The sequence below is a fragment of the Nicrophorus vespilloides genome, unplaced genomic scaffold, assembly GCF_001412225.1.
Source record: "Nicrophorus vespilloides isolate i.1.1-1 unplaced genomic scaffold, Nicve_v1.0, whole genome shotgun sequence".
Lineage (NCBI taxonomy): Eukaryota > Metazoa > Arthropoda > Insecta > Coleoptera > Silphidae > Nicrophorus > Nicrophorus vespilloides.
Genome location: NW_017099911.1, coordinates 1 through 144,179, shown reverse-complemented (window position 1 = coordinate 144,179; position 144,179 = coordinate 1). Strand labels below are relative to the sequence as shown.

The 144,179-nt window shown below is 30.0% G+C and overlaps 6 protein-coding genes across 7 annotated transcripts; 4 read left to right on the top strand and 2 right to left on the bottom strand.

Annotated features, from left to right (window-relative positions):
• Positions 1-18,216: 18,216 nt before the first annotated feature.
• Positions 18,217-19,371, top strand: LOC108566039 (skin secretory protein xP2-like). Its single transcript, XM_017925733.1, has 2 exons — positions 18,217-18,228; positions 18,304-19,371. The coding sequence occupies exons 1-2, from the start codon at positions 18,217-18,219 to the stop codon at positions 19,369-19,371; spliced, it is 1,080 nt and encodes a 359-aa protein (XP_017781222.1).
• A 25,197-nt stretch (positions 19,372-44,568) lies between these two features.
• Positions 44,569-79,578, top strand: LOC108566038 (protein amalgam). The gene is made up of 6 exons (XM_017925732.1): positions 44,569-44,578; positions 44,656-44,807; positions 72,816-73,026; positions 75,170-75,360; positions 76,546-76,672; positions 79,410-79,578. The coding sequence occupies exons 1-6, from the start codon at positions 44,569-44,571 to the stop codon at positions 79,523-79,525; spliced, it is 807 nt and encodes a 268-aa protein (XP_017781221.1). The 3' UTR covers positions 79,526-79,578.
• A 1,056-nt stretch (positions 79,579-80,634) lies between these two features.
• On the top strand, positions 80,635-88,880 carry LOC108566042 (dnaJ homolog subfamily C member 13). Its single transcript, XM_017925738.1, has 24 exons — positions 80,635-80,784; positions 80,841-80,920; positions 81,104-81,362; positions 81,420-81,763; positions 81,818-82,322; positions 82,379-82,551; positions 82,605-82,812; positions 82,866-83,021; positions 83,073-83,681; positions 83,744-84,112; positions 84,166-84,432; positions 84,489-84,691; positions 84,750-85,035; positions 85,090-85,629; positions 85,687-85,819; positions 85,874-86,058; positions 86,110-86,301; positions 86,356-86,703; positions 86,755-86,979; positions 87,037-87,746; positions 87,802-88,018; positions 88,071-88,256; positions 88,312-88,693; positions 88,765-88,880. The coding sequence occupies exons 1-24, from the start codon at positions 80,776-80,778 to the stop codon at positions 88,878-88,880; spliced, it is 6,702 nt and encodes a 2,233-aa protein (XP_017781227.1). The 5' UTR covers positions 80,635-80,775.
• Positions 88,881-90,427: 1,547 nt separating this feature from the next.
• On the bottom strand, positions 90,428-93,272 carry LOC108566041 (actin-binding protein anillin-like). The gene is made up of 5 exons (XM_017925737.1): positions 92,966-93,272; positions 92,006-92,912; positions 91,614-91,887; positions 91,241-91,557; positions 90,428-91,185 (listed from the first exon to the last, which is right to left on the bottom strand). The coding sequence occupies exons 2-5, from the start codon at positions 92,906-92,908 to the stop codon at positions 90,589-90,591; spliced, it is 2,091 nt and encodes a 696-aa protein (XP_017781226.1). The 5' UTR covers positions 92,909-92,912; positions 92,966-93,272; the 3' UTR covers positions 90,428-90,588.
• Positions 93,273-94,082: 810 nt separating this feature from the next.
• LOC108566040 (nucleoporin seh1) lies at positions 94,083-97,629 on the top strand. 2 transcript variants are annotated; one of them, XM_017925734.1, is made up of 7 exons: positions 94,083-94,271; positions 94,329-94,485; positions 94,547-94,808; positions 94,862-95,092; positions 95,150-95,307; positions 95,374-95,506; positions 96,254-97,629. In XM_017925734.1, exons 1-7 carry the CDS (start codon positions 94,161-94,163, stop codon positions 96,375-96,377), a joined length of 1,176 nt encoding a protein of 391 aa, XP_017781223.1. In that variant the 5' UTR covers positions 94,083-94,160; the 3' UTR covers positions 96,378-97,629. The 2 variants fall into 2 exon arrangements, with proteins under 2 accessions (XP_017781223.1, XP_017781224.1); XM_017925735.1 differs by lacking the exon at positions 96,254-97,629 and having other exon boundaries at positions 95,374-95,936.
• A 3,848-nt stretch (positions 97,630-101,477) lies between these two features.
• On the bottom strand, positions 101,478-137,397 carry LOC108566036 (protein kinase kin1-like; the record flags this gene model as incomplete). Its single annotated transcript, XM_017925731.1, has 8 exons — positions 101,478-101,525; positions 101,575-101,672; positions 101,766-101,908; positions 101,959-102,093; positions 102,172-102,902; positions 102,961-103,279; positions 103,341-103,529; positions 137,231-137,397. Coding segments are annotated over 8 exons (1,791 nt in total), but the record flags the coding sequence as incomplete, so codon positions are not given.
• Positions 137,398-144,179: the final 6,782 nt, after the last annotated feature.

The following is a 144,179-nucleotide window of genomic DNA, read 5'->3' as shown; positions in this document are numbered from 1 at the left end:
AATAAATATAATACAATTTCTGCATAAAGTTTCTTGTTCTTCTGTCATATTGTCTAGGCAATTATGACACCGTTTGTTTCCTGTTTTGCATATTTTTGATTCTGGAAAATTACGATCTTTACTCTAATTAGATGATCCACACATTATGAACTTTGAAAGAAAGCAAGACCGCTCTTAAGAACTTTGGGAAACGCATGCACTGCAGTTTTAAAAGAAATATACTTCTTCAAATTAATAATCAGATATGTTTCTATTAACTAGTTAACTATTCCGTATAAAGTAGTGATATATTTATGAATAATTATATGTTTAGTTGTGTAATTACAAAAAAATGTATGATTAGAATAAAGAACTAAACTTTAAAATTTGATAAAAACAACTAACTAACAAACTATACATTTTCATTAGAAAATATAGTAAAAACCAATTGAATATAAATTGAAATTAGTATTAATAACTCCGATAACGAAGTTTTGCTTAACAAAGTGTGATACATTCTATTCGTTAAAAGAGGTATGATTGCAATTTGATCTTTTACAAACGTTTTTGTTCTCAGGATAATTTTAACTGATTAATTTACATAAAGATACATTTTAAGCAATATTCATTATATAATGTTGTTGGCTAAAGAAACGACCTGTTAATTTGATATATAACAGGTGTAGTAGTCATGGAAAACACGTCAATATGATGGTCTTTGTAAAATACAAGATGTTTAGTATGTATTTGTAAATAATGTGTTAAATATGTTGGGGCGCATAATTTTGTTTGGCCTCCGGGTGTATTATAAGGGTAGCCCCATAAACGTCCTGCCATGGAAATGTTGGAAGCTTATTTGAATTTCGCATTGGAGCAGGAGATGAGGTATATACACTCCGGGCTCATCTTGAGTATTACGCAGTAAATTCTCGCTATACTTTTACGCGGGGCAAAACACGAGCTCATTTCTCTCTGCGAATAAACTTTTTAGGGAAGAGATGCTGCTGCTGTTGTTTGTTCGGCTAATAGGTCAGCAGGATTTTCAATCTTAGTCGATGGAAGTGCTGCCGCCTACACATAGAAAGAGAGCAGTTCTCTTCTCTACTCTATACTTCAAGAACGTTTTGTACAAACAGCAAAAGTGTAATTCAAGTTTTCTTTACTCTCTACCACTTTACAATAAGAAAACATATATAAATAATATAAAATTTCATCTTAATGTCATATTTAATGTTCATAAATTATTGTAAAAGACGCTTTTATGAACCTAAAACAACTATTAACAAATACTATACAGTTCTGATATAAGTATCGTTTTTTATTGAGAATTAACTGTGTATAATAAAAAACTGATAGATTACATTAAAAATTTGATGTTAATTTCAAAATTATTACATAATTATTAGGATCTTCATAGTTCCTTAATTAAAAAAATATAACTTCAAAGAAGAAATTACTTGGCATGAGTTGAATTAATCCATAAAATTGAATAAATCAGATTATTTCCTGATGAAAAGAAAGCAGTAATTCATTTATATTTCAAAAAAATGGTTCTATTAATAAGTAATCCTATTTCGATTGAAAATTGATTACTGAAATTTTTCGTTTTATTGTCAGAAATATTAATAATTACATTTTTTTATCTCTGTGATGGAAAATATTTCGAATGTGTTTCGTGAGAAATTATAATCTACTTGGTACACCTGAAAAATATTTATGTAACTTTTGTAGTAACATAGCATTAGTGATATGATGATACGTTAAATTTTAGAAATTGTCAATGTACTGAAAAATATATTTTAGATAGAAATTATCTATACAAGTGGTCGACAAACTTTTGTGAATTTATAGAAAATCTTAACAAATTTTCTTGTACTTTAATACTAAATATATTTGTCAATAAATTTGATTGAAAGAGCTACAACTTACCTGATCTAAATTTATATTGGAAATAAATTTTATGAGAGGAAAGAAGTTTTATATTTAAAAAATAATATATAAAAATGTAATTAATAAATAACTTAAACGTTGCAATTTTAAAATTATAAAAGGTTGACTATTAAAAAAATATTGTGTGGCACTTGTGCTCGTGCATAAATTACGTTCAAAATATTGAAATCCATTACCGCCGGAGTAGTAAGGAAATGCACTTAATTTTATGAGTAGTAAATGCGAACATAGGCAATGAAATTTTAAAGCTTAGATTTACAGGAAGCTATATACTGAAAGCAATAATGGTTTCTCGCGAAAGTGCAGGAGGTAGAGCAAACAGAACACAGTTAATAGTGGCCATAATCACCCCTAAAACACGGTCTAATAATTTGTAGGGGGGAAGAAAGACTGAAAGAGAGTGAGAGAGAGAAGGTAGGTGTGCAGTTTTAGTCACGGTTCCATAAATTACGAAACATTAAACTTTTCTCGAACTGTCTCGGATATAATTGTGCACGATTTTGGGAGCGCTCGTAATTACCGACCGAAACTTTTTGGCTCTAATTTAATGGTATGTGAAAATATCTTTGCCGAATTTTCTCAATTACCGGCGTAATTAAACTCGAATCGATAGTGAGAGAAACATACAGGTGAAGATTAAGCCGTTTCGTGGTTGCTGCTCCTTCTATTGCTTTCATCCCTTCACACACACACATATATACTTTTTGTTCCTTCAGGAAAGAATCGGTTTCCATTTATATGCCAGGCCGAACCCTGTAAATGACAATTCCAAAATAAAGTCACGTTCTTTATTGTCTAATTTTCGTCTTCATATCCAGACAAACCCAATCATCTGAACATCAAAGGGAGCTTATAAAAAGAAAGATGAGAGTATTGCTTCTCTTTTTTTTGCTTCTCGTGCTGTTTTTCAGGGCGAAATAACTACGTCTGCTATGTAGTTATAATAGGTATACTCTCGGCATTCTAATTATTACTTTCCCTTTGTAAATCAAAATCTACAAACCGACCTCCTTATAACTTTAACGATCTTGTTAAAATATAATTCACGTGTTTCCAGTATTATGATCGGAAGAGTTAACCTCACTTACCACTAATGGTTATAGTCGGGGTGTAATTAAAATCCCTCACGGTGTGTGATCACCGGTTATGCACATTGCATTGCATTGATCTTGCTCATTCGCGTTTTCCGACTCCGTAGAATCAGTGTAGCAACTAAGTAATGATGCAGAAAATTGCTCATTACATGGTAATGGAATGCGGATGTTATGCGCATCCACTATCCTTATACATGAGTTCTTTTTAGCTATCTGCATACTATGATCATTAATTTTTTTTGTAATCATCACTAATTTAACTGTAACCAATAATATTTTTGGTAATAAAAAGCTACATAGTTTAAATAATTTAAACTTCTGGAGTTAATATCTATAAAATTTATAGTAGTTTCTCAAATTTAAATCTTTAGTTATTCAACAATCCAGGATTTTACTGAAAATCGTAATATAGAAACAAACTAATCAATCAAAATGCAACAGTTCAGTTATTCGCAAATAAAAATAAAATCTACACAACTTAAACTTCTAAATCAATTTATAAAATAAGGATTATTATTTTCACTATTCCTTTGTCCTTGAAACAAAGTAATAAACATCATCTAGTAAGAACAATCAAAGTAACAAAATTAAAAATTAATATTCCTTCTTTATTAAATAAATAACAAAATTTTCCAGTAAAGTAATAATAATTATACGACAGGAAGACTTAGGTCAATATCCCTTTGGTAAATATAACTTAAGTGACTTTTTTTAATTGAATTCCTTTAATACTCTACAACCAACAGAGCGCACAAAACCCATAATAGACTAATTAGGAAACGTTCCCCTCTTTCATCCCCTTTCTAATTCGAAACCAAATTACCACTAATCCAACAAATCACTCTCGTTTTTATATATATAATGGAAATTGTGCACGAATTCAAACGAAATTAAATGAAAAACGATGTTAGAATGAATTTGTAAAACAGGTAAATGTTCTTGTATAATATTACATAGATTTAATGTTATATTATTTCGAGAAAAATATTTATTTTTATGAAGAAATTCGATTTAAATTATAAAATTTGATACTTAAATAAAAAATAAATGTACATCTTACAATTTGTGTCAGTATAATTTTCTTTTATACACAAAATGCATTCAAAATTAATATAGTTTAATATTTTTTTTTATTAAATCTACACTTCTTTCCATTTTGCTTAATGCTATGTGTGATAGCTTTTGAAATATTAAATATTATAATAATTGCATTTATTACAACAAACACATTTATATACATAATAACTAACAATAATGTATGATAGGTTTTGGACACATCATTATTTTTAATAGTATGATTCACTTTTCAAACTAGAAATATAATGGCATAATAACGACATTTAAATTATACCTACAACTCGTCGTTAATGGTCATTTGCAAGCAAATCTCCTTGTGAATATAGAATTAAAACATAAATATATTGATCTAAGTTACATATGGGTAACTTACTTCCTTTTATCAGATCCTAATCCGGATATGATAATAGGAAATCTCCTTATGAATATTGAATGTACATCAGAAATATAATGACCTAAGACACATATGTGCAACACGCGGACTGGAAGTTCTTTTGATCCAGTCCTGATCCGGACATGATCCGGATATGATTTATATTATAAATAAATGAATAAGAAGTAGCAACTTGTTCGGTCCTTAACTCAGAGACTTAATGATAATTTGACCTCAATACTAGGAAAGATTAATCATACTGTATGTAACAAAAAGTTATAGTTTATTTATTAATGAATAAATTTAAAGCAATTTTAGTAGAAATTATAGATTAACTCAAGATTTTATAGAATTTACATCGAATTATAACCGCACTTGTTTTGGATGACTACAGAATTGTCTGAAGTTGAATCGTCTGATTTATATTGAATGTACAACAGTATTATATGGGTAACCTAAGGCCCGCGGGCAGAATCTGACCCTCTACTTCTTTTGATCTCATTCTGATAGAGAAAAAACATAAATCTGAAATAATTTTAGTAGAAGCTATATATTTACCCAAAATATTATAGAATTTACTTCTAATTATGACTTTTTTTAATTTTTGGATCCTTGTAGAATTGTCTAAAGCTGAAATAGAAAATATCCTTATGAATATTAAATTTACAAAATAAATATATTGATATAATTCAAATATGGACAACTTAAGATCGAAATCGGCCATCTTCTTCTTTTGATCCTAACCTGATAAAGGCTGCACATGTTTGATCTAAGAAAAAAACATAAATTTGAAGAAAGTTTAATAGAAGTTATAGATTTACTCGAGTTTTTATAGAATTTACATCTAATTATAACCGCATTTGTTTTGGATGACTACAAAATCGTCTGAAGTTGCCATCTACTTTTTTTGATCCTAACCTGTCATAATAGGAAATCTTCAGATCTATATTGAATGTACAACAGTATTATATGGGTAACTTAAGGCCCGCGGGCAGAATCTTACCCTCTACTTCTTTTGATCTCATTCTGATAGAGAAAAAACATAAAACTGAAATAATTTTAGTAGAAATTATAACTTTACCCAAAATTTTATAGAATTTACTTCTAATTATGACTTTTTTAATTTTTGGATCCTTGTAGAATTGTCTGAAGCTGAAATAGAAAATATCCTTATGAATATTAAATTTACAAAATAAATATATTGATATAATTCAAATATGGACAACTTAAGATCGAAACCGGCCATCTTCTTCTTTTGATCCTAACCTGATAAAGGCTGCACATGTTTGATCTAAGAAAAAAACAAAAATTTGAAGAAATTTTAATAGAAGTTATAGATTTACTCGAGATTTTATAGAATTTACATTTCATTATAATCGCACTTGTTTTTGTATCATTGCAAAATCGTCTGAAGCTGAACGTCAACACAATAGAAAATTTTTGTATGAATATTTTCTAACCAAGAGCGAAATCTGGTCTTCTACTCATTTTGATAATAACCTTGATAGAGGTTGCTTACGTTTGATATATGTAATTATATAAGTTGTAATCTATTTATGAAGGAATAAACATGAGTTAAAAAAGATTGTCAACAGCAACTAACAATACAATTTATAAATTTATTAGAGATTTTATAATATTTAATAGGATGAGACGTAGAGACACATCCGCAACGGATAATTAGATTATGCACGGCCTACGATATGGTATTATTGACGAGACTAAGTGTCCCCTGACATGGTTATATCAAGTGAGTTGTAGCTACCAGCAATGCGAACACGGCATGTGCCCATAGATTAATAATTAAATACGGTTATTAATGATAAGTAATACATTCGAACGCGATTACGTATCACAAAATTGAGTAATGCATCTGCTGCACAACAGAAGCAGAAGCAGCAGCAGAAGCATTAATACGAAGGAGTGCAGGAAAATTATTTGGTAAATAAATCGCAACTTAAGTGAACCGTGGTCTACGGAACTGCCACGACAGGTACGACGGTAAATTATAAAACTTTCCGCAGAAATTAATCGCACGATCTATTGATTTCCACCGCGAACTTCGACTTTAATTAAATTTATGAACATCAAATTGCACACGGAAAGTCGAGCGAAAATATGTTTGCTTTTACATTCGGACGTTGGAAATCACAAAGAAATAAATACAAAAAAAAGAGCTTGTATTCGGGTAAACATGTTTTTACGTGCTCCCCATTCATCCATCATATGTAATTGCTTAAAGTTATATACTTATTTTAATATTATTTGATAAATGGAATTGATGATGAGATGATGCACGCATTTCAAGGTAGTTCCGACTATATTATCAGCATAATTTTTCATTGTTCCGCGAAACGGGGAGGAAATTATAATTTATTTAGGCCGTGTATTCTTTAACCAGTTAAAACCTAGTTTACAAAGTAATTTCAACTTTAATGCGCTCTAGTGTTGCTCGTCTTTTCGCCGCGAACAATTCTTTTCTTTAATTTCTTTTTTTCTATTTTATTTTCTTCTACGAATGATTTATTTATTTATTCCTAACGTGAAAAGCAAAAGTATTGAATTCCGTTTCTTCGTAATCCATTTACAATTAAAATACAAGGAAAGCAACTTTAAATATGGATTAGCCTCTTTTTTTATCGTTCGGTGTCTTCATTGAATTCAATCGAATTTCTATCGGTTTATTCGTGTATATTATTGAGTCGCGCTGCGGCTTTAGTTTAACCTAAGCAAACTTTTATGAACGTTACAAGCGTTTGTGAATGCGGTCACGTAGAATTCGGTCGTTTACGTGCCCAAACCATCTGTTTCGACAATTAGGATGTAATAACCGAACGCAAACTTTTCCTCAAACACTTATTGACCAACGCTAGTTAATATATATATTTTTTTTAATATTAAATCCGCTATTATCGCGTTCGCTTTGATACAATTTGGGATTACAGCCGGATCAATGATTGGTTTAATTATACCTTATGGATGGCATGTTTAGTTTGCCTTTGACGACTCCTCCTCCTCCTCCTCCTCATCCTCGTCCTGCTTTCATCGAGGACCGGCCTTGCGTATACTGTCATTTTATCGATTATCCGCCCGTAAGGACAATGGGGTTAGTGTTAATTGAATTCACGGCGAGCGATTTTTCAGATTGACACCTAATTATGACTGAATTTTTACTGAATCTCTGCAAAAACGTCTGAAGCTGAACGTCTGCACCATCTTCGCATAATTCAATCAAAATTCAGTTATATTGTTTAGAAAGCTGGTGAAACGTTAAATTGGAATAATTGAGAACCCTTCTCCTACTCTAACTCTCTGTTTCTGTACCTCTCTCAATAAACATATACAGTGTATTCGGAGACCGTTTGTAGTCGAGTTGTCGTAAAACAGGAATGTCTCTGAAGTACATAAACGACCCTCTTGATATTAGGTTCAAAACTGAATATGTCCCACTAGTCCCAACATTTGCTGTTCATAATTTCAAATAATACGTTTCATAACTATTTACTAGTTTCATCATAAATCACTATAATATTTCTCAACTAATACTATCTTAAGGAGTAAGTAAAGTGAATTAACATGTGTATATCCAATTTAATTGTATAATAACTAAATATATCGACTAGATAAAAAAATGCAAAATAAATTAAAAAATATCTTGCTCATTAAATAATTCTCTTGCAGTAGTGGAATTATTTCAATATTTCTCTATTATTACTCTTCTCAAGATTGTGTGCAAATTATTATGAACAATATTTTAATTGTCCTTTGGTCATATTTTTTTTACCAATAAATATCTTAAATAATATTAATTAAATAATAAATTAAAAAAAGTAGTTGAAAATTAATTCAATTAATAATTGAAAAAATATTTTCTTGCTTTATTTTGTTAATAACATGCTTTTAGAACTATTATAAATAAATTTCACAGATTAATAAAGAAATAGCAATGAAAACTTTATAATTATCTATACTTTCTATTTAAATAAAATTATGTTACTAAAATATAATTAAAGAATTCAATTTCTCGAGTGAATAAGCAGTAGGAAATATTTTAAGGTCATTAATAAATGAAATCATAAAAAGTAGAAGCTTATAAAATCAATATAATTTGCTTACAATGTATATATAAAAAGTGCATAAAATGTATTTAGTTAGTCATTTGCTTTAATTGAAATAGTTTATTTTCATGGAAATACAGGTATACCTCAGTTAACGTTATCTCGGATAATGAAACTTTGATAGTATTTGGGCAAAACTACTTTAAAAACGAAATTGATAATATTGATAATTGTAAAATAGTCGTTAAGAATTGCTTAAATGGAGTTTGGCGCAAAATGTGGATAGAATAACATTCAAGAATTAGTAATAAAATATCTGGAAAACTTCAATCCATAGATTTTAAAAATAAAAGTTAGCTATGAAGACAACCTAAATGAAAACATTTTTTTTATGTCGTGTAATTTTATTTGCAATCTGTTTATCAATGTGAAAATTGAGTAAATTTAAGATCGCGGTTGTCATTAAATGGTGGCTGTCGTCTTGTAAATTAACTTCAGTAGTATATTGATGCTCTGCTATTCCACTATTTCCTTTGACTGTGAATCTGCTGCTATCCTTAACACTGTCATTGTCCATCGATTTGTCTGAAATTCCATATGCTGAATATGCTCATTTACCTCACTGTCTATCTGTGATGAACGATGGCCCTATTGCTGCAAGCAAGGGCTCACAAAGGGCCAGTCTTGACCAGGATGTGAACCTGTGACCACTGGCACGTGGGTAGGGCGACTTCTCCATTCGGTTATTAGTCGCCCCAAGACAAAATTAAAGAAGTTCTTGCAGAAAAAATGTTAGCAATCAGTGTCAAAGGCAATAACTCTAGACAGCGAATTATTAATACATATTATTTCTTTATTATTTTCATGTATAAACTTCTTACTATTATATTTAATAACCACTATACTTCATAACTTTAAACAGTTTTTATGTAATGGATATGACCAAACGTCACATGGTAATAATGATTAAACATTGGTGTTTTGGTAACAAGTAATTTTTCTAAATATATATGTAGCAGGGGTTGCATGAGTTCAATGTGAGCCGCACTTAACTCAACAAAGAGCCGCATGCAAGTCTATGAACCGCATTTGCCCATCCCTGTTATACAGTATGCATCATGTACTATAGTACTAAATTCTTGAAGCTAATATATTATAAAACTCACATAAATTTGAACGGTGTAAAAAGTCAAGAAAAAAAAAACTTGGTCGAGGCTGTAATAGAAAAAAAGGAGAGCAGACGGTGACGTTGGATGGGCTTATCTGGAAAAGGTCAGCGAATAAAATATGTGCATCTGAGTATTGTACAAGAGCAAAAAAAAGTATATGTGACTGCCGTTAAACGGGGCCGCACTGAACCAGACAGGAAATTAAGCTCCGACTGGTTGTCGCACAGGAAATTCACATATTACCAGCAAATGCGTGCCTTGGATAACTATTCATTTTTCGCTCTGTATCCTCCTATTCCAATTAATTCGTCCTGCAAGCAAAAAAAAATCATAGCACATCAAAACGACCATACTTTTGTTAACGTGTTTTATCATTATTTTTACATTTGCCTGTTTTTCTTCTACGCCGGAAAATGCATTTTTCTGTCATAACAATTATTGTGCAGATTTTATATAAAAGATAAACAGCTTTTGATGTGACATTTTAATTATGTCATTGCAAGGTAAAACTGCCCTATAAGTATATAGCAAAACCTCGCACAGTGCGGATAATCGGTACAGACAATATCCCTGTTTGAAACAGGACTAATCGATGTACTAAAAACATACAAAAATAAACAGCACAAATAGAAACTTGACTGTATAAATGGAAAAAAAATATTCTGAAAATACTCACTTAATTTGAAACTTGAAGTTCTGAATATAGGAAGGAGTTAATTGATGAACTGAATAAAAAATAAATTTATTTAATGTAAAAATTTTAAACAATTTTTTAAATATTTTGTATTAAGTTATGACGAAATCTCATTTATAAACATGAAAACCAATTTCATTTACTACATACAAGTATATATAAACGTTACTCATATCTGCTATATCTGGAAATACAATTATATAGAAAAAATTGAAACAAAATTCCTGTGACATTGATTCCATACATATTTTATATTGTACCGTATTGTTTGTTATATCCAGAGTATTATTTAATTTTCAAATTTCCCATCGTTTCATTCATTTTTCCTTTTTTCTCTTTTACATTTTTTTGTTGTTGTTGTTATATATATATATGTGAATTCCATACTCGTTTTATTTATTATGCCAATAAAGCTTTATATACATAATATATATAATAGGAGCGACCTGATGTGTCAGGCCCAGCTGAAAAATTACCCCCTACGCAATTTCGTACAAACCCGCCTCACTGGTAAACGTAATTATTATCAACGCACCCCATATTTTCAACATCGTAACGCTTAAATAATGACGCTAATAATGTGTTTTATTTGTGCCGGTAAAGAAAAACAATAACGATAATCAATTTCATTTTATTACAAAAGGTTTCTCATATTTCCCCCCCATCAACGTACAGTTCAATCGATTGAATAAATTGTAACTTCTATACTTGTGTTATTACATTGCAGTATTTGCAATTTAATAAGTATCTAATTTATTAGTAACCGAAATAATGTTCGGGAACCGAAATTACATGCGAAAACTGAGGTAATTTTACTTTCGTGAACCGAAGTTTTTTTTCTGGAGATCCTAAATGTAATTGTTATGCGTTTTTGTTCGAAAACCGAGGTTTATAAAACGGTGATTCAACTATGTTTAAATTTAGTTTTTTTCATTCTATCTCAGTAATTAGTTTAAAATAAATTTATATAAGGAAACAAAGCTTTTGATTTTTTATTCGAGAACCAAGGTATTTTCAATTGCTTTCATGGTTATTTCTAAATTTAGTTTTTCTATTTCCGCAATTATTTTAGATCAATTTATATAAAGATACATTATTCAATAATGCTAATTATGAATAGGTGATTGCATGACCTGCTCTTACGTGTGTATGGAAACAATAATACAGTTATTGTATGCACAAGTATTAACATGATGCACGATTGTTGGGATCGACGTGTCATCTGGCTCGTGGATACTAGTTAGTTACACCTCTGTATACCACACTACACATACATTCAATGCGATATTATTTACTTAACCTAGGAACTACAGTTGTGAGCATACAAATGTACATAAGCGTCGCACACAAATAGAGCACAACAAAGTCAAACCTCCTTTGCAAACGTCATTTTCTGACATTTCAATCAAATTTCCAACAATGTAAGAAAAAATCTAACAAGTTTTCTATACATCCAGAATTGTATATGAAATCTTTGGTGAAATTGTATTTTGTCTAAGTAAAAAAAAAGCATGTTGTTTATCAAAGCTTGTTTCCATTTAATCTTCTTTCGTTAATTTGATGTTTGCACAGATCAAAGAAACATTTACATTTCGCGCAAAAGCACAGCAAATAAAACAAAAACGCTAATTAAATTAAAACAAACGCAAACAGATGGTAGGAAACGAATTTAACGATCGTTATTTTGTTTTATTTATTACGTAATTTATATTAATTTAACATATTTTTGAAATTATAATAAGAAAATACAAAATAAAAATTATTTTTTCCTACTAGCAATAATTTTATTAAAAGATAAAAAAATTTGCAGTAAATTTGCAGTATATTACAAATGTCAAGTAAAATTGTCTATTATGAAATCTAAATTATGTTCGGGAACCAAAATTATATTTGAAAACCGAGGTTGAACTATATTTTCAAATACAGTCTTTGTTTTTACAATCAATTATTTCCTTAGTTTAAATCTTCTTTGGTACATTTTTAATCATCTTGACCATTGATCGCATTCTTTCCACCATTAATAATCTTATTATTTTTATATTAATGTTACATAATGTATTTTTTTATCATGTAACTGTGATTAAAATTTTATAAATGGTCGATTTTGATGCAATATTTCATTGTATTTGAACCTATGAAAGTGTGTAATCGCATCTTCTTCTTATACTTACATGCTTCTTTCAAATAGCGATCTTCCGAGCTATGAAATTCGTTGAAACGTAAACCATGCGTTGATGGATTGCTCCATTAATCTTAGCTTGCATTGATAGTGGAACAACTTTCGGATCCACTAATTTCGTTTGTACCATACGGTTTGATTCCCCGGAATTCAGTTTTCTCTTCTAGTTAATCTAAATCACGTGCTCTACATTCCTATTCACAATTAATATTAAAAAATAGTTGTATAATTAAGTGATAGTTCTAAAAATAAATTTATTAGTCAGTATGTTTATAATTTTATAGTGAATCAAGTTAATAATTAGCGAGATTTTTTTTCTCTATTGTTTGTAATTAATTGGTTTAAGTCTAGAAAGTTTTGTTTGTTATTTAATATGCATTTTTAATTAAATCAACATATGGGCAAAATTTATGTATATGTATCGGAAATAACACATGTTTGAAATAGAAATTTTCGTAATAATAAGAAATTAGGTTATTTTGTACTTTATGTAATAATTGGGCATTGGATTTTTTGTCTAATAATTATAATAAACCGTTACTAAATAACAAACATACACAGCATACGATGTATATACGTAAATGTTCACTTAACGTACTTGATTAAGTTTTCGTTCAATATTACGTACATAAATGTTTAATGAATTATGATCGTGCTAACGTACACATATTTATTTGACTTTTTTGCAACTCATCTACATTTTCTATAATCTAGGAATAAAAGTTAAAATGTACCTACAATCAAAATCTATAGTCAGTATTCATTTGAGGTACATCTTTATGTCTACGTTCTCTAATACTTCCTTTTTTGTTTGATGTTCAATGCCTTGTAATCGTACTAATGTACAAATACTCAAACAAACGTACAATGTTGTATAGTTCTCAAATCAGATTGAAGCAGAATCTAAAATACGTTAATTATAATAATACATATTTACTAAAGAAGCAAAAAATAAATAAAAGAAAGGAAGTAAAAGTATGCGTACGAAGACAATCTGTCTGTAACCCATATGGTGTGGACACAGCATAAGATTATTATACAGTCAGCAATTACTTAAAGTTCATCCTTAAGTATAAGTTTTATAACACGTACATGCTTATTTCATGTCTTATGATCGGAATAGCGTACACAAATGGTTACATACTTACAATGATGTTATTCTGAAAACAGCAAAGATCATATTTTTCAAGTATAAAAAATTGTTAAATAAAATAAATGGTTGAAAAAAAGTGTACGTTCGTATAAACTTTGTGTACGTTTTTGCGAACAAAGATAGAAGGATATACAGAATTGGAAATTATATGCATTTAAAGTCTGTTAGCTAGAGTAATGCAATTTATTATGTATGTATAATGTACTTTAAATAAACACTTACTATATGAAATATTTTAGTATTTCTGTGTATTTAAATTTATTTTAATAACCTTACATGTATTATTATTATTTGAAATAATATTTCTTGATGATTTAAAATGTAATTCGTTATGATTATTAATTAATTAATGAATTATTTAGAATAATATTTTAATTGAATATTAATTTAAAGCTATTATAATGATCAGAAATAATTATCTTATAAAAATAAAAGAAAGTTTAAGATTTTATTAGAGAGTTCAAGTAATTTAATTTGACTGATGATGATTACCAATTAAAGAAATTATAATAATTATTAGATTTTTGATATAATATTATTATAAAATTTACAAGTATTTTCTTTTAGTAAATTAACATTGATTCCTTCATTGTTCTATTTTTTTTTTCTAAATAATTATAACAAATAAAATAGGCTAATTTATTTGAATACAATTGAATAAATAAAAAAGATGATTATGTATGCCATCAAAATTTGTTCATTTTCTCTACAACTTTCTTAAATTTTTATGTATATGATGTGTATATAATCAAGAGTATTATATATCAAACTCGTTACAGAAACTTGTTGAATGATCTCGTAATCTTCCAATGATTGACATACTACCATTAGCGTTATTAGTTACAACAAGAAAATTGTGAGCATGTTCACATTGCAACATGCTTAACATTAATTTTCAAATTGAATTATTGCCTTCCAATTGTACCATTCCCATTCCGCACTTTTTTTTCCTTCTTTCACATGGCAAATTATAAATTATGTTATATTTTCGTTATGTTCCCATCGAAGGTCGTAATTAGAAACGGCACCATCCGCTCTAAATAAGTGCCGTTTCTTACGATTACAGTTGTTTGCATTATGCAACCGCAGTAAATACAAATTAGATCCAACCGAAAGGAATTGTGATTTTGCAATTCGGAACTCGTTAAGCTTATGCTCGAAAATTGGATCTATATCGAAATACCGACAATCGAATTTCCGACTTTCGAAATCCCGACAGTATCAAAATCCTGACAACCATAATCTCGACAGTATCTTCTATTATTTGATATAGACTTATTCATAATAAACAATAAAAATAAGAAATATTGTCGGGATTAGGGTTGTCAGTATTTCGATCCGCACCGTCGAGAATTGTGTTCTGCTCCTTATTCCATTTAATTTTTGTTTTACTTTCGTTGTTGTCGATTGTATTCGGTAAACACTCTTTCGCATTTCCGGTTCCACTCTCTTACACGTATCCGATATATTTTCTCCGTTGCGTAACCATTCTCCACGGCGATGATGATAGTAATATCTGTATGGCTTTCAAGAGCTGCGGATCACGATTTGCCGGAGGCAGCTTTTTATGCGTGAACATTTCGTGCACAGCAGAATGTTGATTAATTAGTTCCACATACACACACACACATTCACTCACAATATATATAAACACACACAGAGACATAAATCAAACTGCATTGCAGCTTATTAACGCAATAACATGAATTGTAGGGATGGGAATATAAAATGTTCAATTAGCTCTTCAGCAGCGATAATAAATGATCTTTCATCTATCGAGGACAAAATCGGAATACTTTTCATATACCGGAATCAATTATCGCGAGGAATCGAGATGTTTTCACTATTGCCTGCGACGCATGCAAACATTATTTCCACCTCGTTTTACGTGACTTAAATTGGAACACTCATCTCTCGTAATTGGCGCCAGTTCCTTCGAATCCTTTTGAATATTCCGTTTCATTAACACTCTCTCATTGTTTTTCTGTCTTCTATTTATTTATTTTTCAATTATATCATTCAGTCTGCAATTTTCCGTACATTTCCGTTTCATTTTATATATTTGTTTTCTCTTTACTCAGATGCTTCTTGATATACGTATTTTAATTACAATTCCTAATTATCCTTAATTAACTGACGGCGTTGCCTAATTGTTCAAACGTATCCGCTTTTAATTGACGTCAAGGCTTGAATGTCGCGTATATTGTGATCGGGACAGAAAGTAAATGTGTTTTCACATCTCGATCATGGCTTTAATGAGACGCACTTATGTAACGTGAAATGTTACCATTGCATATTCACTGTAAGCATGCTAATTGTGTGTGTGTGTTTGTGTCTTTTTTTATTACTTCATTCTAAACATGTGTGATTTATATTATTGATTACAAATTACATTATATATGCTTTTATAAACCGTCTTCACAATTTCCTAAGATTGTTGGTTACCATCTGTTTCTTGAATAAAGAAAAGTTTTTTTTTATGAACAATGACTACAATTTATTGCATATATAAAATTGGAAATACCAAAGTCTTCATTTATTACATTAATAATAATAATAATTTACAAAATTCGTTTTATTTATTTAAATTGTGTGAATTAATTCATAATGTTGCTTCTATCAGTCCGGATTTACCATAATCCGATTTGGAAATTATAAACCAAATTATTTATTTCTTCGTATTTAATTCCTCCATTAGTCTGGTTCCAATCTGTATTTACAAAGTTTTTATCATCAACAATTTCGGCAATGAATGAAAATTATATAAAGAATATATACGAATTGAACGTATGTTTGCTCTAGTTCATGATTATCCGAATCTATCATATTAATCGAATCTAATTCTTTCGTTTTAATTTGTAATTATTTTCAAACATTGAACAAACTATTTGAATGAAATATTAACTATTCATTAATAACTATTACATAAACTTTATTAATATAAATAATAATTAAAATTTTACCCAAATTTGGATTATTAAAAAATGTAAATAAATAATCAAAATAAATTAAAAAAATAACATATATCTTCAATAAATAAATGAGTAAATCTATTATGAATTGATTTATGTGTTTTTTACTTTTAATTTTTGTTCTATAAAATTTATATTAATATAGTTTTGCATTCTAGTAAAAGTTAGAAGACTAAAATGTAGAAAATGATGAAGTTTTAAATATATATTTCATAAATTTATTTAATCATATTTATTGGCTACAATTATACGAAACGACTATCTACCAACATAATTCCGCCTACAAATAATAAATTTCCCTGAAATCCAACGCTGTTAAATACTTTCAATAAATTTCAATCAATATTTACTAATTATTAATTAATTCTAAAACAACGTGTTTTCTAAAAATAGTTTCCAATAAAATTGAAAAGATAATTGAATAAGTATCATTTTATAAATTATTTATAACTGTTTGAATAGATATTTTTATTATTAATAATAATGTAATTGAAAATCATTAAATTAGTATATTTCAAAATAGTTACGGTGCATTATACGTGTTATAAAATAATAGAGAGTCTAACAACCTTCATATTAAATAACCTTGCTATGTTACGAACAATTGTATTTGGCAATAATAAACATAATGAGTAATAAATAAAGCGTAATAAGTTTACTTTTTGTAATTTTATACAACTCAAAGTAATAAAATTAATTAAAATATTTCATGACACTGGATTCTATGAAATGAAAAATATGAAAATACATTTATTTTGATCAATTTAATATTTACAGAACTTAGATAGTTAAGTAATTTCATTTACTTATGAAATTTAATAATAATTAAAATTAAAATTAGAATATTAATTATTTTTTGTTTTAATTACATTTTCATGAAATTAGAACATAATTAAAGTAATTAAAGACATAATTAAACAAAAGATATTTAATGACAATTTTGCATTTGTAATAGTCGATTTTATTATACTTTAGATTGATTTTATGTAATTGATACTATACGAAATTGTTAAAAAAAAATATTTTTTTTAATATCTCGATGACTGTTTTATAATATTTTGAGTGATTTCGTATGGATATGTATTGTTATTGTTGAAGTAGATATATGGAATTGGAACTATTATAATATATAATAGATGAAAATGTATATTTTTGTTTGAAATCTAATTAATCTGGCAAATATTCATGCATCGAAATGAATAAATTAATTATTAAAATATTTATGAAAACGTATGCATGCAGTAGTTTGCGATTGGTAATGAATTCTAATTGCATGTTGTGATTAATCGCGACATGAATATTCATAAGTTATCCGGTAATAACAATTTCGGTTTTGCCAAAAAAAAAAAAGTATACGTCGTCCGTTTGGTAAATATACTGTATCAAATTAACGAAGAGGAAGCATAAAAAAGAGTGTGTGTATAAGTGGGATTGAGAGCGGGCAAAAGAAAGTGCGTTGGATGGTATAAAAGAGTGGATCGGAATTTTTTAGAACCAGAACGTTCTATACCTTCAACCATGAGGGTGTTTGTAAGTAATCAATATTTCTTGTAGTGAAATAATAATACTATAATTTGTTTGTTGTTTTTTCTTCATTTCTTTAAGATTGTAATAAGCGCCGTTTGCTTGTACTCGGCCCTAGCCGCGGAATCCGCTACCAAGGAAATCTCGCAGGAGGGCAAGAAGCAAGAGAAACGTGGTATCATCGATTTGGGAGACCACGCTCATGCTTTTGGAGGATTTGAAGCTGGATACGGAGGAGGATGGACCGGACACTTCGGTCAAGTCCATGATGATCACCACCATCATCATCATGATCACCACCACGAGCACGTCAACACTCAAGTAGTTACCAAGAAGATCCCAGTACCATACACCGTTGAGAAGCACGTACCTTACACCGTCGAACGTCATGTACCTTATCAAGTGAAAGTACCGGTACCACAACCCTACACCGTAGAGAAGAAAGTACCGTACCCAGTCAAGGAGTACATCAAGGTACCATACTTTGTGCCACAGCCGTACGAAGTGATCAAGAAAGTACCATATGAAGTGCACGTGCCAGTCCCAAGGCCGTACGAAGTAAAAGTGAACGTACCAAAACCATACACCGTCGAGAAGAGGGTACCATACGAAGTTAAAGTGTCAGTCCCACAACCCTACACCGTCGAAAGGAAAGTGCCGTACCCAGTTAAAGTTGAAATTCCAGTTCCACAACCCTACACCGTCGAAAAGAAGGTACCATATGAAGTCAAAGTACCAGTAGACAGGCCTTACACCGTCCATGTACCAAAACCATACCCAGTCACCGTCGAGAAGCACGTACCTTACACCGTCGAGAAGCACATCCCATACGAAGTCAAGGTCCCAGTAGACAAACCATACCCAGTTGAAGTGCCACGACCAGTACCATACCACGTGAAAGTGCCAGTACCACAACCCTACACCGTCTTGAAGAAGGTCCCATTGGAGGTCGAAAGGCCAGTGCCTTTCCACGTTAAAGTACCAGTAGACAAACCATACCCAGTCTACAAAGAAGTACCAGTTCCTATCCAGAAAGAGGTACCATACCCAGTCAAGGTACCAGTCCACGTACCAGTTCACTACCATCAACATCACGAAGAAGAGCATGTTGAACACGTTGATCACTACCCCAGCCACGGATGGCATTGAACTGCCTCACCATAATATTTAATTATTTGTTTTGTTTTTTATCGCACTTTTCTTTTTGTTTATCAAGTGCTATGTTTTTTTTGTTATTGAATGCTGTACAATCAGTTCAATGATTTTTAAATCCAAATAAACGTCTATTTTGCATATTAAAAAAATGTTGTTTTCTTAAAATCTGATTAACAAATCTTAAAATCAGATTTATATCGACTTTCACAAACTTTTTAATATCAAATCAAATAATTTTGAACGAAATTCAGTTTTTTTTATATTAAGATAAACATTTAAACCGGATTCATTGATGAATATACCATTAAAAAAATCATAAAAGCTGAATCAATCAAATATATAGTCTACTATATTCATTGATAAATATTTTAGAGATTAAGATTAACAGTATTAGATAACCAAATCTATTAAAAACAAACTGATACAAATGCATTCACAATCATATTTTATATGAAATTATATAGGAAATGAACTAAATAATAGATTGTAAAATGTTTACATCATTATCATCATATAATGATTGATTATGCAGAAATTTTTATATGTAACTCTTTGTACTATTTGAAAGTTTATTAGATGATGTAACATCAACCATACAAATTGTTATTCGAAGCAGCAACATCTGAATATTCATAAGTTATTGTCAAAATAATGGAAGCTATTGTTAATAGACGTGATATTGATGGATATCTCTACGAAATACTGTTTCATTATTTTATAGACTTAAAATTTCGTGAATCTTTAGAAAGTACAAATACTTGTGCAATAATCTTTTTGTTGAATAGAAAACATTCAATTAAATTAAGATTTATAGCTAATTTAATTAAAAAAAAAAAACTGGTTATAAATTTGTTATAATTTCATAATAAAAGTAGTTGCAATAAAAAAATAGTTGATTCGATTCTCCTTTTATTTAGTACACTTTCTATTTGGAGAAACTAGTACATACATTATTTTTGAAGATAGTTCGTGTGTAATAAAAATATATCAATTTATTATGAAGATTTACAATTTTTTGTATATACGTTCTTTATTTTCAAACGAACTTACATTTATTTATTACTCAGTTAATAAATAAGTTCATTTAAACCAAGATATTATCTGAATAATATGTCAACGTACGTTAATGAGGTCAATGAAGATTTATTATAGAAGAACACATTCGCGCAAACGTACTTTATTTTCAAGCGAACTTAAGTTTCTTCTTGATGATTCAAATTTTCCAATTTTTTGTACACGTTCGCACGAACGTACTTTATTTCAAGCGAGCATACGTTTTTTTTACTCCTTTGAAGTGGTAATTGTTTAATATTGGATATAAATAAACATAAATTCAAATTAAATATAAAATATAAAATGTAAAAAAAAACAATTACAAATAAATAAATACATTTGGCCAAAGAGATTTTTATTCCATGTGTAAATAAATATGACGAATGTTTATTTATACATTTCCTGAAAGTAAATACAAAACCAGATTTTATACGAAACGTTACTAAAAGCGTTTCATATTAAATTAATTAATTAATTTCTGTTTCATACTTCATATTTCTAAATGAAATAACAGAGAAAAAAAAAAGCGAAAATAATTAAAGACCACTGCAACTAAGCCGTTGCAAATGCAGTTTTTTTTAATTATGTACATTTAACAATCCTTTGGGGTGTGCTTTGAATTCACAATTTATATCCTATTAAAAAAACGGATACTCTCAAACGAATTTAAATTGGAAAACCGGAGGTGCACAAACCTAAAAAATAAATCAACAATTTGCACGTGAAATATTTCTTCTATAAATTGAATCGAGTCCTAAAGTGCACAATTAATTTCTAATTAATGGAACGTTCTTGCAATTCGTGGCCTTTCTTTATTTATTTTTTTTGTTGTTGTTGTTGTTGAATGAACGGTGACCAACATATGGCTTAGCATTCCGCACTGATCGGCCGGAACTAATTAAGTGAAAATGCGTTGCTTAATTTCAATTTCACTTTCGGTAATGCTGTTGTATCTTTCGGCGACTTACGTGCACGATAAAATGATCATTCATAAAAAAAACGGACGGAGCCGGTACGTATGAGTATGTGTTACCGAAATCGGTTTCTCTTTTGAGTGTTGTTATACATTTAAGTGAAAACCTGTTTCAACATACAATCAATTCCATAACACCAAAATTGTATGACACCTTCGAACATGTATCATTTACATGGCCCATATGTAAATTCCATTATTCCCGCGTTTTTTTTTTTAATATTGTTCTTTCTCTTCTTACGTATACGAAAATTCACATATTTTACTCGGTTTTATGGAAACATATAATTTAAGAAATTTCTTTTTTTTCACAATATCGATATGTGCAAAGCTTTCTAAGAAGCGGATGAACCGGAGCAACTTATTAATAAATATATACAAAAAATGTAGTTTAACCTAGTAATCTTAACCTAGAATTTCCTATTAACCAAGGTGACCTTAATTTTATAATTAGAGTAAGTTTTTGATTAATGCGCTAGTAATTTGAAATATTTTTCGACTATAATGCTTTAATGCAGGGGTCCCCAGCCCTAACGCCAACCCTTTTACATGTGCCCTCCGCTATGTGGAATTATTTGTTTTTGTATGTATTATATGTATTATTGATTATGTCCAATTATAAATTTACCTTGAAAAAGTTTTTCTAAATAAATGTTGCCCGCCGCCCAACTAGCATTCTACAATGTGCTCTTGATGCAAAAAGGTTGGGGACTCCTGCTTTAATCAATGAGACTTACCTTAATAAAGGGTGTCTCAAAATTAACGCAAGATTTGAATGTGCCGCCATTTGTGCAGTAAAATGTTGGCAACCCGAAAAAAAACAATTTGACACTTTACTGCACAAATGGCGGCAAATTCAAATCTTGCGTTAATTTTGGGTCACCCTTTATAAACAATGCTCGTTTAACGTACATAACTCGTACACAAATTTCAGTAAATTTAAATTTTCTTTAATTTAAATACAACTTTTTTGTATATATGTTTTTCATTGTTCGTACACGTAGTTTCGTACACAAGTTTCATACTAACGTACACTTTACCGTGGACCGCAACATCATACATATTTAACATTTATTTTTCCTAAAACCATTTTTTTATTGTTCCGATTAAAGTTGTACGTTTGTACTGATATGTGTACGGTAATTCAATTTGTATTTAAGAATTTATTAAAAAAAAAATATATTTGTCATCTATAATTGAATTAAATTTACTTTAATAATATAAATATGTTCGGTTAACGTACATAATGTATACACAAATTGTAATATGTTAAGCTAAATTTACGTCATTAGAACCACATAGAAATACTTGTTTTCATCCAAATACATTTTATTTGGTATATATTTTTTACTTAGTTCATATGAGCGTACACTTCATTGTTGAACCGTAATATGATATGATATAGATATATTTAAATTTATTATATCTATAGCGAGTTTTACAGCCATTTTTACTGTTTCAAATTGCACGTATGTGTGGATATTTGTACTTTAATTCAATAAAAGTGCTGCAACTAATCTTCTACATATTATCAATCATTGCATATTTATGCGGAAGTACGTAATATTTCTAGCCCACTGTATGTATATATTCATGTATATAATATATTATGATACTATCTGATAATAAATACATTATAAAGTAATATTAATGTAAAAGTGTGTACAAACATTTGTGATATCATTAATACTATTTACCTACATTTGCCTAGAATAATCATATGCATTATTCCGTAATAGTTGGTGATGACCTACAATTTAAATAAATTATATATGGAAAATGGTAGTAATAATATCCTTTTTCCGATGTATTTATAGGTCGACAATCATTCACAATCATTCCCTTTGTGCCTTGTCCAATTCCTATGTTAATTTTGTAGACATACTTGATGGAGACAGACAGACAGACTTTCATCCACAAACGCTCATTTGCGAAACAAATTCGTATCATTTGGTTTGTCGGGGTTGTTTTCTTATTTATCCGCGATTTATGCCACGCGACTTCTTGCAGCGACGGTATAACAAATTGGTGTATTCATAATGGAACAAAACGTGAATAATGCCGACGTCCCGTAATGAATGCTGATGAGCGGAAAATAAACACTTGCTTTTTATCTTCCGTCGTCTGCTTAATTATTCGTTGCCCGAAATGATTTATTTTCCATCCATCCTGATTAAGACAATGCATTTTTAAGTTTCAATTTAAATTTCAAATTAATTGCATATTATTGTATAAACACAAACATTGTTTGACTCTATTAATATAGTCATTTTTTCTGTTATATAATTTTCATTATAATAAAATAAAAATATTGTTGTCATTCCATTAATAACCCATCCAAGTACTAACTGCAGTTTGAGTTGATTAACTTTAGTAAGTCGTTTCATAACAAAATAACATTTTGAACAATAAATTTAGTAGATTTTCTTAGACTTTATACAATAATAAAAATTATATAAGAATATTATAAAGTCAGCATGACATAAATTTTATAATTTTGCGTTTATATACACATAGTGCGGGTATATAAATTCACCGCACTGTTTGAAATCGGCGTAAAAACATACTTCACTATATGCATGGAAAAAATCCAAACGATTTAATTACAAAAAATAATATTGTGTATTTTGTAGTATTGCTGTATATATGTTTCTATTTTAACCTATAAGATATCAAAAATGAACTAAAATTGACATATAATTATTTATTTATTTAGCAGATTATCATACACTTGATAGTAATGAATAACTATAAAAAAAAAAAACATATTTGAAAACAAATATTTATCATAACAGAAAAATAATTCTTGATATAATTCAAACTTATCTACTTGAGAAGTCTGTTTATTATAAGTAATTATGTACTTTTTTTCTAGCTTACTATGAGACTATGAATAAATGATTCGAGCAAGTTCTGGAAAACAACAGCATATTCACATACAAATTGATCTATTATTTTTATGTTATTTAATAAAAAAATATTTATGTGTGCGGGTTTCTATGCAGACACTATAAGCATTGTAACTGTCATAAAAAAGTTACTGTTCGGAAACGCCTTCATCGACGTTCTGGAAATAAAAACATATTACCGATCAGAAAAAAATAACAAATTACAGACATACAATTTATTGTTTAAAACATTTTAATCTCATAATTTTCCTTACAATACACATATTTAATGGAAAATTATTAAATTAGAACTAACCATTTTTAATATTTTGGATAGTATCAAAGTTATAGATAATGGAATTTTGTATAATGTATGAAAATATTATATAAATCTATGTATTCATTCTGATAGTAATAACTAAAATTTATTGTATTAAAAAATGGGTTTTGATTTAAGTTTCTTCTTTACTTTTTTTTACTCCTTTTGCCAAAAACCTTAGTTTAATGTGATTCTTTTTGTATAGTTAATCGGTTCCGACAATATCCCGTACTATTTGAAACTAATCGTAGAATTTAAAACCGTCAAAAAATAAATGTTCTTTATTTATACAAGCCATGTCAGTATGTTTCTCTTTGTTCGGACGAACATACTTGACCTTCGGACAATAACATCATATGGATATATATATTTTAAACTTAGTCATTATTTCCTTTAAAACGTATTCTACAGCCGTTTTTACTTTTCGACTATAATTATACGTTTGTAAGGATATTTGTACGTTAATTTAATTATGTGACTTGATTCGATAGAAGAAGAAAAAAATGATTATTGTTTTGTGTACAATTTTTTTAGTATTTATTTTGATCAATTAAAATTTAGTTTGTCTTGATACTATAGTGAATCCACACTGATCGAAGCCGTACTATACGAGGTATTTCTATATTTGATGATATTTACAATTTTTATATTTATATTAAAAAAGTAACCTCAATTAAGCCAAACAATTATAACATAAGACTTAAATAAAATTATTATAATGAAAATATTATTTTGACTTAACATAGATTGTTAAAAGTTAATTTATTACACACTTTACAAATGTATTACAAATTCAAAATATAGAATAACAAATTATTTCATGCTTTAAATAATTTTAATAGATATTCTATGAGTTCAGATCTATTGACCCTTCATAAATATGTTTTTTAGTAACAAAATAAAAAAATCTTTACAATCAATATATTTATTCAAAAATAAATTATCAATATGAAAGTGTATATGCTAATGTTAAAGAGTTCCATTAAATAACTAGTTAAAACACTGGTTTTGTTATTTTATACTTTAATTAGTTATTTTGTAAAACAACGCAATTATTCAAAATAAAGTAAGATATAAATTTGTAACTTGAAAAATAAAATAAATTTTAATTAGTAATTAATAAAAAAACGATCAAATTGTCAAATATGTTGTATTCATGTAGAACAAAGTTAGTGAGAAAATAGGATTAATAAAAATGAAGTATGGGGAAGAGTGTAGCAGGAAGTGTTCATAAAAAGTTATGTTTATAATATTTCCAGTCCTAAGAGGTTACACACAAAAATAAAGCGACTACCATTCCGCTTTATCCGGATACGTTATAAATAATATAAAACTAATCCTTCTTAGCGAGTGTAAACACATACACGAGACAATTTATTAAGGTACCACTAAAATTATATATTGACCGATCATAAGACTCGAGTGAGCAATTTAAGCTTTGGATAGTATGAATAATGTCAGCCATATTTCATGCATCCACCCCCTTCAGAACTTCCGCGCAGCGAAGGGAAAATCAAGGGAGTTGGGCGAAAATTGATATTTTCGAAACAAAATTTTGCGGCTCCGTTCCACGTAACCCGAGGACGTCCAAAACTTTTGCGACCTGAAATATTCGTATCATTTAAGTTTTAATTAGTGCGGATTCTTACATGCTCACACATATCGATTCCATTCCATATTACCATAGCAACATGACGAAGTTTCCACGGCTAGCAATTACGACTTTATCTAGTACTCATAACTTATCCTCTAGCAAATCTATTAGTTTCTGGCCTTCTCCAGGATATATGTATATACTTGCACATCGAAGCTATAACTTACGTGAATCGGATGCAGAAGCAATCGGTTAATACGAACGAACAGATCGATACTCCTCTCGATTTCATGAACAGAGTGAAATAATTCAACGCATTAATTTGCGAAAGTTTTCGTTTGCAGAAGAAGGTTTTCATATTTTATTCGGATACATGCACGTGCTCATTATGAAAGGTACAATTAGATATTCATTAAGGATACGTTAACTTCGTTTGGTGTAATTTGCACATTTGCAACCCATACATTTTAATTATTTTGCTCTTTGAAGTGTAGATGGACGACGGCAGAAGGCTTGTAATTCCGGATGTATATTTAAATATATTTGTTTTTTATTACTTCCAAACCGGCGCATAATTATTATCACATCATCCTAGATAATCAGGGAACGAAATTACATGCAACCATTATAATTATTTAACTGCAAAATATCAATAAATATTATAATATTTCCTCACATAGTCCGGGTAATTGGTTTTGCTAATATAATGGACTTTAAAACCGCACTAATCGAAGGCTTTCAAACTAAATGCGAATAAACTGCGCAAAACAAGATTTAAAGTGATAAAAACGATATTTTATGTATAAAATAATTACTGTACTAAATATTTACAATTTTGTTGAATTAAAATTTATTTTCTTCTGAAATTTTGAAACCGGACTAAACGAGGTATTTTTATATCCGGACTATACGAAGTATTACTATATTAATAGTGACGTAATAATCAATTATACTTTTATATATTAAAAACCAATATTAAGATCAATGATTACTAATATTTCCATGAAGTTTTATTTCTAGTAGTAGTGAAAATATAAAAATAATATAGAAAATAATATATTATGGATATATATATATACATTACTTTTTAAGCATCATTAAGAATATTATTATCTAATTTACATAAATAACTCGATCAGTCCGGATTTTAATTCAGTAAAATCAATTCTAAAAAATTAGTACACATTTATTTTGTATACATAAATGATAGGTTTTTCTTCTTCTAAACAGTCAAGTCTCTTTTTGTAGTGTTTATGTTAATGCAGTTTTAATGTCTTGGATTAGTCCGGTTTCAAACAGTGCGAAATATTTGTTTACTTGTACGATGCGAGACATTGCTGTACTAATTATTAAGAAAATTCTAATTTTATTACAACTAAATTTATTTAAGCACTTTAATTTGTATTTATTCAAACTTAAATTGAATTTATTTATAGTCAAAATGTAACATTGTTACAAAAAAATAAGTAATTTCACTTGCACATTGTTTTCATCTGTGCCAATATACTTATACTTGTTTTTATGCTATATTTTTAATGTAATTTTTATAAACATGTTCCAGATTTTACAAATAAGTTAGAAGTCCGTTATGATCCATGTATTTTCTTTTCCTCGTATTATAAGATAAAAAAAAACACTTTCTCTCGTTTTACGCCCACGTTCGCATCATTATTCCCTATCCTATACTTCTTTCTATATAATATTTGGCCAATAAAATCAAGTTCCTGTCACCTGCCACTCGCATTTTATATATTATTACGAAGAAAAAAAATACCGTTGGCATATAAATCTAAGAATGTGAAAATAATAAAAATAAATGATTGATAAATTATATAAAAAATATAAGTAAAACTTATACGTTTTATATTAATTAATATGTTGAATTTCATAATTTTAATATTAAGTTATTATGTTTATCAAAATGTCCATAATGCAATTATTCCTCTTAATATTTTTAAGTCATTCATATTTAATGAATACTAAATTATGATAGATTATAAAAGTTATAATTAAAAAATATTAATATATTATTTTAATGTCCAAATTATTTATGAAATACTAAAATTATAACAAATGTCAACGATAAAATATATAATTTCAAGGCAAAGGCAATCTATGAAATACCTAAATTATAACAAATATTAGCAAAACAAAAAGTATACAGATTTAATGTCTATAAAATATTGAAATCATAAAAAAAATATTAGCTATAAAGTATTTATTTTCAATCTAAATATAAAAATTATAACGAATATTAACACTAAAGTATAGAATTTCATAGATTGCATCAATGCCTATACTGAAATTATAACAAATCTTAGCAGCAAATGTATATAATTTCAATGCCTAGGCAATATATGAAATACCAAAATTATAAAAACTATTAGCAATAAAGTATGTAATTGCAATACAAAGGCAATCAATTAAATATGGAAATTGTATTGAATATTAGCGATAAAATGTATACTTTAGTGCTTATGCATTCATTGGTATTACTGTGTAGAATTGAAGGTTTTTGAGTTGGATATATTCATCCAATTCGGTATCGCATTACAAAATATGATACGCTGAACGCTGCTTATTATTGCGATATTTATCATTTCTAGTGTTATATCTGCGGGATGCTGTGCGGACCAGAGCAGATGTTTCGAATATCAAACATCTGTAAATATAATGCACGATCAGCACGTGATTCCATCCATATATCTCTTTTTTTATTTTTGTAATTTAGAACAGCCTATGAATGTTCAAATATCGTGAATTGTAGCATTGCAATTTAATTACAATTACTAAATTATACAGTAAATAGTTTTTAAAAAGTATATAATATTTATATCAGAATCAGCATGAAATCCCATAGGTTTGTTTCTTCTGATCATATTTTTTAGGCATTTCAAAAAAAATCAGAACAATATTCTATAAATTTTTAAATAATCTAGTTTCTTTTCCTTCGAAATTATTTGAAAGTTTAAAGAAATATTTTCTACAGTTAAAATTTACTATTTCTAAGAATATTATTATTCTCAGTGTAACAGAGATAATTCATTTCTCTCGCTATTTTTTAGAAATGTAATTTGTAAAACTATGAAATCCGACAAAAGCTAATTTCCAGCATGGAAATTATGTTAATGATGATAAACTGTCCGAGTTTTTGAAGCAGTGCCAAATACCTTCGGTCTAAAAAGCATTACTAATTATTTGTCGCCATTCTTTAGCCAGATGCACCTTTCATCATTCCGCGGAATGAATACGTCTCATCTCATAAAATTATAAAGTAATTTTGCTTAAATAACATTTAGAATAACTCCCAGTTTTAATTACTAAAGAAAACCTTACAATAATTACAAAAAAAATATTTTATTTTCTTACTATACAAAATTATTTTATTTTCTTACTATATAAAATATATTAACCCTAATTTTAGACTAAATTTTAAAAGTATGAAACATCTGTCTGGAAATATCTAATATTACAGAAATTACAATAATTAAATTTGAAAAAACTATCAACTACAGTTGAATTGTTAACTGGAACGTGTTGCAAATTTTTGGGACTCAAAGTTGCGCCAATTCCGAACGAATGTTGCGTAACTTTTGTCATGTTTCATTTCTGCATAATTCCTTCTTTTTTTTAAGGGTGCGAAGTTCAAAAAGTTGGTGACCTACATACATTATTATCAAGTTTGTTTTTCATATGAAACTTTTTGAAAATCTTCAAAATATCATCATCATATAAATTGAAGAAGAAAACAAGAACATTAATATATAAAAGAAATATATTTACAACTACTTTAATAAATTTAACATTTTTTTATTGTTATATTAATTAGAAACGTTACAACAATACCTCGGGCAATGGATCCATACTGTTTGAAACCGGACTAATCTAGGACTTTAAAAACGCATAAAAATAAACAGTAAAAAAGAGAAAAACCTATAATTTATGTCACACAAAAAAAATGTGTACTATTTTTTTAAAATTTATTTCAATTTTTCTCAATTAACAATTATAATCCGTACTGATCGAGTAATATTGTTTCAAAAAATATTTGTTGTGTTAAAGTTCCAATAAAAAACAATTTTTATTATTTAATTAATATTGACATATTATATCCTTGTCTATACATTATCTGTATAAAAAAATAAAGTAATATATAGTTCATAATTAAAAAGAACAAAAAATGTAATGGAAGATCGTGCTTCTATTAATATTTTTGTTATTTTTATATTAACTATTTTATACCAAATCCAGGAATCTCGGAGGGCTCAGCAGGGATGTGATGCTATAGATATTGTTTTTTTGCCAGGTCGCTATAAATTATAACGAAAATAATGTCCACGATCAATAAAGTTCCCTGGAAGTTTTATTTTTCATTTATGCAGTTATGTCTTATACGAAAAATATATATCAAATATATTGTTTTATTATAATTCGATTAATATAATCAAAATCTTTTGTATAGCCACATATTATATAATAAGTTATAAAGCTGTATGGACGTGTCAGGTGTACTAATTACTATTAATTATCATTTAGTCGAATGTCAAAGAACTATCAATAATTACAAAGCATGCAGCAATAAAGAAGTTTGTATCCATTAGTGTTACAATACCTAGGGCCCACGGTGTTTTTGGATGCCCATGACAATTTTTGGGGCGAAAAATAGGTTAATTAGAATTTTATCATTAACTACTTAACTAGTATACATGACAAACTTAATACGTCCCTGACAATGTATAGTTGGCAGTTGGTAAATATGTTCAATATTTACGTCTGTAGTCAAAATAATATCCTACATTCCAATTTTACAAAATTTTCTTATAAAACCGGTTTTTGGAAACGGGAATATAGAAACATATGTCAACAAATATTATTTGTTATCTATTTTGTTTGACTATTTCAAAATTTCACGATATATCAAACATTTTAAAAAAGTTCATAACAGTAAATTCACAGCCCATAAATCTTCAGTTTTCAGGTTTCCCCAATTTTACATAATTTCTATATAACATGTACAAGACAAAAAATATGCGTATGTATTATATTTTTTTATGCTTCTTATGAATATTTATATAATAAAATGCATTTCTTTTACCATTTCAATCATGATTATTCAATATTTAAAAAAAAATCCTTTTAATATTTTTTATTTTGATAGTAATATTTGTATGTCACCAACTTTTTAAAGCTTGCACATAAATCTATAAAGTAAAGAAGAAATGCAAAATGTATATAATAATAAAGTTTATAATAGGCTGGATGCCTTTGGCTAATAGCTTTTTATATATGTTTTTTACGTATATAAAAAGTATAACTTTGGACATAAAAAAAAGTTTAAAGTGTTCCTTTTTATTAGAGGTTTCTAGTATGGAAATACAGGTAACCCTCCTACAGCACGGTATAATACAACATTGTTTCGCTATAGCACAACAATATACAATGTGAAACCCCTCATATAACACGGTTTCTCTCTAAAACGATCATAAATATGTTTTTATATATCAATACAAATAATATTATGGATTCAGAGAGTGATGATGATATAATTTAACCAAAAATAGTTTGTTTGTAAATTAAAGTAGTATTGATGTGTCAATACCTCGAATAGTGCGGCTACGATCAGTGCGTATACACTATATACTACGGTTTGAAAATTTCAAAACAAAATAAATTTTAATTTAGCTAAATATAAAAAAATCTAAAATAAATAGTTCACAAATTTCATAAATTATCGCTTTTATTTTTCCTATTTACAATGCTCTCTTTTTGTACTATTTATTTTTATGCGGGTTTAAAGTGCTCGATTAGTTCGTATTCAATCAGTGCGCAGAACTTAATAACCGCACTATGCGAGGTATTTTATTTTTATTTTGTCCGATCATCAAAGATAAGCATTTTTGGGGGCGGTTAATAGTAGAATTATAAGTTTGCAGATCCTAACACTCCTTTCTGTCTCATTTTTCATAACACGGCATTTTCTACCGTGTTATAAAAGAACTACTTTATATGTTTGTTACTATTTAATGCAGGTATCTATTGTTTCTGAAATCTTAGTTGGTAAATGTACACAGAGTTACTGATTATCATGCTTTTATTGTTTGAAATATATCAAGTAAGCTTTAATCCAAGTGACTTCAGGTACACGCTCTGCCTGTCTCCCTCTCTATTTATTAATATATAAGAGGCCATTTGTATAAGACACATGTTGTTCTTAATATCCTGTAATTAGTCAGGGGTGTTAGTACCTGTATATGAATTTCTGTATACAAAAGACCCCCTCGGAGACGACCCTTGACGCTCTAATTTGATTTCGCTTGAGCATAATGGACGCGTTGTTTTTCGGGCCACCCCAGTTCCGCTCGTTAATATTGTTAAATTGTGTACGTGTGAGGCTGTGCCTGTAAGGCCCTATTCTTTCTCTGTTTTATTTTTCTTTCTTTTTTGTTTTTCATTATGTGTGCAAACAAGCGCGACAGAAAGAGAAAAAGAGAGTGTTTGAGGGAGAGAGACCCAGGTCGTGTTTTTAAAAAGACATCATTTTGAATTGTTGGTCGGTCTGGGAATTTTTTTCTCCATTACATGCACGCCCCGGTGCCCTAAAGTAATTACGTCGGCTAAAAGGTTTCCAGAATACATGCATGACTAGCTTTAAACCTCTCTCTAGGAAGTATTACTGCATGACTCTGAGGTTAATCTAATTTCGTTCACCTTTATTTTCTATTTCCTCTTTCTCCACGCAAATAAAATTAAAAGCGAGAGCCCACCGCATATAAATTGATAAGGGCTTCGTCCTTGCTCTTAGGAGGGAGAAAAACGGTACACAAAAGCCCTACAAGAAAACAAACGAAAATAGGAGGAAACAAAGTTTGCCGCTACTTCGAAATACCAACCAAGGCAAACATTTGTAGGCCCTTTTCAGTTTTAATATGCGATCGGATTCAGCTTGCGATTTCGCCCACCCCGAGGGCTTTAAAACCTCGTGTGTTTTTGTGTGCACGCAAAGGTTTTATATAATGCGCATACCGCTGCAAAATATTAGAACACATTGCCGAAATCCGTTTAACATATTGGTCAGATCAAAGCGAAGCTTTCATGCAAAACGGATGAATACGAACCAGATATATAAGTTTTGGATTCTCATAAAGCAGAACATAATTATCTTTTACAAAGGTATTCGCATTCACACGAAAGACTGCTTTCAATTGACATCAGCATCAAGGGTTTTTAGACTTTTTAACCGGTTTCATAAAATTGGAAAACCGGTATTTCTTTAGAAACCACTAATTAAATTTTACATATTATTTATATTCATTACATATATTCATATTTTGTTGACTATTCATTATGAATCAAGCAAATAAATTAATCAACAACAAAAAAAATATCTTAAAAACTAGATACTTTTATTGAACTGGAAATCAATACCGAAAATGTATTTGAAAATCATATTTCCTTAATAAAAATAGTTCTTCTTTATAATAAACATTCATTTCTAAAGGTTGTTCATAAACTGAATTTGTACAAAAAAAACAAAACAATTAGACATACAGTTAATTAACAGATATAATGATTTTTGAAAACATATGTCGAAAACCGAAATCATTAAGACTTTGAACCAGTTTGCCTGTTGGTAAACAGAAATTCCGTTTGAAAACTAATGCGTTTAGGTACATAATTTATGAATTTAGCAATAATTCATTTTGTTAATTATTTTGCAACTAATCAATATTGTTTTTTAATGTTAAAATATTAACAGTAAATAAAGCATACATAATATTAAAATTAACAAAAACCGGTTTATTGAAATAATTTTAACCGGTTTTTTTTTGTTTAAAACTTTACATTTCTTTCTGCGACGTATTTTTTAATCAAAGCTGTTCACCCATGCGAATACTAATTAACAAACTTTAACAAAATATCAAGAGGATGAAAAAGAAGATAGGTAAAAAAAAACATTCACGGTCCTGTGCGCTCGTGACAATGCCGTATACAGAATAACCTTGTTAAGAAGACTTATAATGAATTCACATGCAAAACTTTTAACAAATAATAACTTCTTTATTATATTTTTTCTTCTTCGAAATCTCAAGATGCTGTGCAGTAATCAGATGTTCCGTTTTTCGCCTCATCAATTACTGCTTTCAATTCGAATTTAATTGTGTCTCTATTTGCGAATCCACATGAACAAAATCATAATTGCGTTCCGACCATCCTGCATAATTGCTGTTGACAAATCCTTTAGGTTAAACTTTTAATGAAGGTTAATTCTTTCCGGTAGATAAAGTTACAGGAAAGTTAAATTACATTCTGCGCTTCGGTTCGAAAATTTCGCGAATTTACTGCTGCACCGGATGCTTGCCTCCGTGCTCCCCAAATAAAATTGATTCTTTTTCTGTCTTCACAGTTCATGTTCCAATACATATCTACGAATGGGATTACTGCGACGATTCACAAATCTATTGATCGTTTCCTGTACGTTCAATAGCTGTTCAATTCGTATCAACGATTATTATTTTTCTTAGAATTGAATGAAATGAAATTTTCATGAATTAAGTAATGATTCTTCCAAATTATAATAAATATTATATAATTTAAATAAAATTTAATATATGGGTATACTAAATATTTTCTAATTAATGGCATAAAATAAAACAATACGGAGGATGATGATGAATGCGGTTAAAAATCGCACTAATTGAAGACTTTAAAAGCGCATAAAAATTATTTGCCCGAAAAGAGTCTAAAGTGAAAAAACGTTCATTTGAGTATAGAAAAAAAATATTTTGTGTACTAATTTTCAAAAGAGATTTTAATGCATCCGCACTTAACGAACCCGCACTATGTGACGTATTGCTGTATTAATTAAACATAATAATTCGTAGTATTCTTATTTCGTAAAAAAACCGTGAATATTTTAATATTTTTTGTCTACTGAATCTTTTGGTATAATTTTTATTTTTTTCTTTCAAAATTTAAGAAACGTGCGTTCTGATTTATGTGATTTTCTAAATTTTCACATTTCTCGCACTCATCGGTATTCGTATTAAAATTACCCGCATATTTATAATATACAGAGAAGGATGAGTTCCATTGATATAATCGGAAAGTGAAATTACATAAACCAGTATTGTTTGTAACACTTTTTTTTTATACAAAACACAAATAAGTAATGTGTAAATGAAAATCATTCTATTTCCGTGTTATAAGTACAAAAACTAATCAATTTTTAGTAAATAAAATAATTTAATACAAAATTGTTTAAACAGAATTTGATTGATTGTTTTGATTAGTTTTGTAAGGTTCAACATTATTTTTGTTACTTCATAATTATGACATATTTAAATTCATCAACAAAAACAATACTGATAATAATTATGAACATTAATTGACAAAAATTAAATATAAATTAAAAATTGTATTCAATCTGTACATTTCCCAAAGTTACTAAAAGAGACATTTTCTTATCTTACTTATTGATTTATGAAATTATTAATCTGCAGTTTAAATTGTATAATATCATTCACAAGTTTTTAAAATAATATAACTTAAATTATTCTGTTTAGCCACTTCTTGCTAATTCAAGTTAGGTTAGGCATTGACAACCTTACTAAACCTTAGATTAAGGTTAGGTGAGATAGAGTTGGCATTACAAATAACATAATAATAAAGAAGAATTTCCAATATTTGCTACTCCTTTTATTTTATTTAAAATAACTTAACCTAAAATATCCTGACATTCTATAACCTTACATAACCTAATATAAACCAGTCTTACTTTAAGTATTTATGAAAAGTGAAAGAATTAATATTGATCTTTTTGCTTATTAATAGCTTAGGTTAATTTTTAGTCATTCAAATTCAATTGAAATATCGGTTTTATATTAACAATATTGAAAATGTTAATGTTTGTCAACAAAACTATTTCATCGAACATTATTATAGTGTTAACAAATAATCGCTTATGACGAATGTAATAAATAATAAACGTTTTTATGTATAAAATGTGTGTATAGGACATGTTTCGGTTTCTCTTTTTTTTTATTGTGGCCATAATTTTGCAACATTTTTATGTATCGTCAAAGGCAAGGGGCAATATTTAGTGCGGCCACCGCCCTTCATATTTATAGGATCCAGTAGTATTAAGCAGAAAAATAGAACGCTATATACCAAGTAATAAACTAAACAATAAAAATGCGATACAGACCGGAGTTTACGTTATAGCGCTTAATCCAATTCGTATTGGAATTTTACTTCGATTCTCTCTGCGTGGGTCCACATTCCTTTTTTTGTATTTATTTCTATATATATACATTTTGTGTGTCGTTCCAAACCGAATAGCCCTTGACAATTATTCTCCACCGATATAAATATATGTGACAATTATTGGTTGCATTCTTGTCCATATTTATTATTGGAATAAAACTGGCGCTTGTTTTTTTCCCAAAACTGACTCTGCTTCGAACGTAGTAATTAAAGGGATTTATATTAGTTGAGAGCTGCAAAACAGTATTTGCTGTGCACACTTAGATCAATAACACATACAGAGAAAACGGGGATGCAATTAATGAAACCGAGCTGGCTTATTGCCGCTTATCCTCCGGTTATTCATCTTGTCTTTACTGGTTATTGTTTTATTTTTAAAGAGCTATTATTGTCGCCTTCGGTTGTTGTTTTCGTCCTTCTTTTTTTTATATATATATATTTATGAAATTGTCTCCGATAAGAGAATGAACATATATAATCGAATGTCGATACTTTGAAAATACTGGAGTTGCTGTCCTAGTTGGAGGTCCGTGTTGTTGACTTCAGGACAAGTAGTACAGAAGATATGGTTCGCAAACGCAAGCAAACACGGTTCCAGCCGTAGCCGTGGCGGCGCCATTCTATCCAGGGGTTTCCTCCAGCAACACATATATTTTAACGTTTTCTTTTTTACGCCACGTCACCTGAACCTCTCTCTTCCCTTCCTCGTACTTAAGCACCGGACATTTACTTCCTACCTTATCCCAGAACCGTGACTGCAGAACCAACGTAATTGCTTACATTCTTCTCTAGAAATATTAGCATCCTGCTTTCCCGAGACTTCCTGTTCTATCCCTTCTTCCACTACTGCTACCGCCTCCTAAACCTATTCCACCAAATTGATCTACCCATCGCGGATTTCCATTTAGTTTATGCCTTCCGCGAAATTATATATTCCCATCAGGACAACAAGGAAAGAAGGAGCGAAAGAGGAGTAGACGTAGGAGACCATATAAATATATATGTATATATTGTTTATAAATATGTAAGCGAAGATATTCGATAAGAATATAGTCCAGTTGGAATCGCCTAAGGGACCCGTTGAATAATGCATGATATGCCTGCTACTCTCGATGTCTGTCCATCGATCACCGGCCAATTCCCTTTAGGAAGGAAGTATAGTGTTTACATATCATAAATATTGCATCCGTAGGACCTGGACTATTTTTGTTGATTCATTTTGCACTTGCCTTGCGATATTCGCCGTTCGAACAGACAGATCGATACATTCTAAACGGAATTACAGATAAGGGAGCGTTGGACCACCTAAAATTTATTTTAAATATTCTCTATTTATTGCAAGAACGACTAAGGGGATGAAATATTACTATTAACACCTTCAAAATTAAATTACTATGAAGAATGGACAAATATTGGAACGTATATTTACGTTAATGCAACTGATGTCCCAGGATGGACTGTTAGTTTACTTTAAGTATTTTTAAGTATAATTTAAAAACAGTACTTTTTTCAATATATCTTTTTTTTTATTTCTTCAAATAAAATACAATATTTTCGTAAAAAAAATAATTATTCTTGATTTGTTTCTCATTAGTCTAGCCTTCTTTCTAGGCTTTTCTTCCAATCGAAACTGGTCCAATTCAGGCAACTTTTACAAATAATTAAAATATTAACTAAACACTTTCAACACTTTTAGGCGTATAGTAAAATAATTATTTTGTAACTACTGGAGGACAACACCTATACAAATTGAATCTACTAGACTTTCTGTCAAAAAATGTTATTATTTACAATTTAGATCTAATTTGGTATAAATTCCTTGTCGAGTTAATTTAGTCTAAACTCGACAACTCCACTCTATTGCTCTATTGTAATAAGTTTTCATTTTGATTTTCTAATAAAATAATGCAACATATACTGTATATCTTTATCATTCATAATTATAATATGTTTACTTTCTTAATATGAAATTGATCAATTAATTAATTAACTTATACTCAAAGGACAAACCGAAAAAAGGTGTGAAGAAAAAAAATGTATCGTAAATATAATTAATTCACTTTATAAGTTATTAAGTGCTTGGGAAACATTTAAAGGCAGACACACGATAAATTCATTTATAAATCATTAGATTTACCGCGTCTACACTTAAATCCAATTTAGTGTCCGGCGGCGAAAAGTGCCCAGCAGACTGCTGAAACCGAATGTCTGCTTTATATTTAATGGACAAAGTAAGCCACATAACGGCAATAATAAAAAAACGATGCAGGAGAGTTTTATCAAATAATATAAAAATATGTATTTTTATACGTACGAGTAATTAACACATTAGCAGTTATGTTTGTGTTACAGAAAAAGTAAAATATTTAATAAACATTAATATATATAATTTATTTACATAATATTGTAATAGAAGTATATAGAATTAACTTATTTGTTAAGAAATTGCGGCTCCCAACTGACTATTTCACTAGTAAAAATAGCTATTATAATGCGGCTTCCAAGAAAAGGTTGCCGATCCATATACTACACTAAAATAATAAAAAAATATGTATAGCCAATGGGCGATATTTAAAAATTCAATAACTTATTAAAATTTATTGAAGAAATTTTAAATATTATATAAGCTGTATCTTTTGTATAAATCTATGAAAGGTCTTTAAATTAGTCGAATAAGACTAATACATATGCTGCCTAATAAATCTTAAAGAATATTTATTAAAGGTTGTGGGGATTGTGAAAGGGCATTGAATTCGTAACAATATCCTTGTAACGGTCAGAAGTGTGAACTTTCAAAAAGGTTATTATATCTAACATTTAGATCTGGTCATCTCTGGACTGGCAATAACATGAAATTTCCACGAAAATACCACCTCCCGGCATAAAATTAAATATTTTAGTTGCTAAGAATGTATTCGCTTTCAAGTGTGTAACATTTAATATTCATCCATGTATTAAGTTTTTAATAGTAATACAGCTGCGAGTATGTATTTTTTGTGCAGCACGATTAAATGCTGTAAAAGAGCCTCTTTCTTCTACAAATAAAGGTTCGTTTGTCCTGACGCCCTCAGGCTATGAATATTATAACCGCTCCGGGGTGAATGCGCCAGAGCTACATCAAAGATACAAAGTAAAGCGCTTGCAAATCGTCCCATTTTCTCTCAGATAAATCGCAAGACTTCTGCACTTATCAATATTTAACGAAGTTTCAATTTCCGAACATCAAATGCAGCGTTTTCAAACCCCGACTGTGGTTAGTTTTTTTTTTTGTAAATTATCCAAAGATTATACATGTATAGTTTAACTGTTTTGAACTCAAGTCGACGAAATTTACATGTCAGAGATAAAACTTGAAAGCGCTGGAAGTTGCACTCCAACTCCTGGATATTGCACATGGGGGTTTGGTTAAGTTTAACGAACAATGTTTTGTTTTCATGGCTTATTATTTCATAGTGGCCGCATAGTTGAAAATAGTTGTATGTAGCATAGCATGTACAACGCTTAATTCTGGTCGAGGAAGTTGTTCCAATTACGTATATTTATTCGCCTTTGAATGCCGCTGCACGCTGCAAGAAAGTTAACAGCAATAAAGCACCGACTGGAGGTTTGTTCCAGAAGATGTTACGTAACAATTCCGCGGGCCGCCACCTTTTGTTGCCTTCTTATTTATCGCCGTTCGGGTTGCGCGATGCTTCTTTCTTCATCCATCCAGCCAACTAAAAATTACTTTGAAAACACTTGCCATAGACATGCGAATAGTTTTATCAGGTCGTGCAATTAAAGTGATTTGTGGGCATCGTGGCCAGGTGCAATTGTCTTTAAGCGCCAAGACGAGAGAGGGAACTTTGTGCTTTACGCTAGTTAGTCAAGTAAAATCTCTTTGGGAAACTTCTTAATATTTCCTGGTTAATAAGCTGGAGAGCTATCCTGTTAAACGTTATACCCATACACACACACACATGAACCAACTTTGCCGATCGGATTTTACACGCTCGGACTCCAAGATTTTCCGACGCAGATAAATTAATAAAGATTTGTTTACCGTACACCATTTTCAGTTCGAAAACTTCCAAGCCCGCTAAATTGAAGCTCGCCCCGCGCTCCATGTAAATAGTTTTCCAACCACAACGATATTTACCAAGTCTAGACCGACGGACCTGAATGGACCCATTGTTAGGATAAATTATTGACTCACATAATCCATATTTCACAAACAGGTTCTCTGTACTTTGCATATTCTTAAATTGTTAACCACCGCAATCCTATTACACCTTGAATAATTCAAAAATATTTCATATTTTCTCAAATTTTGTTCAGAGATGACTAAAAACAATGTCTCATCAAAAATTTGTCTCATTTTGTGTTTTAGATTTTTGTCATTGTTCCGTTCATTGATATCATTGTGATGTTGATCTAAGTAATTGTAACGTTGGTAGACATCATTGTTTCATCAATATGACTTCATCATGATGATTATTGATAGATATAATCCTTTTTTTTTTGTTTTAAATTTTTTGACATTCCGTTCATTGATGTCATTGTGATGTTGATTGAAGTCATCATGTTGATAATCGATGTCTATGTCATTGTCACTTTTGATTAACACGTTAAGGATGGCGCTTTTCGGGTTGTCTGCCCCCAGAAATTTTTTCGTNGGGTCATGCCGTCGTCAATGTGTTAAAAAATGTTGAATAGAATGTTGAATAAAAAATAATATTCTATTAAAAAACGTTGATTGTAGTAATTGTGACATTGATAGACGTTATAATAAAAAAGAAATCTTCGCGTCGGAAATCCAGGCACTTTTTGTAATTTTTGTTCGAAAACGATGTTTATTGACGTAATGTGACGTTTATGGATGTCAAAATCATTGTGACATTGATGGACGTCATAATAAAAAAAATATTCGGAAATCGAGTTTCTTTTTGTAATTTTTGTTCGAAAACCGAGGTGTTTGAGAATAATTAATTTATAATCATCATGGTATAAAATTGATCAAATAATTGAGGAACCTTGAAATATCATAAATTACATTTATTATTGAGATGAATATGAAAAAAAGTAAAAATAAATATTGTATAATAGATAGGTTGAGATAAAAAGGTATGAGCAGAAATAAAAATGAATGAGAATTGCAATCTATAAATGAAAAACGAGGAGGCGATCTACATACGATGTTAAAATTGTGAGGATGGGTAAAAACCATTTCATGGCGGACATCCGATTTCAATATGCAAACGCATAGGCCGTGAAACCAGATTTGAAACGGGAAATGCTGACTGTTTTCCCAATCACGGTACGTTGTATAACTAGCTTTTGCGTATTCTGCATTGCTACCAGAGGGAGGCACGCATTACATGTATGCAGCAGACACACATAGAGTGTGAGAGAGAGAGAAATGAGCATTTTATCTCCGGAGGGAAGGGAATTAAAAATTGGTGCAATTAGCTGTGATTCCGTCGCAATCTGAATGCGCTTTGATAAATTTATTTTAATATTCAATCGGGGATGATGGGAAAGTTCCGTCCATCCACGTGAATAAAACATCCGGTTTATCAACACTTACAAAACTCAACACCCCTTCCGCAAATCCCGATTTACTCATGCAACTTACCTAATTATGTCTAACCCGAAATTCCCTTGGAGCTGGAATTAACTCTAACTACTGCTACGTATGACCGCATAATATAAATAATATAATAAAAGTTAGTCCTTCGCTCTTCCACAGCTTTAAATCAACTTTTCGTTTGCATTATGAGAGGATTTAACAGATGGTTCTACTAAATTACTTTTAACTTTTGTATGCACTTATGCTTATATAAAGATATTAATATTATATTAATAGTGCCGTTCTTTGGAGGCCTCAACTCGGGCATAAATATAAAATGGGTCACTCAATGCATGAAGGGGATCAACTTCAAAAAAAAAATGTGAGAGCGGAGTTTAACTAACACTGTTTGGTGCCCCAAATTACGCGGGGCCCCCGATTGTTCGGGCGTACTAACCGCAGTAAGTTGCGAATTAAGGATAGTTGGGGCCCCTAAGAAATACATATTTGGGTGCCCCCAAATGATTAATCTATTTTAAAACACTATTGAAAAATATCCTAAAGCATTGGACCCCTAGGTTCGTTGTCTTAAACACAGTTCATATTATGGTTACCATAGTAACCACTAATACGCTTTCACCAATTATAATTATTTATTTACATATATAAAATTATTGTATTTATAAGGTTTTATAATGTATATTTATTTATTTATAGCTAACTTTATTATTATTAATAAATAAAGAATAATTACTTTTCTTTCAATTACTCCTCAAGTATTTTCAAATTACTGCACTCTCTGTTAATGCTGCAAAAGCAATTACATACACAATGACTTTTATGATGCTTCTGCTCGTAAAGTTTTTATTCCACGTATTAATTAAGGTAGAACAACAAAAATCTTATATAACGACAGTTGTATACAAAAAAAATACCTAATTGTGACTGTTGTTCCATTTTAATGATCTTTTTGTTGTTAATTTTAAATTTTTATAATAATTTATGACAATATGACAAAAAGTTTGCATCAATTTGAGAAAAGTTTTGAAGGAAATAAAAAAAATGGGTTTTGTACAAAATTCAATTATTTTTATCTTATTTTATTTTTATAGCTTAATGTGTACACAAAATTATTTTTATCTATACAGTCAAATTTCTTTTCATGTGGTTTAAAAGTCCTCGATTAGTCCGATTTCAAAATATTGATGAAACCGCACTATGCGAGGTATTGCTGTTATATTTAATATTTAAACATTGACTAAGTTGACTACATTGCTATTATATAATATATACATTTCCTATCTACTTACGAGAAGTTCTCTCCCCTCTCTATATATTGCCATAAACTTACATTCAAAATAAGTATTATCTCTTACAGATGAACAACTCCTCGAGCCACGCTCTTTGTTAATGCGACTACTTTATATTCGATCTGCACGTGTCTTTGCAATAGTTTCTTATTAAGCTCATCCATCCATCCAATCATTTCAACTTCAAATACACAATAATTGAATTTCTCTTGGAATTCATTTCAACCCTATTCCCATACACAAAATTGACAAACATTTTCATTGTTTCCACCAGCTACCCTAATTCATTTATTTCCTCAAAAAAAATATATAGAAAACTTTTGTTCGTTTTCCATGTACAACAAAACAATCATTTTTTATCAAATCTCACATACAAAATATAGTAATAACTGTCATAACTGAACATACAATGTTTGTTTTAATTTTGATTTTTACAATTTACAATTTTTTCAATAATTTATTAATAATTATATATTTTTTAAATTTCAATTTTAGAAGTTAAATTTTTCTGAATTTAACATATCAGAGAGGCATTTGTTCTTTGGAACGTATAGCAGCATTCTTCATAAAAATAGGTTAAAGATAGCCTTAAGCAAGGGCGTAAACGTTCAGAAAGGTTTCAGTTGTAAATCTCTTCGTTATAACAGGATTGAACGGTATTAACGTACAGTGTTTCCGGTTCAATTTAACTCTGCAATGGAGCTATATTTTCTATATTAATATTAGTATTTATAATATTACTATTACAATATTAGTAGTTTTGGTTCATTATTTAAAAAAAAATGTATAAAAAGTAATTTTGTTATTGTTTAATTAATGTTTTGATTATTAACTTAACTTTGATGTATTTCTGCCAATACATTTTTTAATAATAATTAATGTTGAATTAATTTAATTTACTATTATTTTATGAGATAATTGAACTGGTTTTCAAGCGATTTTAATATTTTGTCATAGAAAATTTTGGATTATATTTTGTCCTGAAAATTAATCAACGTATGATGTGAAATTAAATAGTACTGCTGCTAATTAGTGTGATTTCTTAATTATATATATACTTAACAAATCATAACCATTGTTAACTAAATTGATTCATTATTTAATTTTGTTATTAATTAATACTGCAATATGTTTATTATACAAAATACAATATTTTACGTATATTTATTATGATAATGTATGTATGAGATTATTGAGTTTATAAAGCTTAAATTTACGCATTTACGAGACATAATGTAGTATGATGGTAGTAGGTTAGGTAATAAATTTAAGTATTTATAGAGGATAGAGAGTGGAACTGTATCGTGATTTAATTCGGTTCGTGTTGCAGGTGGAGTAGAATCGCATCTAGATGAAGGAGGGTTCGGAGGAAATGTCAGCACTTATCCTTATTTCGAATTCAACGTTCCTCGAAATGTTACCACAGCCGTGGGGCAGACAGCTTTTCTTCATTGCAGGGTCGAACAACTCGGAGACAAAGCAGTAAGTGTATTTTACGTTGCTTTGATCTAAAATCGCTCGGATTGCTCGACATCGCCAAATTATATTAACATCGGATGTACTCGTTAACTCACGAGCAACAAATTTTGCATTTACTTCTTTCATTAAATATAACAAAGCAATCTATCAACAGAAATAATGGAAATTTATTAATTATTACACAAAACTAAGAATTGTTACATTATTTTATTAATGTGATGAATGAATGTCACATCCTTGAATAACACGGTTTATTGGTTCCACGCTATTGAAAACTCCAAAAGCATATATTATAAAAATCGTGCAACTGACGAAACCGTGTTATATAAGGTTTATCTAAATTTATCACCGTGTTATTCAATATCCCAGGTAAAAATATTTTATATATTTTGATCTGGAATATTGGACATTCAATTCTATTTTTTTATATTAAATGATGTTATTAACTATACAATACATTGCTTATAGTAATGATATTATGTATTGAAAAGAAGTATACTTTAAAAATATAAGGTTTATCACAATTTTTGAGCGTTTTAATCGAAACTACGAATCCATGTATATATTGATATTCAGTTTAATAATTACATTTAAAAAGATGTTCTAAACTGTACCAACATTTTACACAACGGCTAAAACTAAAGCTTTCAATATTATGAATAAGTTATATAACAATACCTCGCATAGTGCGTCTTCGATCAGTCCGATTTCACTTGTACGATTAAGCAAAAGAAATATTCAATATCTCGATTAGTCCGATTTAGAACAGTACGTGATATTGACAGAATCGATCACCCAATATTTATACATGCAGTTATTTATATTAATTTTATATTGAATTAAATATTCCATTAGGAAATGTAAAATTACTTTATTTTATTATATTTAATAATTAAATTGTAAATATAATATTCATAAATTCATATAAATTTATATTTGATAAAATTTCTACTATAAATGTGATATAAATATAAATAAAATTTAATAAATCTATTTATTTTTGTCTTTTCAACTGTTAGTTAGAAAACAATTGTATTTAAGATATTACACAATATTTCAAAAACTAAATTGGTTGCAATTAGTCATTGACATACCCGAAAGATTGATGATCTGACAAAGTTACAGTAACTTTGGGCCTGTTCCAGATGTGGCTCAGCCCTTAACTAATTTTAATGTTATTATTCATATTCCCTTCAAACCCACAAAAAAAAATATTTATTTCTAAATGGATATTTTTTTATTTATGTATTTGTAACTATTTCAATAAATATTAACTTTTTAAATCAATAGATAAATACAAAAGTACAACCATAGTACGGCTTCGATAAGTCCGGATTGAAAAAATACAATACATTTAAAAATAAAAATACACATTTTTTATTTTTGTATGTATATATGATTTCTTTTTATATAGTCAAGTATATTTTTGTGCTGGAATTAGAGTCCTCGATTAGTCCGGTTTGGAACAGTCACAATATTCATATAAATTAATTGCGTCATCATTTTAAATTGAACATATAGAAATAATCATTAATTAACTCTATTCAATTGAAAAATAAATTATAACGGTTTTTAATTATATAATAAATAACAATTTATGATAACAAAAGTAGGAGTTTTTTTTATTTTACTTTATTCACACAGCGATTTTCCCCTTAAAGTTGGTGAAACGGTAACGATTTTCCTAGACTATTGAAGTTGGTATAAATATATCCTCTCCTGTGCTATCGTCGCACTGTTTTCGAAACAATTCTGATCTCGCTGGATAAAATCGCTGTGTCAGTTTCAAGATGATGCTGGTGGTTTTACTGCTTACACTAAATTGCTGAAAACACGAACTGTGTATTCGCGTTTCTATTCAGTTTGCATTATTATTTCTATATATATAAATTGGTACATAAATTAATAGGATGGTGAATTTTCAGTAAAGAATAGTATTTGTAACTGAAATAACCTGTTATGTATTCAAGTATGCACTTCTTAATGATTTAGTACAACTTACACTTAGAAAGATTCTCCGACTAATCAATGACTATTGTTATATACAAATTATGCAAAATTTTAAATTAATTCGAATTTTTCATTCAGAAAACCTTATTTAAATATAAAATGTTTGTTATTTCAATAAGTTATTAAATAAAACAAATTATTTATGGTACATAGGGAATAAATTGAACAATAAGAAATGTATTTATATTTAGAATTAAATTTAAAAGCAAATCAGCTTGAAGAATTAAATAAAATAATTAAAATATGTAAGTTAAGTTCAAAGTTGAGAAGAATGTTTATAACTATTAGAAATGATTCTATTAGAAAACTTATAACATTCTACAAAAACTTAATTTTCTGATAGACATTTTACAAAATTACGATCAAGAAAAGTGGATCCAAAGTTTCCATTTGCATCCAATCTGTATGGGGTTTGGAGAGCCCAGGGTTTTCGAACATGCATATAGATATTGGAATTTTTCGCCGGTAGTTCCAGTAGTGGTCCGATGAGCGTGCCCTAATTCCATTATAATCTAATGCAAAGTGAATTACGTGTCGTGTGAAATATATGCATGGGGACTGGGTCGGCGTTAATACAAGGGATAACTGCTGCATACCCTGGACTTTGTTATAGGGGTAGGTTAACAGCGAACGTTATTTTAGAAATACAGCCCTTGACACAAATTGCTAAATTAAATGCAAAAATAGTCTTGCGTAATTACCGAGCGGCACAAACCAACATCCAAGTCTTCCTTCACCCCCCTCTGTACTACTCTCTGTAGCCGGCGACATAACAATTTCATGTTAAATCTTAATTGTAATTACATGAAAAACATGCAGCTAATCTTGCAAGCGAAGGAATTTCACTACTCCCATTTCGGATCGATACTTACAATTTATTATTTTATTAAAGTTCCGAATACGCATATATTATTTGTCATGATTACATACATTTTCTAATACATGTTACGTAATATTTATGTATTCATCTTGAGAATTTATTGCATACACAAAATTACTTTCTGCTCTATTTTTTTTGGAATTATATAGTTGATCCATGTAGTTTTTATTTCTTTTTTTTATTGCTACAAGTTATAAAATTGCATGAATTCTAAGTGTATAATACTTAGGAAATTATCTAATTACACTTAATAAAAAAATAAGAAAGACCTATTGATAATAATCTTTTATAATAATTAATATATTTCAATTTTTTGTTTATGAATCTTTAAATTTTCAGAAAAATGATTATTATAAACAAATTATTAATTTGGTAATAAGCTTTAAGAAACCGAAATAACGTAATTCTTTTAACAGATAACATAATGTCAAAAAAAAATCTAGATTATAATTTAAATGTCAGATAAAAGCAACATTAAGTTGAGGTTTTCAATTTAGTGAATTCTACATAAATATGAGCTGAAATGTGTATACTCACATACATTCATGTTCTCATAGCTGTTTCTGTTAAACATACTTACTACAAGTGAGGCAATTCCGATCTCTGGGGATAAAACCGTCCTTGCGTCAGCTACAAAATGAAACTTGCGATTTTACTGTTTCCAAGCAATCGCAATAAATAAAACTAACAACCACCACTTGATACTAAAAACTTAAATAAAATCGCAAAACGAAAACCGTTACATTCAGTACATTTATCAGATCGACATAAGATTTTACGTGATGACATTCAATAGAATTTATAACTTTTAATGAATACTAAGTTTCTCTTGTTACATTTAATATGTTCTTTCTTTTTGTAAATCACCCAGTTTGAAACGATTTACTTATATAATAATAGGATTATTTGTAGTGATGTTCGGCCAATAAAGTATTATTATTATTAGGATTATTACACTTTGCAATATGATATTGTTATTGCTTTCAATAATCCTACTGAAATTGTAATTATTTAAGCTAAATAGCGAAGATTTATTCAATCTTTATAGTCAACCAATTTGTTGTATAATAGAAAAATATAAAGAGACAAACTTTTTCCAAATATATTTTCTTACCTGAAATTCCGCCACATTATGTTAAGTTTGGGTTGGTTTGATTTTTGACATATTATGTTAGGTGAATTTAGTTTATGTTACAAAATGAATGTTTATTAATTATGATAAATATTAGCGTTAAGGGAAAATAGTCCATCAATTGTCCAAATATCAATATTTTATTTTTAACAATATTTTAGTTAATTTGTAAATTAGATTGTATACCATACAACTAGATTTACACAAATTTTGGCGGATATATCCGCCACTCGTCCGCAATTATATTAATTTAAGTATGCTTGGGTTAGTTTGATTTTTGATATATTAAGTTAGGTAAATTTAGTTAATGTTACAAAATGAATGTTTATTAATTATGATAAATATTAGCGTCAAGAGAAAATAGTCCATCAATTGTCCAAATATTAATATTTCATTTTTAACAATATTTTAGTTAATTTATCAATTAGATTGTATACCATACAACTAGATTTACACAAATTTGGGCGGATATATCTGCCACTCGTCCGCAATTATATTATGTTAAGTATGCTTGGGTTAGTTTGATTTTTGATATATTAAGTTAGGTTCAAAAAGTCATAAAATAGTCCATCAATTGTCCAAATATCAATATTTTATTTCTTAACAATATTTTAGTTAATTTATCAACTATACTATAAAACTAGTTTTACACTATTTTTTTATTCAAAAATAAATCTAATAATAATTGTAATTATCAAAGGTAACATTTTCTGCTGTAAAAAAAATAATATGTACTTGATTCATATTTATAGCAAATATATCAAGCGTTGAAGCCTTTCAAAATTAAAAAAGTTATAAATACAGATGCAGACGTACAGACGAAAAAGAAGTCGGTGAGACGTAAAAACTCAAATAGTGTAAGTCTAATGTAAGTTTTTTATAGTACGAACACGGCAGTCCCGAATCCCATAAAATGTCACGTCGCCGAGTTTTTCCGTTATTCCGTGTTCAGGTGTCGTCCCTCCTAGTTTTAAAAGGAAAACAAGAACACCTGAAATTTGTATATACCTTCTGGCTGTATCCATTTAAACATTCCAATATACATGCAGCGTGCAATTTCATATTTACGAGCGCAGACCAAACCGAATGTTCGCATGCCTGCATAGGCTGTCTGTCCAGAATATCGGGCAATATCCACTACCCGAAGTACATACGACTCTCGCAACTTGCAACCATTAATCTTCATTATTAAAGTAGGTTCATCTGCCAAGCGCACAATAGGCTTCAGTTAATTGGGATATACGCAATCTTTAGTTTACCATAGAGATTTATCGATACATTCTGTTCAAGTTCCAAGCGTCTACTGTTTTCATATTATTAATTAATGTCCTCGTAAGTCTCGAGCAATTACAGATCATTGTGTGTGTCTGTGTGCGTATTCATTAAATCTGAAGGGTACATGCAGACACTGTCGATAACACTATACAACAATTTATAATGACAAAACATAACTTTCTTGCATTTACTCCCCATAATTACATTACAACTCAATATAAAATAAATAATTAGTATAAAACGTATTTGATGAAAGAATAAATAGAAAAACTAATGGCCCAAGGACCCGTGGAAAAAGTTTTACTACACCAACAATAAAGATGTTAGAACATATAATGATTTTAAAAAGCAATCAATAACAAGATGTACATATTTTAATCCATATACGTTTACATAAAAACCATAAAAAAAATGATAGATAATTAACTAATATAATTAATATGTTAGTCCTAGTACGTAATTTAAACGTTCTATTTCATTTTTCAAAAATGTGAAATGAAAATCATTTTGACAACTCTGGAAAAAAATTATTGGAAATTTAATAATTTAAAAAAAAAGCAGAAAACAATACTAATTTTCTTATTAGCTTATTGCTTATTGAAAATATTTGTTATTAATTTATAAATTGTGTTAAATTTAAGTTTTTTACATGTTATGAGTTAAATATTACTATATTATAAAAAGTAACTTATATTAATAATCAGAGCTTCGAGTTTCTTAACTTGAAACTCGGATGCGTGAATCCATAAGCTCCTTTCATTTATACGTTTCTGTTACGTTATTGAAACGTACTTTATACGGAATAAACATTAATTAAATTTCTTCGTGAACTCGTGAATTTATATACGTCGCCGATCCATTATTTAGTACTTATTCAAAAGGCCGGACTCTAAATAAGATTTGGGAAAAGGGACAAACTTATTAATTAAATTATTGATATTACTCTCCAAAATCATATATAGAAAAAGAATATGCTACAAAATTAATTTCTTATAGAAAATTTGATTCATAAACCAGAACATTTCCTTTTATTAATCAAATAATTAATTATTTACTGAATTTAATAGATATATCTATTTATTATCATTTTTGTATAGAATAAAATTACAGTATTAAAAAGGCCGGACTCTAAATAAGATTTGGGAAAAGGGACAAACTTATTAATTAAATTATTGAGATTACTCTCCAAAATCATATAGAGAAAAAGAATATGCTACAAAATTAATTTCTTATAGAAAATTTGATTCATAAACCAGAACATTTCCTTTTATTAATCAAATAATTAATTATTTACTGAATTTAATAGATATATCTATTTATTATCATTTTTGTATAGAATAAAATTACAGTATTAAAATCAAATTATCATAATTTCTTAGTTTTTAACAACAAAATTGACCCAAACAGTCGACACATTACATTTGTTTTTATATTTTCTTTGAAAGATTCCACAAGTATTAACTAAATTTATTATAGAAAAAATAATAACAAAGAAAAAGTAAATAAAAAATCGTGATCAAATAAACTGAATATTAAATAGTTCTTTTTTTGTTGTTTTGTTTACTTCTAATCTCAATACATCCTTTGGAATATTCCTCAAGTTTTAAGAATCAACTGAATTTATTATAAGAGAAATAGTAATAAAAAAAAAGTCGTGGTGAAAAAATTCCAAAAAAAAAATACGTAAATCAAATATTCCACAAGTTCTAAGTGTCCACTAAATTTCTTTTAGTATAAAAAAATAAAACAACTTATGCTACGACGTGCCCTTTAGTGATTCTGTTGGCAACATCCATTTGAATAAGAAAAGTACGCGTATATATATTATTCATAAACTAGATGTTAGGTATGCAATGCAAAATTTAGTTTATAGAGTCACCAATATAAAATACATTATACACAGCAATACTTCGCATAGTCTGGCTTCAATCAATCCGGATAGTTAATTAATGTATTCCAAAAATAATCAATTTTATTATAGTTTTATACATATACATTTCATTACTTAATTATATCAGATCATGGTAAGTAAAAAGATCATGTTTTCGTCTGAAACACACACAAAATCTAATTATTTAATGAGAAAATTACATACTAAACTAAACCAAATTTTAATTTGACACGAATTTAATAAAGAATGATTAAATATTCTTAATTTTTTAACATGCTTAGGGTAAAAACCTTAAAACCACATAAAATAAACGCAATTATATAATAATTAATTTAAAAGAAGTTGTACCAATTTAGAGCATAAAAGTATCTCGCATAGTACGGGTAATAGGTTTTAACAATATGCGGAATGTTTGAAATCGGACTAATAGAGGAAACAGAAAGAGACATGACAATATAGAAGAAATAGAATTATTTAAGTATAAAAAAAAATTGAATTAGAACTTATTAAACTTTAATTTAATTTGCAATTTTCAAACCGTACTATAGTGAATCCGCACTGATCGAAACCGCAGGTATTGCTGTATTTGATTACATACGTTGTGAACTAATAAAATGTAATATATTTGAAATTAAAATTTGATATGAAACGTATTTTGTTATTAAATTTGCAATTTCCGTATCAATCTAAATACACATCCAAATTAGCTTAGTATTTAATAGTTAATATTTACTTTATAATAATTTGACGAATTCGAACAATAGGCGTATATCTAATCAAATAATGGAATTATAATAACAGGAAATGTTGATTGTATAATTATTCGAATGCAACAACATGCAACAACATGCAATAATGCAATTCTGCCATTCTACGCATATCCTCATATGCGATTTGATGTAAACATTTACATGCAGCATTTATTTGTTTGAATAGTTTTTTTTTTTGTAAAACGTTTGTACTTTTTTACTAAAGAACGTAATTCATGAAAAAAAAGCTTTTATATCGAAAAATACATTGAAGAGAATATTATTCAATCCAAATTGTAGCAGAAAAAAAATAGAAAATACTAAATTTCAATGTATTTAAACTTGAAAATACTTTAGAATTATTATGTACAAAATATTGAAATAATTAATCAAAATTAATAGTATAAAATTAAAAATACGAACGTATAGAAGGAAATATAACGAAAATATTTGGGTCTACTTGTATAAGCAATTATATGTAAATAATAATATACAACATTTAATAGATTTTTTAAATAAAAATAATGATTATTACAAAAATTTAAAACAGCTTTGTCAAAATAATTACAAAATCTTTGCTTCTGAAAATATTTTTTTTTTCAATTATACAATTATGTTTTTTTAAATATTTTTGAATTTATCATCTTTTAATTTACATATCTCACAAGAACATAATAAATTTCAAGAAATATAGAACTTTGAAACATTTATTAATAGGTAAAGCCAGTAATCCTGTATATCTTTCGGATGATCTATATCTGTTGACTAAACGAGGTCTCCCTTGATACTAACTAACTAGAAATTTCCTAAGATTAGTAGGCCTAATCTGGTAAACGTAATTAGTAGGCAGCCTTCAGAGCTAAACTATTAAATTAATGTTTTCCAATTTATTGACGTTCATATTATAAATTAATTTCTTAAAAGTCTTATAAATTTGATCTTAACCCTTTTCAACATTTTTAAATATTTAAAAGTAAGAAGAGATTAAAGAACACTCAGTAAATTGAACAGTCGATGACCTTGTAATAAATTCCTTTAATAACAGTTTTCTGTTAAATTTAACATATTTTATAACTGTTTTTTAACGTTCTTTATTTAAAGAATAGCTCAAATGAACATTCATTAAATTAAACGGTTACACTTAGTTACAATGTTTCAATCAATCCAGGTTTCAATCAAATCTTAAGTTGATCCATTAGCTTAAAAGGTTTCAGTCATTGGGTTATTAAGCATGTCAATCAAGTCTACTTAGGTATCTTTGATGTTTTTTTTCTACTGATTCCAATCATTTGAAGTTCTACCTTCATTAATTTTCAACTTAATTATTTAACTTATTTTAATTGAAAAAGTTTACATCTTAACGCTATATTATATAAAAAAAAATCTAAAAATATCAAATATGAACATTATTTTGATGTTGAGGATAAACAGTTTTGCAGTTTTAGGACTCCTTTCATTTCCTTTATTCTAATTCAATATTTTCAAACCATTTAAACTCTAATTAAACCAAGGTTTTCTTAGAAGATAGGCAAAACCGTTTCTCGATTAAACCAATTTTTTCTTGGAAAATCGACAAATCTTGATCTTCATGTACAAAATGAGTACAAATTAAATAAAAGTTTGTTATTGTGTCAATTATCTTAATCCATTATAATTTGACAATGAAAACATGGCAATATGAAATTCTCGTTGTTGAAATTTTCTCTAGAAAATCTAAATTGATAATTTGTTATTAACTTAGTACTATCTACAATTATTTTTAGCCAAATTCTAATTTTTAAAATACCAATAAAAGTATTGTTTTTAACTTTTTGATTTTTAATTAACAAATTAGTAATTATTAAATTGATACTAGTTTTGTTTCTTTAGAAATAAGTGTTTAGTTAATTGCAATAATAAGGAAAAAAATCAAATTGTGACAAAAGAAAATTGAGAATTTCTCTATCCTCTATGTCCTTCATAATACTTTAATCGCATTTCGCATTTCGCATAACAATAATAAGAAATAAAAAGTACTAACATTGTACATGAATATAACTTTATGAATACTTTAGAATATAGTTAAGAAAGTGTAAATTTATATGAAGTATTAAGTCTTCTTAATTTTAATTACTTATAATATTAAACACGCTTTCAAAGTAATTTAATATGTATTACAAAAATAAAGTGTACAACGTAGATGCGCCTAAACGTAAGTTAGGAGAGAGAGAGAGAGACTGATACGAGCAACAAAGTTGGTAACTTTATCATAGGTGTGCTCCACGTTGACGAGTGTAATTAATTTGTTATGGGAATTTCGTGTTTGGCATGTATTATGGATGCGACTAATTATTTATCTTCATTACGCCGAGAAATTGACAATCCCAGCAGCCAAGAAATACACCAAACACTGCATTTCGCTCCGCAGTTTAATTAACCTCCAGCCGTGCCACGTCACATGCATCAATATTTATGACAATCATGGTATCTTATATAACTTTTTTCTTGCCATCATTATTCACAGTTTTCAACTTATATTCTTCAATGTCACTGTTAAATTTAGATCTTTATTTCCCAAAAATCGACCCCATTTTTTGCGCAATTATTCGTTTGTGAATGAAACGCGTAGCGAAAGGCGCTTACAGAATATTTATACTTTTTTTTTTAGAAGAAACGCGTAAATTATTCCCGAAGAAATTATGTCTGAGGATATTTGCAAATACTTTATTATCATCCTATCAATATTCTGAAAAGGTCCTGTTCGTAATGAAGTTGCCTGCGCTGCGTGTTTTCCATCCTTATATACATTTTTTTTATATATTTTACGTAATTATAAGAAAATTGAGTTCTTGAAAATAGAAATATAACGAGAAAATCAATGTGCTTTCTAGATTCGATGCGTTTTACATGTTTCATAACAGCCGTGCCATTAAAAATATGTCGGTATTTGTCTAAGAAAATGCTTATAGCAATATCCGCTCTTACGGCAGTTGCGAGTTTTCAACTGCGCAGGGAACTTACGGTTTAAAGCAATACATCCAGCAGTAAAGTGGAGAGAAAAACTTATCCTGCCGTTCCTGAAGCCGACAACCACTCAAATTAAACTCTGGTTCCGTTCAAATTTATCATGTATTTAAGTGCTCACTCAAAAGAAGTATTATTATTATATAAGAAAAAAGTAGAACAAAAAATAGTAAAGCAAAAAAAAAACAAAATCATACGCACTCTGACAAAACGTAAGATAATATTCGTGGAGGATGTTAAAAAGGAATAAATTATCGGGAGGAGCAATAAAAGCACTTCCATGTTTAAGGGCGGTTGTAAAAATACGAAACAAAAGCTAATTTCCGAATATACAGGGGGGAGAGGTGGAAAAAAAAAGAATGGAAAAAAGCAATATCTTGGTAATGGCAGAGCAAGACTCAAAGGGGCCGCGGTTTGCTATTACTTCCACCCGTTTTGAATTGAACCTTTTATACGCAAGGCAAGTGTAAAATCAATCCCACCGGCTTCATCTGCACGAAGAACGCCAACAAAAAAAAAAACGAACTAACTTTGTTCTCTCTCTCTCATCCCCCTTAGTCATTCAGCATTTTATTAAATAAACTCTCATATTTTAGGATAAATCGACTTGACATTTCTGGCGCTTGCAAAGAGGGAAAGTGTATAAATTCCTTACAAATTTTATTGGACTACCTGGAAAAAAAAATTGAGAATTGGTTAACAGCACGCTTTTTATCTTCATTTTGTTTTTGTTTTATTCAATACAGTCGCTTCTTGACTTACTCCATCTTTCTATTTTGCAAATTTGATGATGTAAGTTGAAATCTTCTTAAGTAGAATTTCAAATGAATTAGGTTCAGCATATGGACCTTCAGCCAAGGCGATTCACAATGATAATGTTAAGAATAGCAGCAGATTCACAGTCAAAAAAAATAGTGGAATCGCAGAGCATCAATATACTACTCAAGTTAACATTCAAGACGACAGCCAACCAGCAAAGTACAGAAGATTATAATGTCTACCACCATTTAGATTTAATTAATATACGTAGGTATAAGATTGTAAATTAATTATGCTGACATAATAAAAAAAAAACAATTTTGTACATAATTACGTAAGTAATAATTTAATTTTCTGATTTTTGTCTCTTTTTAGTTTATTATTTAATATATTTCCTATATTTTTAGTATGCTATACATATCATTGAAATGTTTTTTAGGAATTATAAATGTTTCATAATATTTCTAATTCCTGGTTTTATTATAAATTAGTGAAAATATATCGTAGAAAGAAAAATTATTTTTTTTAAACTTACTTCAGTTTTCTTACTCGGCAAACATTGATTTTTTTTTCATTCCACAATTCACACTCAAAACCGTATCATTGGATTTTCATTTACGAAAAGTAGAATTAATCGTACGTTTCGATTGAAAAGTTGCTACCATAATGGACATTTATTTCCATTACAAATTTCTCGATGTTTTAAAGCTTTACCCATTTATTTTTTCATAGCCATAATCTGTATTTAAATGATACTTCAATATTCTTTACAAGCTCTTTATTCGAGAGACATTCAAGCAGATTATTTACATTAATTGGAATTCAAATATGCTCTGCAAGTACAGGTAAACGTCGTTCTACGCCGGGGTTCCGTTCCTACAAAAGCCGTCGCAAATCGAAACGGCGTAAAATGAATCCATATTTACAGTGAGGTAACTATAGTTTAGTTCTATATAAGTGTAAAATCAGCATTAATAAGCATTATTTCACAGCGGCGTTATTGTGAATCGGCGTAAATCGAACCGGCGCAAAACGACGTTTACCTGTATTTTATAACAACTCTGAAGATTATTTCATATCATAGACCAATTTTATAATAAATAAAGTTTATTTTTCATATAAAATCTTGCTGTATAGGTTTACCGACTATCAAAGAAGTAGCTTGCATTTTTCATATAAATATAATATTTACTTTTTCAAATATTTAACTGCTACTTAAATATCTGTAAAAGTTGTATATTCAACGAGTAATAATTAATCAAATTGGATTAAAATTTTAAATTCTCAAGATCATATTACAAATAAATACAACAAATTTGAAAGTTCTGTTTTGTAATTAATATATCAAGTATATTATAATGCACACAAATACTAGATTTTACATGCTAGAATATTATGTCTCCCACAGTTTGCTTTTGTTTTTACACAAATCTGGTTTGTTGTTAAACCGCCTTGAGTCTACCTTCAAGTATACTATTTCTGCAGTATAGAGTTTAGCGAAGCGCTCTGTTATGTAATAGGATATAACATCAAACATAAACACTGAATGTGCTTAATATTCACTATAACTAAACAAAATCTTACAAATAAATACTTTGTAAAATATAAATATTAATGTTTATATTATTATAGTTTTGTTTTTTCTAAGAAGTCGACCAATTTGTCTTCAAAATTAGCAAAATTGATTCTTTTAATTAGAAAAATATTTTAAACCGTTTTCTTAATTCTTCCTAATTACTGTACAAAATTTAAGTGCATTAAATCAAACATATTTGTACAGTAAAATGAAAAAAAGCATAAAAATATGATTTAATTTAATTAGTAATTATATTTAAAAGCATTTCTATAAATTTAATGAGCGCTTAATAAAAAATCAAAAACCTTATATTAAATGTACCGTATTTTTTTTGGTATATTGTATCACCTTTGGACCATAAGACGAAATTCAATTTCTAGTTAATTTTTTTACGTAAATACATACTATTTTGGACCATAAGACGCAGCTTGCACCAAATAAACAATAAAAACTCATTTTCTAGTATTAATAAAACATATTTCAATTACATTCAATAGCGTATGAAAAAAATAATAAATATACATTGTTCTATATTTATGAACTAAAAATTCTGACAAAAAATAAGACTTATCAATATAATATGTTTAAACAATAAACTATATTAAAAATAGAAAGACAATATCAATAATCAATATAAAAAAAAAAATATTAAACAGGTTCTGGTTATATCATGAAATATGTGTTATATAAATATAAATTTTCTGAAGAATTTAATATATATATTATATTACAAGCTGTCACCTCTTGTCAAAGCGAGGAACTATTGAAATATAGTTAAGAACCGCTATTATAAGATATCATAATTTCAGATATCAGTTATTACAATCTGTTTGCTGTTTAAGGAAATATTTTCATTGAAAAATAGAAGTGAAAAATAAAAGTCATTTTTATAATTTACATTTATGATATAAAATTAAATTAAAAAAAACAAATGACATTACAGCAGAAATGAATTAACCTAATAATTAATAATAAAAAAGTTGATTTATTGTTCAATTATTATATATACAACAATACGTCGAATAGTGCGGTATTGTTTGAAAGCAGGCTAATCAACGACTTTAAAACTGCTTAACAATAAATAGTACAAAACAAAACATGAAACAATTATTGTTTGTACACAATTTGTAAAATTTATTTCTATTTTGCTCAGTGAATACGCACTGATCGAAACGGCAATTAGTTATTTTGTATAATAACTATATAAATTAACAACCGAGAACCAGTATTTCATGAAATATCTAGAATATCAATATTATTAATTGCAATATTAACAAACTTGATAAGTAAAAGTGAATATATTTTATATGCAACAATACCTCGCATAGAGCGGTATTGTTTGAAAGCGGACTAATCAACGACTTTAAAACTGCTTATCAATAAACAGTACAAAACGACACTTAACTTACAAAAAAATCTATCATTTATCTGTAAAACAAATATGTTTTGTACACAATATTTAGAATTTTTTGCTTAGTAAATGTGCACTGATCGAAGCTGCAGTATGCGAGGTACAGTGGTGCCTTATTAATTAACCACCGTTTATAAAATATCTATAATTTCAATAATATTAATTTCAATGCTAACAAACTTGATAAGTAAAAGTTAATATAATAAATTCAATGGGGCTTTCTAGTGTCCGGATGGTATAAATGTAGTTTATACTTTGAAATATTAAGTTCGTAGCTTCAACTTTGTGTAGGAGAGTTGTGTAATAATGATTTGACAATTTAAGTACCAATGGAAGTGAGCAAGGGCCGATTTAACTCTTGCAAATATTTCAATCAACAGACGTGAAGTTGAGAAATTAAGACGGTAGCTGTAGGGAAAGTCTAAAGTTTATTAAAGTGTCGAGAATAACTTAGTCGTCCTGTACCTACCTCCCTGCGCCCGTGGGATAAAGTAATAAGGAGGATAATAAAAGAAGTTCGCAACTCATTTTATGGATTTTCATTAAACCGTCACCTCGCACTTGGTTTGCGCCCGTTGAAGGTTCTTTTATTTATTTCATTACCGTTTTGTTACTTGACGTTCTGTCCTCTCCTCTCCTCTTTCCATTTAACTTACATAATCTACATGTAACTCGAACTGTTTCCTTTTATATTCTCATGCATCTTTAATTCATCTTCCATTAACCATACCTTTCCACGCTATAAATTATTTAGTTTTTGCGTTTTCTTTTTAAAACAATTTGCTTGTAGCGTTTTAATTATCTTCTTTTTTGTTTATAAACCAATTCCGTTTTCCTATTATACTGGTCGAAGCATATAAATGTCGCAAACGGAGAAAATACTTTTTCCAATATACATTGTAATATGCGCACGGAAATAATGGATAGAACAAGCAAAACGAAGCATTGCTCCAGATTTTCCAGTGAAGCAAACCCTTCGGCGATTTTTGCTAACATTGTTTATTTACAATTTATATTCACCGTTCGCCAGCTGAACTCTCGTCTGGCTGGATAAATCTGCAATATCTGCAATATCTGCACGTCCCATTAACTTTTCGTTAACAATGTAGTATTGCGTCCAATCATTATTGTTATAATTGTTCTTGTTAATATAGTGTATTAACGAACTAGAGACATCCAAGGCGAATAAGTATTTACAATTAGTCTCAGTAAAACTTTAATATAACGAGGATAGTCTCATAAAAACCTAAGACGAGCATAGTCTTAGTCAATCTTTTAAAGTATCTACATTGTCTTGGAAAGGACCCCAAGAGTACCAATTATTATAATAAACTTGTTTACCCGACTATTAATTCCACAACGAGACTCTACAACAAAACATATAATTCTCTACAACTGAGACTCCCAGAACACTCCACGAACTAATATCCATGATACGTTACGACACGAACTACTTAATTCCTACAACTGAGACTCTACAACAACAACACCAGATAATATTCCGCTGTGTCCAGAATTCCATTCCTGGGACACGACAGTAGTTTCGGGTAATCCTGCATTCGAAAATACTCAAACCAAAAATTGATTTCGTTTCGGCTCATTTATTATTTAAATCGACGTATTTTCGAACTCATATTTCATTTATTTAATATATGTTTGCCAATTAAAGTTAAAATATCGACGCTTTGTTTTTAAATTCGCTTCAAATGAAGAACAGCTGGTCAATCTCGTTATTTATGATACTATGCGTTTAACATATAATATTAATAATTTTGATCATGTTCAAACTTAAATTATATGATTTTCTTGTTTACTAATTAAGAGATATAATTAATACTAATAGAGATAACATTTTTTTATTGCCATAACAAAATACAAATAGTTTCAACATTTTAATATTTTTTTATTTTTTTTTGTCCTAATTTTGAATGTTTTTTTAACAATCGTTTTAAATCGTTAAAAAAATAATTTATATTCCCCTTTGACCCAAATTGTGGCCAATAAATAAATAATTAAGATTAAATTACATTGTTGTGTCATTCCACTGTGTCCAGAATTCCATCCCTGGGACACGACAACATGTACATTTAAATGAATCAATTTATCTAACATTTTTTATGTTAATTGTAAGAATAAAGTTAATAACAATATTTACTGAAAAAGTTGTACGCAAATAAAAGGAAAAAAATGTGTTTGTATAATCATAATACTGACTTGTTTAATAAATAATATGAGTTAAACGAAATTGCTTCGTTAAACAAACTTTCGTTATTAGAGGTAAAAATATAATAAGTTCCTTCATAAAGAAAATGAAAAGCTTTTATTTTGAACAAACAAACGTTTTCTTAAATAAACAGTCAACCTACATACAAAGAGAATTCACATTTTTAAATATAAGTCTAAAGTCTAATATTTAGAAAGAAGCTAAATCTATGTTAACATTTATTTATATTTTTTGTATAAGATCTTCTTTAATTTCGTCTCAATTTCATTCACTTCATCTCCTTGCGGTCTTCGTTATCAGAAGTAACGTTAACAGAGGTTACCTGTAAATATAACAGCTTAAGTCTTTGTAATTATAATAAGTACATTTATTTTTAATTATGTTTTAATGTTATAAAACTGTTGACATTATTGGTTTGTTATTGTCCAAGGAAATTTGATATTTAATACATTCATATATGAATGTATTTTATTATGCTATATGCAATATAAAATTTATTGAGATGTTATCGATAAATATATGAATGGAAACGATATTCCTTTTACGTTTTGAAAGATTTAATATCTGATGCATAGAAAAAACTTGTAATACCGAATATTTATTCGAAGTCACCTTTTAGTTGCAAAGAACTTAGTTTGTATTAGTAATAACAACATTTGTTGAATTATTACCAAAAGAAAATAAATACATATATATATTTTAAATCATTTAAAACCATTTTTATTACTTTAATTAACAAATATTAAGTTTAAGTCAGAATAATCTCTACATTTTTTGAGAAGTTTAAATCATAAAATGTCTATTATATATAGTCCAGCCAATCGTTTACGGGATTATTTGTAAACGGACTAATAGAGGAACTAAAGATTATAAGGCCTAACTTCAACATAAATTGCACTAAAAGAGACTATATAACTAACTGATCAATTATGTATAAACAAAATATTTACTTTTTTTAATTTATATTTATTTTGCTCAATAAAAACTTAGTTTCTTTAGTAATTTTCAAATCAGACTATAGTGATTAATCAAAAACCGCACTATTCGAGGCATTAAAAACAAAAGTAATCTAAATACTGGGAAAACACTCATTTAAGCAGTCTCTATATTCCATAAATTGTTGAATGAAACTCAACTAATATTTAAGAATGCACGGAAAGACCTAATTACTGATATTTACAATTATGCAATAAACTTTATTAATATAATAATTACAAAATTAGAAAATACATACTTACATAAATAGTATGTCTTTTTGAATATCAATAGATGAGTAATGGTATAAAACTCTATTAATATGTAGATAATTTGCTAGACGTAAAACACTCGCAAAACTGCTGAAGAACTTTGTGTATGAACGTGTATCTCCTCCTAAGAAATACAAGTTTTGCAGACTTAAACTTTAATGAACTAAAATTTGCTTTGCATTTATTACATAAAGATCCTTGATCTCGAATTGTATACAATATAATTAACTACATAAACGTCCTCAAACTCCATAATTGTAAATAATGTAATTACAAAATTAAATAAGAATACTAATTAATTTGCAGTTGGATTAATTATAATTACTCTCGAGTTTTAAAATTAAATACAAAATCACGACTATAAAAATATTTAATTTAAATAAATAAAACTAATTACTTAATTAACTACATATTATTATGCGCATTTCTGATAGAATTACCTTGATTCAGAACAAATGAAAAAAAAAACAATAACAAAAATTTCAAAAATTACAAAATTGTTAAAAATAGAAACTAATGTCTCTTATTCGCCTCTAGAAATTTAAGAACTTAATAAAGAAAGTAAAGAAAAAAAGTTCATTAAATAAACTTTATATATTATTGAAAGAAATATCGATATTCAGATGAAATGAGATGAGATATAAATATAAACCAGTGGTTCTTAAACTTAAGAGAATAGAATGTTGGTTGTCGTGGGAGCGGTTGCTATACGTGTTTGTGTATGAAGGCGTACAAAAAAAATGTTTGCCAGGATATAGCTGAGAGTGTGTTCTGTAGCATGCGTTTCAGGTCTGAAAGAAAACATTATTCTTATTCCTTTCCTGTCGTGCTCACAGCTAATAAAATCCCAGGCACGAAGAAAAGAACAAAAAAAATTGTACATATTCCAAAAATAATTATGTATAATCATTGTGGAATAATACTTTGTGCTGCGCTACGAAAATATGCAATGCGACGATTAAATACAAATTGCACGACTACCCCTTTGCAAATTTTCTAAGTATAAGAAAGAACTAAAATCGATTATTCATATTTTTTAATACCTATTTATATGTTGTTTAATTATAAAGTAATTTTACATGTATTTATTTTCATACTTTATATAAATAAATTTGTTATATAAATTAAGTAAATACTTTTATTCTGGTAGATGAAATAAATACATTACCTTTCTTTATTGGTAGTAACATTCGAAAGATCAAACATCATTCTTATTCCAACATTTTATTGCAAGACATTTATTACTTTTAAAAGCAAGAAAGATTTATTTCTGTCGATAAACCTATTTATTAAGATACAGTAGCACTTTTTTTACTGTGTCTACTGGTCTCAAGTTTAAAGTCCTCATCTAGAAACACTAAGTAGAATAGAGTTTTTTTTTAATAATTATAGTTTGTTGGTTACTCAAATCCAGAGTTTTTGTAAACTGTCTGTTTTTTTATATAATTTTTATATACTTACCATTGGGAAATAATCCTGTAATTGTAAGATTAAAAATTTTGAAATTTCACGTATGAAATCACTTGATTTTTCTTGCAAACTATCGTATTTGACGACATATGCAAGAGAATAAAATAACATCGAGATACAATAATAGTTCTATTTGGGTTTCATCATAGCATTAGGAGATAATAGAAAAAACTTATGTGAATTCTTGTAATGAAAATATACTAAATTAATTAGTTTTTATTTATATTATCATTTTTGACAAATTTCCTTAAAAGTAATTCATATACAAAGTAAAAAAATATCTTATAATTTTTCATTTAAAGAAATAAATAAAAAAAAATGATTAAGTAAACTTTGTTCTAATTACATTGATTCATCAAATATTTGATATCAAAACCCAAATATTTTTTATAAATGTCTAATTTCAACATATACTTGTTAAATAACATAGAGAGAAAGGATATAACACATGTAAAAACAATCACTTTGGATGCTCTCAAATGAAACTAACGCGTCTACTAAGTTTAGAAGTTATTATGTTAAAGTTATGAAAACACTTCCATAAGTTTCAAGCATAAATGTAATTAAAATATGTGGTACAAATTAAACTGTCACATATTTAAACAGATTGGAAAAAAAAATGAATAACTTCTTTAAAAGTTGTCATTAATCACCTTTCTAAAAGTAATCTAGTAAACACATTGATTAATTTTCATAATAATTGTATATTTGATGTTCATTACAAACTTTTAATTATGTATTTATTTGTATGATTGCATAATAATTAGTATATTTATTTGAAGCAATTAATATTTAGTGTATTTCTTTATTAATAAATACGTTGATTATAGTCAAAATATAATTGATAATATATTTAAAGTTATTGAAAAACGTTGGGATCACAGTGATGATTTTTTGTCATATTATTGCGGTTATGTCAGATATTGTGAGTGTCATTGTATAAATATGGAGGTATCGCTGTCAAATGAAATAAAATTGGGGGACAATGAGTTCCCGAATGATGTGCCGCTAATTGAGGATCAGAATGAGCCGGAGGGAAACGCCACGGGAATTCGAGCTAAGGCGATTACGAAAACGTCTTCCGGTATCCCCGTGGCCTTAGTATCCACAGGCTCAATGGTCTGTCGCATTTGTCAGACAAATTCCTGCCAAGAGCCACTAATATCACCGTGCCGCTGCAAAGGGTCCATGGCTTACGTGCACTTGTCGTGCCTTGAACGATGGCTCAACCAGTCCAGTAGATGCTATTGTGAACTCTGCATGTATCACTTTAATGCCGAGCAAACGAAGAGGTACGGATTCCTGGAAGGATTAAAGTTGTGGGTCAGGCATCCGAGGAATCGATCGCACTTCCAGTCGGACACTCTCATCGCCGTACTACTAACGATCATAACCGTGGGACTCGTCGTCGTCTGCTTATTAGGAATTCAACACTTCGTCGCCGAAGCAAAGAAGCTTGGATTAACGAAGTTCTGGACCGAAGCAATCATCGGCAGCTTCCTATCCGTAATCATATTCGGTTACGTGATGACTCTGTATCTGCTCATCAAGGATCAGGTCGTGCCTTGGATCACGTGGTGGAGGAACACTGTAGACGTTCGATTGCTTTTAACTCCTTCCGTGACCAAAGGAACGGCAAGACAGTTCTCGAGCGAGACAGCAGTTTAAAAATTTCTCTTCCCTCGAGCTGTATGAAAAGAGTGAAGAAAGAAGTGAAAGAAAAAAATGCTCAACAAAAAAAAACTACACAAACAACTGTCGGAAGAAGTTCGTGCAGCTGCCGGCCTCATTTTTATTTGCTCCTAGATTTTACAGAAGTTAAACGAAAGAAAATGGACCCGCGGTTCCCGACACTCTGCTCATTAAAACTAAACACAATAAAATAAACAAAAAAGAATGAAAGAACATACAAAAAAACATACAAAGAGTGAGAAAGCGAACAGTCCATAGTTTATTTATTGGATAAGTTCTCTTTGGGATTTATGCGTTTCCATTGGTGAGTGCTTAATTAAATCACTGCTCGACGGACCGTACCGAGTAAGCTCATTTGTCACAACTGGCAATGTAACAATGTGTCGATTAAAACCGAACTGAATTTTCAGTGAAGGCCTCGGTCCTCGGTAAATGCGTTATTAAGACTTGAATAGTTTTCGGAATTCCAATTGCGGCGAAATGGAAAATTGCCGGACACACAGCAAATCCCACTTCATTTATTATTGTTCGAGTAAAGTTATCATTTCTGAAACGCCACATGCAAATTACGAAATTGAATCCTATAAATCACACTGCAATTATAAATCTTTGCAACGCTAATTGATTTCATACAGTGTTAGTTTGTCCATAAGGGCTGCAGGTCTACAGCCTCTTCGGTATGTAAAAGGAAAGTTTATATTTTTTGTAAATGTGTACATATTTAATCAAAATATCTAGAAAAGTATAAGAAATTAACAAATTAAATAGTTGTGAAAAATATGAATGTTTTATATATACGTTCAATATTTGACAAATACAAAAATATGACTTACAAACTTATTTATTTCTGTACTTAATTTAAGGTTTATGTAATGAATAAACTACGAAGCAACTATTAAAATATTATAATACTATAAAGCGCAACCCAAATTTATTTGAAGATTTTTAGAAAAGAATAATTTATTACTTTCAAACGTAAGACGAAATCCAATTTTAAGTCGATTTTTCTATGCCGTTTAATTGATTTCATTTTTCATCATCACTGATGGTTTGTCTACCAGAGTTGTATGGATGCAGCCCTTCCTGTATAAAATAAAACATGTTATTTGTATTACTTTTCCTACATTTCTATATATTTAGATCAAGAAATCTATACAAAAAATAAGAAATTAACAAATATTTAAAAAAATAATTACATTGTGCCCTCTTCTTCTCTTGAGTTCGCGACCAAAACAATAATACTACGCATAGTGCGACTTCGATCAAAGGATTCACTATAGTACGGTTTGAAAATTTCAAAACAAACTAAACTTTAATTAATTCGAATAAACATAATTTGAAAAAAAGTAGTACAAAAAATTATTTTAGTACATAAACAAATTTTTTTTTCTTTTAAAGTCAAGATTCAAGTAATTTCAATTCGAGAATAACATTTGTTAGAAAAAGTAAATCTTTTAATAATAGTTAAGTTATGCTAGTTATATATTTTTAGCTGAAGACCAAAATTTACAAATTCTTGCAACTCTTCATTAATGATTCCATCAATGGAATAAATAAATACGTGCATTATTATATAACAATTCAGATTCGTATTTACATGTTTAATGCAATAAAACGAATGCACGATTAATAATATTTTGATTGAAATCTTTGCATGAGGGAAAATAAATTATATATATATAATACTGCATTTAGTATGCGGAATGTCGTCCGCTTTTTCCGCACATAATGCTTCCCCCTTTAATGGCAAATAAAATATAATAAAATTCACTACATTACTTCCAGAACAATATCAGTCGGTTATATAATACGAGAGACGTCGCATCAAATAGCTATAGAAGTGTGTTTAAGTGGCTGAGATATGACGGAGATTATGAAATTGTGCGAACGAAAAATGCAATGTCCTTTTAAATAAAATCCTTTTAGTTCAGATTACAATAAAAACTGGGACACGTTTAAAACGAATTGACAATAAAAATGATATTAACAGTAATTTAAAAATATCTATTTTATTTAAAGTATTTTTCTTATAAGAGACTAACAATAAAAATATTCATTCTGAAATAAATTAATGACTAAATATGTGTCCGAATGTTAATTGTAATATATTTTCTTATTTTTATTAAAACAATAAATAAAATAAATTAAATAAATTAAAACAAAAGTACGTTATATTTAGAGATTCTTTTCCAACAACACACAATATAAACATGCCAATATTTGTAGCTGACATCTCAATAATGGTATTAGATATCTAAACTGCTTCAAGAGGAGCTTAATCTGCTTGAAAAATGGTTTAGGATATGGCGAATTTGTATAAATCTGTCAAAATCGATGCGTGTTACCTTTATCTCTTGTCCTCCAGTGTCTTTAAGGGTGAGATACATAGGTATGCATATGGACAAAAGGAAGAACCACATTAGGACACACGGAAGAACCACATCTCATGTCCTCCAGTCAGATTCCACAATAAAGTAGTGCCAATATTTTCAAGGGTGAGACACATGGGTATGCATATGGATACAAGGAAGCACCACATCTGGACACAACGAAGAACCACATCCGGACATCATGTTCTCCAGTAAGATTCAACAACAAAGTAGTGAGTGAGTGAGATAAACGGGTATGCATATGGACGCAAGAACCGCATCAGGTCTGGAAGAACCACAATTCGACATAAGGAAGAACCACATCTGATGTCCTCCAGTCATATTCAACAATAAAGTAGTGCCAACATCTTCAAGGGTGAGACACATAGGTATGCATATGGAGACAAGGAAACACCGCATCTGGACATCATTTTCTCCAGTCAGATTCAATAACAAAGTAGTGTCAACCTTACGGGTGAGATAAACAGCTATGCATATGGACGCAAGAACCACATCAGACCACAAGGAAGAACCACATCTCATATCCTCCAGTCATATTCAACAATAAAGTAGTACCAACATCTTCAAGGGTGAGACACATGGGTATGCATATGGACACAAGGAAAAACCACATCTGGACACAAGGAATTGCTAACTCATAATCCAAACTAAATGTAGAAGAATTTCAGATGCAATAATATTGTTTTAAGGACTTGGATCTACAATTTAAATTTAGGCAGCAAATTTCTAATGCTAAATATTGATAAATATGCAGATTGCAAATAAATATGACAAAAAATAGTTATACATTGTTGCAAAAATATTGTCACCTAATAGATCAACTATAATCATGAATATCTCATTTATATATGCTTCAAATATCAATTAATCGTATTTAAACTAATTGATAAAAAAGTATATATAAATATTTATTATGAAAATACGTTAGAAAATAAAATGAATACAGCAAAGATTACTTTTTGCTGTCAGAGGGCAAATAGGTATTTCTGAACAGGTCCACTTCGTGGATGAAAATAGTCAATTCACTTACCCTTGCCTAGGCGAGAATTCGCTTGAGGTGTATAAAGAATATATATAGATTGATAATATCTAAGAACAATTTCGGAATACCGATGGGCTTCATAAATATTCAATCACCAACGCGTGTTTTATTGCGCGAAATATTGATGTTTAAAATAATTTACGCGGCATCCTTTTCACATCAATTTTCTATATTGCCGTGCATATGCGTATATCGGCATATTTATATTTTGGGCTTTTTTTCTTTGCAAAGGCGGCAAATTGATTACACGATGATAGGAATAACTTACGTTGGAAAACCTTTTGTTACACACTTTTATTTCATTTTTTCATCTTCTTCTATGCTTTCTGCACATTAAAATGTGTATCGATTTTCAGTTGCAAGCACACGTTATGTTAGCGAAAACCGGGGCAGCTCAAAAATAACAGAAAAATAAAAATGTACTTTAACTGCATGGTAAATATATATGTGCACGACAGCTACTGTTCACAGATGATAAATTGAATAAATATTAAACGTTATTTTTTACTCTATAGTTTTAATATAATATAAGTAAAAGAATATAAAGTTTGTTCTCTTTAATTATAACAAATTTATATAACTTCTTAAGAAATTACTTATTTACGTCTTTAATTTTAAATAAATTCAAAAGTTTACAAAATCATAGTTAAGAAAACTTCATTTGATATAGAAAATTGTACTGTTCTTTCAGGACAATGCACCATAGCAAATGTAAACAATTGTGACCCCATTCCGAGTTGACAAGAAATATATTTCCATCGAATACTGAAGAATTTTTGAATAATGTACACTTTTCTCACTGAATGTAAAAAGTTATTCAAACGTATTTGAATCTCAAAGAAAACTATATAGTAAAAAATATAATAAAACCAAAAAAGTACTCAAAAACTTTCTATCAATCTATATATTTCAGAAAATTATCATATTTTTATTATATTTGTCCAAAGTTATGAAATCCTATATATTTTTTAAGTTTTATTTTTTATTTGCAATCTGCAACAGATGTGTGTAACAATCATATATATTAAATTCATAAACTACTAAATTGATTATGAAATACATGACATGTTATATTAATAGCAATATTTGTAAGGATAATTTTTACTAAACATAAAGGCCTTTATATTTTCCTTAAAAACTAACTTATTGTTTGTTTCTACCTTATACAATAATATAAAACAATTACTTTATAATTGATTATTTGAGCAACAAAAAAACTATAAAAACGTATTTGTTTTGTTATTAATATTATTATGTAAAATAAATAATTTTTATAATATTATGTTTAATTTTTATATATCTTATATTTTAGAACCAAATCTTAAGTATATATTAAAAATACATAATAACAACTTTTTTTGAGCAGATATCTATTAAGATTATCAAGATTTTCTTAAGATCGTTTCTGGAAGATTTCAAAATTCATTAATTCCAAGTCGGTTGCACGGAAATGCGATTACAATAAGATCATGCCGCATAGATTCAGCAGGCATTTGCATAATCACTTTCCAAAATCTATTCCGTACAAGATATCCGTAAAGCACTTGGAATGTTTTAAAATTAAATCTCGCCGCAGTTTATAATTATTATTTTGCAATCAAGTTGATCTTCATAATTTAAATAAATTAAGAACATTTTTATAAATTTACAGAAATTTATTTATAGATCTTATATTTTGGGCTTCTTTTGCCATTGATATTTGGTAAAATCGAAAAGATTTATTAAAATACGTTTCTCACTTATTAAATTACAAAAACCTTGAGGTATTCTTTTTTTAATTTTATTCTGATTAAACAGTTTAATAACTTTTTTTTAACAATTATAACATTATCATTTTGATACCTGGACTTGAATATGAGAAATACGCATAACAAGCTTGTAGTAATATTTTAAATCTTCTTCTTGAGTCACTAGCTCAATGTCTCCATTCTCGCTACTTTTTCTTGAATATTCTGAAACTCGCTCTTTTCTTTCTCCTTGATTGTCATGATGGATTTGATATATACCTCTACTATATTCCAGATCTCCTGGATTCCCAACATGATTTCTTCCAAAACTAAATTAAAAATTGCGAAAATTGTTAAGGTTTCCCAGAATGGACCATTGACTTAATTTCAATATTTGTTTTAAATATAATTTAAGATAAAGTAGTTCTTAGAAATTAATTTGATATTCTTAGTTTAATTTTAAATAAATTACAAAATTACGTACCATTTGATTTTTGGTCCAAATTCGGCAACTTTCCCCTACTTTTGTAACATGATTATATACATATGACATTATGCTAAGAATTTGGTGGGATGTAAGTAAATTTCAGACTTAATTTCACTATTTATTTTAAATAAAATTGAACAGATTTTTAAATCACAAAATTACTTAGTATTTTTTGGTCCAAATTTGACAACTCTTCCCTATTTTTGTTACATATGACGTAGTTGTGAGATATTTTACAGGAATTAATTAAATTTAATTAAATAATTTAACAGAATATACATTTTTCAAAATGATATTTTCTACGTTAAAATAAAACATCTGAGTGTCATAAGTTGTATATTTTGTCATAGAGAATAACCAACTGGTGACAATTAGACAACATAAATATTAGCGCTTTTATATTTGTGTATGTGTACAGTGTGAAAATACTAGTGTAAAGTATTTGCCATAAATAGTGGTTTGCGCAAATAAGTAAAAGGCGCGTGATCAATCACCCGAATAAAATAAAATGCGTTAGCGCTGGTAAACTTATCTGGGCCCTAATATTTAGGAAATGCATATGCAACTGTGCGGCATAAACGTGATTTACATCACCTATATTTCACAAGCTTTCTGCGTTACACAGAAGTTTTTGTAAATTATTGTACCCACACCACACACATGCTCGCGGCATCTAAAGTGCGCCACTTTTTCGAATAAATCATTAAGCTCATTATGCAAGAACACATGTTGCAAACTATCCTAGGGTTGCAATAAATATCGTTTCGCTCTTCCCTATTTTGTTGTTGTTTATTTGTTTGTTAGTAAATGCGTACATCTAGAAAAAATTGAGCGGCCGCGAAACCTAATGGAATAATTGCAAGGAATGTAATTAATGTCCCTTTATGAATTTCGCATGAAGGGATCGCCAGTGTTCTCGGAACACAAATGTATTAAGGCAGTAACTTACTGCCGCCGTTAATATTTCATGGTAGACCATGGAACGTAAAGGCACGTCCTCCGCCATATAATATTCCGGATATTAAGGTTATGATTCTCTCCCGCAGGTATCCTGGATTCGCAAGAGGGACCTTCACATCTTAACGGCCGGCATCCTCACGTACACCTCAGACCAACGATTCCAGGTGATCCGGCCGGACAAATCGGACAACTGGACTTTACAAATCAAATTCCCGCAGCTACGGGATTCCGGAGTTTACGAATGTCAGGTCAACACTGAACCTAAGATGTCTTTACCATTTCGGCTCAACGTCATTGGTAAGTTAACAAACTTCTTAAATTACTAAGTAAAACTATATTACTTTACGCAGCTCAAGATATAATTACATTCTCCTAATACCATTAAAACTATAACACATTCCAACTTTATTATAATTATATTTAAATTAAATCCATCATTTTGATTACTCTGAAAAGGTAATAAAACAAATGAATTTATTGTTTGATTCAAATTAAGTTCATTGAATACATAATACATTCTTCATCTATCTCTTCTCCTTCAACCGTCATTTGACTTGTGTCACTCCACAATTTCGGCAGTCCCAATTTCGTTGAGTCTTATGATGTTTTTATGGTGCCCAGTTTCTCCAAATCAAGGATAGAAGACTCTGATTACATCTCAACCAATCGTCCCTCTTCTCTTTATATTTCATTCGACTCTCTCGCATTGCTAACCTCATCTATACACATTGAACACTTCAAATTATCATGAATGAGTCACCAATTTCTGATTTTCGGTGTGTAAAAATGACGAAAAAAATAAAGGAAGATTTATGTAATAAGTGCCCTTAAACATTCCTATCACATAAACCTTCATAAGAATCTTGCATATAAAAAGATTATAATAAATTTAAGTATTGAACAATTAATAATAATAACACATTTTTATAATACTTATGTTTAATAACTATAAGAAACTAAGAGCTTGTCTAATGCTTTAACATTAATAATATAGATCACTTTAACATATACAGTACAAATTTGATAATCGCAAGAAACTTGATTCTATGTCAAAAGAAAGGTTAGGATACGAAATTATAACCATTTGACATAAGATATATTAAATACCATACGTTACTAATAGAAATGTAGCTTTTATATGAGTTGCATTTATCGAATTTTTACTATAGTAAAGACATACATTTAGAACTTTTTTAGGTTTCGAGTAGACCGCGACGGAGAAAGTACTAAACAGAGTGTTACTGTATTATATAACTTTGCAAATAATCTCAAGGTTATAAGTAGTTACAAATTATACAGTAAATATAGTTTTTTTTCGTAATATCTGCAAATTAAGATTTAAATTCGAAAAGACAGTAACGTTTATGCAAAGTGAATCGATTTATATTAATATTTTACTATCATTTTTTATAGAAAATCTTAATCAAATTTTAATCACTTCTATTAATATTAGAAGATCTAATAAAAATTATACTTTGGCTCCTGGCTCTTACAGTTGTCTATGTTGGAAAATTCATTTCAGTAGTAAAAATAGCGAATAGACACTTTTTAAAACTGGCTCTATGCTTCAGAAAAGTTGCGTACCCCTGAGTTATACGTTTTTATAGAATTATAGATTAATATTAAATAATATTTTTAGCTATAGTTGAGTTTACGAATATTGAGTAAAATTTATTATAGTTTATATTGTAATATTAATTCGCATATTTGGTGAATTAATTTTGGTGTATGGATCAAATAAGCGGCATGTGAAATATTCAATTAAAATGTTTGTCTTCGGCGAGGAAGCAATCAGGAAACTTAATTTCATCGGAAATCCGGAATTAATCTGGTATATTGTGCCTGCCTGATGTAGGATCTGTTTTAGTCGGACAACAACATGGGCGTGCATGGATGGAAGCGTTCCTGCAAAATGCGACACACCAGATCAATATATAACCAATATTCGTGAAGCCGGACTTTATTGAAAACCATATACTGGTGGTGGTGGTAGTAGTAGTAGAGCAATAATACTATCTGATTATTATTATTATTATTACAAATGCAATCGCAATCCATGGGATTTATTTCTTCACCTCTTTCGCAGCGACGGCTATCCTCCTCGGATCGTAAAATTAGCCGAAGCTTTTTCAAAAGCAGATTCCTTCCAGTGTCTCTCCAGGGAAGTGAGATCGTGCTCGTAAATTACAAGCTATCGGTGGTCACGAGTAGAAGTATCCTCAAATGTGAGGATTGGAAGAAATCCGCACATGATATTTCCCACCTCGGGATTTATTCTGCGAGCCTTTCATGCACGTATTCAATGGCGCTCCCTTATTCTTTTTTCGTTGTTATATATATATATTTTTAAAAAAATGAAACGAACATAAATTGTGACTAATGTTATATTAAATTCATCTCGTTGATGCGTGCTCACGTCTGACGAACTTTCGTGTTTCAGAATCCAAAGCCAGAATCCTGGGACCCACCGATTTGCATGTTAAAGCTGGAAGCTCCGTGACCCTCACTTGCATCATCAACCAAGGACCGCACGATCTGAGCACTGTTTTCTGGTATAAAGGACCCGATATCATCGAGGTGTCTACCCCGCATCCCAACGAAGCCGAACTTTCCCCACGGATCACTATTCAGGTAAATATCAATTATTCCAACCTCGACTCTCACCCTTTGCTCCACTCCTTCAACCAAATTATACGCATATTAGGATTTGCTTGTTTTTAAAAACCCTTTCTTCTTTTGACTAATTAGTAAAATTTGTCTATCGGTTTTTTTTTTGTTTCAATTTATAATAATCACTCAAGTTTTTTTTTTAGAAAATCAGATAATCGATTAACAAAGTTTTTTGACACAAATTTTGTAAATAAGTAATATTTGTTTATATTTTTTACTTCAAATGTATTAAAAACTTATTTTTTTTAAGTAGTTTAATTCTAGGCTTTATACAAAAAAAAAACGATTTTCTGATTTAAGTATTTACAAAATTTATACAAAAATAATAAATTTTGTAAATACTTAAATCAGAAAATCGTTTTTTTTTGTATAAAGCCTAGAATTAATTATACGCATATGAGAGCATTTCTTTGAGGTCTCACATCATTAATCAAGTTTCCTCTAAAAACTAGTTAGTAGTTGAAATTCAAGTATTCATGAATTGTACGGGAATATATGTTTATGAATGTGCATTTAATTGCATGCCAACGCTAGACTTGAACGTGACGCAACCGTGCAAAATCTATTATATTCCAATCATTAATTAAATTCGCGCCGAGCGCTTTTATAACACTGTTGTTATTGTTGTTGCTGCTGTGACGCTCGTTTTTTTTTTTTTAACCGCAAATGATTTAAACGCTTCGTGCGGAAACTCATATAAAAAGCAATATGTGTACTGTCTAAATATATGGGGAAAGTTTATTGCACTTTTATAGAAATACAATTTCAGCCACTTAACGCTCATTTTATCTTTAAACGTTTAATAACAGTATTTCTTTATTGTACACGCAATTATTTATATATTTCTCTGATTTTCAGAGTTTATTGAAAAGAAAAAACGTTTCAAATTAGAAGAATAAAGAAAATATATTTGAAAACCAATAATAAAATTGAAAAAAAAATCGATAACCGCTTTTCTTGGTTAAATATGACAAACTCCAAAACCGGTTATATAAAATTTAAAAAAACGGTTTTAGATACTTAAAATGAAAAAAAATATTTAATTACAGTAATGTTTAATTATATTAAGAATTTCAGCCACTTAACAAGCGTTTAATAAGTTTTTTTATTGTACATGTCTTTATTTATGTTTTTTTCTGTTTACAGAGTTTTTGGACTGACGGTTTGACATCAAGGCTTCACATCTCTAGTGCTAAATTGGTCGATTCTGGGAATTACTCTTGTGTACCTACAATTGCTGCACCTGCAAGCGTCAACGTACATGTCATTAACGGTGCGTTCCTTTTCGTATTTACATTAGTTCGTTCGCTGCTCTCCTAATTGGCAATTTGTGCTAAGGTTATCATTATAATTCAGTGCCAATTAAGGTAAAACTACGTATACATACTTACATTTACACCGTATTAACAACTGCATTATATCTCTTTTTTGATTAGGAAAGAATTGGATAATCTGATTATAAACGAACCATTCAAAAATAATCATTTGCAATTATTTACATTGATAAAACTAATAAGAACAAACCAAAATTTCTCATTATAAGCCTAAGTCATTGTAATATGACTACAACTGTCCATGAAAATTTTAAAATTAATTGAAGTTCAAATAAAATAGGAATTCTTAAACTTCTAAATTTCATGTACCACTTTTCCAGTCGTAGTCACAAATATCTTTTTGAAATATAGTTTTTTCTTAATAAAATTTCAAAGAAAAACCATTGATTATTAAATTTTTCACCAAATTTACAAAAAAACGTAAGAGTTCTATAATTTTTCGGGTCTATATCGCAAGCCCGACAACCGAAAGACCGTCTATTGAAATCCCGACGTTCGAAATCCCGTCTGTATCGAAATCCCGACTATATCAAAATCTCGACAACCATAATCCCGACTGTATCAGAATCTCGAAAACCATAATCCCAACAAACATAATCCTGACTATATCGGGATTATGGTTGTCGGAATTTCGATACAGTCGGGATTTCGAACGTCGGGATTTCGATACAGTCGGGATTTCAAACGTCGGGATTTCGTACGACGGGAATTTGATTGACGGTATTTCGGTTGTCGATTGCCACCATAATTTTTCAAAGGTCTATATTATTAATTGTATATTTTAATTCCTAATATTAATTAGTAGAATTAATTAATTATTTCTTTTTCTAAATATTATATAAATAAGATCCAATAAGAGTAAAAATTAAAAATCGATTAATATAGCAAAAACTGATTGAGATTTAATCTTCAACTCTGCTTTTTACATTTATCTATTAGGTAAACCTATGAACACTGATAATCAATGAAAAATAATTTGGAAAAAAATCTCAGCAACAATTATATAATACGTTATATAATAGATATTTTATGTCGTTTAATTACACCCATAGATGAAAAAAATAATTAAATTAGAACAGAAATGCAAAAAAACATTAGTCTTATGTTTCCAATAATTCACATGAAATACATGAAATGGTATAGGTTTTTTGTTGAACGATGAATTCATATCCCAATTCTTCATATTCCAATTCATATCCCAATTCATATCCCAACGTCACACTATTGCAATAATGTAATTGCAAGAATAATAATTAAATATTGAATAGATAACATTTCAACGAGATGAATTAAAGTTAGATTTTATGATGAATTTGTATCTCTAGTTTTATTTTTATTAACTAGAGGTTCGAATTAACAATTTTGAAGAAATCCAATACAAATTGGATTATTTTAAAACACAACTCAGAATATGATACGTCTCTTCAACAGTTGAATCTCTAATGAAACAATTGAAAATTTCTGTTACTGATGACAATTTTCAGTTTGAAGAAATACGAAGAGTAAATATGTGATTCTCTTTTCCTATATCTTTTTTTTTAAATCAACAAAAGAATTTATATCAAATATTTATAAACTACTCAGTAAGAAAAACATATTGTTTCATAATAAATTTTATCAAATCAATAAAAAAAATAACTAAATGAAAATTAATTATATTCAGCAATCAAATATAAAGTGTTGATATAAAAAAATATATTAATTTCTATACAAATATTTTAATTTCTATACAAATACAAAACTAAATCCATTGAAAGCACTTTAAATGATTTATATGAAATAATAACTTCAACATTTATTATTCAATCTATAATTATTCGTAAGCTATAAATAATAATGCAAAAATTTGTTTACAACTATGGAAAATATACATTTTAGCATAGAAATATTAACAATATTTGATTAACTATCAGTGGGTTTTCAGACCATTTTATTAATTATATAATTCAGTAGAAGAAAATATATATTTCTGAAGAGTAAGTTAAGTTATTTTTTTTAATTCGCAATAAGTGTATTTGAAATAATTTTCAAGCATTTAAGATATTAGTAATTTTTTATTAATAAATTAATGAGAATAGAAAATGATAAATTTTGAATGTTTCGTATCTCAGTCCACATCTAATGCTTGAATTATTGGGAAATTCATCATATTCCGACAGAAAACCTATAATATTGGTTTTCTAATAAAGACATAATTAATGATTAACGTTTTAAATATTTCACTTCTCAGTCCACAGCTAATGCTTGAATTATTCAGAAACTCATCACATTACTTCAGAAAACTTATAATATTGTTTTTTTAAATAAGGACATGATTAATGTTTAACATTTTAAATCTTTCGCTTCTTAATATACATCTAATGCTTGAATTATTAAAAACTCAAGACATTCCTATAGAAATTATTGGTTTAATTACATAATAATCTTTAATATTAGTATTTGTTAAGAGATTTATAACAATTTCCATTAATATAAATCTCTTGGCCCTATTTCAGCCAATATTTTATATTGGTGAAATTCGAACCTACCAACTTTTGTATCAGATTTTATGTTAGTATCGCTTAAACACATGTATATCATCAATGGTTTTTCTTATTCAATTTTATTAATTTATTATAAAATAAATTACGTCTGTGTCTGATGTTATATATTTATAATAATGTATTTCGTTTACAGGTGAACACCCGGCTGCAATGCAACATGGAAATAAGAACACGGCATCATTAGCTCTCTCGCTCCACTGCACCCTTGTATATAGTATATCTGTCTTCATAATAAAACACATCAGATGAAACCTCTTGTAATTTCTGCATTTTTATTTATTCATACCTATCATACAGTTATTACATTTGAAATATTCAGAAAAACATATCTTTTGTTATTTGTTTGAATCACAAAACTGGAATGAAAGACAAAAAAAAATGTAATCACTCGCACCATTTTTGTTCTTCATTCACTATTTTTTCTTGTTAATTTTGTTTTTCTTTCTTCATTTTATTGATGAATAATAAAATGCATATAATTACAAAACATAACTAAATGTACTCTGAGCCCCCATATTTATGTAAATATCCTGTATTTTAATGAATTAGTAATTATTTGTTTCACACAATAAATATATACACTATGCACTACTCTCCATTTTATGTATATGTAAATAATGAATGTGTAAATATTTCATATGTTTATTTGAGCGTAACACGTAGTGTAATGTTATGTTAAATATTAAATATAAGATACTAATTTTTCTAGAAATATATCGAAGTAAATGGAAACGTTGTAAACATTGTTTAATTTTCAAATTTCTAGCTGTCAAGAAAAAAAAACAATTACCACCGGAACTTAAATATATATACAATAATAATTTAATTATCAACTTATTTTTGTATCTTCTTTATATTATATTATATAAAATAATTCATGTATTATTATTATATCATAGAAAATTACGTATTAAGAGGAACTATGTAACATACTATATAAACTGATTATACATACATTAAAAACGTATACGTATTTTATATTATTCGCTGAAGAGAAGTTATCTATAAACATTTGTTATACTCAATTTTATTGATGATTTCTCCTAAGTTAGTTCATTAACCCTATAAATTACAAAAATGTAATGCATAAATTTGAAAATTGAAATAATAAACTGAACTGCGCAAAGAGACTGCGCGTAAACGAATTACAGGTTCCTTCTTTGCCGTTTATTGCGTTAAGGTAGATTCCTATTGGAATGTCAAGAAGTGACAAACAGCTGACATCTGACACCTTCATTTTTCTGCCCCCGGCCTGTCAAAATGGCTGATTGTGCTTGTATGGGTTTTGACATATTTTTGAAATGATTGTTTTGATACCTTAATTATTTGAATATAATCATTTATTGGAATCTGTAAGTGTTCTCTGCTACTCAGCCACCTCACTAAACGCCCACCACAGCCTGTCCCCATATTGAAATACATTTAAAACATAGAGTAGATCCCCTATCCGATAAGCATCTCCATGATAAAACATTACTCACAACCTTACAATAACACAAATGTCAATAGTAAGATAACCAAGGCCTGTGTGAGTAAGGATTGAATGAACTCTTGATTGTTTTAGTTGAACATCAAAATGATCCCAATCAAAGACAACCAAGATGTTGCCTGTTTTTTTCTCACAAAATTATCATGGAAAGGAAAGTAAGTAAATACTCTTAAAAACTTGCTTATTCTGCAGAATTAAGATTACTTTTTACAACATCAGCAGTAACATTGCTTATTCAAATTATGACTCACTAATATTGTTTTTGTATCAAATTAATTAATCAACAGTTGTTACACTTAATTAAAGATATTTGCATTGTTGATTGTTAAAATTTGTAGATACAAACGTATATTTTCCATTGGTACAATGGGAATCACAACCTACAATCCCAACACTTTGGAAGTCACAAATAAATGGGCGTACTGTGATATAATATCAGTGACACCCATCCGAGGCACCACTACTGAACTACAATTAACCATGAAGAAAGATCGCAAAACTGATACAATGAAATTCTCTACAGAGCAGAGGTCTTATTTGATGACAGAAGCTTTAAAATATAGGCATTTATTCTCTGAAAAGCCAAAGGAAATTTTGGTGTGTTCTTTAAATATTTAATGCAAACATATTTTATTCATGCTAAATTGATTTCAGAGATATAATGCCTACAAACATCACTGGTCTGATGTTCGTTTACCTGTTATCTTAGAAGTTACACCATATTCATTGGATCAATTGGATCCAACCACAAACCATGTCTTAGCCAGTTATTTTTTTAAGGATATGGTGGGATTCATTGTAATTTCTGATTATCCAGGTGGTTTTGTTGTGGCTTGCCAAGAGTTCAGTAGGTTGCATTTATTCCAGTCTGTTAACTGTGAGGAAATAAAGCAGAAGATCCAAGAAAGCGCTCTAGCAAATCTAGCTATCAAAATTACTGTGCCCAAAGATCACATCACTTTGGAGGACTTCCAATGTCAGAGATTCGGTTTATATAGGTTGGTCCAATGAAATTAATAAAAAATCAATTTATTAATTTATTGGTTTTTCAGCGATGATGATCATTTAACATCAGTATCAGAATTTTCAGTTTATAAAATCCACAAAACTAGGCACACTGAACCGGTGAAAAGAACTCTCTGTTTATCCGAAACTTGTCTCCTCGAAAGAGATCCTCAGACTTACAGTGTGGTCACGCTGCGACCGCTTTGTCACATCTTTGCTTTAGTGCGATATAATGACAATCCTCAAATGTTTAGCATAGAATATCTGAATGGACACGTCAGAACTTACAACGCAACGGACAGGGATTCTTTGCTCGCTTCTTTGTTAGATGGTGTTAGAGCTAGCGGGAATAAGGATGTGCATATCACTATGATTCCAACGGAAAGAGGTTTAAGATTCGGACCTTTGAGTATTCCTATCGAAGAGGAAGTTGAGACCATTCACATTAAATTCTTTCAAAATCCTCCACCAAAGCTCACGTTTACTGAATGCGTTAGGCGATTTAACGCGAACGCTCCATACAGTGGTCTGCGATATAGCGTAACCCAAGATGTAAGAATTGGTTGTAATTCAATATGCATTGGAAATGTAACACAATATCCTTGCAGGGAATCTTTTCTGAAAATAAGGAAAAATTGATTACCGGCGCTCTTCAAGCTTTGGTGCAAAAGGAAGGAGATCAACATTCAATTACAGCTGTGGAATTGGAAGCTCAATTCCAGGCTCTACGGAGATTGCTGGCCAGTAAAGTTGGATATGCCGCATTCACATCATTGGCGGGGTAAATAGTTGTTATTGTAATGCTTCTTTAAAATTTAATTTATGTATTCTTAGATTTCGAGAATCTATTGGTATTAAGGTAGTAACTGCTTTGAAGAGAAACGATAATGGAGTAACTCATGCTGCAATTGATGTAATCTGCGCGCTAATGCACCCTACGCACGATGGATACGAGTTGAGGCAGGAACAATTAAATAAGTCTTCGCTTCTATCAACAAAGACATTCCTTGAAAGTTTACTGAATATGTGGACGACGCACGTGGTACGTGTTTAAGCAATTATTTAAATTCACATTAATGAGATTGTATTAATTAGAATCAAGGAACTGGAACTTTGGTAGTTTCTGCAATGTTGGATTTCTTGACATTTTCTCTCTGCGTACCGTACAGCGAGACTACCGATGGAAAGCACTTTGATTCATTGCTTGAAATGGTTGCCGATCGCGGAAGAATCCTTTTCAGATTATTCCAAGTAAATAAAATGCAATTTGTATTAAACTACAAATAACTATCTGACTTTTAGCATCCATCTATGGCTATAGTCAAGGGCGCTGGTTTGATAATGCGCGCTTTGATCGAAGAAGGTGAAAATGAAGTAGCTTCCAGGATGCAAACCTTGGCGCTTGCGGAAGGCGCTCTTCCTATACATCTTCTAGCCTCTCTATTCACATCAGGTTCTGACGGAAGACTCTTAACTCATAGACAATTATCGCGTCATTTAATTGGTCTATGGGTGACTGGAAATCCAACTGCAATGGGTTTACTGAGAAGAATTATGCCAACCGGTCTAATCACTTTCCTAGATTCTGCGGAGAAAGTCCCTGATCGTGCCTTGGAACAAGAAATGCTCAATCACAGGGATAATTTAAAGATTGCTGTGGATCATTCGAACAAGCATAGGAAGGGACCTAACTGGGCCGCGATGGAGAAACAGTTGAAGGTGGTAGAAAAGAAGTTGGAGCATTGGGGTGCTCAGATAGGAATTGTCGTTGAGAGGAAAGAAAAAATGAGGGAAAGGCCGATCGTGTTGAGACGTCGAAGGGAACGGGTCAAGGCCGAAGCCAACTGGCAGATGTTCTATTGGAAATTCAATCAAGATCACGCCTTGCCAAACCTAATATGGAACCATAAAGTATGAATTTCCATATAAATGCAGGATGTAATTTATGAACTGGAATTCTTTTTTTTTTCCAGACTAGGGGAGAATTACGAAGTGCCTTGGACAAGGAAATAGCGACCTTCGTCTTGGATAGGGAACTGGCTGGATCGGCTCTTGTAGCTTGGAACCACCAAGAGTTTGATTTGACCTATCAATGTTTAGCAGATGAAGTCAAAATAGGCGATTATTATTTACGCCTATTACTAGAGATGGATGACAACGACGATTTCCCTATTCGCAAAACTTACGAGTTTTTCAATGACCTTTATCACAGATTCATACTAACAACCAAAGTGGAAATGAAGTGCATGTGCTTACAAGCTATGGCTATTGTTTACGGAAGATATTTTGAGGATATCGGGCCTTTTAGTGACACCAAATACATTATCGGAATGTTGGATAAAGTAAAAGAATATCTCCAAATTAAATTAATTCAATTAATTTATATTATTTCCAGTGTTTCGATAAATTGGAACGCGATAAATTAGTTATGTTTATAAATAAGCTTATCATGCATAGAAAGAACGTGCGTGAGCTGTTGGATGCTGGCGGAGTTCGAATTATGGTTGATCTTCTAACTTTAGCTCATCTGCACACGTCCAGAGCAGTTATGAGGACTCAAACTAACGTAATTGAATCTGGTAACATTGCTGATCCATCAATGGAAAAAGAGTGGTATTATATGGTCGAATCAAGAAGGCAAGGACCTCTAAGTTTTAATGATGTATGCTTCTAATTAACAAATTGTTTACATAGCATTACTTCTATATTGAATTGCAGATCAAAGAATTATATTCGAAAGGTGATCTGAATAAGAAAACTAAATGCTGGGCATACGGCTTGGACGGTTGGAGGATGCTCTTTCAATTGCCTCAATTGAAATGGTGCCTAATGGCAACAAATAATCCTTTCTACAATGAAAGTGACCTCGCTTCATTAATACTGACTGTATTAATTAAAATGTGCGAATATTATCCAAGTCGGTACGTTCTTATCAAACTTTATTTGAAATCTCAAATAGTGAAATGATTGTATTTTCAGGGATCAAGATGATGCGATCATAAGGCCTTTGCCGAAAGTAAAAAGGTTATTGTCGGAAGGGATCAACCTATCGCACATTGTTCAATTGCTTCTCACATTCGATCCTATTCTTGTAGAAAAAGTAGCTACTTTATTAACGGAAGTAATGCGCGATAATCCGGAGATGACGAACCTTTATAGAACTGGAGTATTCTATTTCATTTTGATGTATACAGGGAGTAACGTTTTACCGATTGCACGATTTCTTCAACTCACTCATATGAAGCAGGCGTTCAAAGCAGAAGAAGTAAGTGTAATTATAATTTGATTTTAATATAAAATTATATTGGTTTGATTTTAGGCTTCTACCGATATCATGCAGAGAAGTATCTTAGGACATCTACTTCCAGAGGCTATGATTTACTATCTAGAAAATCATGGAGCCGAGAAGTTTGCGCAAATATTTCTTGGAGAATTCGATACTCCTGAAGCAATTTGGAATTCGGAGATGAGAAGATTACTGATTCAGAAGATCGCAGCTCACATAGCTGATTTTACGCCGAAATTGCGAAGCAACACGATGGCTCGGTATAATTACATAGCAATACCAGCAATAAGGTATCCACAATTGGAGAGGGAACTGTTCTGCAACATATTCTATTTACGTCATTTGTGCGATATAAGTAAATTCCCCAATTGGCCAATACAGGAACCGGTTAAGCTTCTTAAAGATGTGCTAGAGGCTTGGAAAATGGAAGTCGAGAAGAAGCCGCCAGTTATGACAGTCGATCAGGCTTACAAATGTTTAGGTTTGGAAGGAACTCCGGAAGAAGCAACTATTAGGAAAGCTTACTACAAGTTGGCGACGCAGTTCCATCCGGATAAGAATCCGAACGGAAGGGTAAAGTTTAATCGATTAATTAATAATTGCTGCTGAAGTTATAATGATTTAATTTAGGAACGCTTCGAGCAAATTAGTCAGGCCTACGAGTTCTTGTGCAGTCGCAGTAGTTGGAGAGACGGTCCTAATCCGCATAACATTGTATTAGTATTAAGAGCTCAAAGTATTCTCTTCGGCAGATATTCTGATGGTATGATTATTTTTATCTTAATTCGTGTTTTATGTTACAAATTGGAATTTTCAGAATTGAAACCGTACAAGTATGCTGGTTATCCTCAGTTAATAAAAACCATACAAATCGAGACTGTGGATGATCGGTTGTTCTCAAAGAGCGCTCCCTTGTTGACAGCTGCTACTGAACTTGCCTACCACACAGTGCAATGTTCTCCATTGAATGCCGAAGAGCTACGAAGAGAAAATGGATTAGAGGTGCTTTGGATGTATAAATCAAGTTAAAATCTAAAGTAAATCTTATTCTAGATTCTATTGGAAGCCTATTCGCGTTGCGTTGATGTTGTTAACAATTCTTCCAAGCCGAACGAAACATGCGTAGAGGTGTCTCAACATATAACCAAGTGCTACTGCGTCGCTGCACAGTTTACTGCGTGCAGAGAAAAGATGATCGAGATGCCAGAGCTTGTTAAAGATTTATGCAGATTGCTCTATTTCAAAGTACGTTGAAGTGACGATATTTTAAAGACGCAACTAAATTATTTATTGTTTCAGAAATTAATCAAATTATGTTACGTCGCGACGGAATGCGTAAGCGCCTTAGCGCACGATTCCATTTTGCAGATGCAACTGTTGAAAGCTGGCGCCCTTTGGCATCTTCTCTTATTTATGTTCAATTACGACTATACATTGGATGAAGGTGGCGTCGAGAAGAGTGAGAATGAGAATCAGCAGGAAGTCAGCAATCGTCTTGCCAAGGAAGCCGTGAAGGCATGCGCCCGTCTCGGGGGATACCTAAAGGGTGACCTGGAATCACCAGAGAATCCGGTGACCCGAAATATTTTAAATATAATTTTAACGCCTTATCTTGCTAATCAATTGAACTCTGATTCACCGGAAAAGGTATGATCCAACTTATACTTATATTGATTCAACATTAAGTATTTGTTGTAGGTTTTGAAGTTGCTGAACAGCAATTGTGAAACCCCATATTTAGTGTGGAACAATGCCACTAGATCTGAACTGCTAGAATTCTTGGAGAACCAAAGACAAGCTCGTGAAGAGGCGGACTTGTGCATCGATGATTCTAGCTTCAACTACTCTAGCCACAAAGATGAACTGGTTATTGGTGGAATATTTATTAAGATTTACAATCAACAGCCGGCTTACCAAATCGAGGTTGTATATTTACTTAATTTACTTATTTTTTTTATTCAAATAATTGTAATTTTGTAGAAACCCAAAGAATTTATCATAGAAATTCTGACTTTCTTAAAAGAGCAATACAAGTATATTAAGGATTTGGTGAATATAGCCTTCTCGGTTACTATTAAGGATCGATTGGAGCATACCGCGATGGCTTTGAAAGCACTTGCTAATTTAATGAAGAACAATTCTGGTGTGGATATGCAATGCATAGGTCACTTCAATTTGATGTTTAACATGTTAAACGTATCGGATGCCCTGATCCAGCAGGAAACTTTGAATGTGATTTCCATAGTCACCAGAAATAACGAATGCGTTAATGATATTGCTGCTAGCGAAGTCCTAGGTTACCTTTTGCTCGTGCTGTACACGATGCAGGACTCTCAACTGCAGATCTTGGATGTTCTACACGCGTTGATGTCCACTACAAAATTGGTGAAGGAAGCTCTGTCCAAAGGCGCCCTTATCTATTTACTAGATTTGTACTGCAACTCGGCAGTCCTTCAAATAAGGGAATCGTCGGCGGCGTTGCTTGCGAAAATGATCGCAGATAAATTGGTGGGGCCCAAAGTGAAATTATCATTATCCTCATTCCTGCCTCCGATTTTCGCTGATGCAATGCGCGATAGTCCAGAAACTTCAGTGCACATGTTCGAGCAAGCCAATGAACATCCAGAATTGATTTGGGATCAAGACGCCAAAGATAGGGTCTGCGTTACTGTAGCGAGACTGCGAAGAGAGTGAGTCAAGTAATGTATGTAAGTCGCTTTTTATAACAAAATTTATTATTTGTAGACATCAATCTTCGCAAGCGCAAGATCCAACTATGCTGTGGAAATTACCGGACATTAATGGTGTTTCTAACGTGGCCAATCCTAATGAATTTGTAGTAGCCGGAGTATACGTAAGGATATTTATATCGAATCCCGCTTGGACTCTCCGAAAACCGAAGGAATTCCTATCGGAACTCATGGAAACCTGCTTGACTCTAATGGCTAAGGATAAACCGAATGTAATTATCGATTTGATTATAGGAAATGTGAAATGATCAATAACTGTTTCAGGTTGACTTGCTGGAAATGGCAACTAAAGCACTTTGCTTGTTGCTTCAAGCGCAACCAGCTTTATTGGAACTAATCCCGTCGATGGGGTACATTCCTAGGTTGTGCAAGCAGATAGGTTCAAACGTGCGGCAGATTTCGGTACCAAAAGCAGGCATTCAAATTCTGAATTCGCTCTCTTACAGCACTGTAAGTGATAGTTAATAATTTGATTGAAATATGCATCAAAATCGATGTTTTTCAGACTTGCATAACGTCCATATCTCAATCGGAAATAATGCATCCATTGAAGCAAGCAATGCAAGTTCGCAGAGATATGATAGCTGTAGCATGCGAGTCTTTGAACAGGCTGTTCTCTGCTAATCAAGATCAATTGGTTAAGCAAGCTCTGGACGTGGATTTCGTCCAATTCTTGCTCGAGCTTCTGGACAATCGTTTAGAAGTCATCGAAAATCCGTCGATGACCAAAGCGCAAATCGTGAAAGCCTTAAAGGCGATGTGTCGCAGCTTAATGTACGGCGATAGAGTCACCAGTTTATTGGACAAAAGTTCAGTATGGTGCGATTACAAGGATCAAAGGCACGATCTGTTCATCTCCAACACCCCAAGCATTGGTTATTTAACAGGTACATATTTCAAATCCTCAAATTAAATACATATTATGCATATTATACATATTATAAATACATATTTGCAGCCGGTACTCCGACTACTGCAGGTTATTTAACGCAAGGCCCAAGCAATAATAAATTAGTATCTGGTCCGCCTCCTGTGGACAAGGATGACCCCAACCTAAGAGCCGACGGTCTTTGACACACTATTTTCTATTTGACTTTCAGTGAATACACTTCTTTAGCTTTAAAAGTATTTATAAGTGTAAATACACACATTCCTGTTATGATTTCGTTCATTCTTAAACCGTAGGAAAAAGTGATTTAGAGTAACAATGGATGATATGATTAATAAAAAGATTTAAAAAAAATAACTACAATTCAATCAATACAGAAAAAGATAAACGTTTGTGTAAAAATGTAAAGTATTTGTATTTTAATATTACCTAAATATTATACAGTCATTACAACAGATTTTAATTTGTTTAGTTTAACAAAGCAGAACACACTAATATTATAATATTATATATTCTTCTCAACATATTATTTTACTTTATTATGTATTTGAATTTAACGTATTTTCGTTGATTTTTTTTATATAAATCTATATATATATATAATAAAATTTAAAACTTTAGATAATTTGTTTTCTTTATCTAAATCATTATGTAAACAATTACACTTAAGTATAAACAAATAAATTTAGTAATTTAACGTAAACTTAATTAAAATATATACCTGATTTATATTGCAGTAGTAATTGTTTATACTTAACGTACAATTTTTTAATCGGTGGCAATCGCAAGCCCGACAACCGAAATCCCGAGTGTAGCGAAATCCCGGCTGGCTCAAAATCCCGACGTTCGAAATCCGGACTATATCGAAATTCCGACTACCATAATTCCGACTATATTGAAATCCCGACAGCGTCTTTCATTATTATAAATTTCTACAATAACATTTTTATGATAGTCAGGATTTTGATATAGTCGGGATTTCGATATAGTCGAGATTTTGATAGTCGAGATTATGGTAGTCGGGATTTCAAGCGTCGGGATTTTAATACAGCCGGGATTTCAAATGTTGGGATTTCGATACACTCGGGATTTCGGACGTCGGGATTTCAATAGACGGTCTTTCGGTTGTCGGGCTTGCGATATAGACCCTTTTTAAAATATATATAATAATACGTAAACTATTATTACAATCCATGGACCGAACTAACGTCCAAATATCTATAGGAAATTACAATGTTATCAAAGTAACCATTCGGAAACTGTTTTCTATTTCTTTTATATTTGTATTATGTGTCCAACGGTCAAATGTGCGTTCGTATGAAAATCGTAATCATTTATATTGCGATTAACGTACATCGGCATTTTATAGCATTAAGTGTATGCAAAAGTTATTTATCTAAATTTAAAGACTAATTATTTGTCAAAAGTTTGCAAGAAAATATAAAATGCAGTTGAGCACTTTTTATTCTTTAAAATTCTTATTTATATAGTAAGTATACAATAAGTAATTATTATACTTAAGATTAAGGTTAAATGTATTTTTTCTTAATTAGGGATATTTATATACTGTTTGGGAAACCTAGTCTTTTTGTTGTTATTTCATAATAAAAATGATGGATATAATTTGCAAATATCCAAATGTAGTTTGTATATTATATAAATATATAAATTAATTTATTAGTGTTGAGTTAAATTGAAACGTACATAATTTAAATATTGGTAGTATCTTATTTAATAAAAGGACATTTGAACTAAATATACAAATAAAAAATAATATGTTACCAATGAACATAGTACGGTATTTTTTACATAGTCATTTTATATAAAAATAATAATCATTATATATACATCATGAAGATGATCGAAATCAACAGTATTTGACTATGAAATTGATCAGCAATTCATCGATTTCCAATTCCTCAGAGCAATTAGTACATTGTTAAGCTTCGCCTCCCACTTCTTCATCAAATCCACATTATCTGCGGACAAAAAGTATCTGCGAATATTCGAACCATCTGCAGATGTTGATTCAGTGGACAGGGTTTCTACGAGCAAAGTGTTTGACCGTGCGCAGATTTGCCGTTTGGCAACGGCTATCACCGAATTAACGCAGTAGCTCAAGTCTATATTCAAGACCGGTTCCATTTGTTCCGGAAAGTTGAACGACAGGAAACGCGAACCCTGCAGCTTGCACCATCGACGGTTCCAAATCAGCAATTTATTTGGCTTCGCTCCGACGTTCAGGAAACCACAAAACGATTCGTTTAGCACAACCCCACTTGTTAGGCTCAAGCTTAACGTGTCTTTAATTGCGCTGCTCGCGTTGTACAGCTTAAATTGTCCGTCATTCTTTAAATTATTTATGGTTATCACGGATTTTCCAATCATCTTGAATGCGGACGTCTGGAATGTATCAACTGTTATAGTCCTCCTCGACTTTTTTCTGCCTTTCAGAAGATTCTGCGGAGATATACACAGCGTTTGTTTGCTCTACAACAATAACAACAACTATATTAAATTATTCAAAAGTTTTGCTAATACGTACATTATTTTTGAAAGACAGCGAGAATATTTCGATGTTAACTTCAAAATTTGCTGGCAAATGCTCAAAGCTAAATTTTTCTTTGAATGTTATAATATTGCTATCATCCGCAGCAACAATTTTGGTCGAAAGCACCTCAAATCCACTAAATAATACGCAAATATACCACTGGCATTGATCTTTGTTGTTCTTCACGTTACTTTGTATGGACACCGATACATTGCTTATATCAACGTGTCCATAGCAGTCATCTTTCACTTCTTCATTTTCCAAGCTCACGAGTCGATTTAGTTCTTCGTTAATCAAGTCTCGTTTTAAAGCTGTAACATAATAAGATATTAAACTATGGGTTGTTATATAACATCATCAAAATTACTTGATATTAGCAGAATGCGATGCGCTTCGACTTCCTCCAAACTAGCAGCGAACTCCTTAATACTTTTGCAATAAAGTAAGGCTTTCGATGTTTGTATCATAATTTGGTTTTGAATGTTGCTCTCCAAACTCAAGTTGCTTATCTTTTCGTGCAACGACATAGAAGTCTCGCTAATTTCATCCTGCATATCTGAAGTGTTTAAAAAGCTCTCAGAGTCAGCTGCTTCCGACAACAGAGTCGAAACATTCGAGGTTCCTACGGAATTGTTATCAGTCTACAAAAATTAAACAAAACGATTAGTATTACTATTAAAATCTTATTAGATTAGCATTTTTCAACCTTTGGCTTCAGTCCGAGGACCGCAGGTTGAAGAACACTGTTATAGATCGTACGTTTATAGATACGGTTAATTCGCTAACACCAGAACAATCGAGACTCCCCATCCTAATGACATCATCAGATTCAAAATCGTCAGCATGGACATCGACTTCTGCTTGTTCATCATCCGTATCGCAGGTGCTAGAAATACTAGAAATAGTTTGACTATCGTTGCTTCTGGTTTCCAGCAATTCCTCGTTCGCATCCTCGTAGCAAGATGAACTTATTGATTTATGCATGTATCTTTCCAAACTACCCGTGCTGTAAGCATCCGTCGGTTGTGAATTATCTTCAATGGTGCTGCTGTGCTTTATCAAATTTTCATCGAATGTTGGATCTTCGTCGTTGTTCCTGAGCGAATTGAGCTGTTGCTTACTAGCACATTTTTGAAAGTAACTATCCAATACATCGTTGAACCTTTCAGTTACCATCTCTTGCACAATCCGCGAATCTTCCACATGACAAGACATATGCTTGTTATGTTTAGCTATAAGAGCGCTTCTTCCCATAATAGGTTTCCGCCTTTCCGTTTTTCTCATAATCACGTTATTATTAATCCCGGAATTCGAAGCTACTTCAAACCTATAAATTGTATCATTGGTATCACCATCTGATTTAGTATACTCGAAAGATTGAGTTACATTCCGCCTGTCTTCCAAAGCTCTATACAGCAAATAATCAGAGCTGTGGTATTGCTTGTTAAATTTGATCTTTTGCAAACCCGTGCTTATATGAATTTCTGAACCCGCTAAGTTACAAAGAACCTTTTGCAAATCGCCACTATGTACGTTATTTAAATTGAAATAAATGTCATCACTGCTCTGCGTTTCTCCGAATTCTTTATTTTTAGGCGCAACCATCAGCTCGTTTTGAGCAGGCACGTGTAATGTATATTCAGGTAACTTCCAATCAGACATGGTTCTACAAATTTTAACTTATTTAATTAGAGATTCTATAGAAGTATAAAAGCTTACCTAATTTAGTTCAAATACGCATAGTCCTTTTAAATTGCACGAAATGGAGAAATGTCTCAGTTCCTGGTCACAGCACTATTAACATGTTTTCGGTAACAACAGTTTATCTCTGCTTAATTGCGTTCCATAATCTTCGTCTTCAAATATTTGCGTAAGGTTTACTAATTGCAATTGTATCATTTGAATTGTGTGCGCCGAGGGATTCTGCTATCAATGCCCGTTCGTAACCAATTATTTACAATTTTAAGTTATCGAGTTAATTATTTTGAAAATATTTATTTATGGTAATCACCGCTCATGTCTTACTCATCGATAACTGCGAGCGAGGTAAAATATGCTTTTTGGATAAGTTTCCATTAAATATAATGAAAAAGAATTAGTATTTATACTTTTTTTTTACTACAAGTTCTTTTTTTTAACATAAATTTTTACATACAGATAATTCCCGCCAATGTATTATTAATTTATTTCAAACACTCTTTCTTAAGCGTAAATAAATAATTTCTTGAAAATACATGTATTCTGATTTTACCATTTACATTTGAGATTAATATTAATAGCATTTTTCACTACGATCAAATATTTTTCAATTGCTATAACTAAATATTATTCTAATAGTAGAGTCTTATCCGTTACAAGAATACTAATATTGTTTGGTCTATATTTATATAATCTTTTTAGTTTATAGTTTAGTTAATTTGAAGATGTATATGAAATAAATAATGTTTAATGAATTGTTTATAATTATGAATACTTTAAATGTAATAAAACATCACGTTTTATTTACAAAAATGTTATTTACAAACAATGGACTTCAGTTTTAGTCACATATTATTATCTTTAAATCATTTTAGGAAAACATAATTAACATAATTTCAGACTTATTTAAATATGTGAACTGATAATTGAGTTCGTAAATCTGATGCTTTGATGTCGGGGTTTAACGGTAGAATGTACGTAAGTATGAACATAAATCAATCAATTCAACGTCAAAATGACATGCATTCATTTAACGTACAGTAATTAGTGTACGCATTATGTACGTTAATTAAAATTACGCATTTTCCTTTAAATAGTAGGCAACCAAAGTAGCAATAGTTGATTTTAATACCGCGACGATGCGATGCGCACACATCGAATCCTAACATAACCCAAGACTTTATTTTGCCATTAATGTTTTAATAAAGGAACAAACATGTTTGAGGCAGCAGAAATAAACGCTGAACATAAAGATTTGATACACGATGTGGCGTACGATTTCTATGGTAATCGTATGGCGACATGTTCCAGTGATCAATACGTGAAGGTATATAATTTGAATCTCTTCAACATTAATTGTTTCTAAAACATAGTCATTTTCAAGGTTTGGGATCAGATAGGAAACGAAAAGTGGACCCTAACATCAAGTTGGAAAGCTCATAGTGGATCTGTATGGAAGGTGACTTGGGCCCATCCAGAATTCGGCCAAGTCCTTGCAACATGCTCTTTCGATAGAACTGCAGCAGTTTGGGAGGAAATCAGTAATAAAGCAAATTGTTATCTGCATATAAATTGAATAACAAAACTTTTTTAATTTATTAGTTGGAGAAACTCCTGGACCTGGCGAGAGGGGTACCAGACATTGGGTTCGAAGAACAAATTTAGTTGATTCAAGGACTTCAGTTACTGATGTCAAGTTTGGACCGAAATGTTTAGGTTTGCAATTGGCTACATGTTCAGCTGATGGAATTATAAGGATCTATGAAGCACCAGATGTAATGAACTTGAGTCAATGGACTTTACAACATGAAATTACATGCAAACTTTCATGCAGTTGTTTGAGTTGGAATCCAAGTTTAACAAAGTAATTTATCAATATGCTTCACCCATTCATGTGAATAATTATTTTATTTGCAGTAATCATCCACAAATGATTGCAGTTGGTAGTGATGACAATACTGCACAAACTGGTAAGGTCTTCATCTTTGAATATAGTGAAAACAGCAGAAGATGGATGAAGATTGAAACTATTATTACCATAATGGAACCAGTGCATGATATTTCATTTGCACCAAATCTTGGTAGAAGTTATCACATTTTAGCTGTAGCTACTAAAGATGTTAAGATTATCAATTTAACACCCATCAAGTAAGATAATGATGATATTTTAATGGCAAGATTATTATATTCTTGTTTTTTTTTTAGAGATAATTCTAGCATCCAAAGTGGTTTAACAAAGTTAGATGTTCAAACTGTAGCGCAGTTTACTGATCACACTTGCACGGTTTGGCGCGCGAGTTGGAACGTCACCGGAACAGTACTTGCAACAAGCGGCGACGACGGATGCGTCCGCATGTTCAAAAGTAAGCGATCTAAGCATAAACAAATTGATAATCGCGCTACTTATTAAATGATCACTTTCTTTGCAGTGAACTACATAAACTCCTGGAAGCCAGTGACGGTCCTGAAAGGAGACGGTGCAGTGATCCCTAACGATGCGCACCGCGGATCAATTGCATCCTCGACCGGTGTTTTAACTCCTCCCATTACTCAAACTGCCAGGTATATTAAATTGGGGTCTATCTCACAGCCTAGAGATCTTCCTTGGCACTAAAAACCGCTTTTATAAAAAAAAATAAAGATCTAATAGTAATACAGTAAATGAAGCAGCGTCAAGTAAACATGGCTTAAAACAAATCGCGATTTATTATATTACTATTAACATCTCTGTATATATGGCATTCTTGTTTTAGTACGTTTGTTACATTAATAACTTCTTTTATCACCTTCGTCGGAGCATTGCAAACGATACTCGTAATTCGTTTCAATGAACGCTATCTTATTCTATATCTTATAATAATAATATTTTTTTTGTCTGTCGAAAAGAGGGGATGTTTAAATTTACTAAACCTGAGTAATTATTCTTTTTTTTTAACAATCATTTCTTTTAATTTTTCCATCGAAACTGTACGAAACATTAAAAGAGCTTGTATCGCGTTTATATATATATATCTCTATATTTTCTTATTTTTTAAAATAAATGTATCAAGAAAATTACTTGTATTAATTTTAATTAATAAATTTTTAGCTCGAATAGATTGTTTTATTTCGACCAGTTGGCTAATATTGTTTTTTGTTTTGTACGCTTAGGGGAGTCAAAGCTGCTTAAAATTCGGTGTTAAATTATTTGTTTTGGTGGACGGTTTTATTGTTGTACATATTATAAATAACGCTAAGGATTAATTAAATCTTATTTATTTTTTCCAATTTTTGCATAGCATTAATTAACACAGCGTTTCTTGTTTTCAGTTATAACGATTCGGGAAGTATGGTTCGAAACGGTGTCAACTACACATTGAAGCCGACGAACTGTCCTCAGCACATCCCACCTCGCTTATTTAAACGTATACGACAAAGTTTTAATTCCATTTAAATCAATTGTGGTAGGTTTCTTTCACTTCGCTCCATAATCTGATCTTCTTTTTTGGCGACAAACGGTGTTACTGCACCTTGCAATATATATTTAAAGAAAAAAAAAACGTAGTATTTCAGAATACAGTATTATTTACACGCTCTTCTCAGCGGGTTGTAATTTTTACCGTATGTTTACAAAATCTTTAAAAAAAATCAAACTTAATTAATGTTTAATTGGATTTACGAGAATGATCATACTTAATTCGGATACACTTAGTGTCGTTTTATATTTATTTACACTTATAATATTAGTTTTCAAGTACAATTTATTATTGCCAAATTTGTATGTACCTTGCCTACGATGTGATAATTATTTTCATAACTTATTTCTACAAACTCGAAGTTTTTCTATCTACACGTAATATAATTTGTTGCAAACATGTCCAATTTAAAATAGCCTTTGAGTATTGTAATCATGTATTCTCAAATCTACACTGAAACAATTGTCCAGGAACGGCGATACAAATATTTACATTTGAGTACAGCAAGACCTCGTTTAGCGTTTCCTCGATTATAACGAAAAATTTACTATATATGAAAGTGATTTCGTTTAACTTTTTTTCGTTCAGTGCGTTCCTACATCCTAAGCACTAAACGAGGTCTTACTGTATATATAAATAATTAGGGTAGAGTTTGCTCAAGTCGAGAGTTTAACAAACAGGGTATTTTTTATATATTTATTGAATTCAATCCAACATTTCTTGCGAAATATTATAATTTTTTTATTTATTGCGTAACCAACGTTGCCAATATTGAACACGTTTTATTATTTAATTTATATCATAGTTATATCAAACGGTTAGTGATTTTTCATACAAGGTAAAACTAAATTGTGATTGTTCGAGAGAAATTTGCGTCCGTCTTTCAAAATTGTGTCCGATAAAAGGGTGTAACTTCTAGATAATATATTTGTTTTATATAGGATATTGGAAAGTGGGAATTTACTGTGTAATTTATGTGTTACACTTTTTGGCTGTTACAAAATAATAATAATAATAATATGATATATCAAAAATTCTAAATCTAGGATAGGTGAATTTTTAACAATCGACGCATTAGTATTTTTTTCTTTAGTCTTAGGTCGAAGGTCTTTAAACCAACTAACTATTATGAATAATGTAATAATCAAAGGGTGTATGTTCAATTTATAGTTGTATTAACGTATTAAAAGTCTTCCTATGTATTGTATATCGATTTTCAAAATGTATTCATGTGACTTTCAATAAAGATTGGAATTGGTTATGAGTCTTTATTATTTATTTCTCATAACTGTTTATTTCTTTGGTCATAACTATATATTTTTTTACATTTTTTTACAATAGTTAATCTATTTTGTTTCAGACGAATTGGAAAAAATATTTTTTTATGACTGATTACACAATGCCGGAAAATAACAAAAACACAGAAAAAAATAAAACATTTACTGCGAATTAAGAAACATCAAATGTGCCGCTATCTTTATTCGGCATGTTTGATTACCACAAATGCTACTATAGTTGTAATCTTGTAGAACTTCCTGCAAATAGATTTCCTTTTGCGGTGAATTTATAAAAGGAAAATTATACAATTATTTTATCTGATATAGAATAATGAAAACATTTTATTTTGATGGCATGAAAAAAAAAACAGTTTATTAGTTTAATATAAAGAATATATATACAGTGGAACCTCGCTTAACGAACACCTCGCATACCGAGCATTTCGCTTAACGAGCAAAATGAATTGTAAGAAAAATCAGGATTTCACTATAGGAGTAAAAATCCGGAAATTTTGGAACGTTAAGAGAGGATCCACTGTATAAGAATTATTTTGGAAAAAATATATAAATTATAATGAATACTTCGTTCTTTTCTGCACAATTTTGATATTTATACAAAATTTATGACAAAAAAAATGTATGAAATAAAAATGTACGTTGTAATTTTGTGTAATTTGTAATATATTATTATTACATAAAAGTAAGTAATTATGTAACCATGATTATATAAAAATTAATCAATAATTAGAGTTTAATTAAATTTATGTGATGTGATTCACATTTAACTATTTTTGAGAAACAAATTTTATTTTATTTTAGATATTTCAATATTAAATTAGGCGTAGATTTATTGTTTTTGTTTGCACTTTAATTAAGTTTGGTAAACATAAGTCTAAATCTATTTGTTTAAAGATGGTTTTACGATTGTTATTAAAAGGGAGACATTTATTTTCTTGGAATAATTTTAAGACGTTTCTTTAGGTGCGACTGTACTTTCCCTTCTATCACAGGTGTATAAAATCAACTCTTGGAAAAATACCACAAATCATCTTGGTGTATAACGGTTTCCACATGTACTTTACTAAATTTTCTTCTAAACTTTGCTGATTTGTTTTCGTTAGTATCAAAACATTGGTGACAAACCTAGAATTTAATATTTACTAAATACATTTTACGTTTTATAACTCCTACAGTTTCGACAAAATAGTTCTGTTTTAGAAGTTCTGAGTTAATTTTATGGAATAAAATGTATTTCCCATGTAACATTTTCATTTTATTGCACAAAGAGAATGTATTAGTATAATATTTTTGAAAACTTTAAAAGTACATCAAAAGAAGACTTATGCATTAGAATGATAATTCTTCAAGAACGACTATATGTGTTTTCGTTAGTGTTAAACTTAGAATTATTTTTAGGTTTTATAACTTTTGTAGGATTTTTAATAAAATAGTTCATTTTAACTATCTTGTACAAAAAGAAAGAATTATAATAATTATTTTGAAAACTTTTGAAGAACACCAAAAGATGGATAATTCTACAGGATGTTCATTCTTCTGTCAGCAATTACCATAATCTGATCTACTTTCCATCGTTCTTCTAATAAATATGTATTAATTTAAATGGATTTTCATAAAAAATCGTTCTATTAAATTTTTTTATGGAATTAAATATATTTCTAGATGGAATAGAGGTCTTTCTTTTGGGCGATAATTGTTACCAATAAATATTTTAAACAATAAACATATTTCCCAACTTGTAGAAAAGGAATTAATTATAATTATTTTAAAATTTTTAAACTAAATCAAAAGATTGAACCTTTTTACTGTCTTATCATGTGAAACGTTAGAAGCTTTTAACACACAAAAAATAATATTTAATTGGTAAACGTCCTCATTATCCACAATAATTTCATTATTAACCCACTTGGGGTAATTTTCCCCGATTTGTCAAGTCATAGCATCCTGTAGGATAATTCGTGATTCAGGAATTATCATATTTTGATACACTTTCCATTGTGTTACATGTTATAATAAATATCATCGTTATAAACTAAACATTAGATAGTAATGAATAGAATGAACAATGTACGAAATATTTGGTGATATATCATGAATCAATGAATATATCACTCGGACAATAGAGGCCGTATATAAATTAGAGAATACAAATGAGGGCCTGATAAATATACATCCCCGGAATGATGTATCTTACATAATCAGGAGTTTAGGGTCTTGTAGGGTGAGAAGGGAAAGAAACGTCGCGTGTAAATTGAAAAGGGGCTGCGCTGATTTCCAAAAATTCAATCACCAAGAAAATCTTCCCCCTGCTTACCAAGCTAATCAGACTAATTTTCGAAAAGGGAAAATAACTTGAGATATAAGTTGCTACTTCTTGATTGATTAAAATCTTATAATTATTTATTCCCTGCTTTTAAACTTTCTTCATGTGTTTATTTGAAACTAAATATATAAAGTCTATGAAGTTGTGTGAGAAATGTTTACATTATCGGCCAAAGACACTAAAATATCGAATCGAACACGCAGCAACGGTCACACACCACTTTCAAATGAAAATAAACAATAACTCCAGAATCTAGTGCATCTCATCAGAAAATAAATAGAAGTTATAAATCGAAGTGCGGAAAAGATGATATACATTATTATTCCAATAGAGTTTACACATTATTACAATGTAGTTGTTGTGTATGTAGAATTAATTAAATAGATTATAACGATTTAAGCAAAACATTTCAGTCGCACTTCGTTAACAATTAATTTACTGTAAATGTAAAAATGTGTACACCATACACGTTATCTAATCTAAATTCCACTGAAGTTTCTGTCTTTAAAAATAAAAACGATCAACACGTGCAGGGAATTTAGTATTTAAGAATGTATTAGTGGCTATATAGTTTTTAATGAGACAGATAAGTCTTAGATATATCGGCAAGCACATTAATCCTGGAAGTTATTTTAAGTAATTGATATCGTCGAGGCATGAGAGACAACAGTTAAAAAATATATACGAAGGCAATAACTGTAAATTTAATTTATTTATTTAAAAGTATGAAATTTATTGCTTTCAAATAATGTTTACTTCAAATAAATTGTTTAAAGTTATTTTCATTATTCTTAGTGGTAATTATTGAAATAACTACTGCATTTGATAATAACAACAATATCTATTTTGTTAATCATGGAACATATGACAGAGTAAATAATTGCAAGAAATGTATTAAATAACAAATATAATAATCTTGCGTTCAATATATATTTTTGTTTAATATTGTTTATTTATGTATATTTAGAATACATTATTAGATGAGTAAACAAGTTGATGATGATTATTGTTATTTTTAGATATTTCTCAAGAAATATCTAAATTATCTACAAATTATGTTCAGCATATCTTCCTTAACTCTGTTTATGTTGATTTTATGTGAAAAAATGTAAAATTTAAGAAATATCCATTTGCATTTGCTGGTGAAACTATTAATATGGTTGTACCAAACATTTAAACAGTAAAAATTGTATTATTATAATTCTAATAAAACAAATGTTGCAAATAACTAAAATATTTATGAATTAGATGTATAATACTTACTACAGGTTTTCATTTTTATTTCTCTTAGAATTTACCAAATGCTTGTACATATTTTTGGTAATTAATGTAAGTAATAAATCAATGAATTAACTATTAATAGATGATTACAATTCAAATAGGAAGAATGGTTGTGAGATGTAATAATTAATAAATCAACTCTTTGAATAAATCTAGAATGTTTTGTATATATTTTCCATGTGAATTTGAAATACATGAAGAAATCCATAGAAGCGCAGTCACTTCGACTGAAAAACGAATTATTTTCGAATACGTATAGAAATTATAATTCCTTACCGGTTCCAATTTGCTGGATATGTTTTTCGCAACGTAATCAGCGATTGATCTCGCAATGGGCTTGTTGCAAAATGCCATGCGATGTCTACATCGTTTTACTATAATTTAAGAAATACAATCAGTATGCACGCTTGCTTGCTTGCTTGCTTGCAACGTCGAATTGGACTAATTGCAGCGACGGACTGGATTACCTGGACTAGAGACCTGATGTTTGTGGTCATCGCAGAGGCCGTTGTCCGAGGATACCTTCTGGAGGGTCGCAGACAGAAGATTACTCGGCGCGGTGGCTGCGCCTTTGTTTGGGCTGCGTCTGTTCGTCATCACTGGCAACATACTACAACATCACGATTCATATGTTTTATGTAAAATAGTTGTGACATTTACCTCCTTCGCTTCGCTGCCCTTTCCGCGGTATGCGTTGGGCCCGTAGTCAAAGGTCTCCGATTTGCAGCCACCTGGATTGATTTCATTATTGCGTTCTCCGGCGAAACGTTGGCGCTTTGCGTTCGAGTCGTCCTTCTGTTGACGGAGGAGATAAAAAAGCAGTTGAAGGCAACGCGAAGGAAGCGGAAGCGGAAACCAAACATTCCGGCCTACCTTAATTGCTGCTTCGACGATGGAATTCTATCATTCTCCGTCGACTTCCTGTTGATTCGTGAATTTCTCGTGGGTATTGACATGGAATACAGCAAGTCGTTATATAGATCATACTCAGTGGATTTAGTCTTTGAGTCGCCTTTAGGTGTGGGCGAGAGATTGGTGAGGAGTTTCGGAATCGGCCGAACGATTTTCTTCTCGCAGGTGTCGTTAATGCGCTTCCTTCCGGAGCTTCTTAGAGTCGGATCCTGGGGTGTAAGAGAATCGCATTTGATGCGCTTAATTTCTTGAGAAGACGCCAATCTCCGAAGGTTCGCGCTGCGCTCTTTGACGTTGGCTGCTTCCTTCGAGGACAACTGCCGCGCGGCTTGTTTCAAATCGCCTTGCTGCTTTTTTTCTACTCTCAAGGGTATCATATCGATTCGTCGTGTGGGCGACATTTCGTGCTTTAATCCTTTCTGTATCGGTGCCGATTTTAAAGTGTTGTGTCTTTGCGTTGTCGATCTGGTTTTGGAGATGCGCGGAGTGTTGAGAATAGGTTTCGAGCTAATCTGTATTCCTGGAGTGGTGTAATGCGGGGTCACGATCGACTCCCCTTCCATATGCGTTAGTTTCCTCCTATGCACCAGCAAATTGTAAAGACCCGCGATGTTTCCCAGATGATCAGACTTCACGGCGTTCTGAATATCCAAGAAGTTCAAACCCGTCAGCTCAGACACCTCTTTTAATATCTGAAAAAAAACGGTATAAATATAACGTGAAACTGATAATACACTAGGTGGTCTTTACAGTCATCTGCGCAGATTCGTCCAATTTCTTCAGCGGATTGGAGCGGATGGCTTTGCGGCCCTTCTCCGTTACCCACGGATGGAATATGAGCTCGGTGATATTAATCCTCTTAGACGAATCGGCCACTAGTAATTTGGCCATCATAGCTTTAAACTCGCTAGAAAATAACGCCAAAGCTTTCTTGTGGGTATTAGATAATCCCTTGTTGATTTGCTCGAGCAGTTTCTTTCTGCGCTGCTGCGGGGTTATTACGGCTCCGTCGCGCGATGAGCTTATAAAAGGCAGTTGACCAACGACCATCCCGTACAGAATTACGCCTCTGCAAATAAAAAAAAAGAAAAGTGTATTACAATTGCTGCAATATTTGATAGGTGTAATACAAGCTCCAGAGGTCGACTTCTGGTCCGTAATGTTTCCCTTCGACAAAGAGTTCCGGAGCTGCATACTCTGGAGACCCGCAGTGCGTCCTCAAAGGATTCTCCCCGTTGTAGATGTTGCTCAAGCCGAAGTCCACGATTTTAATCTTGTCGTTGGATTGATTTAGCATGATGTTTTCCATTTTCAAGTCCCTGCGAAGCGAAGAAGTGCAAGTTTAAAAACCTCATTCCGGCCGTTTGCCGACATCATCAAGACTGATTATTATTATTATTTCGGTAATAAAAATAAATCCGTATACAAGAAAGAGTCCACCGAAACGGCGCAGAGCATGAGTAATGAGCGAAACTTCGACAGTCTTAATGCCCCGACCCACGGTATTAATAATATCGCTTTGTTAAGCCAAATGTGCCCGCATAACCAAAACCTCTCATCCTCCATCCACCAAGCAAACTCTTACGGCTCTTATTGCGGACGCGATCTTTCATTAGGAGCATCCCCTTTCCGTGGACCGACTTCTCCAACTTTACCATTAATCAATTTAATTTGTATCTCCGCTGCATTATGTATACACAATATGCGGTTCGCTATTGCTGCTGCTACTCCTCGCTTTTGCCGATTGGCCAGACTGAATTATGAAATAATTGCGGGAATGACCGGCGCCAGCGAATTCTATCTCATATTTTGTAAAATTGCGCTCCAGATTGTATGGAGTAAATAAAATCACCACATAAATTTGGTTTTAAACTCGCTGCCACGCAGTGGTCGAGGCCTGCCAATAAAGCTGTCCTCCATTGCGGTGACACGGTAATACATGGCAGGACATACATCACGGCACGACGCCGAACGGAGCAAAATGAAATGAGCAATAAATAAAACGTGTTCACTGTGTATGTCTCTGTGTGTGTGTGTACATATATATACGCACATATGTGTGTATGTGTGTAAAGTCCTCGTGTTCATCCATCAGGCCCTGTGGACCGCAAAAACCGTGAAAACACGGTATCAAAAATAATTTTGGTCTGCTAATGAAATATTAGTCTTACTCTACAATTCTTTCTCTAAATGCATTCCCTTCGCCGTGCAAATGTACATACATATACACACACACAAAGATTTAATATAGGTCAAGAGATATATCACGCGATTGCTGTATATGCCCAATGGTCATAAACCACAATTCAATTATTTAGAAGCTATGGTATTGCACAAAAAAATGGTGACCATTGACGTCACTGTAATCCGCCTTGACGTGTGATGAATCGTACGTGGGTTGTTATTAAGTGAAGGAAGTTATGTTCATGGCTACTAATGAAAATATGTTGTATTATCTTCAATAATTTGAGATATAAAGAAGACATTATGCCTTAATAAATATACTTTTCTAACATTATTGAAACACATGTATCTTCAAGCTAAAGATAACTTTATCAAATTACACAAAAGTCTAATGGGATGCAGTGAAGCGAAACTATGGTCAATAATCTTTTACAATAGTTATAAATATTTGGTATTATCTTATGTAATAATGATATTTATTCTAACAGTCAAATATAATCAATTAAACAGACATTTATATAATCAAATTAAAAAACATGTCTATTGACCATAGGATTTTTCTTTTTGTTTACCTCTCGTTCATTGCCCAACTGTTGCAGTTAATAATTAATCAATCAAAAAGTATATTAAAAGTCCGTTTAACAATAGACCGCGTTTTTTTTCGAACCTCTAAAAAGTGTTAAATATTCGTTATAACGTCGTGTTCTCAAATCCTAAAAGGGCTCAAAATTTACGGTGATTTAATTTTACAGCATAAATTGGTTTGTGATATAAAACGATTGAAGTGTTATGTGCTGTAGGCAATATCAAACTCGAAAAAAAAAATGACTGACAAATATACGAGGATTTTCAACAATAGTAATGGTAATTGTAAGAGCCCATTGTTGATCGAATTGTTAACCTCGTTACTACAGAAGGATTATGAAATGTGTACGAGCAAAGTTATTGAAGTGTTTCTGAAGGTTTATGATGAAATACTTTGCAGCAAATAATTTTAAAAGAAATTGTTAAAGTTAATAGTTAATAGTAATTATGTATAATTAAATCTACTCTTTAATACAATTTAATTCATTAAATTTAGTCTATTTACAATACGCACATTTAATAAATTATAAAAATTGGGAATGAAACATAAATTTATTTTAAATAAAAATAACAGTGTGAATGAAGATAGAAATAAGATTGCAAAATACTTACAAAACTATTAAAAAATAATAATTTAATGAGAAAAAGAAATCTCCATTAAAACATCTCCAATATAATTTAAGATCAAAGAGGCAATTTGCCAAACCTCTAGGCGAGCGAGAACAAGTTTTCTTATACTCTCTCATCCGAAGTTCAACTCTAATAAGGTAGTATTTTTTGTTTCCCTGCTGAAACTTACAAAAACATAAAACGATGAACTGCATGGATCCATTAGTCTCATGTTCGGGTTAACGTTCAGCTTATTAAATTTTATTTCCGTCTTTAGTCTCTTTATGATTCATCCAAGTCAATTTTATATTTATTTGTACGGATATATATATATTTACATGTATTTATAGATGCGAAAACACTTGTTTCTTAACGACTACTTCATGTCAATAATACCAGTTCTTCTTTTTCTTTGTTTTAATCTATTTCATCTACATGTTAAATATAATAGATTGTTAATTATTAAATTTTTCATCCATTATTACCACGATCCATTATTACTACGATCGATTAGTCCGGTTTGAAATAGTCCGGTATATTTTTCAATCTGGACTAATCGAGGAACTAATTAAATACTATTATTTTTTTAATTAAAATTTTGTTTGTGTTTATATTTTCAAACCGTATTATAGCGAATCCGTATTATATGTGCATCATGATAAAAAGCTTAAGAAAGTTAAGCAAGATGCGATGTTGCTATTACTCGAATGGTTTTGTTACTAATTTAATGACAAAACAGATTTTTCTCCGTTCTAATTTAAGGCCTGATTACATAAATATTAAGAATTTAACTTATAACAGAATAACCTTGTAATATTTACGTCAATAAATTACTCATATGATTTTTCTCACATATTTTTTCATATTAAGATTGGTATGAAAATGTGTAAGGAAATTCCTTCCAAAAATCGATTTCCCCGCCTCCCTCATATTCATTTGCAGACGTTGAAGATCCGTAAAAGCAAAAGAATAGCTGTCACCATCCTCATCCGCAAATCTGACAGATGTAAATAATGACTGTTGCATAACCGTGACTCGGAACTGCTGCGTCTCCAAATACATCACAAAACCATTTAGCTCGATAAATGCCATTTTAATATATCGTTTGGGGTGGCGTCTGTTCCAAATTTAAACAAATCCAGATATATTATTTTGAAGTTTTGTCGGGTTCTTACAACAATTAATTTTATTTTTGGTCTCTTACTTCTCAATAGATTTTGTGTGTTAAACAATTAATTTCTAGTTATTATTACATATACTTATGTAACCAATAGAATAATAATGTTTGAACTGAAATATTATTATAATAACGTATTGTTAATTTAATTAATAATATTATAATTAACATCAAATATTTAGTTAATTGATCGTAGTTTTGGATTGGATTGGAACTTTGTGTATAAATAATTATTACAAATAATTGTTTATTGTACCAAATATTGTTAGGATAATATTTTGTACTGTAAACTAATTAGTGTTAATTGCATAAATATATAATCCTATTTAATACTTAGATAAACAAAAATTTATATAGAGAATTTAATTCAATCTTTCTTTCAATGTTTCTTATTGATAAATTACAGTTTTAGTATGAAATTCAATAACAATTATGTTAAACCTAATGTTTGATTATTAGACTAAAGTCTGTTTTTAATAATTTACAGCTTCCACAGTTAAGCAAGGTGTTTCGTGGATGGGTGACCTATACCATTTACTTCCTTGGAGTTAATTAATAAAATAGAGATATGCACAGCAATACCTCGCATAGTTCGAGTAATCGGATCTGCCAATATCCCGGACTATTCGATACTGGACTAATGAAAGAACTAAATACAGTAACACCTCGATTAGTCCGGATAATCGGTTCTGCCAATATCCCGGAATATTCGATACTGAACTAATGAAAGAACTAAATACAGTAATACCTCGCATAGTCCGGGTAATCGTTTCCGCCAATAACCTGGACTACCTGATAGTGGACTAATTAATGGAAGAACTAAATACAGAAATACAGTAATACCTCGCATAGTCCGGGTAATCGGTTTCGCCAATATCCTGAACTACTTGATACTGGACTAATTATTGGAAGAACTAAATACAGAAATACCTCGCATAGTTCGGGTAATCGGTTCTGCCAATATCCCGGACTAGTCGGTACTGGACTAATGTAAGAAGAAAATACAGTAACACCTTAAATAGTCCGGGTAATCGGTTCTGCCAATATCCCGGACTTTCGATACTAAACTAATGAAAGAACTAAATACAGTAATACCTCGCATAGTCCGGGTAATTGGTTTCGCCAACATCCTGGACTAATTAATGGAAGAACTAAATACAATAATACCTCACATAGTCCGGGTAATCGGTTCCACCAATAACCTGGACTACATTATAGTGGACTAATTAATGAAAAAACTAAATACAGAAATACAGAAATAGCTCGCATAGTTCGGGTAAGCGGTTCTGCCCATATCCCGGCCTATACGATACTGGACTAATGAAAGAAGTAAATACAGTAACACCTCGCATAGTCCGGATAATTAGTTCCGCCAATAACCCGGATTAGCTGATAGTGGACTAGTTAATGGAATAACTAAGAATTACCTCGCATAGTTCGAGTAATCGGTTCTGCCAATTTCCCGGACTACTTGAAACTGGAATAATGAAAGAACTAAATACAGTAATACCTCGCATAGTCCCGAAGTACTTGATACTGGACTAATCGTAACATATTTTTTTATTTGGTATTTTTAGTTATATTTAATTTTTTAATAAAATAAGTCGCTAAGAATCAATAAAAAAAAATGATTTGTAAATGGATAAAGCATTTATTCGCAAAATTCCATGCGGTAAATTGAGTTGCATTAGTAGAGTAAAATATCGGTCTTTTAGTTAACTTTATTTAAAAAAATAATGCCTATTTGCGGTGTCCGTGTTTTCAGAGAAATGAGTTAAGTTCTTAAAGTGTAAGTTGTTGTTTAGGAGGTGCAATCAAATTCGTACAAATTTCCTCTAGCTTCCAAGAAGATTGCCTTGGGGACTGGGACCGAATTTCCGGTGATTTAGTTCTACTTACGCCACACACACACACACTCTGACACATATATACACGCACATACACAAATACACACCCCCACCGACCGTTCGGATGATTGTAATTAAATGAGAATCATCACGGATTGCTCGCATCTCACGATATGCATTTAAACGTAATTATTCAGCTAAATATTGACTAGACTGGAGCGGCGAATCAAAATAATTCCTTAAAGATGTGCATGCAAACACCGTGTCGACCATCAAACAATTATATTTTTTTTTGAACGCGCGAAGCGTTAAATGCGCCACTTTGAGGCCGAAGAATGAAGGGAAAACAAACACAAAAAATATATAATAGAGTAAAAAGAAATAAACTTGAGGGATCATTTAACGTAATTTACGTTCGCCGCTAATGGAATTTACATTTTCAAACAAACAAAGGCATTACCAGAAATTATCGACCTTGCCGAATCAAATACGCAGCTACGCGTTAAGAAAATACTTAGCATATAAAGTGCCTCAAAACAAAGGATTAATGTTCTTGTTACTTATGTTCGAATTAATGAGACGCTTTTCAAATTCGGTATATTTAACACAATTTTTTTTGTTTCGTGATGTGGCAATATATTTAGTTAATGTAAACTTTAATTAGTATTAAGAGAATGTTAATATTTACCTATTTACAGAAAGACAATGGTTGATAGGATTTGCAAATACATGTGCTAATAAATAAATTATAAATCTCCTTATGTTTAAACTAAAATAGTATATATGAATATAATCAAAAGACGTACGTACGTTTGTGCGAATAATATGTATTTTTACATAAGATCAATTTTATTCTACTATAATCTGAAACTCTCTATTTTCTATAAATTATTTCATAATAACTAGTATAGTGCGGCTTCGATCAGTCCGGATTCACTATAAGAGTTCAAAACAAATTAAATTATAGTTAAGAAAACTAAAATGAAGAAAATTAGTAAAAAATATTAAATAGATAAATTATTGTTGTTCCTCTTTAACCAGTAGATAAGCTTCTTTTTGTGCTGTTTATTTTTAACACAAAATTATTTTTTTAATAAAAATGATCTTTTTTCTCTTTATGCAGACAAGTTCTTCGATTAGTCCGGTTACAAACAGTTCGTTGTATTGGCAGAACCGATTATACGGACAATGCGAAGTATTGCTGTATAGTGCGAACTAAGAAATTATAAAACGTAATAGCAATGCAAACATTTATAAATAAATTGACTGAAATGTTTGGATTTCTTTAGATGCTTTGAAAAGAAAGTATCAATTATTTAATTTGTGTTTTTATATAGTTACCACAGTTTATGTAAGTCTTTGGAGATGATAACGTTTTGAGGTTGTAATTGATAATACTCAGCAAAAAATGTAGTTAACAATACCAGTTTCAGTTAAATCATTTTTTTAAAAACATACAATTTTTTAAGATTATTTCAGGAATTTCTTCTTTTAAAGATTATAATAATCTGCGAAATCTTTCATTGCTTAGGAAGCGAGGAAACTTAATGTTATGAATAAACAAACAAATGAAAGGGAAAAAGACATCGTATAAATGAGGTGTTGAAGTGCGCTCGCGTCGTCTTATTAACGAGGTACTTGGGGGTACGGAAAACCACAGGATGAAACTTCATAGAAGAGGACGATAAGGGTCGCGATTTTGTACGTCCTGCTGACTGGACCCTTAGCGTTTTACCCATATTGATTTTGCCTTTGGTTGCGAACTCAGCATTTCGAACAAAGTCGGATGGAAAAAAAAAAGGAGAGGAGAAGAATCTTTGGCCAGAAGTTGCGTAGGCGTGAGCGCGTGTGCAAATAATCTCTCCATCGGAATAACGTCTTTATTGGAGGGACCGTTTTTAACCCCTGCGTTACGCCACATCCTTCCTACCCTAATTATAGATAAATGCTCAATCGTAATTAGAAGCACGCAATAGATTAAAGAAAAACAATTAATATTTCTTTCATGTTTTCATCATCGCTGTTGTCAAAGAACTGGAACTTTTATATATTTTTTTTGGTCGCACTTCTCTTGTGATATATTACGTTTCGTAAGGAGCCACTTGAGTAAATACATCAGCATATGTGTAGTTCTAACCTATTCCACGACATCGTGCCATAAAGTCTTTCGTCGTTGTCGTCGTCGACGAATGTAAACAACCGATTATAGACCGGCTCGGATGTTGATTCGATGGAACCGTAATATACACAAAAAAATTAAATAAAAAGAAGTAGTATGACATGCATACATTTTTAATTAAGGGAGGGACGTTCAATGTTAATTGGACAACATTGCCTTTTTTTCCACTCGTGATGATGATTCGTTTCATTTTCAATTTCGCTCTGAAAATCTTTTATGTTGCGAAGATTCGCCATCTAATGAGGTCATTTGTATGCCGCACGGGAACTGGTCTAACTGCTGCAGTTGTATTTCTTTAGCTGCGTTCGCGTAGCGCAGGCCATTTCAAAAATTAAATTCACGAACAATTAATAATTTTATTGTACGTTCCTTCAAAGAATATCAAGTATTGGAAATACAAGTAACGACATACTATTGAATTAATTAAATATATTTATTACGTTACAATATATCGCAACCCATGTATACATATATATATTTGAGTTGACTCTTTGTGGCTCAGATTTTATCAAAATTGTCGATTTTTTTTGGATAAATTAGGTTCAAAATAAGTAATATTTACACATTATGAATTCAACATGATCAACATTTTCTATTTTTGTTTAGTTTGGAATGTTTGGAAATAATTATTCCTTATGTTGTTGTTCCCATAGTGGAAATATATACTTATTTTGTTTTTTTTTTCTGTTATGAAATGTGTTTTACTATGAATTTATAAGAAATCCATGATAGTACAATTGTTTTCTAGATTTTTACTTCAGTTTGGACCGGTCCAATTCAGGCAACTTTTAGAAAGTGGTCAAAAATTGGGTAAATTTTACAAGAAAATGCGTAAATATTACACACCTGATCATAATTTGAAAATATTACAGTTATGATAATATATTTGAACGATCGTCCTTAGATCAATATTTTAGTAATCGGTGGCAATCGCAAGCCCGACAACCGAAATCCCGTCTATCGAAATCCCGACGTTCGAAATCCCGAGTGTATCGAAATCCCGACGTTCCAAATCCCGGCTGGCTCAAAATCCCGACGTTCGAAATCCCTACTATATCGAAATCCCGACTACTATAATCCCGACAATCAAAATCTCGACTATATTGAAATTTAGTCTATATCGAAATTCCGACAGTATCTTTTATTATTATAAACTTCTACAATATCATTTTTATGGTAGTCGGGATTTTGATATAGTCGGGATTTCTATATAGTCGGGATTTCGAAAGTCGGGATTATGGTAGTCGGGATTTTGACATAGTCTGGATTTCAAGCTTCGGGATTTTAATACTGCCGGGATTTCGAACGTCGGGATTTCAATATATGGTCTTTCGGTTGTCGGGCTTGCGATATAGACACTTTAGTAATATATAGAAGATCTAAGTAAATACTAAACGAGACTAGACTGCATAAAGAGAAAACAAGCATTTGTATACCATTTTATAATTTATTTTTATGTTAAATGATTAAAATTTTGATTATTTGAATATTTATAACCAGACTTTAGTAAATCCGGACTGATCATTAACTGTTCACTAATACCTAAGTAAATAATGAATATTTTTTAAATGTTATCGATTATGTTTTATTTATTTATTTTTACTCTACAAAATAAACAAGTTGTTCAGTCAAAATTTCACTACTTACAAAGTGTTCCGTTGCAGGAAAAGTTTAGGAACCCCTGAACCTTTTTTCATAGAAAATTCGAATTAAAATTGAGTGCTATGGTTCTTTTCTAAAAATCGTCCTATAAATTTGGGTTGCGTCTTATGGTCTGACAAATAGGTAAATTAAATTTAAAATATATTTGTACTTTCTACATGTAATGAATTGTACCCATTTAAATCATACTTTGGATGATAATCATAGTATTTTCAAAGTTTGATTTGTTGTAATTATTTTATAAAAGAAATTTGTAGATAATTCTGACTTATAATGGATCATATTAGTGAATAACAAAGTTGAATATAAATATTATGGGTTAATCAAGAAAATTAAGACTTTCAAAGTAATTAAAGTTTTTATTGAATAATAAAATCTTCAATTGATACTTTTCAACATTTCTGTTTGGATATATGTAGTAATTAAAAAGTTTTATCAATATTTGTTGATAGATTTAATTAGTTTGTAAAACAAACTAGTATTTCCTTCTAAACTCATAAAGTAAAAGAAAAATCAATATGTTAATAATACACATTGTACATGATTACAGCGGCTAATTGAGGGCTGAATTTGCTTCGACGGTAATTAGCGTTCTCTTAAATGCATCTTTCCATGTTCATGTGAAACATGATATATGAATTTCGTTGGGAAATTGGTAGGTACATTGGAAGGGCGACGCCGTGAGAGGGAATGGGGTGGATGGTAGGAAGGAAGGCAGGCAGCGAGTCGGAGCGAAAAAAGATGAGACAGAAAATTTAATTAGTTTTCGCCCCAAAGGTAAAGCATTAGGTATTTATAATGGAGCAGCTAACTGAAATTAATGAAGGTGTTGTATGCGTGTCGTTCGAAAGCAAAGCTGGAGAGAACAGTCATTGATTAAAATATGGCGTTAGGTAATTATTTTTCCAGGCGCTTAGCATAAACAATCGACCGACCGTTTCGAGCGAAGCGAAACCCGCACTTCTACCCATCCATCCATTGATAATAACAATCAATTAACGTATATTTAACAATTTAAAAAAACCAGCAATTAATGAAATAATCATCAGGATTTCGATTATAAACGACTTGTTTGCACCAAAATATAATAGATTATTTTTTTTTAACTTTTTAAGTAATATAATAATAATAATGTTTATTGCATAAAAAAAAAAACATATACAGAAATAAAAAGAACAAAATAAATATATATATATAATTTCAATAAAGTTAACTGATACAATTGACCATAGGTCTTTCTGCCCGTATATAAAGCAAAAAATCCGAAATTTTAAAGGTAACGTATGTTATGCTTATTGATTGCAGATACTATTACAATAAATTGGTAACTTTTTATTAATTAAAAAAGGATTCATACGTAATATACTGTTAATAACTGTTTTCTATTAGTAATTTTATAAAATTTACTCGCCTTTTCATTGAAAGTCTTATCTAGATTTTATTTTATCTATAAAAGCTGATACAGTCGCTTAACTAACACCTCGCATAACGAGCATTTTGCTTAACATGCAAAATTAATTGTAAGATAAATGACTCGCTTAAGGACGTTTAGCATAACGAGTGAAGATGAGAAGAGAAGTCCCGGATTGCGCGAGTTTAATATATCTAAACCATTGACAAATCGACTATAAGTGCTGAAAATCTGTAGCACTTTCAGTATCAAAATTGTTACTTATACAGGAAACCTCGTTTAACGAGCGAATTGTAAAAATGACTCGCTTAACGAGCGACTTTTCGTATAACGAGTGACTAGTAGATTGTGCGCATTAGTTTATATGGAGAAAATTCTTTCACTGTACGAGTAAAAATAGGGAAATTCTGGAACGGATTATGTTTGTTAAGCTGTATTAAAAAGTATATTCATCCATCTTGAATCACGTTTTTTTTTTAATTCGAAAACGTAATCGCGTTGACTCATGCATTCTTATTCAATATTTTCTATAGAAGATAGAAGATGCGAAATGTAAATATTTCATTAACTCCGTTTTGCTTTAATAAGAATTATATAATTAGAGTTATGGACATACTCACACATTAACCGCAATTGTTAATAGTAGAAATTGCTAAAGTTTATATGAGAGGAAACTTTAAATAATTACAGTTGGAATAAGAGGTTGAAGTAAATTTTTAGAAAATAACCACTAAGATTGATACAAAATTAATACAGACGATAAAAATAAATGGAAAGTTACAATTATTTTTTTTAAGTAGTTTTTGAAACAACGACAACGACAGAGAAGCAGAGAAGAAACGCTACATCAATATACTTTACAAAGCATATAGGATAAATTAAGTATTATTTTGTAAATAACGACAACGTAAGCAGAGAAGAAACGCTACAATTCAATATACTTTACAAAGCATATAGGATAAATTAACTATTATTTTGTAAATGTATATCCTTGTACTGAAAGGATACTACGCTTAAAAGAAAGAACTTCATCAAAATTTAACTACAAACAAGAAAAATTATGAAAAAAATCTCATAAAAATATAAACAAATAAAAATAGAAGAAATAGAAGTATAAGATAAAAATCAAGACCTTGTACAAGTTCTATGTTTTATATACTCGTATTACACGACATTATAATAAACCAGTAACAAATTTAAACCGTACTTTTTAAAAATTAAAAACAATAAGGTGTAAAGACCTATGGTCAACAACTTGTTGCAATTATTCATGTTGTATAATTTGCATTTTAAGTTTTTTTATGCAATTTAAACACATTTACACTCATGCTTGTCAAAAGTTTAAAGACAAAACAATGTTAATTAAAACATGAAATATCACTTCATATATTCTGTATGTCTTCTCTCTTGATGTATTAACTTATGGTATGACTAATTGAATTCGGTGTAATGTAAATTACCGGTCATTAAACAAACAAAAAAAAGAGAAGACAAATGTTTACGCTAATGGCGTAATCCTCAAACATAACGTTTCCGTATGCATATACATATGTTATTACTAATATATTTTTTCTGCGCGCGGAAGGTCATTGGCCGCGCAGAAACGACTAATAAATTCATGAGATGATAGCAACCTCATCGTCAAATTACACCCTATTAGTTCAGCCAGAATAGACGCCCAGCAGCAATGACTCACAACTGTCTCTACCTACGCGGGTTCTCACATGTCTTAAATAGTTGTTCACTTCTTGCTTATTTTTTTTTATTCTGCAAGGAAGTTTTCTATAATTACAGATTGCTTTAAACTTTGTTTCGTTAAATACTTTAGTACTGCGCTATGCATCCTGTATACATTCCACGTTTTCCATCGATTTTGAAGTATCCATTGATCCTTAAACATTCCGTGCATGGTAATTAAGGAAATTCCCCTATTATTTTTCTAAATCAATAATATATGCTATTTCTATAATTATTAGTTCTGTTGCTAATACAAATTAAGTATAGAGAAGTATCAAGAGAAAATATCTATTTTTTTTAAATATATAATAGCAATAACTTTGCATAATGAGGCTTCGATCAGTGCGGATGCAGCATTGAAAGAGCCGCATGCTCTAGTTATACAAAAACGGCTCTTTTGATAAGAAATTGCGGCTCCCAGGTCTCAACAATTTTCTTAAAAGGCAAATGGTTGCCGTCACTATACTATACTGTTAAGTCTCTTAAAGTCCTAGATTAGTGCGGTTTCAAAAAGTACGATGAATTGGCGTATTTGATTACCCGTACTATACGAAGTATTACTATAGTATTTTTTTATTAGGTTATATTATGTAACTTGTCTACCAATAAATCATTCAACATATATCACAAACAACTAAATATTTCCTGATGATAAAGCAATATCAGAATCAAATGAAAAATTTAAATTCGAATCACGTATCTCCAAGAAGAATGGATAAAAAAATGGAGATTTCGAGTAAAAAAAAATCAATACACAACAGCTAATATATTTAATGCTCAAATGGAATTGATTACATTTACATATTGGTTGACACATAAAAATCTTTTAGGCAAAGTGAAAAATTCGATTTTAATGTAAATTGTTATTGTTTCTTTATAATGAAAAATGTTTATTTGAAAGAGATTTAATATTTCTAATGAATCTCATAAATTTGGGATTTGTATTTTGAATGTTTGATATTTATAAATATTTAATGGTTTTAGGGTGAATAAATGTGAAAATTAATGAAAAATCGACGACATATCTTCCGGCATTAATATAACAAAGTGTGGTTGAAAATCAAAGCAAAGTTAAATATTGGATTAAGGATTGAGCCAGTGTATACTTTAATATGATAATTATAAAAAGTAAAGTATCAAGTAGTTAAAAATCGACGAATTTGAGTATAATGTGAAAAGTTTAGTTATGATTACTAAAAAGGGATTTAATTTAATTATTGGATTTAATTTAAACAAATATTATAATAAAAAACAATATACCGTTTAGCGTTTCCTCGATTAACGTTGATTCGATATAACGCGGTTTACTCGTCTAAAAAAAGCAAGGCTATGAATACATACTAAGCGCTAAGTGAGATCTTACTAATTAATGATGAAATATAATTGATTACATTTATATATTGTATGACAACAAACATCTTTTTTTAATGAAAATTATAATTCATGTTTTAAAAATCTATATTTTTGAAAGAGAGAGCTTTAATATTTCTAAAAGATTTGTAACAATACTCATAAATATGGGAATTTCTTTAATCACTTTGATCTCGTATTGTGAATGTTTAGTATATATAAATATGTAGTAGTATTAGGTATTCGCGGTGAATAACTGCGTAAATTAATGAAAATTCCATGCCTTTTCTCCACTGTATTAATGTAAACAGGTAATGCGCGCTTGCAAATCATAGCAAGGTTGAATGTTGGATTTAAGTATAGGGTTAAGGGTAGATTAAGCTAGTTGCAGCCCAGTGCGCTGTAAACAAGGCACTTATGAGCGTGGAGCACGTGCAGGATCATGAATAGCTCGTTAGTGAAACTCTCAGGCCGTAATTAGTGTTCATTGGACACCGCGGATCATATGTGCGGTTGCTGGATAATTTCTCGATGAACCACCAGAAAGCAAATCCTAAGTGAGTACTTAGGCCATATTAAGGACACTAGAAAGATTAATTATGTTTGTAATATACATTTTATCCGAAGCGAAATGATGGGCAACACAGATGGTTATTACATAAAACCAGTGGTCGTGCTCGGAGTAAACAATACTAAAAACAAAAAGGAAACAGCAACAAGATGTTGCTTTAAATCGAGCCACGCACAAGGATTCTTGGTAACTTGATTTCTGTGTACGTATTTTATTTTTTTTGTTCCTTTCCATTTGACCCATAACATAAAGGATATTATTGTCATATAAATCGTTTCTACTTCTTCTTTTTCTTCTGTCTTGTTTTTTTTTTCGTTGCCGTGGATGCGGAAAAGAGAAAAGCAACGATAATATCGTCGTATTCAGAGCGTACTATCGATCATGTGATAAGTTGCGAGGGAAGATGAAGAAGCGTTTGGGGGAAAATAGCGACGATGGCCCTTCCAACTATTCGTCATTGTCGTTAGCATTGCGCACCCTCCTTATACATGGTAACAAACTCCCAGCCATTGCAATATAAATCGGCTATTTGATCCCTGAAACCTATATTTTTTTTTATATATATCGGTCAGTGATTTATCATTACACTTTTCTCTCTGCCTTCTATTTCTTTATGCACGCATATTTCGGATGTATGGAAATTCCATTTTTTTTTTAAACGGAGTGTCTGAAACTATAAATTTTGTGCAGTCATTTTTTGTTGCATTCTATTACATTATAACTAAATATATTGAAATAATATGTTAGCCTGCATATTTCAGAAAATTTGAATTATTTTATATATTTTCATACAGTTATAAAACCACTTATAGTGTGGGACTATTTGAAAACGGACTAATTGAGGCTATTAAAACCAGAGAGTCGAACCGACATTAATTTCGGTCCGTTCCGGTCAAAATTAAAAAAAAAAAAAAAATTAAAATTTAATATCAAGTAGAGCATCAAAATGTCTATTGGTGAACTATACATTGGTCTATTATACATTTTGGTTTAATTTTATTTATCAAATTCTCTTTTTACTATTGTTTTCAATTATAATATTGAAAATGCAAAAGAAATAAAACTCATTTCAAATAGAAATTCTTTATTTTCTTGTTAAAAACGATAACAAAATACAGTTTAAGAAAATATTTAAAAAATACTAAAAAATATTGCATATACATAAATTAAAACTATAACAAATTAGGGGAGAAATATAAAAATAATTAATCATACAGTTCATATAATCACAATTAAAGAAATGAAAAACGTTAATAAATAATATATTTTCCTTAATAAAAGGAAAGACAAACTTATTGATGTATTTTTATTATATTGTTCTCACCTCTTTTGCCGCATGACCCAACATTTGTTTAGAGTTTTTTTTATCGTATAAAAAAACCTGGAAAAGTATTGATGACTGGTAAGATTTTTTACTAGTTGATCGTTATAATGTACATTTTTATTAAATTTACTAAAGAAAACAATTAAAAAAATACCTAAAAGCGATTCTTTTCATTTTTTCCGCATGTCCCAACATTTTTTTGTAATTGACCCAATTGTTTATTAAATAAAATTTAAAAAAGCTACTTTTTAACCTGACCAAGGTGACTATATCCAATGTTCACTGCATATATTCAAACAGTGTGTCATCGCGTGTTGGTGATAAATTTATATTATCCAAGTTATTATCCCTAATTTTCTGTAATCAAGTTAATTATTTGGAAAATATTTCTCAAATTTTTAAATTAATTTTTGGAGATGAGATTGAAAATAATTAATTTGTATGTTCTTTATAAACTTCACAAATATGTGCAATCATTTTAGAATAATTTGGAAAATTAAAAAAAAAACATTTGATTCTATTCTTGGAATTCATTTACAAAGTTTCATTTTCATCACCTCTAATTTATCTCGCATTGAAAACATGTAGTGTTGATTTCCTTGCATAGATCAATTTAGTTGGTTTAGAATGGATCAAATGTCTATCAAGTAAGAAAGTTTTGTAATCGTCGAAATTGAATGGCCAAACTTGATTTTTTATCATTTAGAAGCATTTCATGGCAATGTCGCACAGATAAACATAAATGCTTTATCAGATTGTCAGTAATTAAAATATTTCTTGAAAAATAAGCAAATTAATGTTTATTATAGATATAGTGTAAAATTCGTAAACCTAGATTAATAGAAACTATTTTGATTTGTAAAGTTATCAATATATAAAATTCTAACAATATTTTCGTTAATTTTGTTTAATTTGAATTTTCCGGTACAATTAAGTCCTACATTATATGTAATAACAAGTAATTTCTAACTACAAATCCATATTAATATGAAAAAAGCAACATTAAACTTTGAATAAATAATGGCTTTTGGTTCACGTAGTGAATGCGAAGAAACTAATAAATTGACAAAAAGCAAGTTTCCTTAAATTATATTTAAAAAAATTGAAATTAAGCTAAGACTCATAAAGTGAAATCAGATGCAATTCTCTAAAACTTAATTTAAGCCAGTGGTCCATCCTAGGAAACCATTATTAATTTAACTTTTTATTATCCATTTTCATCTTTTTACCATTCCACTTTTTTGTTTGTTTTAATAAATTATAGAATTTGTCTCAACTTCATTTTTGTTTAAATATTCGCTATTTTTTAATTTAAAAAAAAATTGGTGGTCCAAACTCAGCAAACATAAATCTTAATAATATATTTTTTACGTTTCATTTTGCAACGCAATATCGATTCCGAACGGATGAATTAAGGCGAAAATAGCATGTAATTAAATTAAAAGTGTTAAAACTTCGGGTATTCGATACTCCTGATGCTACTAATCAGATTAATACGTTGCACGGTGTTTACTTTGACGTCTATTCCGCTTGATTGCGTTACAGCAAGGACGAAAATGTTCATTAATAATAATACGTCTATCTTTAACACATTCATTCCAAGACATTTAAAGTCACAGATATTTTAATCCCAATAGAGAAACGGGACTATTAAACGCTTACTCCAAACCAGAAATATTAAGGAACGAACGATTTTCAATGGACGAAAAAACCATTGACCCACGGGTCTTTGAACGGACCCGGGCGATTGCCTCTATTTATATTTATTTTACTCGTCATAAGGATACGCTGATAAGATTATCCGAACGCGTTAGTAAACAATAAAAAAAAACAGAAAACGACATGACTAATGGCTAATGAGTTTGGGATTAATATGTCGAAATTGCCGCTCGTTCTTTCCGACATTCCAGAGTCTTGTATTTAAGCTGAAACAAATGTCATCTGACCCCAATTACTTTACGTATCGACCGTAATAACTATACTTAATATTATTGTTACGCAATAAGTATAAAAAAAAATACTAACTTAAATGGAGGAAGGAACGACGACAAAAAAATAGAGCAGAATACATGTAATGAAAACTGTTAGGCATCTGTATTTACATGCATTTTTAATAAGTCGACGATGATTATTTCCTGGTCCCCTCGGCGAATATCCAATTACATTTGCCTTCGTTTCACATGCGATGCATCTGGACGCGAAACGAACTGTACGAAAATAAAAGTAAATACGAAAATTGAAATTTATTGAATAGAAATGGATCTAAATGGAAATCCCGACAACCATAGTCCAGGCAGTATCGAAATCCCGACAACCATAATCCCGCAGTATCAAAATCCCGACAGTATGAAAATCCCGAACACTTTAGCGAATATTGGTTTTAACAATAAGAAATAAGGTAGATTATTAATTGTTATTATATATTATTAATAACAATATATTATTATTGTATTTGTTTTCGTTGTTTTCTCCACAATAAACCTTAAAATTAAGAAATATCGTAAATAATAAATATTTTATTTTTGTTGTTATATTATATTTTTTCATATAAACAATTGCATGGGATTTGACTCCAGCAAATAATGAACAAAACCATCCAGCCAAAATTCCGTAAAAACGATCAATCATCTTTATAAAGCCCTACTTCTAATCACAACTCTCACCCTGCAGCAATAATAATTATTTACTTCGTAACTAAAGGATTTTGAAATTGTCGGGATTATGATAATGTCGAGATTATGGTTGTCGGGATTTCGATTGTCACCGAATAGAAATATAATTATCAGAAGTGAACGAGACGAGGCTATGTGTGTGTGTTTTTTTTAATTTGAATAAAGTTGAAGTGCCGGTGATATATCTGTGTGCTCGGTCGATTTATTACGTGATTCACTTCTTTAGGAATGCTTTTAAATTTTACGTTTCCTACGATTCACATAATATATATGTATACACATATATAAAGCGTAGCGTGATGGAGTAAGTTTAAATGAGGCTTGGAAGAGCGATTTCTCATTTACTTTCATTATTTTATTTTCCCTCCCCGAATAATTTGAAATGATTGAATTGCATTTTGGCCCGAAGTGGTTACATGGATGAGCTATGGTGCCGTTGATCAGCACATATTTGCATTGGTATGATCCGCATAATTCGCTTGCAAACTCTCGGCGCGAAGTCAAATTAATGTTTTGCAAAGTCGGCATGCTGCGGAGTCACTGCGTTTGATAGTTAAAGTGGCAAGAAGTAAACAGAAATCCTCTTAACTCGCAACTATTCCAATTGCGAGGAACTGTATGGCTACAGGCGAGGTTGATCATGACACGTGCTGCCGGAACTGGGACGGAAGTTGTGACGGACTGAGGAGCATCCGGATGAGGGTCCAAAATGCGAATTGCGGAAATCAATAGTGTACACAAAGTTTTCTCGCTGTATATGGCCCATTAGATGATATTCACATTAAGTATTTCCGCATGGAAAATATTTATTTTCCAATAAGTAAAAGATAGTTTTCAATAATACTTTTTAATACAGTGGTACCTCGGTATACGTCTTTGATCCGTATCAGATCAATTATCCCGGATTCACACAGGACTGTTACCATTTACATAATTTTTAAAACTTAACGTTAAAAAAAAGTTTTTGGTGATATCTCGTTTTGAAATGTGTGATTTGAACTTAATTAAAAGCATTCGTATATGTGGCACCACTATATTACAAATTTAGTTTTCATATATGAAATAAATTATTGTAATTATTATATGATTAATTAATATACAACTAACAATTATGACCAATAAATCGTAATAATTTTGTGCATATTTTTTACAAATACTTCTACAAAAAGTATATGATTGATCTGGGAATTCTCAGGATAAATTTCCAGGGAAAAATATATATTCTCGATACCCGGGAATTATCGTTCGTGACTCGAGAAATTTTGCTTAGAAGAATAATCGATTTTATCAATAAAAAGTTTTATGTAAGTTCTAGAATTATATGAATTATTGGTCTTAATGAAAATATTGGAGAAAATTTATAAGCTTAATTTTATACAATATTTAGGATAATCGAGAACTTTAAAATCAAATAGAAACTTGAATGTATAAAAGAATAACAAAAAAGATCAATCATGTAGAAAACATAATTTTGACAAAATAAAAATTACAAAGAAGCTATAATAGAATTTTTATATAGCTAAGAAAAAGGCTTTTGAAAAAAAACTAATTAATCAAATAATTAAGTTGTCAGTTGAAGGATAAGAAAGAACTTCGCCTAAAAAGTTATGAAAGCGCTTAATCCACAAAAGATTCTTTTAAAGATTTAACTTCAAGACTAACCATAATTGGGAATGACAACTTATAAAAAAGGCGTAATGAGAATTCTTAAATACTTAAAGATAAAATAAAATAACGAAAGTCTGCAAAAATATTCATTAATATTGTGTTTTAAAAAAACAGTGAAGCCTCGTTTAACGATTTTAATCCGTTCCAAAATTTCCGGATTTTTACTCGTATAATGAAATACTCGTATAGTGAAACATATTGAAATATACACATAAAGCAGGCGCGAAATCAGGGACTTCTCTTCTCATCGTCACTCTATGCAAAACGTCGCTCGTGAAGCGATCTTACAATTCATTTTACTCGTTAAGCGAAATGTTCGATATGCGAGGTGCTCGTTAAGCGAGGTTCCACTGTACCTTAAATTAACAAATAAAGAAAAGAAGAGAAATTATATTGACAATTACAATTATTAAAATTGTTATTAAAATTATAAAAATTCCAAAAGGCTATTGACGATTGATTTATCCAATATAATGTATTTCGAATGTTAAAAAAATATAAAATTTGCATTTTTTTTAATGTTTTGTAATGTATATGTGACTTTGAGGAACTACTGGTAAAATATGTTATTTAATATCGAGTAGATATGTCGAGTAGATTAGTTTACAATTGTTTCTTTTTACTATGTAAAAGTTAATTTAGTTAACTGAAGTATTACAGTTTTAAAGTATGTTGTACGTTAAAACCATGAATAATTTCGTATAAATGTACATACAAAATTGATAATCATGTATATGATATGAGCACTAGATTTAAATTTGCCGCCATTTTTATTTATAAAAAAAATACCTATGTGTTTCGATTCAGGACAATAAGTAACAATAAGTTAAACAGTTTATAGAATCATTTTTTTATTTGATTTGAAAATGATCTGCATATAACTAATCCAAGAACTAATACCAATATACAAAATTTCAACATTTTTATTTTACAACAAACTAAAAATATTTCTAATAAATAACAGAATTCGACAATTTTATTGGGACATAAAATTATATTGTTTTGTTATAATAATATTATTTTCAGTTAGTAATGATTGAAAAATACTATTCAAAAGATTTATTATCTAAAATACTTAAATACCACGAGCATTAAATAATTCCTTTAATGCTCGTGGTGATAGTGGTAATTGGAATTTTACATAAAGTTTATATTTCTTCAATTTCATGAGTTTCTGGATGTTTGCATATGTCCATATTAATATAAATATTTCGCAGATATATGGATACGGCTAACTTACGGAAGTAATGTACAAATATTCGTACAAACTAATAATTTCGGTAGGACAAATTTTTCGTTTTTTAAACCAAATATTTAATCAACGTCATTACTTACGTGAATGATTATTTGCGACTCTTTTTCCGAAGTAATGTACAAATATTCGTACGTAAATTGTCAATTCTGAATTATAATTTATGACTCTTATTAGGACACAGCACATTATTATTTTATATTCAAGGTGATCGTAAAAATTAGAATTTTAGAAATAGTTTAAATGTCTTCAATAATGTTTTTTAATGTTTGTTCTTATGATGATTTATAAGGTTTATAAGCCTTCAATTACTATATTTCTGGATATTTCGTATGTTCATATTGAAATAAATATTTTGCAGATACATATGGTTACATAGCAGACGACGACACTGGTTCAATTTTTACTACCGAATTTACAGTGTGCATCCGTCGAGCACATCTATCTGCCGAACACGTATTCCATTTCGAGTCAAGCGAGCCGGCAAACAACAGCAAACTCTACAACAAAACATCATCCAGGACCCAGGACCACGGAGAAATCCATTCGGATCCCGGACAGGAAGCATGGAAATCGGTATACATTGTATACAGATACAGCAAACATCTGGGTTTCATGTCCGATGCTTCCTATCCCCGGCACGTTTCACTTTAACAAGTTATCTTAAATGAAAATTCAACATGAATCTAATCGATAAAAGAAACTTAATTCCAAACAAACAAACATCACTACCCTAAAAAAACACACACACCCTAACTAATCCAACCCCGAAAAAAGCAACCTTCTTTTTTATATGTATATATATTTAATTTCAAGAAAGTGACGCAATGGGGGAAGTCACTTGCAGGATCCGCAGCGTTACTTTCAGATTCACCCGAACCATAGTTTCGTACTAAATACAGAAGGGGGCCATTTAAAGCGGAAAGAGAGAAAAAACTTTCAGCTTTCATTTGACAACGAGTAGAGAAACGCGTAAACGAGGAGAAGAATAAATGCGAAAGATAAACATTTTATGAAGATAATATTAAATTCGCAATGAATTTAAATTTGGATAGACACGAGAATGCCCGAATATAAAAAATTTAATATCATTTTTTTACGGTTTATGATGTTAGAGTACAAAAAAAAACTGGAGCGATCGTTGAAGTACTGAAATATATATGTATATTAATAATAGAATAAAAGAAAGCACGAAAAGGAATTGCGTCAGGCGTGCAAATGCCTTTTTATTCGCGTACAGACGTAATGGACGACACAATTAATCCCCCGTACATCGTGCAGTTGTTACATGTGAATTGAATTGAATGGTATTGATGCAGACATGCTAGGTAAATTATTTACAGTCCACTTAAGTTTGCATTTTTAATGCGGATGGATGTATCCATTTTATTTGAAAATTGCAGCCTTGTTACAGCGTACGGTAAACTCTGCGGCAGGCAAATAATTTTATATAAATATATTTAATAATACATCCTTTATTATTCTCTCATCACTTATTTTTTTTTATGAAACTTAACGCAATTTGGTATTATTATTTTAAAATTTAGAGCAAGCAAGTATAATCAATGATTCAAATTACTCTTTTATTTATTCCTTCAAGACTTAGATATTTTATAATTCAAAGTAATGTTCTTAATTATATATAATAAAATAACAATGACAATAAATACTATTTATGATTGTTCCATATCAATCACGTACAGTCAGCGCTGTCAAAGTACATTGTACAAAAGTTCCTAAGTACGTAAAAATATGTCAGTTGGGACATCTACGGTAACACTCGGATCATTCGTATTGTGTATTTGTTTTTTGTTTTATATAATAAGATTATTCATATAATAAGTATAATAATCACATATTTGCAGTTAACACATATTTAAAGTACATTCTTAGATCCATAATTATTTACGTCTCTTTTATCAATGTAATATTCGTTCTTACGAACAATTTCAGTCGGTTTAATCAAAAGTTGTGGACGGACTTTAGAAAAAATAACATATTTAAGGAATTTTATTATGTACATGGTTATTTACGTTTTTCTTACCAAAGTAAAGTACATATATTCTTATATACGTACAATTTCAGTTGAACAAATCGGCAATTCTGCACGGATTTTACGAAAAACAATATATTTAGTCTCCAAAGTGCATAATTATTTACATATTCCATACAAAGGTAACATATAAATGTTTGTATGTACGTGCAATTTTAGTCCGACAAAAACAAAATAATATCAAAAAAATAAAATTGAAATATAGGCATAAAGCGTACATCTGCGTACAGCAATTCGTATACGCATTGTGTACTTTAATTGAACTTTAATAGTATATAGTGAAGATATAATCTTTCCAGGTGGATGGTTTGCCATTATGATGATTTGAACATTAATAATTACTTAAATCTATATACTAAATCTAGTGGTTTGCAACGCTTCAGCCTATTTGTGGTTTCACTGTTGTCGAGTAGGCCAATAGCCAGAACATTAGTATGTGACTCCAGTCTATCTTGGTATCTACTACTAAATGTTGCTATTGTATCCTCAACCATATCTATATGAAGATCTTTGTGTATTTGTTTATTCCTGACGAATCATGGGGCCCTAATAATATTTCTTAGACATTTTGATTGGAACTTTTGTATAATTTGTATGTTCGATTTACTGGCTGCACCCCACAATTGGATACCATACGTCCCTACTGGTTTCAGTATTACTTTGTATATAAGTATTTTATCTTCCACTGATAATTCCGTAGTGAAGATATGAATTATGTTAAAAAGCTTAATGTATCAAAAATTAATTAGATGAATATGCATTTGAATCTATAGAGTGGAAACTATTTAATCAATAATTATATTGAATATGATTATGGAAATTCGGATATGGAGAATACAAAGGAGAGAATAAACAAACAAAAAATCGTAAATCATATAGATATATAAACCTAAATCACATATATTAACGTAAATTTGCCTAGTAAATCGTATACGAAATGTGTACGTTAACTGAAAGTTGATTGTATATGTATTCTGTTAAAAAATTAATACAGAAAATTATAAACTACGACTGCCAATATTCTTTGTAACCGTACTAATTGAGAACTATAAGACCGCATAATAATAAACAGCACAAAGAGACATATAGAATGATGTCTCATTTTTTTTCCAAAAGACAATCAATTATCTAAAAAATAATTTTGTATATTAATTTATATTTATTTTGTCAATTAAAATCTACTTAGTTTTTAAACTTACAAACCGTACTATAGTGAATTCGTACTATGCGAGGTATTCGAATCTATATCGTAGGCATTATATATATATACATCAAACATATATTCTTATTGACTTTCAGTATTTTTATTTAATTAACAATAATTAGTTCCACATTTTTATAATTACCTTCAATTTAGTAAAATATTTGAAATATTATATAATTAGAATTTAGCTTTAAAATGTTTTTTTCATTTGAATACCTATAAAGTAAAGATTGTAAAAATGTAATATATTTCTTTGGCTGAGGCCAGGTTGCACTAAACGCGCACTTCTAGTTTATTACATAATAAGAGAAACAAGCCTAGATTTTACTGCGCAAGCAGTAGCACCATTACTTAAATACAATTCGTTTAGTGAAATTACAAATTTTAATGTCAATGATAAATATTGCATAATTCAAAATAGTAGTTTGCTAATATACTTTAAAAATTACTTTATTCTCATAATTAGATATATTTTGTAAAAAATATTATTATTAATTATTGATCAAAAAAAAATACAAAAAAAAATAAATATAATAATTATTGATGGTTATATTTTAATAAAGCTGTGCTAATATCAAACTGGTAAGAATTAATTAATTAATAATAATATTAATAATACACAAATAAATAATTCACCTAATAATACCAATTTCAATAGATACAAAATAATTCATTTCACATTGATAATTAATAATATTCGTTGAACTATCAATCATTGGCTTAATTAGTAATTACTACAATAAATGTAGACTAATTATATACAATATGATTGAAACAACGACAAACAAATAATTGTGAAAGCTGCTGATGAAAACAAAGAGTAAAATTTTCGAATCTCGTATGTGTATCATTATTTATTGTTCCCGAGCAAATGGCCACTCTCCATTCTTTCTGACTCGTTAAGTTATTAGGTAAACATGTATTATCCACTGAATCTAGACATTAGCGGCAGGTGATGCATAAACTTACCTAATAATGTGTTATTGTTGTTCTGAGATAATACCGTTTGACCCGTAGGCTTACATTAATACCAGTGGGATTAAATCAATTGAAAATATCGCATTTTCTTTTGTGTTTATTTAATACTATAATATACTTAATTATGTAGTTTTTATTTAATATATAGTAGCATATTTTTTTATTAATAATAATAATATTTATTAGTTATAATGCATCCAAGGACTATGGACCAAAGTTTTACCGCCGACAATTTTAATATTTATTTTATATAACAATTACTAATAATAAAATTGGATTGTTTATTCTGTTATAATTATGACAATTTATGATTATTTCATAATAAAAAATATGAAATCTATAAAAATATATTTAGTATGATTGCTAAATATGTTCGTTTATTTTTCATTAGTTTTTCACAAAATATTTATATTTACAATATTTTTTGTTGATATACTAGTAAAGTATGATCTTTTTGATAAAGTTGAATAATCTAAATACTTATAGTCTAATTAGTGGGGTAGCTACTGCATAGTAAGAATATGCAATGCGGAAGAGCCCACCTCAACTAGAGTTATTTGTTCAGACATATAACCTAGTAAAAAGCTGTTTTCCTGAAATAACTAATTGCTTACAACATAATTGACAATGACTGAAATATGATAAAAGAGGTATAACTTTTAGTTATTACGAAAAGTGTCTGCAGATATTCCAGAAATATAAGCAGATATGTCAAAACCATAGCTATAATAATCAATCAGCCTGTTCGCAATTTCTTAATGACGTATAACGAGGAATGTGTGTGTGTGTGTGTGTGTGTGTCTATGCGTGTGTTTGCGGATAGAAAACAATTCGGTAGGTTGGTTGAGATCCAATTTGAGCTTTCGGAGTGGCCAGATCTTTGGCCGTGTTCGTGTCAAACTCAATTAGAGAACTGTTCCGGTCTTCCGAATCCAAGTAATTGGGCTCCATTAGGACGCGACAAGATTGTGTTGTTTAAGAAAACACCGTCGTCGCTAATGTAACCACACGTTACACATTAGCTTCTTCTTTATTAGGTCCACTGAGTACACTTCGCCTTTCGCACACAGAACTATCGAACAATCGATTCAATATTGTAACGTACAAAGATGCAGGATTGAGGAGGACAATGCTTCGAGCAGATAAAGAAAATAGAATGTTTAATAAAGTAAGAATTCTTATTCGGTCTCTCGGTCTGTCCCCTCTCCCTGTTTGAACCTTCAAAGGTTTTCATTACACTCTCCGATGGTGTGGAAAGACCCTATAAACCAGATCACTGCTATAATTCTTTCATTCTCCCTTACACACATATTCCGATTTGGTTCAATATGGCACCGGATCTTAACTAGTTAGCAAAATCTGCACAAAGTGCACTTTTTACGTCTCCGTTTTTGGGCAGTAAATACTGACGACTGATGGAAAGAATTGATTTCTAACAAAAGGAGAGAAGTAAAACGGGCAGACAAGTGCGGCAGTAAAGTGGACGGTTTTAGTGTGGAAAGTGACGGTCCGTATTCCGCACACAAAACTCCTTCCTTCCTCCCTATCTTCCGTACACGTAGCCATCGAATTTCTGCAGTTTTCGGTCCACAAATGAAATTGAATTCGAACATTGCATTTATCGTAGCTAAAAATAAAACAAATCGACAAAAGCGAGTTTACGGTAATGTTATGAAAGCCGCTCGCAATTCATATATAATTTCGCTAGTTATTTTATAAATTCCCCACTATATGCGGCAGACACGCTCCTATATATAATACACAGTACGAAGGGGACGATGGGGACACTTGTTCATATCCTGACCACGACACGCGATTTATAATTTAAAAGGACGCAATATATTCCAGTGAGTAACAGCATTTATATGAAACACTGCCCATTCAATATATCAGGGTTGGCGCACACCGACCGACTGGATGGACTAATGCCGGCTGTACCCATAGATGGGATGGGATGGATGAATATCCGATGGTGTAGTTCATCCCCCTTTTCGCAGTATTACTCTGGCTTAGTCTGGATACAAGTCACCTGACCTGGGGGTGCCATCGACGAAAGCCATGATAGCTCTTGATTAAACTTCCGGCACGTAATAACCCGCCGTAACTCGTCTCTGAAAACTCAAATTCCGGGCTGATGCATAAACTCTGTAATTTGTTTAGTTTGAAGCATATGTACGGATGCTATTCGGAAAATATGCTGTGTGTATGAGCGAACGAACATGCGAACAAACTTTTCGATTTATTTTAACCTCCTGAACATTGCATACACATTTTAGCTTCCTGCCCACACATTCATTTAATTATAACATTAACCAACTTAATTACATTATACATTATATTTTACACGTTAATAAATAATTATTAAACATTTTCGCATAACATAATTTATAATGAAAAAACTTTGTTCTGATTTAATACATAATTATAAAAATGTAGGCAAAAACACCTACATTCATTAGTCCTGATTCTATATCTAGTTTATTTTATACATTATATAATGATAAATACATTAATCCACTTACAATTTAAAAGTATTATAATAAATATTACTAATTTAAATAAAAATAAAGAAAATTTAAATGGAAATAGGACAAAATTTGAACAAAACTGAGACAAAAGATTCGATTTGTCTATTATGTGCATATTTTAATTCTAAGAAAGATCTAGATCTTAATAATAAAAAAAATATATATGTTTTGCCGAGTCTAATCAGGTATATTAAGAATTTATTATTGTCATGTTTACTTTTAATTTAATAATGCATTTTATTTGTTAATGTATTAAAATTACTTTCAAACTAAATAGATTATTGTGAATTACCACTTTGCACATATAAAAATATTGTTAGCTAATAAATAGTAGTAGTATTTAAAATTACTGGTAATATGCCGATTAACAGGTGTTTGGTTAAAATATTTATCTCAGTAATATTGAATAATCGTTAACGAAATAATTAATGCATTTTTTAAATTAACTCTATTTAGTTATTTTTTTCAAATTTCATTAATAATATTAAATTTCAACGACGGTAAGACCATAGGGTCAATTATTTATGAAATTATATAATTGTTATAAAGATATGATGTTATGATAATACATTATTATAAGAGCCCAAAATTAAGCGTTGCAAATAAGAAATATATAACAAATTGTTTATTTTAGTTTTTATTAAATAATTCTTTGTACGTTGAAACATTTAACTTATAACAAGTAAATTAAATAAAAAGAACTAGTGCTGATACTGCTTAAGGTTATAATTCCTTATCTCCATTCGAACGACATCACGCTACATGAATATAATATGTCAGAACAGTAATTCAAGTTATAAAAGGTACAGATATGAAGTAAACATTTCCATTTTTCTTTAATACAAAAACCGTGCTTATTATTATTTTGTTTTCTCCCCCTCTTTTCCTTCTTGTAAGTGCGGTATAAATTCGAAAAAGCTCGTTCCGAGCAAGGAATTTTATGTGAATCGGTATCAAAAGTGTGATCAAAAGTGCATGCTGCGTCGCGATGCTGTGTTCACTACTATCACGACTTTCAACTTTAAATCCTACCTTCAGATACGACGCCGGGATTCGCGTACAAATGACCATGTTTACTACGAAAATTTAGGTTAGCTATACCCAACCAGTTCATTTGCATAACGCTGTTACTTGTCATAATTTCTTTTCCCTAATGGAAAAATAAAATATGCCTGATTCTGTCATTTGAATAGCTGCAGTTGCCGCCGCCGTTGCTTCTCCTCTACTATCGGAATGCATTATATAAGCTATACATTTATTACATGGAACCCACTTTATACGGCTGCTCCGAACTATTTAAAATTATTAGATAGCGTTGGCTCTGTGCCAACTAATTGTTGTTTGCATTCTCCCATTGATAGAATTGCAATGCTTCCTAATTATATACTAATCACTTGGAAACGCGCATTCCTACGGAATTCAATCTCCTTAATTATTGAATTATTAGAGGTCGTCGTGTATAATTAACTCACCTTGCCACGAAATGGTTATAGCATTACCGGGAATTCTTATAAGGTCCAATGAAACAGTATTGGTTAAATGTAAAGTAATTAAAATTAATTACGCTTTGCAAAAGGGTCTGTCTAGTGTAGTATTCAATCATAAATATAGAAAATAAATGTATAAAAAACAGAACATAATGATTCTAATCGTCTTACTACCATCTCTCTAACATCTTTAAACATGGATAAAAAACAGTAAAAATAAAGATTATAAACATCTTACTCACATCGCTCCAACATCTTTCAAAATGGATAAAAATCAGTAAAAGAATATAGATTTCAAAGTCTTACCATCATCGCTCCAATATCTTTGAAAATGGATAATGAACAGTAAAAAATAAAGATTATAAATGTCTTATTTCTATCCTTGTAACATCATCAAAACACAGTAAAAATAAAGATTCTAAACATTGCTTCAACATCTTTAGATAAAAACCAATAAAAATTAAGATTTCAAGCGTCTAACTTACATCACTTTAACATTTTCTAAAATAAATGATAATGAATAAAGATTTCAATTATCGTAAGTAGGATCGTTTTAACTTTGAAAATAAATGGATAAAATCAGTAAAAAATAAAGATTCCAAGTATCTTATATACATAGCTTCAACATCTTTGAAAATAAGTGGATAATAAGACAGTAAGATTATAGATGTTTTACTTATAGCTTTTTAACAGGTTCGAAAATAAATGTATCAAAAAAGGTAAAAATAAACATTCTAAACGTCTTACTAACATCTGTTAAAAGGTTAACATCTTTAAATATGAATAAAGAAATAGTAGAAATAAAAATTCCTTAAGTCTTGCTTACATCGCTTTAACATCTTTAAAAATAAATATATAAAAATTAGTAAAAAATAAAGATTCTAAACGTCTTATTTATACATCTCTAACATATATTAAAATTGATAAAAAACATATGAAATTAGAATGTGGATAAAAAGAAATAAAGATTCTAAACGTCTTATTTAGATCTCTTTAACAACTCTGGAATATGAGAGATGATAAAGCGTATTATCGTCGAGGAAATGATCTTTAATTCAGCGTCATTCAGAAGAACATCACCATATGTTTGAATTAGTCGTTAAACTTTTACTGTCAAAGCAATGTTTATGCATAAAAAAAATATGCAGAAGTTTAGTGCAGCTATAAAACAAATATTTAACAATGCCTGATAATGAAAACTGTAATATAATAATCAAGGAATAAAAATATCGAACGTCATTAAAAATCAGAGTGTGTGTATGTGTTTGTTTTTAGTAATTACTAATGAACATTTGATGCTTTCGTCGTTAATATTTATTGGAGTATAAAACGCATGTCAATACGATGAGTTTATTGAATTGTTTGAACCAATCACTTCGATTATACCTTTTTTCACGCTTTATGGTTCATCGTATTGTCGGTGTCTTCGGACGATAAATACAGATAACTCAATGCAAAGCTCCCGTTTTGTAGACTGGATAACCTTAGGCTCAAGGCATTTTCTAAATTGAATTATCTGAAATAATGTTTTCCTCTATTAGCTTTAATAGTTGTTATAATATGGATTTTCAGCATATTTATCCTAGTTAATATAATTTGGTAAACCAAAATCTTGACAATCAAAATTCCGATATTCGAAATCCCGTCAACCATAAACCCGACAATATGAAAATCTCTACAACCATAATCTTAACAGTATCAAAATCCTGATAATCCCATCGGGATTGATGGTCCCAAGGTTTCACTATGTATTTATAATATAAACTTACTTTATAAGTTTACTTCTAGTATCTTTAATGACAAGACAATCTTAATAAATATTTTCATCATATAAAGATAAGAAAATAACTGTTCTTGTAAAGTTCATAGATTTTGATTAAATATACATTTAATAGCTTTGTTCAACAAATTAAAAGTGATTAAAAAAATGAGTTATTGGTGAACTCGATGTAGCGTTCGTGTATACAAATTGCAATTATATGTCGTAAATTACAATGTGTTATATATGTTTATAGACTTTAATTTATGCATAACTTACATTCAAATAATAATACTTTTGCACGGAAACGAACACAATTATTGAATAATTTCAAACAATACAAATGTTACTATTTCCAACTTTTTTAATCAAAATATTTATTGTTAATACGCACCAATTAAAAATCAGAAATCGTTTTTTTCGTCAATTTGTTGAAAAAGAAACAGGTACAAAATTGTCTAATGTTATTCATTTTCGTACCTAAATTAGGTGCGAGAAAAATATACAGCTTCATATGCTTTCATGAACCCGAGTTAATTCAGTTTAGTCAAGTTTCAAGTTTAAATATCTTGTATTTTTATATGAGAATTACAGTTGTATAGGGTAGGGTATGGTATGGAGACTGCTATGGGGTTTCGCCTTTTTCAGCCTTCAGGTATTAGATTTTTACAAAAACTAGACAAAAATAACTTAAGCAAACACAGAAACATATGATACAATGAATGTCTATGAATACATAGAGAAACATATGATCAATGGTGCAGAAGAAATGAAAATAACATGATCTGACAAATGAAAGATTGGAAACAGAGTAAAGTGAAATATCAGTTTGGTCCATAATTATTAGGCGTTTTTAACAATTTAAATGATTAATCCGTAACGTATTCACCATCTACTTCAATAACTGCTACTACAAAAACGCCTTATAATTACGGACCAACCCAATAAAAACGTTAAAATTACATATAAAATATTACAAATTCATTTAATTATTACATAATCAATTTATAATTTTATACATATTTCAATTTAATTCCTATAATTTTAGTACAGATAATTATATATAATTTATTAAGTAATTAAAACAACAATTATATTACAATTGAAATTTTCCAGTAAGTACTATATTTATTAATGCATTATTATAAAGATATTTATATGCTAATTGGGCAATATTAATTATAACTTAATTAACCGTGAAATATTGTAAATGAAAAAATAAATAAATAATAGAAACAAGGAAAAACATGCACATGTATTATTTATATATGAATGAAACGAATTTAGCAAAATACAAAATTTGTGTTGAATTCATAATATCGGCATAGTCTGTCAATATTCCGGACTTTTTGAAATTACACTTTAAAACAGCATATAAAATTTTGTATACTAATATTTATCATATTTCTTCTGAAATTTTCTATGACGAATCTGGACTGATGGAAACCGAACAATACGAAATATTGCATAATTATTGAACAAGTATACTTTAAATGTTAATAATTTCTGATTTAATGTAATTAATTCGTGTTACGATTCATTATTCGTTAATTATAGTTATTATATGTAAATTAGACAAATATAATGTTTAATTATTTTTAATGATTTTAATGATAAGTACGAAGAATAAATTAGATACATTGACTATGGAGTATGTATAACGCGGTTAATACGTTACACATTATATGAAATCGTGTAATACGAGAACATGTTTGGGTCACATAAGAAAAGTCGTCCCATCATTCGTATATATATATATAAGTATATATCGTTTTATAAGTATTTTTTTAACTTATTTCAATGATTGAATTAAAAAGTACGTTGAAAGCAGTAAATCATACAGTAATAGAAAAAATAAATTAAAAAAAAACATCTCAATGCAAAGATAAAAGAAAAAGTGAGAAATGAGAGAGTATGGATCAAACTCGTTTTGAATTCACGTTTAGATATAACCATAACGTGTGATTACGTGCTTCCATATGAATATGGAATTTATTAGTATTGTTATAGGCACATGCATTACATTTGTACATAAAATCAATGCAATAAAAATAGCATCGATCCGCTAACTGCCTATTGAATTATTAAGCAACTGTTACATATTACATTACCACGCCAATGCTGGACGAATGCTAATGCCGTGCATGTTAGCAACTAGAGAAAAAAAAAATAAAACAAAAAGAAATAAAATAGAGAATATAAAATGAAATTTAATAACTTTTCCAATATGAAAAGTAACGAACATAAAAATTCAATTATTTATCTGTAATTGCCAAAGCAATTACAGACTCGTCCTATTATCGTAAGGATTGTAATTTCGTTGTTCGAGGGTTTACTTTTCTCAATAAAAATGAAATGGATGAAAACAATAAAAAACAGTTGTTTATTGCATTTAAATGTTATCGTAAGTCGCGTATATTCGCAATTTCTGAAATGTGTTTGTGTGTGTGTGTGTGTATGAGTATACGCATTTGAAGATATAAAGTTGGGAAAGTGCATTTATAACGTGGTAGTAGGACATAAACCAGTTTAAGGAGAGCACTGAAAACCTGTTTAATATATCTATAAGCCTTTGCGATTGAATTGAACGTGTATATCGTTGCGCAATTTGGATCGGTTTCCAATAGAAGAAGCTGCGGAACGAGCCCTTATTTACGATACAGTAAAGGGATGGCAAAATAAAAAGAATAAAAGTCGGACAATTTACGCGATGGGCGTCATTGGCGTGTAAAAAGTGGATCGATGAGTTATCGATTCTTCGCGCTTACGCAAATTCCACTTACCTGTGAACTATCCCCTGGTTGTGCATGTGCGAGATAGCGGAGATAAGTTGTCGGGCGAATACCCTCGTGTAATGCTCCTCCAGTTTTCCGTTCCTCTGTCCCTTGATGAAGTTGCAAAGATCACCACCGCCCACCAGTTCAGTTACCAAGTAATAGATATTGCCGTGCTGAAAATATACAAAAAATTAATTAATGAAAAGAAAAAGAAACAAACTAATCCAATATTTTCAAGGTTTTATATTTTTAAAAACAACTTTATATAATGAATTTCTAAAATATAAAAACCGGTTTTTTTATAATATTATTTCTGCAATTAACTATTGACTTCCATTTTAATAGATGTTATAAATTTTGTCCTAGTTTCAAACTAACCGTTGTGTTATAAATCGTCCATAACCGGTTTTTAAATATACTATTTTGCAGTAATTTTTAAAATATGAAAAACCGGTTTTTAAATTTACATTTTTCTGTAAAAATTTGGATAATATGAATGCCGATTTTTTATTTTTTGTTGGATAAATTTGTAGATTTCGAAAATCACTTTTTTTTACATAAATTTCTAAAATATGAAACCCCGATTTGAAATGTTCGTTTTTATAATAAATTTGTAAAAATTTTCAAACTAACCACCTGTTTACCAAATTATGTATAGTCATTGTAGTATGAACCGTTCAAAACCGGTTTTTAACTAAACTATTTTGTAGTAATTTTTGAATAAGAAAAAAACGGTTTTAAAATACACTTTTTATAGTAAAAATTTACGAAATATTTGAAATTAAAAATAAATTACGATTTTTAACAAAAAAACACTAATGTAAGATATACGATTGTAGTTCAATGGAATGTACGAATCGGTCGGAATGCCGGAAAAGAATTTTAATAATACGAAAAAAAAAAAAACTACGACGTAAAGAAAACAAATAAGAACAACACTGTACGTAAACAATTCCCAGTCGTTCAGGAATGATAAACGCGCGTTTGATTGAAAGGGCCTTACGTATTCGGCCCCTAAATTTCTTTATTTAGTTATTTTTTGTGGAGGGGGACATCTATACGAGCTTTCGGAAAAAAAAATATTGGAGCCGCTTTCATAACAACATATATAATTCACGAAATCAAGAATGCGCCTAATAAATTTATAGTGGCCCCCCTAAATGGGAACTTCCAGAGGCCTAAACACAATATTCCATTCACTGTTTTCGCCTCGCCAGATAATAATGCGATTTATCGACGGCGCAGGCTGATTTACGACGTTACGTAATGAATTGCCGTTTCGCCAAATTAATGTTAATATAATGGCAATAAGATTGTAGCATACAGCATGCATGTATTCATGGATCCACGACATTCATCAACATTGTTATGTAATGAATATCGGCGTTTAATAATGGTGCATTCGCCGGGATACGCACGATTAGATTTATAGTAAAACAATTTTCATAATTAACAAAAAATAAATACATATTTTTTTTTCAATTTTAATGAAATCTAATTTTATATTCTAGTAAACGAATATTATTGAATAAATAAAATATTAAAAAAATGAATTTAGAACTTCAGTAAAAAAATTGAAGAATTTGTCGATAATAAATAGAATAAATCTATTGTATTCCGTAATTTAATTTTATTTAATATTTTTGTATATGAAAGATGAATTATGCATAATACGATCCATAAATATCTGTCAGATATCAACTGCATTTGAATTACGTGTAGTGTGTACACACCTTTATCTAAGGAATATTAAAGTATATCGTTTCCTAGAATTATGCACGATATTCTTTTTTTTTACATTGTAAGTTGAACATTAAAAAAAATCGAAAGAAATAAGGTAATGATTACGTAATGGTTAGTGATTGGGCGGTCGAAACTCCGCTTCGATCATTGTGTAAAATAAAATAAGGTTTGAATTATGAATTGGTCGTGCCGCGCCTGAATTATCCATCGCGGTGCATTTTCCAAGAATCCTTGCGTTTTCGTTTCATGTTTCAATATTTTTTTTTGTTTCCTCTCCATTTCTCTGTCTCTCTCCATTTTCGTTGCGTCCCTCTCATAGAATCAAATGGAATTGATTGTCGGTGGGAACGTACTCGATAATATAGCATCAATATTCAGTTTAGTGAAGGTCTAGGGTTGTTTCCGGCGGCCAATCTTTTACCTTATTTATACCAACCCCTAAATTTGTCTCGTCCACCCTCAAAATCGATTTGGCGCGCGCTGTGGGAATCCTAGTTAAATGCTCTGTCAAACTCTTAATAATATGAAACTACTTTATTTTTTTTATTACTTTTGTTTGTATTTACTAAGATTAATGTTGTTATTATAATTGCTTTATTGTGAGTTGAAGAATTAGGTTTGTTATATTAAAATGAAAAATAGTATTAAATCTCCAGATTTTCATCACAGCTTATTCAGTATTTCAATGAAACTTTGAATATATTTTCGGCTCTCTAAACTTTTTTCTATATAGGAAATATCTTAAAAATGACTCATGAACTAAACTAATAGTAGACCTAACAGTTTACATATCAATTTAGAAAATAATGTCAAAAAGTTGGACAAAATATATTTTTTTTTTATTAAAATACCAAAGTTTTTAAAATATTATGTATTTAATTTACACATTTATATAAGCCCTAATTCTGATAAAAGAGCTGTAGTTCACTCAATTATGCCACAAAATATACTTACTGTTGAAATAAATAATAAATATAATTAATACAACATGCAAAAAAATATGAAACATTAAATTTGAACATAAAAATTATACATTTGTTAGTATATTTAGTTGTATAATCTTCTTATAAGATTCTTATTTTATATAAAATCAATACATTCTATGTTTCTTCAATCTATAATAACTTTAATTAACTTATTACAGAATTTTAATGTTTTTGAGTATTAAAATATGATTCGATGTGAGTATTTGGTTTATTTTAAATATAGTTCTTGCTGTGATCTAAATATTATTATTATCCTGTTTATTAAGAATATATATACAAAAATGAATATTCACAACATGTTTAATGGAAAACCTCAATTCGAGTCGGCAAACGCGATTTGGCGAGATCTCTTTGAAGAAGTGAGTAGTGAAATTGGATGCTTGCCAGTACCTCTGTTTAGTATCTTTTTCGATGTCCGAATTTCTCGGTAGAACAGACACGTGGAATTAAGAAAACAAAATAAGAAGGAAACGCATTTCGTATAAAATACTCCGCCATATATTTATAATTTAGTAAATCTAAATAATAATTGCACTTTATGGAAATGTACACAAAATAACTCAATCTTGAAATAAATTGAGTCATTTTTAAAGTACATTTTGAGATCAAAACCAAAAACATAATTTTCCTCAATCATAAATTGTATAGAAATTGACTATAATTATACAATTTAGATACTTTTTTTACTTATTCCTTTTTTTTAGGAAAATTTCTACAAATCATTCATCCTTATCACAGTAGTATATCACTAGGGAACAGATTGTGAAAAAAAAAACTTATAAAAAAATATTATATAATTTGTCAATTTATGAATTATTTAATTATTTAAAAATACAACTGAATTTACTGTTATAGATATAAAAGGGTAAGTAATTTGTAATCCATAGTTTTTTTTTTTGTAAAATCTTATATATGGTGTACAAATAAAAGAAACGGATTTAAATTTTGCGTCTTTTTCTTGTATAAGGTTGACAGGTCCATTTATTTCTTATGTGTCTTCTGTTAATTTTCACAATAGTAAATGTGTAATGCTGTACAAAATAACAACGCGTTATTATAATAATTAAAAAAATTGAGAAACCTGGTTTAATTGTGTACAATAATTCAACCATGAGTAAGTACTTATACTGAGTCTTCAATTTAAAACTTTGCATAACAACAATTAGATGTTTCAAGAAGTATTTGTTAACGAAAAATGGATCTGCGTGCCTATAAGATTCAAGACCTCGCAACATTTGTACATTACAAAGAACTAAAAATATTATCACTTTTCGAATAATAAATATGTTTAAATAAAAATTTGAACAAAATATTTTATAATTAATCTTATTTTTATATAATACAATTAAAAATTACAGAAAATTTTAGATTTAATTTTAAAAAAATATAGAAAAAAAGCTTCATTATTCATTTATAATATAACAGAAATATTTTTTATAGAGATTACTATAAAGTTACTATAAAGTTCTCAACATCAAACAAGATTATCATATATCAGGGGTGGCCAGACTTTTCGCAGCAAGAACCATTGAAAATATTTAAAAAATCTCAATTATTATATAAAATATATATATAATATTTGATATATATAATATTTGAAGAATGGCTCTTGAAGAGCCGCATGAGGCTCGCAAGCCACAGTTTGGCTACCCCTGTGATATATGATTATATTACTTTTGTTTTATATTCAGTCATGTGAAATTTATTGTATACATAAAAAAAATCATATAAAAAAAGGTTACAGTAGATTTTTTCGACCTGTTATATAACATATTTGCAAATATTAATGAAGCCAGAGAATGTTAATCTTTTATGCAGGTGCATTCTCGCAATATTTGTAGTTTATTATTTTGTGCTATTATATTTGTTCCAAAAAAATATATAATTGTAAAATTAGATTAAAGTAGGAGGAAGTGAAGTAAGAGTCGCATCTGTCTGCGGTGGAAAGGCTATATTTGAGAATAATGCTCGGTAATTGTTAACAAAAAAATGAGAAGCCAGTGTAGATATTTAATTGCACGTTACGTAAGACATATGTAAGTAACAATTGCTTGAACATACATCAAATGCAGCAGCCTCATTACTTATGCCTTGCAGTATTTTACACTTGTTATTTAAATATAGTATAATAATTAACATATGTCTTGGCCACATATATATATATTTTTTTTGTTGCTGTTATTTCATTAAAAATTTACATGTGGCCTTCCTCCATTTCAGCATGTTCAAATATTTTAACACCTGGCTTATTAAGAATTCATGGATGATACCTGTACGCTTCCAATTAAAATATTCAAATGATTGGTGTGTCTCCACCGCCTTCGCGCGTCGATACCAGCAGCGACCGACTGCAACTTGGAAGTGCGTGCACCTGATTTGCCCATTTCCGAAGGGCATTACGTAAGTGGGTGAAGATAATGCCTAATGCAGGTAGGCTGCGTCGATAGATAGTGTAAGAGAGAGTGAGCGAAGATCGAAAGCAATTTGAAATTAATGTTTAAAATTTGAATCTGCTGCAGATTTGGAGTTTAGTGCCGCTGGGGAATATTTTCAGTGGGTGGTTTCAGATCTCCTGAAAAGCAGCGATCGCTTTTATGGGGGGATTAATCAAATTGAGTCGCAGGCTCGGCTGTCACACGGCATGTAAGGCGATCCCGTGTGCCCCCGGGACCTGATGTAATCGCATACTCGTGATGGAACTCATCAACAGAGTGAGCGACGAACACGCGGTGTGGAAGGGGGGTTTTGTTAGGGGGGAATTGAGGGGTTTTTGCTTCTCATTCTCGCGTTCATCCCTCTCGCTTGCTCGCACCCTCGGTCCCCCTAGATTCGCGAATTATCCTCACCAGTAGGCAGTCAGACAAGATTCGAACTTTCATCCGCATTGCGAGAATGCTTTTACTTTTCTTTTTCCTCGTCTCCTCTCTCTGTTATTAATTTACATTTCTGTTGCCCTTCAACATCTCCCGCGCCAAAAAACAAGTTACTTCTAGATTGAAATGTCTGAGAATTAGAATAGTGCTTTTCACCCTAAAATCTGACGGATACAATCAGCGTTCAGTTAACGTACATTATGCGTAAATAAATTGACGTATTCTAAGTGAACGTACGTGAATTGGATGATGAATTACCATATAATTTACATTTAAGATTTTTTTTATACAAAATTTACATACTCGAATTTCCTACGAACAGACACTTCATACCCCAGCTTAATATGTTGAGAATTCCCATATTTCCAACAATCTTCAATATTAAAGTTTCTTATTATTTCATATAATGAGCAAATCAGGGTAGTAAATCAGTAGGATGGATAAGGAGCGTCAAATATGTCTTACCCAGACATAAACTCTAGCACCGGCACTGTTTGTATGGATATTTACACGTCAGTTAGGACAGATGATTGTTAGTAATTATGTACGTATTATCGAACGTAGATAATAAATATGTATGTTAATAGAGGTTTGACTATAGTTAAACGTACCCATCATAATAACGCAGGCCCTGTTTGTACGGATATTTATACGTCAGTTAGGGTAGAAAATTGCAAATAATATACGTATTATCGAATGTAGGTATGAACAAGGTATGCTAAGTGAGCACTCAGTATAGTTACAAATATCCATAATCCTATAAATTTACATGTCAGTTAAGGTAGTTAATTTCAAATAGTTATGTACGTATTATCGAACCTAGGTATAAATAGTGTGTATTAATTGAGCACAGGCGATAGTTACACATAGGCATCATCATAGCTCTGGCCTTGTTTGTTTGGATATTTATAATATTTCCTAAGCTAGAGAATTGCAAATAAACATGTATTATGGAATAAAAGTAAAAAAAATATGTATTTTAAGTGAGTGCTGACTATAGTTAAACATTACTATCATTCTTAGACATCAGTTATACCAATTCCTATGAATTTTATCTTTAGGTTGCATTAATTTGTAATTAAATATTTTTTTTTAATTAGTTCATATCAATAATCTCTATATAGGTAGGTTAGAATTTATTATGTTAGCTTACATACATATTACAGGGTGTGATACAAAAAAGAATGCAGACTGTTATGGGCTTCAGCCTCTTTCAGCCTCTTAATTACATAAAGTTTTACAAAACAAAAAAAAACAAAAAAAAATCAACAAAAATAATAGAAAACAAACAGAGATAGAACACACATAATTAGTAATAATCACTACACTGCACGAAAAACGAAAGATTTACAT

What these genes read in the sequence shown, in the direction of transcription:
- LOC108566041 (XM_017925737.1), bottom strand. Translation starts at nt 92,908, where the DNA reads ATGTCTGATTGGAAGTTACCTGAATATACATTACACGTGCCTGCTCAA. An exon ending in AATTAACCGTATCTATAAAC is followed by an intron (nt 91,888 to 92,005) that starts GTACGATCTATA and finishes TAATTTTTGTAG; the next exon opens with ACTGATAACAATTCCGTAGG. An exon ending in CGCTGTCTTTCAAAAATAAT is followed by an intron (nt 91,186 to 91,240) that starts GTACGTATTAGC and finishes TTATTGTTGTAG; the next exon opens with AGCAAACAAACGCTGTGTAT.
- LOC108566040 (XM_017925734.1), top strand. Translation starts at nt 94,161, where the DNA reads ATGTTTGAGGCAGCAGAAATAAACGCTGAACATAAAGATTTGATACAC. An exon ending in AGCAGTTTGGGAGGAAATCA is followed by an intron (nt 94,486 to 94,546) that starts GTAATAAAGCAA and finishes TTAATTTATTAG; the next exon opens with TTGGAGAAACTCCTGGACCT. An exon ending in ATCAATTTAACACCCATCAA is followed by an intron (nt 95,093 to 95,149) that starts GTAAGATAATGA and finishes TTTTTTTTTTAG; the next exon opens with AGATAATTCTAGCATCCAAA.
- LOC108566042 (XM_017925738.1), top strand. An exon ending in AAAAGCCAAAGGAAATTTTG is followed by an intron (nt 81,363 to 81,419) that starts GTGTGTTCTTTA and finishes AATTGATTTCAG; the next exon opens with AGATATAATGCCTACAAACA. An exon ending in ACCTAATATGGAACCATAAA is followed by an intron (nt 83,682 to 83,743) that starts GTATGAATTTCC and finishes TTTTTTTTCCAG; the next exon opens with ACTAGGGGAGAATTACGAAG.
- LOC108566038 (XM_017925732.1), top strand. An exon ending in CCCCACGGATCACTATTCAG is followed by an intron (nt 75,361 to 76,545) that starts GTAAATATCAAT and finishes TTCTGTTTACAG; the next exon opens with AGTTTTTGGACTGACGGTTT. An exon ending in CAACGTACATGTCATTAACG is followed by an intron (nt 76,673 to 79,409) that starts GTGCGTTCCTTT and finishes TTTCGTTTACAG; the next exon opens with GTGAACACCCGGCTGCAATG.